This window comes from Mytilus galloprovincialis, chromosome 10, assembly GCF_965363235.1.
Source record: "Mytilus galloprovincialis chromosome 10, xbMytGall1.hap1.1, whole genome shotgun sequence".
Lineage (NCBI taxonomy): Eukaryota > Metazoa > Mollusca > Bivalvia > Mytilida > Mytilidae > Mytilus > Mytilus galloprovincialis.
In genome coordinates, this window is record NC_134847.1 from 82,504,294 (window position 1) to 82,648,472 (window position 144,179).

General features: G+C 32.5%; 3 protein-coding genes, 3 long non-coding RNA genes and 1 pseudogene across 6 annotated transcripts; 5 read left to right on the forward strand and 2 right to left on the reverse strand.

Moving 5' to 3' along the window:
• Nucleotides 1-330: 330 nt before the first annotated feature.
• Nucleotides 331-85,069, forward strand: LOC143049597 (uncharacterized; the record flags this gene model as incomplete). Its single annotated transcript, XM_076223197.1, has 27 exons — nucleotides 331-462; nucleotides 6,594-6,783; nucleotides 21,606-21,700; nucleotides 26,106-26,379; nucleotides 28,269-28,426; nucleotides 28,713-28,827; nucleotides 29,536-29,685; nucleotides 30,456-30,541; nucleotides 31,474-31,680; nucleotides 32,203-32,384; nucleotides 32,930-33,036; nucleotides 34,208-34,413; nucleotides 35,260-35,497; nucleotides 36,727-37,028; nucleotides 37,606-37,948; nucleotides 38,269-38,351; nucleotides 49,804-49,965; nucleotides 69,491-69,556; nucleotides 70,554-70,627; nucleotides 73,560-73,678; nucleotides 74,746-74,931; nucleotides 75,293-76,489; nucleotides 77,784-79,672; nucleotides 80,245-80,366; nucleotides 81,355-81,469; nucleotides 83,083-83,196; nucleotides 83,976-85,069. Coding segments are annotated over 27 exons (7,776 nt in total), but the record flags the coding sequence as incomplete, so codon positions are not given.
• Nucleotides 85,070-99,403: 14,334 nt separating this feature from the next.
• LOC143048585 (uncharacterized) lies at nucleotides 99,404-104,287 on the forward strand. Its single transcript, XR_012969887.1, has 4 exons — nucleotides 99,404-99,537; nucleotides 99,889-100,020; nucleotides 100,792-101,009; nucleotides 104,143-104,287. It is a non-coding gene; the product is annotated as an uncharacterized LOC143048585 (long non-coding RNA).
• On the reverse strand, nucleotides 102,072-103,027 carry LOC143048805 (uncharacterized; annotated as a pseudogene).
• Nucleotides 104,288-110,684: 6,397 nt separating the features above from the next.
• Nucleotides 110,685-114,813, forward strand: LOC143048584 (uncharacterized). The gene is made up of 4 exons (XR_012969886.1): nucleotides 110,685-110,818; nucleotides 112,580-112,711; nucleotides 113,282-113,499; nucleotides 114,636-114,813. It is a non-coding gene; the product is annotated as an uncharacterized LOC143048584 (long non-coding RNA).
• Nucleotides 114,814-118,088: 3,275 nt separating this feature from the next.
• On the reverse strand, nucleotides 118,089-129,489 carry LOC143049388 (uncharacterized). Its single transcript, XM_076223043.1, has 7 exons — nucleotides 129,327-129,489; nucleotides 123,317-123,388; nucleotides 122,130-122,579; nucleotides 121,749-121,775; nucleotides 120,365-120,496; nucleotides 119,900-120,105; nucleotides 118,089-118,211 (listed from the first exon to the last, which is right to left on the reverse strand). Exons 1-7 carry the CDS (start codon nucleotides 129,421-129,423, stop codon nucleotides 118,125-118,127), a joined length of 1,071 nt encoding a protein of 356 aa, XP_076079158.1. The 5' UTR covers nucleotides 129,424-129,489; the 3' UTR covers nucleotides 118,089-118,124.
• A 6,167-nt stretch (nucleotides 129,490-135,656) lies between these two features.
• LOC143048586 (uncharacterized) lies at nucleotides 135,657-136,901 on the forward strand. Its single transcript, XR_012969888.1, has 2 exons — nucleotides 135,657-135,985; nucleotides 136,809-136,901. It is a non-coding gene; the product is annotated as an uncharacterized LOC143048586 (long non-coding RNA).
• A 338-nt stretch (nucleotides 136,902-137,239) lies between these two features.
• On the forward strand, nucleotides 137,240-139,060 carry LOC143048587 (uncharacterized). Its single transcript, XM_076222347.1, has 2 exons — nucleotides 137,240-137,331; nucleotides 138,138-139,060. The coding sequence occupies exons 1-2, from the start codon at nucleotides 137,329-137,331 to the stop codon at nucleotides 138,999-139,001; spliced, it is 867 nt and encodes a 288-aa protein (XP_076078462.1). The 5' UTR covers nucleotides 137,240-137,328; the 3' UTR covers nucleotides 139,002-139,060.
• The last annotated feature ends 5,119 nt before the right edge of the window (nucleotides 139,061-144,179 follow it).

A 144,179-nucleotide genomic window follows, 5' to 3' on the forward strand; every position in this document is an offset into this window, starting at 1 on the left:
AACAAAGAGAATCGTATTTTAAGTTTTTGTATATATGGCAGCTAGTGCCTCTTTAAAGGTTTTTTTTCGTAACCTCATGCTCAGCCTATGTGGTTTCAGACGTTTTTTTTTAATGTTATCCATTGTGAGACGACCCCGCAGGAAGTGTAAGGTGCGACATCGACAATTTGCATTGACAGGTAAACTACGCATGCGTATAAATTCAATCTTCCAAGGAGGTCGCTGTGTACCGCTGTGTAAAATACGGAAACAATACTCTATATTTGAATGGGATATCACATTTGTTTATTTTTTAGTGAAAATCTTAATATTGTTTTATGTCGAATTTAATTTCTTAATGGAGTTTATACCAAAAGGATAATTCAAATGGAGAAAATACAAGATCAGGAACGTTTAGCAACTCTTATTCACCAGTGGAATCAGGACCACTACGATATTTTTGAACTTAGTAGGCCAAACGAGGTAAAGAATCTGCTAATAACCCCGTGTTTCAATACTTTTTATTGTTTGAATTATAAAGAGTTACTTGAAAGTATAATTTTACCTATGAATAAATTAGATGCTGTGCATATGGGTTTTGACAGGTAAACTCAGGTGTCGCTAAAACGGTCAACAATTTTCAATATGGCTGCCCCCATCCCAAAGTCAAACTAAGTATAAAACAACATTAACTTACTTCATACACCTGAAATTACATTTACTCAGCATAAAATTTCAGAATTTAGGTTTACAATGCATTATCAAATGTTAATTACCTGTAAAATTGGGGGAAGTAAATAAGATTTGAATTGTCCCCCTTGGATGTTGACATGACCTCATTGGATTACTCACAATATTGATATTGACATGTTATGGAATGCATCCTACATAAGGAATTAGGAAAGGCTTTATCAAAATACATTTTTGCTACATGATGTATTCCATATATAATAAAGCATGTGTCATTTCTCTTTCTATCATCACATTTTAAATTGTACATGCAGTGCATGTAAATTTATATTTGTAAATTGTACATAACTTGCATACATGTATGTAGTACACAAAAATTATACCATTCATGGGGTGATGAATTCATTACTCTGTCTGAAATGAAAGTTTTATTGACTTCAACAGATTACCCAAAACTTTTTTAAACATGATTAATGTCAAATTCTATTATATGATACATGTATATAAATGAATATATATTTATTGAAGAATTTTAAATGATTTAAGGTGGCTCAGGTCTTTTCAAAGTTTCTATCAGAAGTGCTGTATTAGAAAGTCAATCAAATTGGTCAAAAAAAGGGGGTATGTAACAGACCATTTAAGCTCAAAATTTTACTTTTAAATTCGCATGTAAAAGGGACAATTTTTTCGATGAAATGATAGGGAAAATAGAGGTGTTGACATATACACCTAATCACTATTTATTCCATTCCTGATAAGTTCTAAAATTACTATACTTTTTCATCCAGTTGAAACTATCTGGGACCCTGTTTAAACAATGCACCATGCTTAGGGGTTGGCAAAGTATTACCCGCCCGGGTTTTACCGGGTTTTCCCGGGCTGGGCAATACTCCCTGAAATGGGGAATACTGGGCAATACTGGGCAATATGATTTTTTTAGCTTATTTCAACACAAAATAGTAAAGACTTGTTGTAGTTTCATAGTATTATAGCTAAATATATACATTTTATACAGATAAACATTGAGAGTCATTTCTAGAAGATTAAAAATTCAATTTCATTCTCTTTTCCACATAAATTCTATGTAGGAAAAATACAATATTTGCACAATTTAGGATTTCTCGTTAATTTCCAAGCATTGTTTCAATAATCTTAACACTTTATTACAGTGTTTAAGTGAATTGTAAATTAAATTGCTATATACGCAATCATGATTGCTAAATAAACACCCTACAGGGTCTTGTCATTAACTGTTATAGAAATGAAAAGACTGATTATTGTTATATAAACATATCTGTGTTCTAATCTGAATAATTACTTATTAATTAGTTTTGTACATTTGAAAATATATAAATTATTTCAAAGTAATTTTCCTTACATGTACATGTAATCCTTAAATTCTTTATACTAGTTATATATTTGATAAAAATATTTGTTCGTAAGAGTACTGTTCGAATAATTCTTTCTCAGATGTATACACTTGTACTTTTGTACATGTATGTATCATAAGACTCTCAAACAAGTAAACTTATTTATAAATAAAAATAGGTTTATATATATCTTAAATGCATTGCATTTGTGTTTGATTACTGAATCCTCTTTGAAATTCAAACCAGTATTTTATATTACCCAGTATTGCCCAGTATTACCCAGTAAAACCCGGGTTTTCCAAGTATTTCCCACTGGGCTGGGCAATACTCATAAAACCCGGGTTTTTGCCAACCCTGGTCCATGCAAGATACTTTTTAATGAGACCTGTTTAAACTACTGTAAATACTTCATACAAAATATTTTTTTACTTCAATTTTACTTTGTTAAAAAGTGGATCATACTCTATCAAAGTTTTTTAATGGTCGCTTTCTAAAGCTTTTCCTCCCTCAGCTCACTACTGATGACCTCTATTTTTCGGCGGCATGACCCAAACAGGAAGTTGTGTAAATAACTGTTTTTCCCGGATTGAAAATGGTGAATATTGTGTGAAATGTCATTTTGAGCCTTTCACACACACACACATAATAACGATAATATTTCTTTAGTGACATAACAACAATGATTCAACCATTTCTTATCAATCAAAATATTTTAAAAAATAATATCGATTTGCGACACATATTTTTCGTGTGCATTGTAATTCATGCGTGAAATTATGCGCAGTCGAATAGTCCCTAATTAGACAGCAAGTTCCAAGAGTTTTGTGGCACCTGAAAAAACCTCTAAATCTGCCTCTGAATCTAACCTTGATTCCATTTCCTTGCTCTGTTTTGTCATGCAGACTGAAATAATAAAATTCATCTTCTCCCAGTTGGATTTACTAAGGCCAAAAATGTTGAGTCCCTGAACTTGCCTTAAAAAATCATTAGAGAGAAACCTGAAACAGTTCTGATGTGAACAGATTACAGACAACTATTTGGGACACATGGTCACAGGTTCCATAGGTACTAGATCACCCTGGCCAAGGTTGTTTGTTTAAAACCCTCTGCCAAGTTCAACCAATCATTTGGATTGTATGTCTATGAGTGATATTCATTGACATTGTGTTCCTGCTAAGTACAAAATGTAAGGCTTAGCATACAGCATAAATGAAAGGCATATTGAGGGAAATCACAAATACTGGTTTGTAATGGCCAGAATAATGTGTATCTGTAGAGTCAGTAGAGTTTGTGTAATGCACAAAATGTATGTTGATCAATTGTTTGTAAAAAAATATAAACTATGGGTCCAGTACAAAGTAGTGTACATTTATATTCAATGTTCCATTCAACATATGTGATTAACATTGTATCCTCTTTTGAATTTTCTTCTGAGTTTTAAAAAAGAAGGTTGAGATGGATATAATGCACAATATTCAATTTAAGAACATTACATATATCATTTATATACATCAGTGGCTTAGGCCCAAAAAGTTGTTAAACATGTTTACATTGGTTGTTGCCTTAAAAATAGCTAAATCCAAAATGTTTGCACCATAACACCCCCTTCTTTACAGACATGCACCAATGATGTGTCATGTTTTGGTCATCTTTAATTTGAATTCAGTTCATGCATATTAGATCAATGATAAATAAATGTATCAAAATAAAGGTTCCCATGTTCATCACTTAGACTATCCAACTGCTTATTTTTCAATTAAAAGAGAAAACAAAACTTTTTCCCTAGAAAATACTTCAAAACAATATTAATTTAATTTAAGACTGACACTTGCTGTGAGTTCACATTAATTATTTTTAATTGTACTGAGAGGGTCATAAAGACAATTGACATGTTGACCCACAGGTGCATATTTGGGGCAATAAGGTCATATGTTTATTCATCCATTAAAAAGTACATCCCTGAAAGTTCTGGCACCCATAAATTAATAATAATCATTTCATTATAATTGAGTGTCGTTGAATTTGCATACTGTAGGACCCCTGTTATGTAAAATAAGTCTTATAATGTGCACATTGTAACTGTTCTACAGTGTATCATACATTTTTATGTGTTTTCAATCAGGTAATCACATTTGTATATTGTAGTTTGCTGGTTTGAATTGTTTAACGTTTGTCTTGTCATTTTCTTTTATAGCTTGCTATTCAGTATTGGTTTAGCTCATGGGTTGCTAACTTTTTGCTGTAGGATTGTCTAATTGGCAATTCAGTCATACCAGATATAATATTGACTATTGTTTTTAAACGTACATCATGTATATACATTAATAAGTCTATTTGAATATATATGTCTTTGGTTAAATATTTGTTTCCCTTCTTGAAATCAATGTGTTTTTTAAAGATTTACAAATGTGCACTCTGCAAAGTATCAATAATGTAAAATTAGAATGAGGTAGAATGTCCCAACCTTTTCCAAAGAGCACGCTATGGCGTCAGAGCAATCTTAGACTTCGTAAATCTGACTGTAAATGGTTCATGTTCTTTGCTAGATTTTAAGGTTGGAATACAAAATATTCCAGATTTATTCTCCCTAGACTCCTGTAAAAGGTTTTCAATTTGCACTATGACTATAAAGTGAAAAGGTCTGTCTATTCATACATCACGTTAATTAGTCAACAGGATAGAATTTTCTAAAAAATCTTCTGATCATTAAATTTGGACTGCATTGGTACCAATTTTATTTGAAATCAGTATTATTGAGCCTGAGTAAAATCTTTAACCAGTGTATAGTATTATGAGAAGTTACATGTACAATTCGTACACATTTATATCCCACTTACATGGACTCTTTGATGTCCAGTACAGGTCATTATGAATAGGAAGTTACCCCTGTGAAGTCACATGATCTCATATTACCTGTATGTTTTTAAGGAAATCAGACCTTAGATTTATCTTGTCATGTGATAAGTAGTTATTTTGTTAATTGGGCCATCTCAAAATGTGAAAGTATTAAAGGGTACCCTACTATAGCCTAATTATTAAGTATTATATTACCTACACAATATAGCTGGTGTGACACTTTTCCATTGTAAAATATTGTTACAGTGTAAAAGTTTAGTTGTCAAATGTTTTACACATTCCTAAAGTGTTTTTTATTCATTGTACATTGTAAGTATACAAATGTACTCAAAACATGGTTAATGCACAATGTACAAATAAACACAATTATATTTTATAATCCATTATTTATTTTGAACCAAAGTCAACAAGTTACTTAATAGCTTGAATACTGTTCGGTGTGAGGCAGGGCTCTGTGTTGAAGACTTTACTTTGACCTATAATGATTTACTTTTACAAATTGTGACTTGAATGGAGAGTTAAAATTTAGGGGGTTCTAACATTCTGAGGAACTCCAAAATAATACATAAAAATCTTTGGCAAAACCTAACCTTTGTCCAGCTAAAAAACAAAAAAATTAGTTGTACATGTACATTTTTATGGCCCCATAGTTGATGGTGCCATATACATGATATAGTTTTACCCCTGTCCGAAATTCCAAACCATTATACAGAGTTTTTTTCTAAACGCCTTCAGATATTGGGCTGATTTTTTGTATGTGAGTTAACCATAATGAGTTACAGATGAAGTTTAAGTTTCGTTCCCCTCCTCTAATTTTGGCTGAAATTACAGGCTTTGGACTTTGATAAATTGCATTGTTGAAAATCAAAGTTATAAGAATTTTTTTTCAAAACTCCTTCAGATATTGGGCTGATTTTTGGTATGTGAGTTTACCATGATGAGTTACAGGTCAAGTTTAAGTTTTTTTCTGCTCCCCTAATTTTTGCTGAAATAACGGGCTTTGGACTTTGAGAAATTGTTGAAAATCACAGTTACACAGACTTATTTTCTAAACTCTATCAGATGTTAGGCTGATTTATGGTATGTGAGTTACTCATGATGAGTTACAGATCAAGTTCAAGTTTTGTTCCGCTCCTCTAATATTTGCCAAAATTAAGGGTTACAACTTTGAAAATTGTTGAAAATCACAGTTATACAGACTTCTTTTCTATAAGCCTCCAGATTCTGAGCTGATTTTTGATATGTGAGACTACGGTACCATCATGTTTGTGTCCACATGTGGTATTGAAATTTCAGATTTTTCAACTTTTTGAGACGGGGCCATTCGAGTCGCTTAAGCTTTGACACATTTAGTTGTAGCTGAAAGATCCCAGAGTCATGATAGTGGAAAAAAAAGACATTTACAAATTTTAAAAATATCATGCCTGTTTTACAAATGTATGTTTTAGAGGTGTTCATCAATAATATTTATGATCTGGAATAATATATATATGCATTGTACAGCGACGTCCTGAACATACATGATATATTTGCCACTGGACTTTTAAAGCAACCAACAATCATTCAAATATTGTACAGTGTGTGTGAGACAGCAACCCATTATTGGCATTAACTAAAATAACTAGACAACAATATATGAACTGTATGCATTTTAGTTTGGTCATTGAAATATCTAACAATTTGTTTTTTTATTTCCAGAATTTGGAATTCCATGGTGTAGTGAGATTTTATTTCCAAGACGGTGCAAACGTAGTGACAAAATGTATACGTGTAGCCAGTACGGCCTCGACGAAGGAGGTCGTCGATGTTTTGATAGAGAAGTTCCGTCCAGATATGAGAATGCTGACGAGAAATTCATATGCTTTGTATGAAGTTCATGTAAATGGAGGTATAAACAATATTTTTTATTTTGGCCAGTAGTGGCTAGAATATGTATGTCTTTTATATGTTTTCCTGCTACACTTAAAAACCAACTAAGAATGTCAAGTTTATTTCTTTTTGCATTTACATTGATTACATAAAAAACTTTATAATGTTAAACATGTTAAAGTTCACATACAAGTTAATAAAAAGTAGATTTGTATTCTATACTTGACAATATTTGCAATGAAACAGAGGAAGAAAAACAATATTATCACACAGCAGAGCTCTGGATAACTTTATCGTGTAAATCTGAAGCATTCTGGTGGGGTATAACATAACTTAATGTGACACTTGATAGAATCATTATCTTGTTTTATCTGTACAGGATATATTTTAAGGGTTATCCCAAGGTGGGGGTTACTTTATCTTACCAGAAGTACAGGTACTTCAGTAGATACTGACATAACTTTGTTAACCTGGACCTAGACACTGTGTGGTTCAATTTCAAAATGTATGTCAGTTCTGTCCCACTTTTTTATATGGATACATTATTGGTAGGCAGGTGCAGCAAGTACCTGTTATACAATTCATGTAACATTTTGTAGAATGGAGCCCCTGCACACAAACAAACTAAATCCAAGCCCTTGGTTTTAAGCTTACAGTATATATGCTCCCTTAAGAGCTGGTTTTCTGCTGTGTATGCTGAACTTCCATCTGATACAGGAAACTCTCTCCCCATCAATCTTGGAGCTTCCTAAAAGTTGCAAAAAGATACATACACATGACAGAATGCAATAATGTGTGATATGCCTTCACATCCATCACTTTAATATCTACATGTACATTTTTGTACTTCCTGTTTCGGCAATACATGTTTCTACATTTTTACTGTGCAATGCTTTTTCACATGATCATCATGCATCACTCATCACCTGTTAATGGAATACTTATGTTTCCTTATATTTAATTACACATCATGGCTACATGTACAAAATTTATGTATGAAAATCCAATGCTTTGCATTTTTCTCAGGTTCACATGTAAATAATGTAATACTGGTAAATCAAAGCTTCCTGGAATTTGTTACCAAGCTTCATGAAAACATGCCATTGAAGGCTGTATGGGACCTATAGTTGTTAATTTCTGTGTGATTTGGTCTTTTGTGGAGAGTTGTCTCTGACAATCATACTACATCTTTTTTATACATATATATACCATGGGATGTTAATACTTCCATTGCTTATCAAATTCCTGCAATTGAATTCTTATAGAGGTACTATTAATGAGGAATTACTTATGGTACATGTAGTTATAATTGCTGAGGAGAGAGTAACTGGTTCCACTAAAGGAACAGCATGCCTTTCTAGCGCACTTGAGAGTTCAGCTCCATTGTTTTATTGAGTTTATATTGGGCCACCTTTTATTTTCTCTGAGTTGTAACATAAATATTTTCTTTTTTTTTCATGATGTTTAAGACTTAGCTTGTGGTATTTAAGTGCCTCTACAGTATTAGGGGTATATAAGGGTTAAGCATTTTACTGAGCACTGTTGACATTTTATTATAGAAGCACATTAATGTCTTGCTCACCATTCTTGAAAATTATTTTTGGGTTTAGACATTAACTGTAAACATGGTGAAGGAGCACATGTGATGGACCGAACCAATCGGTCTGAGCAATGTTGATGACTTTTAGCTATATAGTGTACATGTATTTGAAACACATTAATAAATTGGTTGGTTGCTTAACATCAAGTGGTAAAAATATATTCTGGTACAATCAGATCAAGTGCAAAACTTAATTTAGTCAAGGTAGTGTTCAATTTTTTTCCCCACTGATTGAAACATTTTAAAGATACATGTAGATGAAATCTAAGGTAGATTGTATCAAATTTTGTTAATCTGTGTGCAGATAAATAACAGTTTGAAAAGAAATACAATTGAAATAATCATTGAAATGCAGAAATAATAAACATATTTCTACAGTATCATTCATTGTAAGGCTTATTTGATTTATTATTAAATCATCTATACCTTTAAAATAAAATTTGAAACAAGTTTGAAAAATAATTAACTTTAAAGTGACTTTTAAAGAAGCTATGTAGATTTATGAATGACCTTTTGTAAGCTGTTTTAAAGCCTGTAGTATCTAATGAATTGTCTAAGGTGATTAGTATTATCTAAGGAGATAAAGCCAAGCTGACAAAACATTACAGAAAGTTGCTACACCAAGTATGACAAGAATGTTACTAGTAGTGGCTTTAGTTTACACATGGTTAATTACCTTCAGGTTATTTAAAAATTGACTTATGTACGTACATGTATGAATATAATATTATACCAATAGCTTCAAGGGTGTTATTTTACCACAATTTGATTATGCAGATTAAAGAAAAATCTTGTAATTGTTCCTCTCCATATGTCATGTATGTTCTTCCTAGGTTTTATAACTTATGCATACGCCATAGATATAATTGTTATGTATCACATTTGAATTAAGTCAGTACATCATACTTAAGGTGTTAATATGTTATTTCGTTAATGAAATAATTGGTTGTTGTTTGTTGTTCCTCATGCATAATATATTTGTTGTTTTTAGATAAAACAGGCTGTTGATTTTCTCTTTTGAATTGATTCACATTATGTCAATCTGTGGTCTTTTATAGCTTACAATGATACATGTACAAATGTATAAATTGTATGCCTTTTGCTCATTTCTGAAGGCTGTACAGTAACTCACAAGCTTTAACATCCTCATCTTTTGGTCTCTGTTGATAGAACTTTGTCTCCTTGGTAATCATATCACGTCACCAAGCTCTAACATCGTCATCTTTAGGTCTCTGTTGATAGAACTTTGTCTCCTTGGTAATCATATCACGTCACCAAGCTCTAACATCGTCATCTTTAGGTCTCTGTTGATAGAACTTTGTCTCCTTGGTAATCATATCACGTCACCAAGCTCTAACATCGTCATCTTTAGGTCTCTGTTGATAGAACTTTGTCTCCTTGGTAATCATATCACGTCACCAAGCTTTAACATCGTCATCTTTAGGTCTCTGTTGATAGAACTTTGTCTCCTTGGTAATCATATCACGTCACCAAGCTTTAACATCCTCATCTTTAGGTCTCTGTTGATAGAACTTTGTCTCCTTGGTAATCATATCACGTCACCAAGCTCTAACATCGTCATCTTTAGGTCTCTGTTGATAGAACTTTGTCTCCTTGGTAATCATATCACGTCACCAAGCTTTAACATCGTCATCTTTTGGTCTCTGTTGATAGAACTTTGTCTCCTTGGTAATCATATCACGTCACCAAGCTTTAACATCGTCATCTTTAGGTCTCTGTTGATAGAACTTTGTCTCCTTGGTAATCATATCACATCACCAAGCTCTAACATCCTCATCTTTAGGTCTCTGTTGATAGAACTTTGTCTCCTTGGTAATCATATCACGTCACCAAGCTTTAACATCCTCATCTTTAGGTCTCTGTTGATAGAACTTTGTCTCCTTGGTAATCATATCACGTCACCAAGCTCTAACATCGTCATCTTTAGGTCTCTGTTGATAGAACTTTGTCTCCTTGGTAATCATATCACGTCACCAAGCTTTAACATCCTCATCTTTTGGTCTCTGTTGATAGAACTTTGTCTCCTTGGTAATCATATCACGTCACCAAGCTCTAACATCCTCATCTTTAGGTCTCTGTTGATAGAACTTTGTCTCCTTGGTAATCATATCACGTCACCAAGCTCTAACATCGTCATCTTTAGGTCTCTGTTGATAGAACTTTGTCTCCTTGGTAATCATATCACGTCACCAAGCTCTAACATCGTCATCTTTAGGTCTCTGTTGATAGAACTTTGTCTCCTTGGTAATCATATCACGTCACCAAGCTTTAACATCGTCATCTTTAGGTCTCTGTTGATAGAACTTTGTCTCCTTGGTAATCATATCACGTCACCAAGCTTTAACATCCTCATCTTTTGGTCTCTGTTGATAGAACTTTGTCTCCTTGGTAATCATATCACGTCACCAAGCTCTAACATCGTCATCTTTAGGTCTCTGTTGATAGAACTTTGTCTCCTTGGTAATCATATCACGTCACCAAGCTTTAACATCCTCATCTTTAGGTCTCTGTTGATAGAACTTTGTCTCCTTGGTAATCATATCACGTCACCAAGCTCTAACATCGTCATCTTTAGGTCTCTGTTGATAGAACTTTGTCTCCTTGGTAATCATATCACGTCACCAAGCTCTAACATCCTCATCTTTTGGTCTCTGTTGATAGAACTTTGTCTCCTTGGTAATCATATCACGTCACCAAGCTCTAACATCGTCATCTTTAGGTCTCTGTTGATAGAACTTTGTCTCCTTGGTAATCATATCACGTCACCAAGCTTTAACATCCTCATCTTTTGGTCTCTGTTGATAGAACTTTGTCTCCTTGGTAATCATATCACGTCACCAAGCTCTAACATCCTCATCTTTAGGTCTCTGTTGATAGAACTTTGTCTCCTTGGTAATCATATCACGTCACCAAGCTTTAACATCGTCATCTTTACAGGGATGGGGTCGATTACTTTAAAATGTAATCGATTAAATTACAATTACTTTGCTTATAAAATGTAATCGATTACATTACAATTACACCCTTTTTCATATGTAATCGATTACATTAGATTACTTTTCTTTAAAGTAATCATGATTACTTTAGATTACTTATGATTACATTGTATATTGCAATATCAAAGTTTTTTTTATAATTTTTTATCCTCACAAAAAAGCTAATTTTGGTGATTTTTTTTAAAATCCTTAAATTATTCATCTTAATTAAAAGAATTTATAGACAAGTAATTTGATAAAATAGCTATTACAGACAAGTGCATGTCCTTCATGTCCTTTCTCTATGTAAAAGATATAACTTTATTTTTTTCTACAAATTTTAACCAACTGCCTAATTAACAAAAAACCTGAACAAATAAGGAAAAATTAATTAAGTATAGTTTTATTGTCTGTTGGGACGCAATTGACACATCCATTAATGTTTTTACAGGTGTTAATCACCACTTCCATTATTTTTAACAAACAATAGGTGAGCTTGGGTATTAAAATTTTATTGTCTTAATAACAATATCAATAAAGTTAAAAGTGGTTAATTGTCATTATTTTGTTTGAAATTTTTTAATACTTGATCTAATTAATAAATTATTAATTATTGTCAGGTGAAAACACAAAACAGCTCTGTAACTTAGGAAAGTATATACATTTTTCTTTAAATTAAGAAACAATTTATTTTAATAAAATATATATTGTACTAATGAATCTTCTGACATCACCTGTTGTTTACTATGCATATTGTTTGTAAAATTATGCCATATGTATACACTGTACATGTACTTGTTTGTACTGATGAGCCGTAAGGCTCAAAGTTAATAAAGAATAAAAATTTGAAAGCACATATTATACACGAATTTATGGAAAACAAAATTTATTCAATTTGTCAATAAATGAAATCTGGTTTTAACTTCCATTTTGAATTCATATATTTATGTCGACCATCAAAGTAAAATTGGAACTGAATGTTTTCTGCATTTGAATTTCAATGTAGTTATGTAAAAATATTGGTAAAACTTATATGAAATTGGAGTTTCATGATTTTTCATTCAAGCTTTACATTTTCTTATTTTCATATTGTCTATCAAAAACTATTTTCATATATATACAAGATTTGTAATCAGCAAGTAATCATATGAATGTAATCTTAAAGTAATCTAAAAGTAATCATGATTACACCTGTTTTTTGCAATGTAATTGATTACATTATGATTACTTGTAATCAGAAATGGCATGATTACTGATTACATAGGATTACACTGCAAAATGTAATCGATTACAGCTGATTACGATTACTGATTACGATTACCCCATGCCTGCATCTTTAGGTCTCTGTTGATAGAACTTTGTCTCCTTGGTAATCATATCACGTCACCAAGCTTTAACATCCTCATCTTTTGGTCTCTGTTGATAGAACTTTGTCTCCTTGGTAATCATATCACGTCACCAAGCTCTAACATCGTCATCTTTAGGTCTCTGTTGATAGAACTTTGTCTCCTTGGTAATCATATCACGTCACCAAGCTCTAACATCGTCATCTTTAGGTCTCTGTTGATAGAACTTTGTCTCCTTGGTAATCATATCACGTCACCAAGCTCTAACATCGTCATCTTTAGGTCTCTGTTGATAGAACTTTGTCTCCTTGGTAATCATATCACGTCACCAAGCTCTAACATCCTCATCTTTAGGTCTCTGTTGATAGAACTTTGTCTCCTTGGTAATCATATCACGTCACCAAGCTCTAACATCGTCATCTTTAGGTCTCTGTTGATAGAACTTTGTCTCCTTGGTAATCATATCACGTCACCAAGCTCTAACATCCTCATCTTTTGGTCTCTGTTGATAGAACTTTGTCTCCTTGGTAATCATATCACGTCACCAAGCTCTAACATCCTCATCTTTAGGTCTCTGTTGATAGAACTTTGTCTCCTTGGTAATCATATCACGTCACCAAGCTTTAACATCGTCATCTTTAGGTCTCTGTTGATAGAACTTTGTCTCCTTGGTAATCATATCACGTCACCAAGCTCTAACATCGTCATCTTTAGGTCTCTGTTGATAGAACTTTGTCTCCTTGGTAATCATATCACGTCACCAAGCTCTAACATCCTCATCTTTTGGTCTCTGTTGATAGAACTTTGTCTCCTTGGTAATCATATCACGTCACCAAGCTCTAACATCCTCATCTTTAGGTCTCTGTTGATAGAACTTTGTCTCCTTGGTAATCATATCACGTCACCAAGCTTTAACATCGTCATCTTTAGGTCTCTGTTGATAGAACTTTGTCTCCTTGGTAATCATATCACGTCACCAAGCTCTAACATCGTCATCTTTAGGTCTCTGTTGATAGAACTTTGTCTCCTTGGTAATCATATCACGTCACCAAGCTTTAACATCGTCATCTTTAGGTCTCTGTTGATAGAACTTTGTCTCCTTGGTAATCATATCACGTCACCAAGCTTTAACATCCTCATCTTTTGGTCTCTGTTGATAGAACTTTGTCTCCTTGGTAATCATATCACGTCACCAAGCTCTAACATCGTCATCTTTAGGTCTCTGTTGATAGAACTTTGTCTCCTTGGTAATCATATCACGTCACCAAGCTCTAACATCGTCATCTTTAGGTCTCTGTTGATAGAACTTTGTCTCCTTGGTAATCATATCACGTCACCAAGCTCTAACATCCTCATCTTTTGGTCTCTGTTGATAGAACTTTGTCTCCTTGGTAATCATATCACGTCACCAAGCTCTAACATCCTCATCTTTAGGTCTCTGTTGATAGAACTTTGTCTCCTTGGTAATCATATCACGTCACCAAGCTTTAACATCGTCATCTTTAGGTCTCTGTTGATAGAACTTTGTCTCCTTGGTAATCATATCACGTCACCAAGCTCTAACATCGTCATCTTTAGGTCTCTGTTGATAGAACTTTGTCTCCTTGGTAATCATATCACGTCACCAAGCTCTAACATCGTCATCTTTAGGTCTCTGTTGATAGAACTTTGTCTCCTTGGTAATCATATCACGTCACCAAGCTTTAACATCCTCATCTTTTGGTCTCTGTTGATAGAACTTTGTCTCCTTGGTAATCATATCACGTCACCAAGCTCTAACATCGTCATCTTTAGGTCTCTGTTGATAGAACTTTGTCTCCTTGGTAATCATATCACGTCACCAAGCTTTAACATCCTCATCTTTTGGTCTCTGTTGATAGAACTTTGTCTCCTTGGTAATCATATCACGTCACCAAGCTCTAACATCCTCATCTTTAGGTCTCTGTTGATAGAACTTTGTCTCCTTGGTAATCATATCACGTCACCAAGCTCTAACATCGTCATCTTTAGGTCTCTGTTGATAGAACTTTGTCTCCTTGGTAATCATATCACGTCACCAAGCTCTAACATCGTCATCTTTAGGTCTCTGTTGATAGAACTTTGTCTCCTTGGTAATCATATCACGTCACCAAGCTTTAACATCCTCATCTTTTGGTCTCTGTTGATAGAACTTTGTCTCCTTGGTAATCATATCACGTCACCAAGCTCTAACATCGTCATCTTTAGGTCTCTGTTGATAGAACTTTGTCTCCTTGGTAATCATATCACGTCACCAAGCTTTAACATCCTCATCTTTTGGTCTCTGTTGATAGAACTTTGTCTCCTTGGTAATCATATCACGTCACCAAGCTCTAACATCCTCATCTTTAGGTCTCTGTTGATAGAACTTTGTCTCCTTGGTAATCATATCACGTCACCAAGCTCTAACATCCTCATCTTTAGGTCTCTGTTGATAGAACTTTGTCTCCTTGGTAATCATATCACGTCACCAAGCTTTAACATCCTCATCTTTTGGTCTCTGTTGATAGAACTTTGTCTCCTTGGTAATCATATCACGTCACCAAGCTTTAACATCGTCATCTTTAGGTCTCTGTTGATAGAACTTTGTCTCCTTGGTAATCATATCACGTCACCAAGCTCTAACATCGTCATCTTTAGGTCTCTGTTGATAGAACTTTGTCTCCTTGGTAATCATATCACGTCACCAAGCTTTAACATCGTCATCTTTAGGTCTCTGTTGATAGAACTTTGTCTCCTTGGTAATCATATCACGTCACCAAGCTCTAACATCGTCATCTTTAGGTCTCTGTTGATAGAACTTTGTCTCCTTGGTAATCATATCACGTCACCAAGCTCTAACATCGTCATCTTTAGGTCTCTGTTGATAGAACTTTGTCTCCTTGGTAATCATATCACGTCACCAAGCTCTAACATCGTCATCTTTAGGTCTCTGTTGATAGAACTTTGTCTCCTTGGTAATCATATCACGTCACCAAGCTCTAACATCCTCATCTTTTGGTCTCTGTTGATAGAACTTTGTCTCCTTGGTAATCATATCACGTCACCAAGCTTTAACATCCTCATCTTTAGGTCTCTGTTGATAGAACTTTGTCTCCTTGGTAATCATATCACGTCACCAAGCTCTAACATCCTCATCTTTTGGTCTCTGTTGATAGAACTTTGTCTCCTTGGTAATCATATCACGTCACCAAGCTCTAACATCCTCATCTTTAGGTCTCTGTTGATAGAACTTTGTCTCCTTGGTAATCATATCACGTCACCAAGCTTTAACATCCTCATCTTTTGGTCTCTGTTGATAGAACTTTGTCTCCTTGGTAATCATATCACGTCACCAAGCTCTAACATCGTCATCTTTAGGTCTCTGTTGATAGAACTTTGTCTCCTTGGTAATCATATCACGTCACCAAGCTCTAACATCCTCATCTTTTGGTCTCTGTTGATAGAACTTTGTCTCCTTGGTAATCATATCACGTCACCAAGCTCTAACATCCTCATCTTTAGGTCTCTGTTGATAGAACTTTGTCTCCTTGGTAATCATATCACGTCACCAAGCTTTAACATCGTCATCTTTAGGTCTCTGTTGATAGAACTTTGTCTCCTTGGTAATCATATCACGTCACCAAGCTTTAACATCGTCATCTTTAGGTCTCTGTTGATAGAACTTTGTCTCCTTGGTAATCATATCACGTCACCAAGCTCTAACATCGTCATCTTTAGGTCTCTGTTGATAGAACTTTGTCTCCTTGGTAATCATATCACGTCACCAAGCTTTAACATCCTCATCTTTAGGTCTCTGTTGATAGAACTTTGTCTCCTTGGTAATCATATCACGTCACCAAGCTCTAACATCGTCATCTTTAGGTCTCTGTTGATAGAACTTTGTCTCCTTGGTAATCATATCACGTCACCAAGCTCTAACATCGTCATCTTTAGGTCTCTGTTGATAGAACTTTGTCTCCTTGGTAATCATATCACGTCACCAAGCTCTAACATCCTCATCTTTTGGTCTCTGTTGATAGAACTTTGTCTCCTTGGTAATCATATCACGTCACCAAGCTCTAACATCCTCATCTTTAGGTCTCTGTTGATAGAACTTTGTCTCCTTGGTAATCATATCACGTCACCAAGCTTTAACATCGTCATCTTTAGGTCTCTGTTGATAGAACTTTGTCTCCTTGGTAATCATATCACGTCACCAAGCTCTAACATCGTCATCTTTAGGTCTCTGTTGATAGAACTTTGTCTCCTTGGTAATCATATCACGTCACCAAGCTCTAACATCCTCATCTTTTGGTCTCTGTTGATAGAACTTTGTCTCCTTGGTAATCATATCACGTCACCAAGCTCTAACATCCTCATCTTTAGGTCTCTGTTGATAGAACTTTGTCTCCTTGGTAATCATATCACGTCACCAAGCTCTAACATCGTCATCTTTAGGTCTCTGTTGATAGAACTTTGTCTCCTTGGTAATCATATCACGTCACCAAGCTCTAACATCGTCATCTTTAGGTCTCTGTTGATAGAACTTTGTCTCCTTGGTAATCATATCACGTCACCAAGCTCTAACATCCTCATCTTTTGGTCTCTGTTGATAGAACTTTGTCTCCTTGGTAATCATATCACGTCACCAAGCTCTAACATCGTCATCTTTAGGTCTCTGTTGATAGAACTTTGTCTCCTTGGTAATCATATCACGTCACCAAGCTCTAACATCCTCATCTTTTGGTCTCTGTTGATAGAACTTTGTCTCCTTGGTAATCATATCACGTCACCAAGCTTTAACATCCTCATCTTTAGGTCTCTGTTGATAGAACTTTGTCTCCTTGGTAATCATATCACGTCACCAAGCTCTAACATCCTCATCTTTTGGTCTCTGTTGATAGAACTTTGTCTCCTTGGTAATCATATCACGTCACCAAGCTCTAACATCGTCATCTTTAGGTCTCTGTTGATAGAACTTTGTCTCCTTGGTAATCATATCACGTCACCAAGCTCTAACATCGTCATCTTTAGGTCTCTGTTGATAGAACTTTGTCTCCTTGGTAATCATATCACGTCACCAAGCTCTAACATCGTCATCTTTAGGTCTCTGTTGATAGAACTTTGTCTCCTTGGTAATCATATCACGTCACCAAGCTCTAACATCGTCATCTTTAGGTCTCTGTTGATAGAACTTTGTCTCCTTGGTAATCATATCACGTCACCAAGCTCTAACATCGTCATCTTTAGGTCTCTGTTGATAGAACTTTGTCTCCTTGGTAATCATATCACGTCACCAAGCTTTAACATCCTCATCTTTTGGTCTCTGTTGATAGAACTTTGTCTCCTTGGTAATCATATCACGTCACCAAGCTCTAACATCGTCATCTTTAGGTCTCTGTTGATAGAACTTTGTCTCCTTGGTAATCATATCACGTCACCAAGCTTTAACATCGTCATCTTTAGGTCTCTGTTGATAGAACTTTGTCTCCTTGGTAATCATATCACGTCACCAAGCTCTAACATCGTCATCTTTAGGTCTCTGTTGATAGAACTTTGTCTCCTTGGTAATCATATCACGTCACCAAGCTCTAACATCGTCATCTTTAGGTCTCTGTTGATAGAACTTTGTCTCCTTGGTAATCATATCACGTCACCAAGCTTTAACATCCTCATCTTTAGGTCTCTGTTGATAGAACTTTGTCTCCTTGGTAATCATATCACGTCACCAAGCTCTAACATCGTCATCTTTAGGTCTCTGTTGATAGAACTTTGTCTCCTTGGTAATCATATCACGTCACCAAGCTTTAACATCCTCATCTTTAGGTCTCTGTTGATAGAACTTTGTCTCCTTGGTAATCATATCACGTCACCAAGCTCTAACATCGTCATCTTTAGGTCTCTGTTGATAGAACTTTGTCTCCTTGGTAATCATATCACGTCACCAAGCTCTAACATCGTCATCTTTTGGTCTCTGTTGATAGAACTTTGTCTCCTTGGTAATCATATCACGTCACCAAGCTTTAACATCGTCATCTTTAGGTCTCTGTTGATAGAACTTTGTCTCCTTGGTAATCATATCACGTCACCAAGCTCTAACATCCTCATCTTTAGGTCTCTGTTGATAGAACTTTGTCTCCTTGGTAATCATATCACGTCACCAAGCTTTAACATCCTCATCTTTAGGTCTCTGTTGATAGAACTTTGTCTCCTTGGTAATCATATCACGTCACCAAGCTTTAACATCCTCATCTTTAGGTCTCTGTTGATAGAACTTTGTCTCCTTGGTAATCATATCACGTCACCAAGCTTTAACATCGTCATCTTTAGGTCTCTGTTGATAGAACTTTGTCTCCTTGGTAATCATATCACGTCACCAAGCTCTAACATCCTCATCTTTAGGTCTCTGTTGATAGAACTTTGTCTCCTTGGTAATCATATTACGTCACTGTTCATTTTGAAGACCTTATCATGACTGACCACATTTAAGCCATGTCAACTTAGCTGCAAATTAGGAGAAAAGCCCACAAGCCTCGCTTTCTTTCTTGTACCTAAAGCTCATACATATAAGTTTGATATTTTCTAACAATATATTGCATTAGTGTATAGAAAAGATGAAAAATAGTGCAACTTATAGAGCTGTCATATAGTACATATACTGTACATATATTTGACATATGAAAATATTCTATACAATATTTCTGAAATATTGTATAGAATATCACAATTGTGATCATCTGTTATAAAATAGTCATGATGATGCAAATGACTAAGAGAGCAGTTGTTGATTTATTATATTGTAGGTACGGAAAGTGATTTTTTTTAAATCAACTTATCTAAGAAAACTTTACCTCATTTTAAAGGCATTGTAAAGACATTTTCAAAACAGTTTCACTTTTATCAATACAAATAATAACAACGAAGAAATAGCAAATTTTCAAAATGGTAATTTTTTACTGTTCTGGAAAAACTGTTTCCTCTCTTGAAAAAATAATAAAATATATTTTTTGAATCATTTGGGTTCTAGTTTTGTTTATATTGCTTCTTTTACATCTTGTTAGTCAATTTTAATCCTCAATATTAAGTTTTTTGGTAAAAATAGAAGCATAAAGCATGAAAATGTCAACCACTCTAATGAAATTCTATCGTCCAAAGTCACATAACATGACGATACCGTTATATATTCCTTTTTTCAGAGCATCAGTTGATATATTGAAAATGTAAAGAAAACTTTATAAACATTTGAATGTAAAGAAACAAAATTTAAATATGAATATTACTCTTTATATACAATTTTGTGTGTGTGTATAAAAAAGAAGATGTGGTATGATTGCCAATGAGACAACTCTCCACAAGAGATCAAATGACTCAGAAATTAAGAACTATAGGTCACCGTACGGCCTTCAACAATGAGCAAACCCTATACCGCATAGTCAGCTATAAAAGAAATGACAAATGTAAAACAATTCAAACGAGAGAACTAACAGCCTAATATATGTACAAAAAATGAACGATAAAAAAATATTTAACACATCAACAAACAACAACCACTGAATTACAGGCTCCTGACTTTGGACAGGCACATACATATAGAATGTGGCAGGGTTAAACATGTTAGGGGATGCCCAATCCTCCCCCCCCCCCCCCTGAACTGTGACAGTACAACATAAGAACAAACTATAAAAATCAGTTGCACCATGAGAGACAAGAAAAGTTTTGAAATATGTCATCTGTCTTATACATGTATAGTCATGATAGTTTTAGAATGTTCCCTTTTCATTAACATTCTATTTAATGAAATATTCTTATTCTTATATATAGCATGCATAGTCATGATAGTGAATGCTTATAAATTAAAATAAACAACAACCTTCTAACAATTATTCTACAGGACTAAAATACCTGTTGCACTGTAAAACAATGAAAATAATATAACATTATTTTTATTCAAGAAATTTCAAACAAAATAATTATGTCAGATCATTGTAAATACTTGTATGTATACAAGTAAAGTAAATTCATAACTGTATATCAGTTACAATATTTATACAGTGAAATCTGTAAAACAATCTCATTCAGGACTGAAGTTCAAAATGCAATACAGCATTGAATGTGAATAGTATTCAGTGAACTGCCGCTACTGCAAGGATTCCTATGTATTTTTTTTTATAGTTGAACATGTTGAAAATACATATATATTGTCATTGATTGTTGTTAAACCACATTATTCATTATCCTTAATATCTTGTGTGCAATGGCAAGTGCTCGAACTATCTTTAAATCTCAATAAACTGGCTGTATAATGCAAAAAAAAACCTATCACCGCTGATTTCCAATCAAAACTAAACCAAAAGTTGTCCATGCAAGGGAAATAACTCTGTATACACAAAAAGGAGGGTTATTTATAAAAATTAATTTTGATATGAACACAGCTTTCTAGATTTATTTATTGGACCTAATTATTTAATTAGTATATTAAATTTAATAAAAAAGTACATTTTATGGCTGTATAACGTTCCCTAGGATTTTTTTGAAACGAATGTAACTTTCAAACCCTTGTTTGTACCTCAAATATTTCATCCTATTCCCGAAAATTATAATATACAGAATCATGAATATTCATATCATATCTATCAAAAGCAATCAGAACCTTCTGAGACTTAACAAGTTAATAGAAGGCCGTAATCGGAGGTCACCCAAAGATTTTATTTTTACACACATCTGAGAACAATTATTTAGGGTAATTTGGAGTTATCTCCCATTGGTTTGCCATACCTATATAATATTGTTTTGTGACCACAAAAAAGGACCAGAGCAGAGAGAGACAGTTGGTTTAAGATTAGTAAGCCAGGGCACTAAAACAGTTACAGATTTTAATAATGACTATTTTATATTTCAGATGAAAGAAGATTATTAGACAATGAAAAAGTATTATTTGTACAACTTAACTGGGGCAAAGATGTCAGAGAGGGAAGATTTCTCCTTAAACAAGAGGTAAATATAGGCCTGGTCATCCCTAGACTTGTTATAGGCCTGCCCATGATAGAATAGTCACATCAAGTTAAAACATGAGAAGCATAGTCATTGTGATTACAATATGGACTTAATTTTGATTTTTGACCTTAATATAATCTCTAGAGTCATGAGAGTTTAGTGAACATAAAGCCTTAAAGGGCCTTTTATGGCTGATTATGCGGTATGGGCTTTGCTCATTGTTGAAGGCCATACAGTGACCTATAGTTGTTAATTTCTGTGTCATTTTGGTCTCTTGTGGAGAGTGGTCTCATTGGCAATCATACCACATATTTTTTTTTATATAAATGTATCCTCAAATAAACTACTAGTACTTGTACAAGGCATATATTTATATGAAGGGAACATTAATAAGAGAAGAAATAAACAGTCTTGTCAGAAGATGATTATAAAGATTAGTTGATGCCATAAGTCAATGTTTTGTATCCATCGACCTTAACCTGCTATGTCTCATATGCCTGCCCAACTGTTGATCCTTCCAGAGTTCTTTCAGTCTTTATGGTGTAGTGTTTTGCTTTCCACATTGTCTTTCAAATAATTTTGTTACCATTTTAAAAATAGAAGTTTAATAAGAAAATATACCGATAACATGATTAACTGTGATTTATAAAAGCCTGGTTTTATACATGTGACAATTTTAATATTTTTATACGCTTTGTACATGTTATTTACAAGGAATGTATATAAATAAATTGGTTTGTATGTTATCAAGATAATTTCATTTTCAAAAGTTTACAAAGATATTAACTTATTTGTAAATACATGTAAAAGTAGTTATGTGAGGGTTTACTCTCGGACAATGATGCTAATGACTCCATTAAACCACAAGTAAAACAAACATTCTTAAGATAAAAATTTATCTCAAGAATTTACAATTGTTTCTTTATTGAACCTCTGCCATTGTTAATGTTGTCCTGTGTAATATACATAGAGATGTATTGATTTGTTTGTGTGTGTACATTTTAGAATCTATATAAGACAAAAAAAAAATTGAAAAATAAAAATAAAATGCATGTCTTCTAGTACTGTATTACATTTAAACATTTAAAATTACATTCGTTGCAGTGTTCTACCCAGGACTTTACGTTTTTGTAGCTTATTGGTAATGGGATGCGATATTATTGCTTGAATGGAATGCTATGATTTCTAAAAACAAGATGGCATTTCAAAATCCCATGGCCCGATTGGAAAAAAAATGCTCATTGTTGAAGGCTGTTTAGTGTCAAGTCTATATATTTGGTAATATTTGCATCATTTCGTAGTAAGGTACTGTCTCATTTGCAATCATACTATCGTCTTATTTTAACATTGCATTACATAGAACATTAGGGGTGTAAAAAGACCTTAGGGTTACCAGTAATTCCAGTGTTTAATCTTTAGATAATCTTAATTTTAAATCACACTTTAATCCCTCATAATTGTCATAGTTTATCTGATAAGGTTTAATCTATGTCACACATCATTGATTTCTAAGATGGAAATGATAAGTGACCCAATAGTTCTGTACCTGATGTCATTAAGGGACCTACATGTATTATTGCCAGCAGCCATTGATCACATGTGCTGTGGAGTCATTATTTGTGGGTTTCCCATGGGTAAAGGCATAGGTGGAAGACAAATTCAAATGTTCAATGAAGCACAAGTTTTCATTAGGATGATCAATAGTCTTTGACAAAATCATGAAACCAAAAATCCATGAAAGTTAAGACTTTTTCTCAATCAACGAAAAACGGTTATTTGTCATCACATAAAAAAAAAAATCAGTGAAACCTCAGTAATATGAATTGGATATGCAAAACATCAATTAAAAATAAAAAAAAGGGAATTGAAAACTAAAACACATTTTGATTTTGTTGACTTGTAATATTTACAGTACATTCAGTTCTATACTTTATCTGCCTAGCTGAGCAAATTGCCACTATATACAAATGATATAGAATTGGTCCTGAATACTCCATCTTTGAAACTTAATTGTTTTCAGTTAACATTAACCATTAACTGGGACATGAAATCTCATAAATCGGTTAATTTGTTTACTATTCAATTTAAATAACTTCGATAATTAGTTGTACATGGATGTGTTCATTACAATTTAAATAACTTCAATAATTAGTTGTACATGGATGTGTTCATTAATAGGGTTATTGGAATGGAGTCAACAGATCAAAGTTAATTGTTTTTTAATGTCTTTATTTGGTATTTTTAGGATCCTCAGGTAAACAGCATGTATATGTATGTTTTTGAAATGGTGTCATTTCTTGATGGAAAGTTACACCATTATATGTGGCATTAAAATGATTCCAATATGATTTCATATTTGTTTTAAAATCAACTTTGAATGAGAGATGAAGACATGAATATATTTTCCATGTTATTTTTAAAGCATGTTTGATGCACAGTGTACTTGTCTTGTTTTTTTGTTTCGTTGTTCCCTTTCTGACTATTTGTTTAGGAGAGATGAAAACACCAAACAAATTGAAAATAGATCAATTCTAAAAACTTCATTATAACAAGCTGAACTATGCTGAAGATGCCAAAAACTTTAAAACAAGAGAAGCCACATGATACATGTATGAAATTCATACTTTTGCAAAAAAAAATGTTTCCTGTTTACAGCTGCCTGTCATAGATAAAATAATGTAAATTAATTACATGCAGATGCAAGTTTTATAATGATTTGATTGTTGTTCAGAATAACTAGTGAAAGGAAATTGAAAAAAAACTATTTTGAAAAATTAAAAAATGGTTGATCAAAGAATTGAATTCAAATTTCAGATAGTAATTACAGTAAAGAAATATTAGTCTGACATCCCGAAATTGGAAAAAATAATTCCCGGATCTCGAAAGTATCAATCCTGAAATTGAGAAAGAATGAACAATTGTTCACATACATGTATGAAATGACTATCTAATGCCATTGTTCACAAAATTCGAACTAATTTAAAGTAAGGGGAAAGTTTAAGGTCAGTTGCAAAATGCATGGTTCAGTTATTTTACTCAAATATAAGCTTATCCAAATTTTCAATGGTGAGATAGTAAGGGAAGAAGAAAATAATACTGTTTAAGAAAGATACCATTTATTAAGTGTTAACATTTCACAGGTAATTGCAAATTGTACAATAAAACATATTTAAGATATGAATAGTTGTCTTGTTGAAGCTGTGAATTATTTCAATCTGTCAGCTATGGTACATGAATAAATTGTCAGACGTACAATTAAAAGACAATAAAATGTGTGAATTTACAAGGTAATAAGTTTTGTTACTTATTCTCTCTATTGTCATCATCATGTATGTAAAAACAGGGTCTTTATATAATCTGGTTCTTTACAACTCCTGAATGAGTCCTGAGTGTGCATGCATTAAAATACACTAACAATACATTGTATGGCTGGTTCCGTGAATGTAATTTGAACCCATTTTCATAGTAAACGCTTTTAACTATATTGTACATTTACTACATTTCCCTTTTAAGAACTTTGATTATGATATAGTTTTATTCGTCTTTGTCTAGCAGCCATAAAGTACATACAATGTGCTGGTATATTATGTAATTCTTTCCTGGCTCTTCCTCTAGGATTAATGGACGTTGGGATGTAGGTAAACTTGAACTCATTAAAGTTAAATTATCACTGTTTATATTAGAGATACATATTTAACATCTGGTTGGTTTCACCATGGTGACTCAATTGAAGTCATTTCCTTTAGATAGAAGTGTTATATCATAAACCACTATGGAAGGTTATACACAATCAGTCATTTTAACATAGTTTACAAGTTCAAAGTCATTACAAAATCAACATATTGGTCCTAGCATAGATGTATAAACCCTATAGATGTAATGTCTGAGCCAGAATACATAACATATTTTAAAAATTAGTATACATATAAAAAAGAAGATGTGGTGTGATTGCCAATGAAACAACTCTCCACAAGAGACTTAAATGACACAGAAATTATCAACTATAGCTAAACTTACGGCCTTCAACAATGAGCAAAGCCCATACTGCATAGTCAGCTATGAAAGGCAGCGACATGATAATGTAAGTAAAACAATTCAATCAAGAAAACTAACGGTCTAATTTATGTACAGAAAATGAACAAAAAACAAAAGTGTAACACTTAAACAAACGACAACCACTGAATTACAGGCTCCTGACTAATGCCATATTTATGTGAAAGACGTAAAACAATAGGAGTTATAATATTACATGTATTATTTGTATTTGTTCCACTATTGATAGGGAGACATCAATATTCTGAATTGCTTACAAAGAAACCTTCAATTTCTGCACAGTTTTGTGCATACTGCATTGCATCTCACTTTTGTTCATATTGTCTCACCACTATGTCTTTTAATTTGCCAGGGTGTTCCTACCATATCAGCCATGGATAAAGAAAATACTGGTACTAATAAAACATTCACCAGAAAACTGTCTAAAAGAGAGAAAAAAGAAAAGAAAAAGCAAGATAAACAGAAGCAGAAAGACCATGGTGGAGGTTTAGCTGACAAGCTGTATACAGATATGCCTGAGTCAAAGTTCACGAGGTCTATCTCAAATCCTGAGGCTGTCATGAAAAGGAGAAGACAGATGAAAGTAGAGAAGAAATTACAACAGTGCAGAGGACAGGATGGACAAGGTCTGTAATGTGTTAAAGGATGTACACTAACTTAAAATATTGTAAAATCAGGACTGAAACATCAATGTCACAGGAAGTTTGGAATGAAACACAATTTGTTTGTTTGGATAGCATATAGCAACTAAAATATCACCATACTAATAAATTCTTTTGATGTCATTTGAAAATATATATATCTATGCCCCAAAAATCTCTCAATCCTTCATGTTTAATTATTACAATTACAAAATAAGAGGCTTTTCCAGAAGATGAAAGTTTTGATCTAAGTTTATTTCTGTTTGAAAATGAACATGACCATCTACGTGTAAAAGTTTAATGTCTAGGTGACACTTATTTTATTCACCAAAAAGAATCATATCATTGAGGTATGAAATTTATTCATTGTTTTAAGATGTTCTTTGATCAGACTGATAGGTATACCTACATGTTTACTGGGGCATATGATATCTATACATTGTTAGGAAGAGTGGGCCTTCCCAGGACATAAACTGTACTGACAAGGATAGCGTCATAATTAGGTGGGAGTTTGTGCAAATAAAATAGAAACAATTATACTTCCAAAAGTTTTAACTAGCAAATAAACAGTTTCTTTAACCAATGCCTTTAAAAAGATTAGATAAAAAGATTAAAAATCAAATATTCTTAATTAAATTCCTGAAGGATTTTAAATATATATATCATCTGTGTTTTTAAGTGTGTACAGGTAAATATACAATGTATTTATCCTACTGTACCTGTATGTATTGGTAGGTAACATCTCACAATGTACTTATATAGAAATAGGATCTACATTCAAAGAACATTGACACTACATGTGTATTGAATCAAAACATATGAGTTGAAAATTTTGATCTTCAAACTTGGTGATCCATTTAGAAACATAGTACTGTAAAAAAGTCAATTAACAACAATTAATAGAAATATATGTGGTAAAAAGGACAGGACTGAAATGACTGCTTTCCCAATGTTTAATTTTAATATATATATATATAACTCGTCTAAACATCAACCCAATATATATATAAGTACGTCTGATATATATATATATATATCATAGGAGCAGCACTCTTACTGCTAATGCTGATCTTCAAAGGAAGTATCTTCTATAAAAAGAGGTGCTGTGATGTTAACATAGACAGCAACACTATCACATAAGCACAACAATATTGAGAAAGTAGTAATTTCAGTCACAAAACAGACAAAAAATAATTGAACCAAAAAATAAATAGAAATCCTGCATGGATAATGCCTTAACAAATTTTGAGGTCATTAAAATTGTATTATCATGTAACTTTAGTGGAAGGATCATCAACAGGTTATCTGAAAGTATCATCATTGTAATCAAGTTACTGTAAGAAAACAATTATCATTATAAAAAAGTTCGTCAGCTTTACTGTTTACTAAAAATTTTAGTGTATATGTTTAAGTGTCTTCCCTTTATCTGTCTGTGTTAACTATTAGAGTAGGTAAATGAATAAAAATATGTTTAAAAGGCGTTAAAATGATTCTTGTGCAATGTACATATAGATTATTTCATATCTATGTGTTTGATACTGCAGAAGTATGATCATTAATGATTTATGTTAAGTACAGATGAAAAAAAATATCAGTTTTATAATAAATTATGCATGTATATATCCACAAATTTCCTCCAAAATATTTTCTATACTTAATTCAGTAAAAATCGTGAAATTTTACAACTGCAGAAATAACCCGCTAAACGGTATGTTATGCAGTTAATATTACAATATTGTTAAGTTTTCTGACCTTCTCTATGTAACAACATGATTTTGTACATTCAGTAATGCTATTTAAAGCTGACTATATCAGATCTCCAAATACAGATTGTGGAAATTTTCATATTCTTATGCTATATGTTTATATTTTAGGAGGAACATTAAAGATTTATGGCGAGACATTAAGGCCAGACATCCCCTATAAAACATTACTGTTATCTACTGGTGATGATGTGGAGTATGTCATCAAGGAGGCTCTAGAAAAATATGATCTGGATAAAGAAGATCCATCAGACTTTTGTCTCTTCCAGGTTTGTAATTGTAACAGACAAACTTATTTTTATATTACAAATAAGTCAACACTTCAAGCTTTAAAAAGTGCACAGTTGTTCTGATTAGCTACAGACAAGCTTGTTTTTATATTACAAATAAGTCAACACTTCAAGGTTAAAAAACTGATAAAAATTAGTTAGGTAATGAAAAATATCACTGATATGTACACTACCCAATTATCAAAAAAAATTATACTTGTGTTTAATTAATGATTTGTGATACATATATATGAAGTGACTATTTCTGACTGATTATTTATTGTAGGTATTGGTACCAACTGGAGAGAGAGAATATCATGGAGGAGCCATTGGTCAAGAAAGGGTGATGGAATCACATGAATGTCCTCTGGGTATTGCTATGAGGTTTCCTCCAAGTGAAGGTTAGTTTAGAATATCGCAAGGGGAAAATCTGTTAGATGTAAATCTTTGGTTTGTTAGAATGGATGATTCATGAAAAAAATATTTCACCAAGCAGTAAAGTTAGCCTCATCTTGACAATATAAATTTGTCTCTTTGGCACATTCCCCATTTCCATTCTCAATTTTATTTTTACAGAGTTTGTCTTTAGTGCCGTGTGGAGGCAGTAGAGTGCCTCCCCTTGCTTCAGGTTTATGCTCTTATAATATACTAGATTATGGAGTGTGTGTCCGAGCGAGACAAACATGTTTAACCCCGCCGCATTTTTGCTCCTGTCCCAAGTCAGGAGCCTCTGGCCTTTGTTAGTCTTGTATTATTTTAATTTTAGTTTCTTGTGTACAATTTGGAAATTAGTATGGCGTTCATTATCACTGAACTAGTATATATTTGTTTAGGGGCCAGCTGAAGGACGCCTCCGGGTGCGGGAATTTCTCGCTACATTGAAGACCTGTTGGTGACCTGCTGTTGTTTTTTTTCTATGGTCCGGTTGTTGTCTCTTTTGCACATTCCCCATTTCCATTCTCAATTTTATTAAATATGCTAATACATTAATTGTATGCAAGTACAGTTTGCATTTTCAGTTGGAAATAAAGTATTGTTGAAAAATGAAATAATTAGATAGGACATTGTTTATTCCAGTAATATTATATTATATTGATATTTGATTTCAGGAACAGTCATGTTTCAGTTAAAGAGACGTCCTGCTGATGCTAAAAAGACTAAACATAAAAAGATCAGAGCCGTCTCTCATGAAGATTTACGTCCTACTAAAGACACTATACCACCTCATCAATTACCATATCTGGTGGAGTTAAATCCTGGTATGTAAGAAATATAAGTCCTCAGTAAAATTAATTAATCTTCAACACATGATAAAAATTAGATGCCTTATTGCCAATTAGACAACTAATAACCAGAGACAAAATTATGTAAACAACTATAGGACACTGTAAGGTCTTCAACAAAGAGCAAAAACTATACAGAATAGAAAGCTATAAAAAGCAGAAATGAGAAAATGTAAAACGATTCTAACTAGAAAACCAATGGCTTGATTTATGTGCAAAATAATAGACGAAAAGCAATTATGATATAGGATAGAAACCACTAAATTACAGGCTCCTGATTTGGGACAGGAACATTAAGAATTCTATCATTCTTTTGCAAAGTTTTCAAAAAGATCAAACAATATAATACATTGACTGATATGAACAAATGAAGAGAGTGAATCAAACATAAATGAGACAGAAAGAAACAAAGACTCACATGACATCTATAGCTAATCTCTACTATGATTGTTTCTTCTGTGTCAAGGTCAAAGGTTGTTGTGCTATAGGTACACACACTTAAACCTTCAGACTATCTATCATTCTTCATATGTACATGTATCAAAATTCTGAACTTTATACCATATTTATTGCCTCACAAGAAATGTTATGCTGTTAATGATTTATCAGTGTTTACTCTTAATCATGTCATGTGTGTATCCACAAGAAGACGCTATATTGTGCTATCAACAGGCAAATCATTCATATAAGTTATTGAGGTCTCTGCAGACAACTCCTTATAATTTCTGTTTGTTTATTGTTTACAGATGGATCAGATAATCCTAAAGGTAAAATATACAGACTGAATATGAAGTTTACAGAAGTAGGAACAGATAGAAACATGTTGATACAGGTATGTAGACGGTTCAAACAGCATCAGTGACAATTTACTGCCAATTTTATTGTCAACATACATTCTGAACAAATGATTTTGAAAATTCCTGTATTTGTTTTTGAAGTAAACTCTACCTTCTAATATTTTTGTGACAAATTATATTGTATTATTTGCCTAACTACTCTTTTAAGTGTTAATAGTAGATACTGTAGATTTAGTATTATTCTTTGGATACTAATTTTCATTGATTTTATGAATACTCAGCAACCACAAATTCAAATATCAAACAACTTTTGTTTAGTAATTTAGGCAGACTTTCTTTGGAAAAACCATGAAATCAAATATCCAAGAAAATACAAGTTTTCCTCTGTCCACAAAGATTGGTATCCACAAAAACACATGAATTCACAGAATACTGATATATATATATATAGATACTTAATGTACATACGTCTGTGTTTTCCCACTAACTTCTTTCTGATCATTGGACTTAATATATTGGGGTGACCCATAAGGAAATGTATGATGCCAATTTCTTTGTGCATATTAAACACATTTATGTATAAATAACTTTCATCAGTTTCTCTCATGACCAACATTTTGAGAGAGAAAGAGAGAGAAAAATTGTATATCCTGATCTGAACAGCTGAATCTGTATAAGTTAAAAGATTGTGACCATGTGTCTGTTTATTGTGTATTTACTTTTATTCTCTTACAGAAATATAGAATTTAAATTAATGAACAAATTGTAACATACTTTTCTAAAAACACTTTATACCATTATGTTGTACCAGTAGGATTTATCTACAAATAATTGTGTATTGTTTGTTCATAGTAGAATTAGTTTGATGTACTGACTATTTATATGACCTATTTTTAGATTCATGGTCCCAATATTCAGTCAAATGATGTAATTTCTTTAATATTGAGACTATTTCATTTGTATTTAGCTTCATGGTCCCAATGTTCAGCCACGCCACTGTGTGATTGGTCTGACTCAGTCGGATGGTATTGTTACTATCACACCAAAGACTCCAGAATCAGAAACTATCGTCAACAACCAGCGCATTCAGGAGACGACAACACTTAGACATGGAATGACACTCAGATTTGGAAAACTTAATGTCTTTAAATTTATGGACCCTCATTTTGAGGAGGTAAGAATTTTTTTTTATTTTTATAAATTTATTTTTGTCATAAAATGGGATGGATCAAGTTTTTCATTTTGGGGTTTTATACTTGTCAGATAGGCTCAAGAAATGGTTAAAATCACAAGAATGAACCTCATTTGTCAGTTAATATAAAAAAGAAAATGTAGTATGATTGTCAATGAGAAAACTCTCCAAAAAAGACCAAAATGGCACAGAAATTAACAACTATAGGCCTTCAACAATGAGCAAAGCCCATACCGCATAATCAGCTATAAAAGGGCCTGAAATGACAATGTAAAACAATTAAAACAAGAAAACTAACAGCCTTATTTCTATATAAAAAATAAAACTAACTAAGTATTGAAACTTAAAACAGACTTCACTCTTTATGAGCTTTCATAGTCATCAAATTGCACATTTGCACACACACCTTTGAATGAGGGACACACAATGTGAATAATATATAATAATACCTTTAGTCAATAATGTATGAATATCTACTGAAGTGTTATGTTTAATGTATTGTAGAAAATGAGGAAAGGACAGATGCCAATGGATTTCCAGCAGAAACGACCTGGACCCCAGCATCAATCACATCCCAAATTACATGAGACTAATTTTGATGTGGATGGTAAAGTGGAGTCCCAGGGAAGTTCTTCTCCTAGGGGTAGTGATAGGGGTCCGGAACCTATGGAGGTTCAACAGAAAAGGTAGGGTTATAATATAAATATTTGCTTAATTCATAGGATACAATTAATTTTTGTTTAAATATACCGTGTATAAAAAAAAGAAGATGGGGTATCAGTTCCAATGAGACAACTCTCCATCCAAGTCACAATGTAGAAAAAGTAAACAATTATAGGTCAAAGTACGGTCTTCAACACAGCCTTGGCTCTCATGGAACAACTAGCTATAAAGAGCCCCTAAAATGACTAGTGTAAAACAAGTCAAACTGGAAAACTAAGTCTAATCTATATAAAAACAAAAAACACTTGTGAACCACATCAACTTACAACAACCACTGAACACTTTAAAAGGAAGGATAATGACGTTCATATTTAATAAGATGTTTACGTCCAGCACAATGCAACATACTTCAATGTTATTTTAAATTTATATAGTAATTAAATAGAATCATTTCCTCAGTACTGGATTTTCTGAACTCATTGAAACTAGGGTATTTATTCTTACCATCTATCAGTAACTTTATTTATCCTACTTAACATGTCTTAACATAATGTTTGTTTTTTTACAGGCCTCCTCCTGCAAATCAGGTGTCTCCACGTGATATGGTAGATGGTCGACCACCACCATCCAGACAAGAGGATGCTCTCCCTGCAGTGTTAGAATTTCGTGAAGATAGTATGTATAAAAATTTCTTTCTAAAGATAGATTTTTTCCGGCATGTTTATTGTTTTGTTAGAGAGGAGTTATATTTAAACTTTTAACCAGGATAGCTAATCAAAATCTATGCAAGGATGCTTTTAACACTTTTTTATGGCCCGCAACAAGGTTGTCCGTGCCATTTAGTTTTTTTCTAAATGCCTTTTTATTGGGCTGAGTTTTGGTATGTGAGTTAACCATGATGAGTTACAGATGAAGTGTATGTTTCGTTCCGCTCCACTAATTTTTGCCGAAATTACGGGCTTTGGACTTTGAGAAATTGTTGAAAATCACAGTTATACAGACTTTTTTTCTAAACGCCTTCAGATATGGGGCTGATTTTTGGTATTTGAGTGAACTATGATGAGTTACAGATCAAGTTTAGGTTTCGTTCCACTCCACTAATTTTTGCCGAAATTACGGGCTTTTGACTTTGATAAATTACTGAAAATCACAGTTATACAGATTTTTTCTTTATTCCACTCCAGATTTTGAGTCTACCATCATGTTTGTGTCCACATGTGTTTATATTGAAATTGCAGATTTTTCAACTATTTGGGACGGGGCCATTGGTGTCGCTTTGACACATCTAGTTTTAGAATTCAAATGCATGAATAATGTGATAGTTCTTTGTATGGTTAAATATAAAAAAAGATGATTTGGCATGATTGCCGATTAGACATCTCTTCACAAAAGTCCAAATGACACAGAAATTAATAACTAATGGTAACTGTACAGCCTTCAATAGAGACCATACCGCATAGTCAGCTAGTCTCATAGAAAAGCAAGCACATAACACAGCAAAAAAAACGACAACCACTGAAATAAAAGCTCCTGACTTGGGACAGGCACATACATACTGAATATGACAGGGTTAAACATGTTAGCCGGATCCCAACCCTCCCCTAACCTGGGACAGTACTGTAACAGTTCAACATAACGAACAATAAAACTCAGTTCAAAAAAGAGTAACTCATCAGATGGATACAAATAGAAATATATCTAATAAAAATAAGAAGCGGAAGAGGAATATATCTAATTTTAAAGAGTCTTACCTTTAGATGTTATAATGAAACAACCTTTTCCAAAATTTTTAAAAGATTTGATAAAATGAATTTAACATTAATCCAACAAATTTTCTTTATTACAGAGGAAGATAGTTTCCTTAGATCTGTTATACTGGAAATCAACTCTTCTGGTACCCAGTTTAAACTGGCTCCTACCTATACATCTTACATGGCAGTAAGATATTGTATATCTGGTGGATACAGGCCAGATATGTCACCACATGATAGGGCTCACAGAGTTACAGGACTTGTAAATAAAATATCTAACCTAGTACACCAAGCAGTTCAGGTTAGTAATAGATTTAATACAATACAGCAGGGCTCACAGAGTTACAGGACTTGTAAATAAAACATCTAACCTAGTACACCAAGCAGTTCAGGTTAGTAATAGATTTAATACAATACATCAGGGCTCACAGAGTTACTGGACTTGTAAATAAAATATCTAACCTAGTACACCAAGCAGTGTAGGTTGGTAATAGATTTAATACAATACATCAGGGCTCACAGAGTTACTGGACTTGTAAATAAAATATCTAACCTAGTACATCAAGCAGTTCAGGTTAGTAATAGAATTAATACAATACATCATGGCTCACAGAGTTACGGGACTTGTAAATAAAATATTTAACCTAGTACACCAAGCAGTTCAGGTTAGTAATAGATTTAATACAATACATCATGGTTCACAGAGTTACGGGACTTGTAAATAAAATATCTAACCTAGTACACCAAGCAGTTCAGGTTAGTAATAGATTTAATACAATACAACAGGGCTCACAGAGTTACTGGACTTGTAAATAAAATATCTTACCTAGTACACCAAGTAGTAATTCAATATGATAAATTAACGGGGACTGTATCAAAACTATTGAGATCATTTTACAACTGGAACATAGATAAAACATTTTTGCATTAGAACATTACACTGATATTGTCCTTATGCCATTTGGTGTTGATAGCAGATGTTTGAAAGTTTGTGTTTTATTAATTAACAACGCATGTAGCCTCTGTACTCCCTGAAAATAAATATTAAATGTTAATATTAAAGGTCTTATTCTTTAAACCAACTTTCAGTTAGATATTTCATAGTTAGTGCTATGTTCATTTAAATCTTACCAATTTACTTTTCCAGAATAACCGAGATAACCCAGTAGCACTAGCTCTATGGATGGCTAATGCCTCAGAGATATTGAACTTCTTCAAACAAGACCATGATATCCATCCCTTCAGTCTGGAAGCCCAGGAGATTCTAGCTGAGTCAGTACAGTTAGCGTTCCATCACCTAGTCAACTGTCTACAGTATGATCTACAGAGAACAATGACAGCCTTCCTTGATGAGAATGATGCTGCTGATGATGATGAAATGGGAGGTTAGTAGTCCATTAGGAGACCAAGTGGTTGATTTTTTAAGGAAATATTTCAGAACATTTTTGTGTTTCAATCGGGCCTGGGAGACATGATGAATATTGTTGAAAAAAAACCAAGCATTTCACTATTTTGAGTGTTCAGATACGTATAGACTTAATAGACTCAAAATTTAAAAGTTTTTATTATTTGTAGCAAGCAACCTCCACGATTCATATAAATCTTCAGCTAAGTTTGAAATTTCATTTGTGATTTCAAGCTCATGTACTTAAATGTTTTTGTTAGAATTGGAACTCATATAAAAAAGAAGATGTGGTATGATTGCCAATAAGACAACTATCCACAAAATACCAAAATGACACAGACATTAACAACTATAGGTCACCGTACGGCCTTCAACAATGAGCAAAGTCATACCGCATAGTCAGCTATAATAGGCCCTGATAAGACAATGTAAAACAATTCAAACGAGAAAACTAACAGCCTTATTTATGTAAAAAAATCTTTATTTACATTTGAATATTATATGATTTTAATACAATTTGAAACTACTAGCAAACATGCTCCTGATGAAGAAAACTATATTGACTTATCATTAATCCATTGATATTTTCTGATACAATCTCTTTTAAAGCATAAAAAACATGGACATTTTACCCAACAATTCTATTGATTGTACAAAAATGTCTTGAAATACTGGATTGTAATTCTATTATGTAATACAAGCAATGGTAGAATTTATTGCCTACTGGAGTGGTCTTTCTTTGCACAAATTATAATAGATATTGGAAAATATATGTCTGTTGGATCATAACATTTCAAATTAAATAAACCAAATGAAGACAGATACAGGGATGCATTTTTTTGTTGTTGCACTCATTCATTCATATCTTTAATTCCTTATAAATGAAGTTAAATGAACATACAATTAGTGAAAATAAGTAAACATCATACAAATAAAATATCAGTTTGAGTGCAAAAATATAAAGTAAATACACGATAGATAAATGACAGTTTATACAAGCAATATTAAAAGTTTTGATATAGTGACACATCATGTATTGGCCCACCTGCTAGCATTGTCTAAGAGATCGACTTTATTCTGCTACACACTGGACAACATGTGTAAAAATACATTGGAAACAATTTGCTAAATTAAGTTAAATTTCTAATCAAAATTATTGCTGTAATCAGGAAGATGACTGTATTGATAACTTACATTTTTATCTTTCAGAAGATCGTCAGCGGTATTCAGGTAAACCAACTCTAGGCGATGTGTTAGACACATTGTCCTCAGCAATGAACTTATTACGACGCTGTCGAGTAAACGCTGCACTGACCATTCAGCTCTTCTCTCAGTTGTTCCATTATGTAAATATGTGGTTGTTTAATGTACTAGTGACAGAAAAGAGAGTGCAGTTCTGTACACGGTCGTGGGGTATGAGACTAAAGAGACGATTGGGTAGAGTGGAGGCATGGGCAGAAAAACAAGGACTAGAGCTAGCAGCAGATTGTCATCTCTGTAGGATTATTCAGGTCAGTTTCCACTTCCTGTTATTCATGCTTATAGAAAAGTTTATAGATATCAAATTTACATGGAATTAAAAAAAGTATTCGGAAGGAATTTGAATGGATCATAAGAAAAACAAGTATTAGGATAAAGAATGTATCAATAGATTAGTTCTAAGATCAGAATTATATACAGTTAAGTCCATTTAATTTTTTTTCCATCTTTTGAAGTTAGACAAGTTCTGGCTTATTTATGAATGATATTAGACGTTATACAACTTAACAATAATTACTGTATTATATTAAATCAGAATGGGCCTGATTTAAGAAGAATACTGAAATCAACAAAGTATTGTTGTAAAAAAATATCTTTTTAAAAATATTGATTATTTGGATTAACAAAGGAACTATTCTGTTATTTGGCTTTTTGCAGCAAGTCAACTGAACATTTAACATCGTGTTTGGTTAGTGCTAGTAAAAAATATAAAGGACTGAATATATTGTTGACTTGCATTGTCAAACAGTAAGATAAGTCAATAAATAATCCATCAACATATCTGATTAGTCTCCACATTTTGTAATAAAATAGTGATTATTTTTCTAGGCTGCCCATTTACTTGAAGCCCCAAAGACTATTGCTGATGATATTGCCAATATTTGTTCCACATGTTTTAAACTGAACTCCCTACAGCTACGTGAGTTACTCCAACAGTACATTCCAGAACCTAACGAACCACCCATTCCACAAAACTTAATCGACCAAGTCGTCAGAGTTGCAGAAAACATGGAAGATGAGAAGATAAAATCTGACGGACGAGATGTTAGACTGGAGGAAGATCCAGATTTACAATTACCATTCCTACTTCCCGAAGATGGTTATTCATGTGATACAATCAGAGGCATTCCAAATGGACTGGGAGAATTCGTTGAACCATTAGCACGAGCTGGTAAGAAAATGATATAGCCCATTGTTGGGGGAAATATGAATATTGCGTTCAAAGTACTACTTAATCTATTCTAAACCACACAAAATTACACCAAAAACTTAACCATAGATCAAACTTACCACTTTTAAAAACTTATTAGAATTTAAATGGAGGGGAAATCAAAACTAAGATGCAAAAAAGCAAAAACTGTACTGTTAACTTCGGGTTTCTAAATATAAATTATATCATTTTGCTTTAAGACCTAATATTTGTCTGCATTTATTATGTAATTACACAATTTTCTCTGAATATAATATAATAGTAAGGTTGATTTATTTTAGGTGTGTGTAGAATGGTAGCACAGCCAGGGTCCAGTGGAGAATGGACAGTATATATGCATGTTGATGATGCCAATATAGAACAGGTCAGTTTATATATATATCTGGATATATCATTAGTGCATACTTCAGAGTTGGGTAACCCTCTACTTTTACTTTCCCTCTTGATTTGCATCAATTTATATTATTTTAATTTTCATTATTAGTGTGTAGTATTTATACAATGCTGTACTGGTTATGACAGATAAAAGTAATAAATTTAAATGATATGATTTCTTCCCATGAGTCTACACTTCAGGTCTATTCAAATACTTGTATTGTTTCCTAGTTCCCATTAATCATATAACAAATTAATCTACTACAGTTGATGTGGTAGTTTACTTTGCTAATTTGTTATAAAATTGAGAATGGAAATAAGAGAATGTTTCAAAGAGACAATGACCTGACGAAAGAGCAAAAAACAGCCCAAGGCCACCAATAAGTAAATCCCACACCCGGGCTGCTAGTGGATGTTCATCTATTTGTTACATTATGTTGTTTCTTCCATCTCATTATTGGGTCATACAAATTGGTTGATGTCAGTTGGTTCAAGCTCAACATCTAATTATTGGGTCATACAAATTAAAATTGGTTGATTTCAGTTGGTTCAAGCTCAACATAGTTAATATATTACAAATACAAACATAAAACATTTTTGGTGAATATTGATCTTGAAATTTAACATTCAATTAAGTAAGTACAAGAGTGGACGAAAAACAAAGTTCATTGTAAAAAATTTAAAACATTCCAGAATTGATTGTGGTGGGGTTATGGGAAGCACGAGGTCAGCAATTGTGGGTGGTTGCTTGTCATCAGAATTTAGTCAGATTTATAAGAATATGAACAAAAAAATATTAAACAAAATGCTTTCATGTGTTTAATTCCAAATGAATAGTTAAAGATTTTTTGAAAAGTCCTATATCTTTCAATGTAAGTGTGATATGCATAGATCAGTGCTGTCAAGTCTCGTTTACTTTACGTGAGACTCGTACATTTTCATGCATATTTGTCAGCATTTTCCTCTCATCGCATTTTCTCTTCGATATTTACTATTTTTGCCAAATCTTTTTTATGCAATGTTGTGACATTTTCATAGGAAGCACATGTTGGCATGAAATTAACCGTATTTTGAAATACTTTGTTGTTGATGTCGGCCAATCAAAATCACAGATTCTTGATTAAAACCTGCATGTAATGTTAATATTCAAATATAAAGTCTATATTTTCTGGTATTTTCAAAAATTGGTTAACCATACATGGATATAATTAAGAGAAACCAAATACAGTTATATCTATTTTTAACGTTTGATTTACAGTAGTAGTAAGATGTTTATGAGGTTAAACTCCACATTTATAACATAATTAAAAGTTGTCTTACATAACATGTTAGAATGTTTAAACTGCAAATATATGCAAGTTAATAAATATTGATTTAAAGAGAAATTTCCAGCAAGTGTAAACAAAAGGCTGCTGTTGATTTTTATTTAGATAATCAATTTGCTGTAATAAAAAATATGGTTACGGTGCTGGTATTAGGTTCCAGGTCTACTGTTTACTCATTGTCTTTTTCATTGATTATCTGTAGACCAATTGCAAGGGGAATATTCCCGTTACACTTTTGACTGTATAACATTGAGATTTTCTATCTTATTGACATATATAAGAAAGGGAAAATATTTATTCAGTCCTCTTTGATGGTTAGGTCAGTTAAAATGGACCACTAATGGAAAGTCAATGATAAATGGTGAGAGGTTTGTTATTATTTGGGTGTATGGAATGGTATTAATCTGAAGCTGATTTTGACTTTCTTTGATAGGCCATTGATAATAATAGTTCATATGATGCCTTAAGTAAATATAAAAAAGAAGATGTGGTATGTTTGCCAATGAAACAACTGTCCTCAAGAGACCAAAATGACACAGACATTAACAACTATAGGTCACTATACGACCTTCAACAATGAGCAAAGCCCATACCGCATGGTCAGCTATAAAAGGCCCTGATAAGAAAATGTAAAACAATTCAAACGAGAAAACTAACGGCCTTATTTATATAAAAAAATGAACGAAAAACAAATATGTAACACATATAAACAAATGACAACCACTAAATTACAGGCTCCTGACTTGGGACAGGCACATACTTGAATAATGTGGCGGGGTTAAACATATTAGTGGGATCCCAACCCTCCCCTAACCTGGGACAGTGGTATAACAGTACAACATAAGAAAGAACTATAAAAATCAGTTGAAAAAGGCTTACCTCATCAGATGGACAAAAATACAAGTGGACGTGGCCGGGTACTTGTACATCCTGACAAAAAAAGACACTAGGAACAGATCTGAGAGTACTCAGTTATCTGACTGCTAGTTCACAGTCACAACAACTAATAAAAAAAAATCATGCATCTAAGACTAAACATAAAAAAGAACATGTTAGCTGTGGCAGTCTTGTTAATAATTAAGTTTATAGAATATTTGATGTATTAATTTTTAGGTAAAGGAATATTTGTTCCAAACCCAAGACAAAAATTAAAATCATGTGTCAAGGATGTTAAGACTATCCTAGAATCCCTCAAAGATGTGTCATTTTCTGATGTCTTTAAACTATAATGTTTATTCCATTTAAAATATGAAAAGACAGTCCTAGTATCCTACATTTATGCTGAAGATGTGTTTTTATTTATAAATGTCATTAAGCCATGGTTGTTATTCCTAGTCCATAATCTTATCCACCACAATGTCACATCAAGTTATTGGATAAGATGTTAGATCCTGATTGTCCTTCTGTCAATCTTTAACATCCTGTTGTTCTTTGTTTCTCATCCCAATAATGACATTTCATATGTCTCAAATGAACCTTTTAAAATCAGCTTTGACTTTAATTTCTAATCCTAAAAAAAATCTGAAAGAAACCAATATATGATAAAAATTTGTTGATGAACGATTCTGACTGTTGACTAATTAAAGGTGAATATGATTGTATTGATTTTTACCTGTGAAGTTGATGAGGATATTTGATATCTACTGGCTCATAATGACCACTCTTTAATTATGGACACATCTCTTGTTAGATAATTGTTTGGTTTGTGTCATATGAAGTGTCCACTGATACATTTTTTTGGAAGAGTAATGTATACATAAAGTTTATAACCCCGGATATAATATAGATAAGCCAATAGATTGATTTGATTTTGATTCCTGATGCTGTATTAGAAGTCTGATTTATCAGATTTCTACACGTTTGTCATTTTCACATCAAATTATTGTTTTTTCTGCAGCCACTGATGAATTTAATCATTCTGTTAAATTATTTTGATGCTATGATTAGAGACAGAGATATTTTGTTGTGTATATAAAATTCTAAAATGGATTAAGGAAGATGGAACATTTTACATAGATACTGCTTACATTCAATGCTGAGGGATATGTGTAAATTGAAAATGAAATTTAAGCTCAAATTTAACGAAGTAATGATTATAGAATATGTGTATTCAAAATGCATTTAGTTTAAATATTTGATGTTTATTAATTCATTATACTACTATTTGGAAACAATGAGTTGTACTTAATGGAAATATTGACATTATAATTTGTGGATTTGGAAATACAGTAAACGTTTTAATAAAATAGCTCAAAATCAAGTTTTATTGCCGATCAAAAAAATGATTAAAAGCGAAGATTTTGAGATTACTAGAAATGCTGATTAGGATAGAGATATTAAACAATGTTGGAATTATCTACTTACCTTCATAATTAGGTGCTAATAAAAAAGTATTCTGGGAAATATTGATTTTTATACAAAAGTGTGAAATGAGTATTTCACACCCAGAAAAATGTATCGGAAATGTATTAGATGTATATTCCCAAGGGAACAACAAATGTGCCATTCTATTAGATTTTTCATGTTTATATGTTGAAATTACTGAGGAAGGAGTATAATAAGTTATGTCCAATGCGATTGTTCTGGACTTAGAATGTCATGTCGCGACAAGCTGAGCAGGAAAGGTCTCATCAGTAAAATGACCATAGAAAGTGTTGGTGAAAGGAGGTACATCAAAGCATGGATAACAGTAAGGAAATTATCCATATTAGTCTCAAAGGATGGACTCTCAATACGTCAATTAATAGTTAACCCTTCCAATGTGGGGGCTGTAATATTACAGCTGTTCCCAGGCTACCGTTATTTGGCACCAATGGCACTCCATATATTTGGAAGTCATCGTAATTCCATTTAATTTGAAGTGTATGCATGTTTCCTCAATCTGACACTATTGATTGTCATGTTTCTCACTTTAAATATCCATTTTGAGCTCAAATGTCAACTTGGACAAAATTGGGTTTTTGGGAGGGGTTGGCTAAAATACCCTCTAGGACTGAAACACAGAGTTATGAGGACTGAAACCATGACAAACACTATTAACCCGAAGGCATATAAGTACTGATTGTGCGCATGAGAACCAACTTTGGGGCAAATCTCATTGACAGACAAGTGTCCATACAATATGTCAAGGTCACAATCTCCCTGACAAACAAGTGTCCATACAATATGTCAAGGTCACAATCTCCCTGACAGACAAGTGTCTATACAATATGTCAAGGTCACAATCTCCTTGACAGACAAGTGTCCATACAATATGTCAAGGTCACAATCTCCCTGACAGACAATAGTATACAATATGTCAAGGTCACAATCTCCCTGAGAGACAAGTGTATACAATATGTCAAGGTCACAATCTCGCTGACAGACAAGTGTATATAATATGTCTAGCTCACAATCTCCCTGACAGACAAATGTCTATACAATAAGTCAAGGTCACAATCTCCCTGACAGACAAATGTCTATACAATAAGTCAAGGTCACAATCTCCCTGACAGACAAATGTCTAAACAATATGTCAAGGTCACAATCTCCCTGACAGACAAATGTCTAAACAATATGTCAAGGTCACAATCTCCCTGACATTCTAAGTATCTACAATATGTAAAGCTCATATATGTTTAGTAGAAAATAAAATTAACAGTGAACTTCATTAATAACTTGATTGGGGCATGTGAACTAAAAAGCCTAAGACAGATATTCCTAGAAATAGTTATAGAAAAGGTTTATTGATTAGTTATAAGATCAAATACTGAAATGGTTAATCTGATGTAGGTACACTAGAAATGTATTAGTATCTTCAACCTCAATAGCTAGGTGTTCATTTGTATACTTTAAGAAGCAGTTTAAATCCAATAATGCTATGTATAACTTGGTCAAGCATGTAGATAAGTTGGGTCTCAAATCTAAATGAACAGAGGTTGAAATTTTAAAAAAGAAGAAGCATTGGATTCTGAATGTGATATTTTAGGACTATTAATTTAAGTATTGGTGCTTCAATCTTTTGTTTACTAGTCACAAGTGTGTTTTTATACGACCGCAAAATTTGAAAAATTTTTCGTCGTATATTGCTATCACGTTGGCGTCTGCGTCGTCGTCGTCGTCGTCGTCGTCGTCGTCGTCGTCGTCGTCGTCCGGCGTCCGAATACTTTTAGTTTTCGCACTCTAACTTTAGTAAAAGTGAATGGAAATCTATGAAATTTTAACACAAGGTTTATGACCACAAAAGGAAGGTTGGTATTGATTTTGGGAGTTTTGGTCCCAACATTTTAGGAATTAGGGGCCAAAAAGGGCCCAAATAAGCATTTTCTTGGTTTTCGCACTATAACTTTAGTTTAAGTTAATAGAAATCTATGAAATTTTGACACAAGGTTTATGACCACAAAAGAACGGTTGGGATTGATTTTGGGAGTTTAGGTTTCAACAGTTTAGGAATTAGGGGCCAAAAAAGGGCCAAAATAAGCATTATTCTTGGTTTTCGCACAATAACTTTAGTTTAAGTAAATAGAAATCAATGAAATTTAAACACAATGTTAATGACTACAAAAGGAAGGTTGGTATTGATTTTGGGAGTTTAGGTCCCAACAGTTTAGGAATTAGGGGCCAAAAAGGGACCCAAATAAGCATTTTTCTTGGTTTTCGCACCATAACGTTAGTATAGGTAAATAGAAATCTATGAAATTTAAACACAAGGTTTATGACCATAAAAGGAAGGTTGGTATTGATTTTGGGAGTTTTGGTCCCAACATTTTAGGAATTAGGGGCCAAAAAGGGCCCAAATAAGCATTTTCTTGGTTTTCGCACTATAACTTTAGTTTAAGTTAATAGAAATCTATGAAATTTTGACACAAGGTTTATGACCACAAAAGGAAGGTTGGGATTGATTTTGGGGGTTTTGGTTCCAACAGTTTAGGAATTAAGGGCCAAAAAAGGGCCCAAATAAGCATTATTCTTGGTTTTCGCACAATAACTTTAGTATAAGTAAATAGTAATCAATGAAATTTTAGCACAAGGTTTATGACCACAAAAGGAAGGTTGGGATTGATTTTTGGAGTTGAGGTCACAACAGTTTATGAATTAGGGACCAAAAAGGGGCCCAAATAAGCATTATTTTTGGTTTTTGCACCATAACTTTAGTAAAAGTAAATAGAAATCTATGAAATTTAAACACAAGGTTTATGACCATAAAAGGAAGGTTGGGTTTGATTTTGGGAGTTTTGGTCCTAACAGTTTAGGAATAAGGGGCCCAAAGGGTCCAAAATTGAACTTTGTGTGATTTCATCAAAAATTGAATAATTGGGGTTCTTTGATATGCCGAATCTAACTATGTATGTAGATTCTTAATTTTTGGTCCCGTTTTCAAATTGGTCTACATTAAGGTCCAAAGGGTCCAAAATTAAACTTAGTTTGATTTTAACAAAAATTGAATCCTTGGGGTTCTTTGATATGCTGAATTTAAAAATGTACTTAGATTTTTAATTATTGGCCTAGTTTTCAAGTTGGTCCAAATGGGGGTCCAAAATTAAACTTTGTTTGATTTCATCAAAAATTGAATAAATGGGTTCTTTGATATGCCAAATCTAACTGTGTATGTAGATTCTTAATTTTTGGTCCAGTTTTCAAATTGGTCTACATTAAGGTCCAAAGGGTCCAAAATTAAACTAAGTTTGATTTTAACAAAAATTAAATTCTTGGGCTTATTTGATATGCTTTATCTAAATATGTACTTTGATTTTTATAAGACCGCAAAATTTGAAAAAATTTTCGTCGTATATTGCTATCACGTTGGCGTCAGCGTCGTCGTCGTCGTCGTCGTCGTCCGGCGTCCGAATACTTTTAGTTTTCGCACTCTAACTTTAGTAAAAGTGAATGGAAATCTATGAAATTTTAACACAAGGTTTATGACCACAAAAGGAAGGTTGGTATTGATTTTGGGAGTTTTGATCCCAACATTTTAGGAATTAGGGGCCAAAAAGGACCCAAATAAGCATTTTCTTGGTTTTCGCACTATAACTTTAGTTTAAGTAAATAGAAATCAATGAAATTTAAACACAATGTTAATGACTACAAAAGGAAGGTTGGTATTGATTTTGGGAGTTTAGGTCCCAACAGTTTAGGAATTAGGGGCCAAAAAGGGACCCAAATAAGCATTTTTCTTGGTTTTCGCACCATAACGTTAGTATAAGTAAATAGAAATCTATGAAATTTAAAGACAAGGTTTATGACCATAAAAGGAAGGTTGGTATTGATTTTGGGAGTTTTGGTCCCAACAGAATAAGGGGCCCAAAGGTTCCAAAATTAAACTTTGTTTGATTTCATCAAAATTGAATAATTGGGGTTCTTTGATATGCCGAATCTAATTGTCATGACTGTGTATGTAGATTCTTAACTTTTGGTCCCGTTTTCAAATTGGTCTACATTAAGGTCCAAAGGGTCCAAAATTAAACTTAGTTTGATTTTGACAAAAAATGAATAAGTTAGGTTCTTTGATATGCTGAATCTAAAAATGTACTTAGATTCTTGATTATTGGCCCAGTTTTCAAGTTGGTCCAAATCGGGGTCCAAAATTAAACTTTGTTTGATTTCATCAAAAATTGAATAAATGGGGTTCTTTGATATACCAAATCTAACTGTGTATGAAGATTCTTCATTTTTGGTCCTGTTTTCAAATTGGTCTACACTAAAGTCCAAAGGGTCCAAAATTAAACTTAGTCTGATTTTAACAAAAATTGAAATCTTGGGGTTCTTTGATATGCTGAATCCAAAAATGTACTTAGATTTTTTATTATGGGCCCAGTTTTCAAGTTGGATCAAATCAGGATCTAAAATTATTATATTAAGTATTGTGCAATAGCAAGTCTTTTCAATTGCACAGTATTGCGCAATGGCAAGAAATATCTAATTGCACAATATTGTGAAATAGCAAATTTTTTTTTAATTAGAGTTATCTTTCTTTGTCCAGAATAGTAAGCAAGAAATATCTAATTGCAAAATATTGTGCAATAGCAAGATTTTTTTTTAATTGGAGTTATCTTTCTTTGTCCAGAATCAACTTAAATCTTTGTTATATACAATATACAATGTATATTCAACTTTTTACTACCAACTGATAAATTAAAATAATCTTTACCATTCAGTGATAACAAGCAGTTTTTTTACATCTTATTTCCTTATCTTATCTAAAATGTTTTTAGATAATGTATGTTGGACATTTGCCAGACATGACTATGATGTCATTTTCTATTTTTATTTGCCAATAACTTTATGTAAATAACTTCATTGGAAATTTGCCAATATAAAATGTTGCTGATGAAGTTTTTTTTATTGTTTTATACAATAAACAATGTATATTCACTTTTACTACCAACCAATCTTTACCATTGAGTGATAACAAGCACTTTATATTACATTTTAATATTTTATGATGTATTTAAAAGAGTAGTTATTGTTGCAAACTCCATTAGAAATTTGAATTGATATCAGTTTTGGAAAAAGGGAAACAGGGATGTGAAAAAAGGGGGGGGGTTAAATTTTTCTCATTTCAGATTTCATAAATAAAAAGAAAATTTCTTCAAACATTTTTTTGAGAGGATTAATATTCAACAGCATAGTGAATTGCTAAAAGGCAAAAACAAACTTTTAAGTTCATTAGACCACATTCATTCTGTGTCAGAAACCTATGCTGTGTCAACTATTTCATTTTAGATTTAAAAAGTTTGAAGAAGAAATCTTTAATTGTAAAATTTGTAAAATCTTGACATTTGTTTTGTGTAAAAAAAAAACCATGTAATGTCAAAAATTTGATCACAATCCAAATTCAGAGCTGTATCACGCTAGAATGTTTTGTCCATACTTGCCCCAACTGTTCAGGGTTCGACCTCTGCGGTCGTATAAAGCTGCGCCCTGCGGAGCACCTGGTTAATAATTGTGTGTGTAATCATTTAGTTTTCTACTGTTATGAAAAATACATTCTGGTGCACAAATGCCCTCCTTTTTCGAGCCTGCAACTTACAGCAACAGTAGGCAAGACACTGAGATCCGCAGAACCCTTTATTTTTAAAAAAATTAAAATATGCATTTTAAATTTTTAGAACCATCTGAAACATATATCCACATTCCATTTTAATCTAAGTTTAATCGAGTTAGAGTGAATGTTTTACATCTGGGCAAAGCAGAAAATCTTTTACTAATCATTAGTTGTGGAGTTAATATTTGTGGACGTTATATGTTGTAAAGTGTCACCAGAAACTTGTTAGGAAAGCATGGACACAAAATCTGTATTGTAATCAGATTACATCAAAACTCAACCAAGATCTCTTTTTTATTCATATAAAAGATATAATAAACAAAAGCTATTAAATGTTGAATTTGCTTAGTAACTCTTAATACATTGTAATAAGATTGTTCCAGTAATGTAATAAATATTTAGTAATAAAATGTCATTAAAAGTAGTCATGTCTTAGTGAATCTTTTGAAGAAACCAAGTAGAAAGATGTTTTTAAGACTATTACAGTAATAACAGTATCATTTATCATTACAGTCAACATTAGCCATAGTAAATTATTGAAAAAAACCTTTTGAAATGATTTTATTTATAAATATTAAAATGATTATTAATATTGAGACAAGATGGTACTGAAATGTCAAAGTATGGATCATATACAATCACCTAACCTTTAAGGTTATTAATGAATGGTTTCTTATTCCAGTATCTCAAGTATTTCTTTTATTCAGGACAAATGTTGATTCAGCATAAATGACACCTTGCGATAATTTCGTAAATTTACATCATAAACAATCATTTTCTAATTACTGAAACATCCATTTATAATTATGAGAACATTTTAAGAGAACTGCATTGGCCGTTTGGTTGACTATAATTACTCATATCCACTTCATTTGAACTTTGGTAGATAGTTGTCTAACTGCCAATCATACAACATCTCCTCATTAGTCTCCTACCGACAAATTCATAGGGGACATTAGGTTTGCAACTTTGCACTTTGTCGCTCTGTTAGGCTTTTAGTTAGTCCATCTGTTTTCCACACTTTTTGTGTGTGCTTATTTTCATATTTTTCCAAGTTTTTCAAAATCTTAAATCAAATTTGAAATGATAATCCCTCAGTACTTTATATAAACAGTTTGTTACACAGATGCCTACCCTATTATAATGCAATATTGAAAACATAATAGCATGAATTATATGACCGTTTCATTTTTGTTGAGCCTTCGACTTTAGTCAAAAAAGCGAGACTAAGCGATCCTACATTCCGTCGTCGTCGGCGGCGTCCACAAATATTCACTCTGTGGTTAAAGTTTTTGAAATTTTAATAACTTTCTTAAACTATACTGAATTTCTACCAAACTTGGACAGAAGCTTGTTTATGATCATAAGAAAGTATGCAGAAGTAAATTTTGTAAAAATAAAATTCCATTTTTTCCGTATTTTACTTATAAATGGACTTAGTTTTTCTGCGAGGAAACATTACATTCACTCTGTGGTTAAAGTTTTTAAAATTTTAATAACTTTCATAAACTATCCTTGATTTGTACCAAACTTGGACAGAAGCTTGTTTATGATCATAAGATAGTATCAAGAAGAAAATTTTGTAAAAATAAATTTCCACTTTTCCGTATTTTACTTATAAATTGACTTTAAGTTTTTTTGCCAGAAACAAAACATTCACTCTGTGGTTTAAGTTTTTAAAATTTTTATAATGTTCTTAAACTATCCTGGATTTCTACCAAACTTAGACAAAAGCTTGTTTCTGATCATAAGATATTATTCAGAAGTAAATTTTGTAAAAAAAAATTCACTTTTTCCGTATTTTACTTATAAATGGACTTCTTCTTCCAGTTAACATTACATACAGTCTGCAGTTAATGTTTATAAAACATTTATTAGATTCATAAACTATCCTGGATTTTTTACCAAACTTGGAAGCTTCTTTCAATCAAAAGACAGTATAATAATCGAGAGGAAAATTTTTATTGATGTTTTTCCTCATTTTTGTTGAGTCTGCGATTAACAGCAAAAGTAGGCGAGACACTGGGTTCCGTGGAACCCTTATGAATTTTTCATATACAAGTGATTTTCAATTGTACATTGTATAATTGCAGGCTATACGTAAAAACCAACCAAGTCAACCAAACCTTAACCAAAAACCCCATGGTGGTTCTCCCCCAGACCAGAAACCTCCAATGTCTACGGAACCAGAAGTGGCTGTTATATCATTTGGCAAAGTCAAAGGCAGCATGGGACTCAGTATTGTGGCAGCTAAGGTTAGTAAAAAGGTCAAGGTCAGCATTATGCTCAGTAGTGTGGCAGCTCAAGTAAGTACAAAGGTCAAGGGCATCACTATTGTGGCAGGTAAGTTAACAAAGTTTTGTGATTATCTGAAATACATAGAATTCAGCAGTTTTCTTAAATTTAATTAGTATAGTATATATACAAAATATACAGTTTTTTTGTGAAAAAAGGTTTAACAAAATAGTTGTTCCACAATCTAACAAAAAAAACCAATTATAAAACAGTGTCAATCGGAAAATACAAGTTACAATAGTACATTTACAACTCTGCGTGATCATTTTATTTTGTATGCATACTGTTGTATATTTTATCAAAGCTATTAAATGAAGAGTTCCAAATAGTGAAGTTGAAATCATCTCTTTTTAAATTTTACGGACGCCATCACAAGTTGGTTGACCATTATGGAAAAACCGTTTCACAAATGATATCGGATATGTTCCTTACATCGCAACTACAGTCCCCTTCCCTTTCATAAATGTGACCTACCTAATTAGACTATTTACCAGATTTGTTATCTCATAAGCAACGAGAATGGTGCCACATGTGGAGCAGGATCTGCTTACCCTTCCGGAGCACCTGAGATCACCCCTAGTTTTTGGTGGGGTTCACGTTGTTTATAAGTTTTCTATGTTGTGTCATGTGTACTATTGTTTGTCTCCTTGTCCTTTCCATTTTTTGCCATGGCGTTGTCAGTTTATTGTCGATTTATGAGTTTGACTGTCCCTCTGGTATCTTTCGTCCCTTTTTAGCTCACCTGGCCCGAAGGGCCAAGTGAGCTTTTCTCACCACTTGGCGTCCGTCGTCCGTCGTCGTCGTCGTCCGGCGTCGTCCATCGTCGTCGTCGTTAACAATTTACATTTTGAACTTCTTCTAGAGAACCACTGAATGGAATGGAACCAAACATGTCATGAATGTTCCTTATGAGGTGCTGACCAAGTGTTGTTACTTTGTAGCCGATCCATCATCCAAGATGGCCGCCAGCCAGGGACTTAGTTTAACATAGGACCCTATGGGAAATGCATACAAATGACTTCTTTTAGAGAACCACTGAATGGAATAAAACCAAACATAGCATGAATTATCCTTATGGGGTGCTGACCAAGTGTTGTTACTTTGTAGCCGATCCATCATCCAAGATGGCCGCCAGCGGGGGACTTAGTTTAACATAGGACCCTATGGGAAATGCATACAAATGACTTCTCCTAGAGAACCACTAAATGGAATGAAACCAAACATAGCATGAATGTTCCTTATGGAGTGCTGACCAAGTGTTGTTACTTTGTAGCCGATCCATTATCCAAGATGGCCACCAGCGGGGACTTAGTTTAACATAGGACCCTATTGGAAATGCATACAAATGACTTCTTCTAGTGAACCACTGAATGGAACGAAACCAAACATGGCATGAATGTTCCTTATGTGGTGCTGACCAAGTGTTGTTACTTTGTAGCCGATCCATCATCAAAGATGGCAGCCAGCAGGGGACTTAGTTTAACATAGGACCCTATGGGAAATGCATACAAATGACTTCTTTTAGAGAACCACTGAATGGAATAAAACCAAACATAGCATGAATGTTCCTTATGGGGTGCTGACCAAGTGTTGTTACTTTGTAGCCGATCCATCATCCAAGATGGCCGCCAGTGGGGGACTTAGTTTAACATAGGACCCTATGGGAAATGCATACAAATGACTTCTTTTAGAGAACCACTGAATGGAATGAAACCAAACATGGCATGAATGTTCCTTATGAGGTGCTGACCAAGTGTTGTTACTTTGTTGCTGATCCATCATCCAAGATGGCCGCCAGCCGGGGACTTAGTTTAACATAGGACCCTATGGGAAATGCATACAAATGACTTCTTTTAGAGAACCACTGAATGGAATAAAACCAAACATAGCATGAATGTTCCTTATGGAATGCTGACCAAGTGTTGTTACTTTGTAGCCGATCCATCATCCAAGATGGCCGCCAGCAGGGGGACTTAGTTTAACATAGGACCCTATAGGAAATGCATACAAATGACTTCTTCTAGAGAACCACTAAATGGAATGAAATTAAACATAGCATGAATGTTCCTTATGGAGTGCTGACCAAGTGTTGTTACTTTGTAGCTGATCCATTATCCAAGAAGGCAGCCAGCTGGGGACTTAGTTTAACATAGGACCCTATTGGAAATGCATACAAATCACTTCTTCTAGTGAACCACTGAATGAAATGAAACCAAACATGGCATGAATGTTCCTTATGTGGTGCTGACCAAGTGTTGTTACTTTGTAGCTGATCCATCATCCAAGATGGCCGCCAGCGTGGGACTTAGTTTAACATAGGACCCTATGGGAAATGCATACAAATGACTTCTTTTAGAGAACCACTGAATGGAATGAAATCAAACATGGCATGAATGTTCCTAATGTGGTGCTGACCAAGTGTTGTTACTTTGTAGCCGATCCATCATCCAAGATGGCCGCCAGCCAGGGACTTAGTTTAACATAGGACCCTATGGGAAATGCATACAAATGACTTCTTTTAGAGAACCACTGAATGGAATAAAACCAAACATAGCATGAATTATCCTTATGGGGTGCTGACCAAGTGTTGTTACTTTGTAGCCGATCCATCATCCAAGATGGCCGCCAGCGGGGGACTTAGTTTAACATAGGACCCTATGGGAAATGCATACAAATGACTTCTCCTAGAGAACCACTAAATGGAATGAAACCAAACATAGCATGAATGTTCCTTATGGAGTGCTGACCAAGTGTTGTTACTTTGTAGCCGATCCATTATCCAAGATGGCCACCAGCGGGGACTTAGTTTAACATAGGACCCTATTGGAAATGCATACAAATGACTTCTTCTAGTGAACCACTGAATGGAACGAAACCAAACATGGCATGAATGTTCCTTATGTGGTGCTGACCAAGTGTTGTTACTTTGTAGCCGATCCATCATCAAAGATGGCAGCCAGCAGGGGACTTAGTTTAACATAGGACCCTATGGGAAATGCATACAAATGACTTCTTTTAGAGAACCACTGAATGGAATAAAACCAAACATAGCATGAATGTTCCTTATGGGGTGCTGACCAAGTGTTGTTACTTTGTAGCCGATCCATCATCCAAGATGGCCGCCAGTGGGGGACTTAGTTTAACATAGGACCCTATGGGAAATGCATACAAATGACTTCTTTTAGAGAACCACTGAATGGAATGAAACCAAACATGGCATGAATGTTCCTTATGAGGTGCTGACCAAGTGTTGTTACTTTGTTGCTGATCCATCATCCAAGATGGCCGCCAGCCGGGGACTTAGTTTAACATAGGACCCTATGGGAAATGCATACAAATGACTTCTTTTAGAGAACCACTGAATGGAATAAAACCAAACATAGCATGAATGTTCCTTATGGAATGCTGACCAAGTGTTGTTACTTTGTAGCCGATCCATCATCCAAGATGGCCGCCAGCAGGGGGACTTAGTTTAACATAGGACCCTATAGGAAATGCATACAAATGACTTCTTCTAGAGAACCACTAAATGGAATGAAATTAAACATAGCATGAATGTTCCTTATGGAGTGCTGACCAAGTGTTGTTACTTTGTAGCTGATCCATTATCCAAGAAGGCAGCCAGCTGGGGACTTAGTTTAACATAGGACCCTATTGGAAATGCATACAAATCACTTCTTCTAGTGAACCACTGAATGAAATGAAACCAAACATGGCATGAATGTTCCTTATGTGGTGCTGACCAAGTGTTGTTACTTTGTAGCTGATCCATCATCCAAGATGGCCGCCAGCGTGGGACTTAGTTTAACATAGGACCCTATGGGAAATGCATACAAATGACTTCTTTTAGAGAACCACTGAATGGAATGAAATCAAACATGGCATGAATGTTCCTAATGTGGTGCTGACCAAGTGTTGTTACTTTGTAGCCGATCCATTATCCAAGATTGCCGCCAGCGGGGGACTTAGTTTAACATAGGACCCTATGGGAAATGCATACAAATGACTTCTTTTAGAGAACCACTGAATGGAATGAAATCAAACATGGCATGAATGTTCCTAATGTGGTGCTGACCAAGTGTTGTTACTTTGTAGCCGATCCATTATCCAAGATTGCCGCCAGCGGGGGACTTAGTTTAACATAGGACCCTATGGGAAATGCATACAAATGACTTCTTTTAGAGAACCACTGAATGGAATGAAATCAAACATGGCATGAATGTTCCTAATGTGGTGCTGACCAAGTGTTGTTACTTTGTAGCCGATCCATTATCCAAGATTGCCGCCAGCGGGGGACTTAGTTTAACATAGGACCCTATGGGAAATGCATACAAATGACTTCTTTTAGAGAACCACTGAATGGAATGAAATCAAACATGGCATGAATGTTCCTAATGTGGTGCTGACCAAGTGTTGTTACTTTGTAGCCGATCCATTATCCAAGATTGCCGCCAGCGGGGGACTTAGTTTAACATAGGACCCTATGGGAAATGCATACAAATGACTTCTTTTAGAGAACCACTGAATGGAATAAAACCAAACATTGCATGAATGTTCCTTATGAGGTGCTGACCAAGTGTTGTTACTTTGTAGCCGATCCATCATCCAAGATGGCCGCCAGCAGGGGACTTAGTTTAACATAGGACCCTATGGGAAATGCATACAAATGACTTCTTTTAGAGAACCACTGAATGGAATAAAACCAAACATGGCATGAATGTTCCTTATGAGGTGCTGACCAAGTGTTGTTACTTTGTAGCCAATCCGTCATCCAAGATGGCCACCAGTGGGGGACTTTTGAATGAAATAAAACATGTTCCTTTCCTTATAAATGAGGTTGTGTTGTCACTTTTAGGCAAATTTTATATTTTTTTATATGATTTCAAAAACCCAAGTAGAATCAGGTGAGCGATACAGGCTCTTGAGAGCCTCTAGTTTAGTACACCGTTAAAACAATTTGAATTAACAAATAAAACATTATTTTTTAGTTGTTCTAATAGCACACCATAGTCTTTGCTACATCTACAGAAAACATAAAATGACATACAAAGAAATATCATTGTAAATACTCCTTTGAAATCTTGTCTATGTTAGCCTTTGAAAACAACCTTTCTTTAAATAGAAACCTTTAAAAATTTCCTTTAAAATAAAGTGATTATATTCTATTGATTTATGTAGCATACATAATAGGACCAAAAGATGTCAAATCAAACATTAACTTTTGTGCTATCTTGTTATGCTTTTGAAAAGGATTTATTGTATAATGGTTTTTTTCGCATTAAAAAGAAAATTTTGAGTTTTGATTTTGTTTCCTTGTATGGTAAAGGGGAGATAACTCAATTGTACAATGATCAGAGAGGATGCTTTCTATTCTAGTGAAAATATGTTTAAAATTTTATCAAATGAGTGGCTTAAAAATATCAAAATTACTGAAGTGTGGAAAAATGCTGCAAAAACTAAAAAATGGTAAAAGATATTTGAATATGAATGATATAAATGTTTAGTCAGTGATCTTAAACATTCATTCAGTGTAAATCTGATTAAAAAGGATGATTGATATCTGTAAGAATATGTTAAATTGTTTGATATACACAATGTTTTGGTACTGAATGGTGCCGTGACCAGCTTGTACTGAATGGTTCAGTGACCAGCTCGTACTGAATGGTGCTGTGACCAGCTTGTACTGAATGGTTCAGTGACCAGCTCGTACTGAATGGTGCTGTGACCAGCTTGTACTGAATGGTTCAGTGACCAGCTCGTACTGAATGGCGCAGTGACCTACTCAAACTTTTTATTTTGAAATACAAATATCTCATCAGCCTCAAAGTAAAAAATAACACAAAAGAATACTGCCCATGTTAAACCATATGAAAACAAAAATAAAAAGAAAATTTAAAGTTTTCTATTTAACTTGTGCTGGTTTAGTCACTACTCGATACTCAATTTAAAACTCCTGGAGATACCTAGTAAGCTGATCGCAAAACTGAATAACAATTGTTACACAACCTATTTCAACTATTCATTATCAAATCATTGCTTTATCTTTCCAACTCATTCTGTATACCGGTAACACATAAATACAAATGTATCCTAACATAAATACATATTATGTACTATTTTACTGTAACAAAAGTCTGGAACAATTCACTATAAGTATCATCAACTTTTCATGTTTGCTTTTTTATCTGTCAATTCTGGAGAAAAAAGGAGTTAATAATGTTAATATAAAAAGAAGTAAGTCAGACATATAGATATTAAATATAATATTAAGGAGTGAGCTATTCGTGATTTGATATTTGTAAATCAATAAAGAATTCATCTGATTTATATATCAATCCTATTTGATATGATCTAATAATAACCAAAGAATTTATTGTCCCTACTTTATAAAGAGTATAAATGTACATCAGGTTGGCTTGTTCGTCTGAAGAGTAAACAGACAGACATGAATTTCTTTTATAATTTCAATCATTTCGTATGCACATAAAGATACATTTTTGTGTTGTGTAATTATTTCTTTACACACCATCATAATCATGTGACAGATCTGGCTCATTTGAATTCTTTGATCCGAGTCATTTCACACTTCCTTTGAATGGGACCTCAACCCAATTTATCTAGTTGTCTTAAGACAGAATGAAATTTTGATTTGTCTTTTAAAATTTTAAATGTCTGTCTGAGATGTAATCTTGTTAAAGGATGATTGAGTAGTGGACTTGGCAAGATGACAGACATAGAAATGTTTTAAACATTTGGAGAAGCCAAGGATAGAAAAATAAAATTGAGGACATTATAATTAATCTTAAAATGTATTATTGATACATAAAAAAGATTAGATATATAGCTATCTGTAGATTAATTAATCTTTCAAATTTCGAAAAAAATATCCTAGGTGGTCTCTGCTTTGGTATTTAAGCTGTCTTTATTTTGTTTTTTGACAATTTGAGTGTAAATTGCAGATAAATATCTAAACAATGTCTAAATAGAACAGAGGAAACCCAGGATATGATGTAAGGGGGGCTCCTTACTATAGGAGGTTTGGGTACCATATTTTGACCAAAAGTGTTTGTAATTTTACTCATAAATTACATTTCAACTTTTTTAGGGGGCATGAGTCAGTTGCATCCCTGTCTGACCGGCTGAATTGGGGCCTATAGATTTTATCTGTACAGAACCTTGAAGGTGAAGTCCTTGAACAGCTAGGTCCTAATGCTGCCATTGTAAAAAACTTTTAATAAGAGTTTAACCTTCTTTCTCTCTTTCATCCTGTGAGGAACAACATTTTATAGTTATGTAAAGGGTATACATCACAATAAGGTATGGGACAAGAGTATTAGTGGCTGCTTGTTCATAGAGGTTCTGATTAAGACTATATTGGTTTGCTGTTTGATTATACAGGTTTGGAACAAGACAATAGGTTACAGTTGAAAACAAAGTAATTAATTTGATGTCAAATCTTGAGGGTTATATTAAAAAGAATGAAGTATATCTTTGAACCTGAGCCTCTTCGTGTAGACAAGAAATACAATCATACATTGTATCAGTAATATATAAAAGATTGTATTTCATAGACTGTTACATGATCTTGTCTATGTATACCTTTCTAGTTTGCATATTATATATTAAATTTCACTTTATACTGCACAGTTATACCTTATATTTGCTGGTGAAATAAATATTGATATTCTATAAGTATTTCATTGTGAATGGTTGGGAAAACAATGTAGACATTTTGCCAATTTATTAACAAAACATTTATTTGTTTTGGGTGGTACCCTATGTGTTTCAAGTGACACATCTGTTGAATGAAATTATTTCATGTTTGTTGTTTCAAAAATATACCCTAGGCAAAGCCAATATACTGTGAGGTTCTGTCCTGTTTAAATTATAAAACTGTTTATATCATCATATGCTATGCTGTATTACTGTAGTCTATGGGGTAAATAGTTGGATATTGGATTACATTGGAATAGGATGTATATTTATTTTGTCAGTTTCATTGACATATCCTTTTCTAACCAGAATGAAATCTGACCTGTTTTGTTTACAAATAAGACTTGAACAGAAACAACTGAATGGTAACATAAGTCCGTTAGGATTTAACTGGAGGAGGCAAGATTTGGTTGCATGACTGAAATAAAGATTGAATTAAGGTTTTCTTGTAGAGTTACATTAGGATTTCTTACTTCCTGGAATCATTTCCTCTACAATAAGCGTGGGAACAATACTGGTGGGAGAAAAAATCATAAGAAATCAATTTTGTTTATTGACTTAATTCTTAATGACTTTCCAAAGTTATCACACCTTTTCACTAGACCAGTTTGAAGTTCTCATTTTGTGCATGCCAGTATGATTGTATTGCTCCAATACCCCATCTAGAATGACCTGTATGTAAGGTATTCATATGGATTATGTTGACATTTATTTGAGGCAAGCATAGTCTAGATTTGACACAATCCACCGCTATTCTATGTCCACCTGATGAAGTCTCCAGATATGTAATTATAGGATTTAATGGATTTAATTTGAATGTCATGGTTGGATGATTTGATACTTCTTTATAGCTGTAGTACAATCATGAAGTACTAACATTCACCACAGGAGCCAAGGCAATCTATCCTTGAAGTAATATTTCATCCATGTATGTAATTTCTTAGTTTCCTAATCACCTCCACTTTCTTTCTTAATAATTGTGCAACACAGGTGCATAGTAATTAAATGTTCTGCAGGTATGAACATCAAACCTTAGATATCTATGATTTATAAATGGATGTATCGTATTACCTTTTCATTTTATGATGTAAAGCTTGAAATTGATAACCATATCAATGACTAAAGTATTACTGTTGACTTTGTTCTGAATTTGGCTTGTTACACTTGTTGATGTACTTCAAACAGTGACTAATAAAACTGGTACCTTTGATAACTACTATCTCTTTTAGTGAATGAGACCAGTTGGAATCGATTGCTTTGATTAGAATCTTAAAACTTCTTGTTATTCTATTTGTACAAAGATAAGAAAAAAAATTATTATTTCTTTTTACATGCAGCCATTAGATTTACTAAACTCAAATCATATGGGAGAGATCCTTTTGCGCCAAAAATGCGTCTTTTTGTGCCACAACTTTTTTCTCCAATGCTACGTTTGCGCCACATGTTTTAAAATTACATGGTATCATTTGCGCCAAAAATAAAACATACGATTACTCCAATTAGAAGAAAAATGACTTCCCTACTCCTTTATTCGGACTTGGAACCGGCAGTTTACACAGCAAACGTTTCCTTTTCTAAAGCATATCTTCTTCTTACTGCTGCTGCATGGGTAATTCCCAATTCAATGTATGTAGTAGCTTGTAACTTCACTTAATTGTCCAAAACACAAACAGTAAAAATTCGTAAAAATTCCTAAAAATAATAAAGCCCATTCGCATGGTGGGAACAAAGCACTGTCATCAACATATGTGGCTAAAACATAATCAGCAAAAGCTTCTATTTTCTTCTCTATGTTTTTATTTAATATTCAGCAAAGCAATACGTTTTATTCTCTCTGTACATAGACTGTCTAATGCATTTTAAGTCATTTCTCTCCAGATGCTCATCTTCATGGTGAAATATACAAACATATGATACTTTTTACGCCAAAAATTAAGAATAAATATATATTAATCACTAATATATGATAGATATGTGTACAGGTAAATTGGCGCAAATGTCACTAAGTACCGAATATAGGTACCCCTGTAAAACTGTATTGGGGGCAAAAGGACTGCTGCCAATGATTATAGAGCTTGATATATTGTCACCTGGATGTTGTTGAAGAGTGTATGTAGCCCTCTAGACGTCTTGGTTAATTGCATTGTTAGGTTGCTGTCTGATTGATATATACCACACATCTTCTTTTATTTACATTAAACTGAATTAAAGTCTTCATTTCGTTGTTGTTTGAAATATTAAAGCTTCCATGCTATACATTCGTTCATTATCACTGAACTAGTATATATTTGTTTAGGGGCTAACTGAAGGACGCCTCCGGGTGCGGGAATTTTTCGCTACATTAAAGACCTGTTGGTGACCTTCTGCTGTTGTTTTTTTCTATGGTCAGGTTGTTGTCTCTTTGGCACATTCCCCATTTCCATTCTCTATATTATTATTCTTCACAGCTGTACTAATACTGTTTCAGTACTAGAGTTTTATACCTTTACTTGGAAAAAACTTTACCCTTGAAATATAGGGTTGTTTTAACTCGCAAAATAAACTGAACTACAACTTCAATCTACTTTATGTAAATAAAAACTTTGTATTTTTCCTTAAACATTAAAAAGACTTTTGAAATATTTTTAATGTGAATTTAGATTTGTCAATAAACATGTTTTTGTATTGCACTTAAGTAAACACTACTGTATTCACCTGTATTTTCAGGTAACCTTGTATTATATCTTGTGAAACATTATATTGTATTCAAATCTGTGCAGATGAGCATATTATAAGAAAAGTAACAATAATTCTGAACTTTCTTGTAAGGCTTAACAGTTTCCTTAAACACTCCAGTAACCTGGAATGACCCCTATTTAGTAGAGGCCAATAAAATGGATAGGTTAAATGAATTCTATTTATATACCATCTTACAGGTAATTCTGCACACCTGTAATCTTAAATAACTGGTCAAATTCTTCACCAGATTTTCATAAGTCACATGTATTTTAAAATTTGACATTTTTTTCTGGGAACATTTTTTGTGTAAGATTCATAAAGAGAAAATAAAACGTAATCATGTTTAATGGATGGACTGCTACATAAACTTGGATATATATATATATGAGATCTAAATGAATCTGATTACAGAAGATTGTTGAAAAATTTAAACATTTATGGAATATATTACATACAGTGTATAAAAACACAAATTCATAGATTTTTAAAAGAAAGATATTCTTGAATAAAATCCTAGGTGTTTCCCTGTGTATATTGACAGTAACAAATTCTAAAAGTTTTCTGTGGATAGCTAGTGTAGTGAAATAGTGATGTGAAGTTTACTATTACAAGACTTTTCTACTTATTTACCAAATAACATCCAGAATTTGGATTACTTAGAGTTCCAGGATAGTCAACTTTCATCTCTATCAAAGTGTTAGCAGTATCGTGAGTTATAATTTACAGACAAAACATGTTTCAAAATATTTATTTTAAAATGTAGTATTGAGCATAATGTTTTATGATGATGTTTGTCTCAAATTAAAATTTTTTTAAATATTATTATTTAAATATTTTTAAAGTCCCATTTTTGGTCTAGATCCATATTTTTTTTGATTTTTAGATTTGTAAAATTATATTATATCAGATTTGGAATTGATGCAAATAAAGTGGATAGAACTGGAATAATTTAAAAAATATTACAACAGCCTAATTTCAATAGTTCTGAAAAAAACCATTAAAGAATATGTGGCAGATTTCCTTAATTATTTTGTGAAGATGAAAACAGGCTTCATATGTTAAATAAATAAAGGGATAAGACAAATGTAAGTGTTAATAAATAATATTTAATCTGGATATAATTTTCCATATGTTGGCCCATTTATGACCATATTAATGTCACACATGATAGATTCATAATTTGCAAAACAAAAAAAATCCATTTAAGTTCCGATTAATGTCATACAGAAATTCCATCTTTTTGAAATGAAGTAAATGGTCTTGAAGGTTAAATTTTACATAGGATTGAAAAACATGAGCAAGGGAAGAGTAAAGAAAAAACTAAGGATCATTGTTTTATCATGTTTTATATAGGTTACACGACTGTAATAATAACCAGAAAAGGCATCTCTGTTAGAGAGCATCCCCTTTTCCATTCTAAACTATTGTATCACTATCCTGTCAACACTTTATAGGTTAACCGTTATGGCAGTTAAAATTCCAGCACTGTTCAGTTGGGCTCTTAATTGACTAGGATAGTTCCTATTAAACACCAAGAAATGTCACAATAGTTTATCATGACACAGAATGATTACTTAAAAAATTTTAAGCATTCACATTAAAAGGTTTACACTTTTTGACTGAGCATTAGGTAGGTTCCACAGTTTATATGGAGCTAATATATCAAGACCAGATGTGCTGAAAACACCTAATTAATTAGATAGAATAAATCAATGTTTTTCTAACCACTGCAAGTGACAACTCAAAATCAATCTGCATAACATTATAGTATTTAAACTGTATTCAGTGCTAAATATTAGATGATTTATAGATATATATATATGGTCTCTATGTCCACAGTGACAATAACTTAATTTTATTCGGGTGTTAAAGCTTAGAACATGTACATATTTTTAGTAGAAGCACTTCTTACAAAGTTGCTTTAGTCAATACTATTGCACTCCTTAATAGAAATAGAAAAAGAAGCATTCAATTCTTAATAATGCACAAAATTGTGTCACACCCAGCCATCTTGTGAAGGGACAATGTCATCTATATTAAAATAGCTAACTATCCATGATTGATTGTAAGATTTCTTTTTCTTTTTGTGAGTATCTTACATGAATTAGGTTGTAAGTAATCATTCATTATTTTAGAAGTATGAATTATTAAAGCCTTTAGATTTGCTTCTTGATTTTTCCAAACTAATAATAATTTCTGTTCATAATGAAGTTGCATAAGATTTATGTCGGTGGTAGCAAATTGTTCCATTAAACATTTTTGAAGCACCTGACCTTATCAGCAATGGTGTTAAACTACATTTGTATCTGACTGCATAATATTTTGAAAGTAAAATATGAGATTTAAAGTTATTCCGACGGGAAATATATGGCTTATATAGATAAGAGCCTACAGAGCAATATTGTTTAAGTGTATAGTCCCACTCTAAATGTGCTAGGTGTAAAAGCAATGTAAAAGTAAAAGTTTTTAAATAGTCAGACATTAAGGTGACTTATTTAAATATTTCAGTCTACCATTTATGTGGGTGTTTGGTAACAAACCACCCCATTATAACCTCTATGTCAAAATTATTTACTTATTGAATTTTTCGGGAAGAAGTGAGAAAAACAAATCCATTTCTGAACATTTTTTGCTGATGACTCAATATCTACTGTAATAAAAAGTAAAATTCTTTCTAACATGTATTTTGACAAAAAAGGAAAAAAATGGTGTATGGTTTTGTCAGACCAGGATTAGAGTAATGACAGTATTTACATGGCTATGAGTAAGAATATGAGAATGTCACATGTACATGTATATACATGACGACCATATTACATAATAAATTATAATTTTGTCTGCATGTTTAGATATTAAGGATTTAATTATCAAAACATTTCCGTTAGCATGTTATTTGTGCATGTGAACAACACGTGTAATTGGGACAAAATAATAATGTCTATAATGCATCATTCGACAGTAATAACATAAAAATTTACATCAAAATATGACCAAAAAAGAGGTATGATTTTGTTCTTTGGAATGGTAGATTAGAAATTGTTTGTAAGCTATAGATGACTGTGAGGCTGTGTTCCAGCCAGTGTAAATGAGAAATTTAAGTTTTTGCAGAAGACATAATAATTTATTTTGTAACTAATTCAGGCAGTTTATCATAAGCTTATATCTTTTCTGACTGTTTAAATCTAATTATTTTCACGTAAAATAGAGTAAAGAGTTTGGTAACACATTTAACCTTTTAAATTATTTTTTTTAAATAAGAAATAATAAAAGTGAAAGTAAATCCGTATTTAAGGTGGTCACAGTTGATTTCCTTGAGATTTGGTAGCATGATAAAAACTCGTATCACACATGTGTCACTTGTCAAAACTGGCATTATCTTTACACATCAAAGTTACAGGCAAAAATACATAAAACTGCACAGTATTTGTTTCTAAATCCCTTAAATGATTCATAATAAAAATTGTAAATCTGAGCTTTTTATTTGTACTTTGACTTTCTGTGCCAATAGTTTTCAATGTTTTAAAATAAAAAAGCTCTGCATTGGCATTTGTCCTTGACTTTTGTAGCTTATTTATGCTTATTTCAACTGTGTTGATCCCACAACTGATGAGCTGTTTGAGTCGCCACATTTAATTTTGGACATATTGTGTATTCTTCAATGTTGAATTTCCCACGGACCAGACTGTCTCAAAGTGTATCCTTGTGATTTGACCTCTACTGATTGACTCTTAGCTTTTCTTATGAAACCACCACTAAACAGCTGTTAGTCCCCAAGTTTATCTGTCTGACAGATACTGCTGCTGAATGACTGTTAGTTCATTAACTTATCTTTTAACCAGATCTTCTCTGTACTAAGGCAACGACCTTAAGAGTTGAGACATATTTAATAACTTATCATTTGATATGAATCCTTGTAATTTTGCTAAACTGTAATCTCTAGCACAAGATAGAATGTAGATGATGACTGGACTGACCTTTTTAGACCATAGTCTAAAGCATGATGGCTCTAGATGGCTCTAAGTGATTTTGGATTAATAGAGTATATACTAACTGGTTTAATGACTGAACTCCTAGATGGGTTGCTGACTCGTTGATGTATGCCCCTTCTCTATCATGTAGATTATTAAAGGGAAACAACTGCATGCAGTTTATTCTTTACGTATTTCATGTCTTGAATGTACAAGTCTTCAACAGGAAAAATATGATTTACACATGCATGTTGAGCCACTTTACTATACACATATACGTGTAAAGTACTGAATCTTGTATTTTAAGTTGTCTCAAAGTTACTTTTCATATATCCTCAGTCCTTAGTTACAACCTGTTAAATTCTAGCTATGCATTATATCTAGTACCCAAAGTTTGGAATTGAAATACTTCACCTGTTTTAACTTGCACAATAAACATACCAGATAACATTGGAAGAATTGTAATTATTGGTTTGTTATTCTAAACTCTGATAGATTTGTTTTAAAACTGGTCCTTATTTTTCTGAGATTAGCTGTGTATAGAATTATCCACTAAATCACTTATCAGAACTCTCACATAAATGGCCTTGTTACAAAAAGTTGTGATAATCTTAAAGGTTTAGGATAACTTCGTTATGAGGTAAATTCCTCCAAACTCCAAGTCAAAAGATTTTTAAATTAGTGTGTTTAGAGATGGACAATGAAGTCTTCATATGGGGACGGAGTCCCCAATAACAGTAGAAAATTCAATAAAAAAAAAATACGGGAAAATTTTCTGAATTTTTCATTGTATACTAATGAACTCAAAATCGTTCAAATTTTTTTTGTCGTGTTTTGAAATCCCGGACCTGCGCAGAAATGTACAATGTACTTCCTTTTTCCGGTCTCGTTTGTATGAAACTTTGAGTAAAATATATATTTATCAGTCTAGTATAAAATAGGAAGGAACGCGCAATACCAATTTCATTTTTAATAATTCCTTGATATGAAAAAACGTTACCTGATGATAGCGTTTCTTTGTTTACATTGCATATGACGTCATAATTTAAATAACGTCACAACTAAATCCCTAACAACAGAACCAAAATCGGAAAGGTTACGGTATTTCCGTTTTTTTTTAAAACAAATATTTAAGTTACAAAAAAATAATTCACACAGACTTCGTCCCCATTTACAGGTAATGCCTACCTCATATTAGTGGCCACTGGACATTAAACAAAAAACAATCAATCAATCAATCATAAAATATAAGACCGGGTTGGTATGTGTGTTATTGTTAAAATTAGACTCATGAAATAGGTTGGGAGTTCATGTGAGTCTCTCGGAACTTTTTCTCCTGGTATATTACAAAATGCTTAAGAAGTAAAAACATTAGTAAATTAATTGTCACCACTTCTATAGGAGTTTTGCCCATACAGGTATTAACCCTACAGAAAAATGTTTCTTTTTAACAAGATAACAATAGCTTGTTATTATTTGACAATAAATTATCTTTAGAAATGTGAAGAATTTTAATAGCTCTTTACTATTGACTTAAAGCATAAAATCTATAAAAATAGCCTCTTATACATACTCAATGTATTGACTTAAAGCATAATTTCTACAATACAGACATTCACAGTTTATTGTTTACACAAATTTATTAAACAAGTTAAAACTTTTAATACTTTTATGTTGTTATTGAATTAAAATATCTGTGGTAAATGATTATATCATTAAATTTACAGCTCTATAAAACCCATATTATAACTCAAAAGGAGGACATTAAAATGTAAAAGGCATTTTCTTCAATAGTAATGGGAGGACTTTAATTGCAGGGTTTTAGTAGTTCAAAGTAACAATCAAAGGCAAACTCAGTGAAACTGCAGAAAACATACTTCCATATCCTGCTAAATTGTTCTATTGTTCTGCATATGAGCCTGTGATGTTTCCCACTGGACGTTAAGTAAACAACAGTAAATCTACTATAGAATTGTTTAGTACCACCACAAATCCAAGGGGAAGGCTCAGTATTGCAACATAACAAATTAAGAGATCTTCTTACTGTACATTTATATATGCTTGAGTATGTCAAGCTGTGAATCTATAATACTAAAATTACGAGGTCCAATTTGTCAGCCGTCATCACGTAAAAACAATGAATCAAAGAATTCAACTTTATATATAACTAATATAGTACAATGGTGTTGATTAAAAATTACACCACTCTAGGCCCATTTGTTTTGTAAATTATTAATATTACCAATAATTGATAGGTTCCAGGTCGACGGGTTCAAACAGAAAGATTTTGAAAGCAGAGAAAACTGTGCACCTTATACATGTTATAATCGGCATGACTTTATCAGATGACAATACCAATACTGAAATAAGGCATACGCATAGTTATATATCAGTCACGGACCCGCGATATCACGGGTGTGTTCTAGTTGTCTTTTAAAAAGAAGGAACTCACAACGATTTAAATTCTTAATTACAATTGATGGTATGCATATTGTCTGCAATACTAAAACTTCCTATACCTTTGGCCTTAATAACGGTAATATTGTCTTGAAAAATATTTCAAATCTTTTAAAACTGTGCACTAATTGGATTACAACCGTTTTATTCTGATATGGCACTGTTCCAATTTACTACACCCAGACAAGATTAACTAATAATTCTTTTGTTTGAGAATTAAACTTGTGTATTCTTTAGGATTTGTATTGTACACTGTAGCAGATTTATCATTATCTTTGGCTCAGACATTTTTAACCTCTTTGACAAGAAAATCTTGAAATTTAAAGAATTTCGAAAAATTGAGTTTATTATTAAAGGTTGTTTACTCAGGTATAAATCTTATATTTGAATTAAGAAATAATTTTCAACTTAATGTTATGTCCTGTTTTCAAGGTTTAATTAACTATGGAATGCAATATTTACCATGAAATAGACACGCAATAGTAATCATTAATCATGCACACATTTAGACTTCAGTTTTGTTAGCTCTTTCTTTTACATTGTGTTTTGGTTATAAAACATTTTAAAATGGATAAAACTGGAATTATATTAACTGGTTATTATTATTTATGGAATTGTTGTTAGATGTGTTACCATCCGAGTTTTTAAAGGAATCTTCTGTTTTGGGTAAGGATTTAAATGAATGTCTGACTGGACTGGTATTAACTAGGTCAATGAGGATATTTTGTCCTAATACTGGAGATTAAAATGTAAAATTCAATTGTTAAATATCTTTGAAAAGAGACACTCATATGAAGATGAAGAGATATAAACTATACCCTTCAAGCTAATATTTCACTTTACTTTACAAATATAGTAAAACTGACATTATAACTAAGAATGAACTGGTCATACATGCTTAGGCCAAACATTTCACCTGTAAAAGTACTTCCTAACTGTTGCGTCAGTTGGTTGTAAGCGTGTCAGTGTAGTAATTTGAACTATTTTTAATTCAAATTCAATACATCTGATATTGTTATCTTAAATTTTAAAGTATAAAGCACCAAGATTAAATATAATGTATAGAACTGCAGGTCTTTGTTTAAGTTTTATTTACCTTTAGTAAAAGGGAGAATTTCTATGGACTTCCTGTCAAGCTAGGCGATATAAATCATTTTATCACCAAGAATGAAACAAGTTTTCCGCTTTTTTGTTGGAAGTTGTTAAGTACAGGGATTGAGATCTCTTCAGGTGTAAATTTTACAATATTTTTGTTGTTGAGTAATAAAATTAAAATTTGTACCTAAAAATAAAACCATTGAATTGTAAAAGGGGGCCCCCTGTATTGTGATTCATTGATGTTATATAATTTGTCACGGAGAAGAAACATCATCATAAAACATTAACTTTCTTGTTTACATTGATTCTTTAACATATTACTAAGGTAACTTATCATTTATATCATTGAAATTTTATTGAAATCTTATAAATTTAAATTGTGTATTGAATTACTGCAATTTCATTTTTATTACACCATGCGTTCATACAGAAAAATATATTCTTTATTTGGAGCTGAGACCAAGCACATGTAATAAATGCTAACTGCTCATTCAATATTTAAATGAAAATTATCTGCAATTATTTGCTTGGTTTTCAAAACCTTATAATCTTTTTCAGCATTTATGATATCATAATTTTTGTTTGGATCATTTGAAATATGTATGATCAACATGTTGCTTTGTCTCAGGTCCATCAAGCTTTGCCATTATTGTTTACCGGGTAGTCTTTTGGGAATCGCCTTACAAATGAAAGTTTAAATATTGTTATTTGATATACATGTATATATAGAATTGATTATTGTAAAATCTATAACTGTCTAGAATGCAGTTGACTTAATTAGTGTAACAGAACCTAGCAAGGTGGGTATATTTATACAAGTTGATTATTATCAGTGAAAAAAGGGGGGATGTGAAGAATTGATGATAATTGAATGGGATATGTGATATTTTGATCAGAGGGGTGGAGTAAAGACAATAAGCATGATAAGTTAGACTGAAATGTGATATTTAACTTCTAAGAGCTGAATTAACATTTGGTTAAAATGCAATTAGCCACTGGAAGTTTTTAGTTCACTTTAATGGTAAGATATAAAACACTAGCTGCTGAATCCTATGTATTATATGATTGTCCATGTACTATTTATTTATTTATTATGTACAATGCATGCACAAAATATACTGTATGAAAACAATGATTGAGAATTACTGAGAAACAATATCAAAAACAAATGAAAACAGTGTCAGACTACTTGATGCAAAAATGGTGAATACTAATATACATAAATTTGAGAGATGTGCTATGATTGCCATTGAGACAACTATCCATCAAGACAAAAACACAAAGATATGAACTCTTGTTATAGAGATATCATGTCCTGTTGAATATTGGAGACATCACATACAAGTTTAAGCATGTGTGATGTCTACCTTAGGATAATTTTTAATTTATTAGGCAAAGAAGCAGCCTTTTTACAAGTGTCCTGTAAACCTAACGTTAGTTTATTAACTAGTTCTTTAGGGTAGAAATGGCTTTTGAACATGTCAGGTGTTGTGGAGACATAATTAATAAATATACTTATTTTGATTTACAGGGAGATAACCAGAAAGAAAGAGGAATTTACATTAAATCTGTGGTGACTGGTGGTGGAGCTGATATTGTAAGTACATATAAGAAAGTCAGTTTTGGTCAACCATGCAATTAAAGACGACATACATGTGAGGAGGTGAAATAAAAAAAAATATGGGATAAAGATTAATTCAGATGTGTGGAAAAACTATCACTGTAATTATAAATGTGGGATACAGGAATAAGTGTTTTCATAAAAAAATGTAATTCATCGCAGTACCACAAAATATAATCTCAGTGGATAACATTATACTGCCACATATGAATGGTATGGTGTTTCTCTAAGCCACTAAATAGCCAGACATTTGTTTGAAACAGGATAATTTATAATATGGAAATGTTGTATGATGGCTAATGAGAAATCTGTCCAAATGATGTGATGTAAGCAATTGTAGGCCACTTTACAGCCTTCAACAATGAGAAAAACCCATACTGTATAGTCCCTTTTAAAGACCCTTAAAACGCTAACAGCCTTACAGCAACTTAGAAGTGACAACCAACTAATCAAAGTCTCCTCACTTGTGACAGGCACATAGAATGTGGCTGTGTTAAACATGTTTCTTAACATTCAATTTCTTTACCTGAGACAGTGGCCCAGCATTGTAACTTAGGAACAAAATGTAAATTTTAGTTACATATGGCTTGACCAATCGGTTTCTCATGAAGCACAAAAAACACCTATCATACAGTCACAAATAACTGATTTGTTGCAGTTACTGAAAGCTAGTTCAAAGCCAATTACATATGATAAAGAAATCATGTTATCTTAAACTTGATCAAGATAATTAGACCCTAGTTCATTCAAAAACTACTACCGGTAAACATTTGGAGTTTTGACTGGAGATTGGCAAGTTGAAGACAGCAATCTTTCCAAACTTGCAAAGTTATTTAATACTGATCTGGAAATTTTACTGCAAACAAGAGCTTACATACAAAATGTGATGACCCTTTTTTCTGACCAGAGCTAACTAACAATATTTGATGACCATTATTTCTGACTAGACCTAACACACACTATTTAATTACAGGATGGACGTTTACAGTCCGGTGACCAGTTACTAGAGGTTGATGGGAAGAGTTTGGTTGGATTAACACAAGAAAGGTATAGTACAATAAAAATCATACAGCTTTTACATTAATGCTAGCAAGACAAATCTTTGTTTGGCTTGCTTGCTTTGTTTGTATCAATGTTTGCTCAAGCATTGCAATTAAGATAGGCGGGGCTTCAGCTTGTATACATCATACTTAGATTTTATTGGACGTTATGTCTGAGGTTAAGGACACTTAATTTTAAAACATCACATGACAAATATTCTCACATGTTTCCTCACCTGTAAAAATACAATAATTTGTCAATGAAAGAAAAATATAAACTTTTTTCTTGTATGAGGCTGAGAAACTGGCCTTCAAATTAATTGACCTAATATTGTTTTCATAACATATCAATCTATTAGTTCAGCCAGTTATTTATATGTCTGTTCTTCGATTATGTAACTTAAGAAAATATTCCAAAAAATGGGAAAATCGAGTGCACCTTTTTTTATGTTAGGGTGTGTTTGAGATGAATATTTTGTATTGAAAATGTACAAAACAAGAGTATTTGATACATCATCTCGCCTCAGACTATATCATTTTATTTTGCAAAGCTACAGGTTGACTTTATAACATAAAAAAATCACAGTACTAAAAGATGAAATATAGGGGTAAAGTGAAATACCTATCCAATGGATCACAAAATCCATGTGTGTTAGAATAGCTATTTTACTAAAAGTGCTTGACAACAGTCTTTAAGTTGGATCTTTGAAAAAAAATTGTCTTCCGTTTTTACGATTGCGAAAATGAACTGGCGTAATAGGAAGATAATTTTGACGAAGTAGAATCCTGTCTGTATTGTATATTTACAGGTAAGGAAACATGTGAGAATATGTGTCATGTGATGTTTTAAAATTTAGTGTCCTTAACCTCCAACATAACGTCCAATAAAATTTAAGTATGATGTATACAAGCTGAAGCCTTGCCTATCTTAATTACCATGCTTGAGCAAACACTGATACAAACAAAGCAAGCAAGCCAAACAAAGATTTGTCTTGCTAGCATTAATGTAAAAGCTGTAAATCATATGTATCTTTGTTTATTTGTTCTTCTTCAAACGCAAAGTTTGTTTTTTAAAACCGTTGGATGAACTAGTTAGATCTGTATTATACTTGATGTAAATGAATAACTAATTACTTCTATCAAATAAGCTACCACTGATCTATAAAAGGACATCAAAGCCTAGATATATAGGGAGAAATGCCATGATTTTGGCTATACATTAATGAAGTAACCATGACCCCCTTGGTAGGCATTTTCTTTTAAAACTAAATTTCTAATTCATCCCTTCAAGACCATATTTCTCAATGGCAAACACATCTCCTTGCTGATCTACATTCCTAGTCGACCCCACAGTTTACATATTGTTAGGTAATGATTATCAGGTTGTCTGCATGTTGATATCGTAAAATATCAGCTGCTCGTCACAATGTAAAGTTTTTTGTCAAGTGAGCCCAATATCATTATACAGATAACCTTATAAATGATTCATCAGGCTGTATTTTCGTCTTTTGGAAGTGTTTTTCTTTGTTTGAAGATGATTTGATAAGTTCGGGTCAAACTTATCAACACCGGTTCAAACATTGTGACGTCGCTGATATGTCCAAGTCAAAGTTATAAAGGCCGGGTCAACATATTTGACATCACAAAGCCCTGATATGCAATTTTATTATATACTTAGTATTAAATACAGATAAATTGTATGTAATACAATCATTGGCAAGCGTGCTGTATCAGCCACCCGTGATGATATCGATTATCAGCACGGTTGCAAAAGCTTTATCACACCTTTAATCTATATGACGTCACGTCATCGATTGCAGTCACTGTTGCAAAGGCTCTATGAAACCCCTTATCTGTTTGAAGTCATGTCAAACCTATAGTCTGTATGACGTCATTTCAAACCTCCTTATCTGTATGACATCATGTCACATAAAAAAATCTACATGAAGTTTATGTATATAATAAAGTGTATATGATATGGCTTTTTCAATATCACACACTGTATCAACCCGCAACCAATATAATTCCTTGAGCAGAGCTCTTGGGATTATATTGGTGTCTCGGGTTGATATGGATGTGATATTGAAAAAGCCATATGATATTCTCTATTTATTAAGAGCTGAGCGGTGGGACTACCAATAACATGTATTAGCTTGACATATTATTACTGTTATTACTGTACACAAGGAAGCCAAAAGTCAATTGATTGAAAAAACTAATTTTTAAACAAGCTGGATATACATAATATACCAATCTTGTGACACAGAATTTACATTGCACTGGGCACTGGGATATTACAAATTTAAGGAGATGTGGTATGATTGCCAATGAGAGAAATTTTAAACAAAGATAAAAGGTTTACATGACTGTGAAAACAGATACTGGATAGTAAGCTATAAAGACCTTGGAGAAAAAGACTGAATCAATTTAAAGAGAAAGATTAACACAGTTAAAAACATTAGAGGAAGCAAATGCGCAAATGACAACAGGCTTTTGGCTTGGAACAGTACTATAGAATATCACGTCAAAGAACGAAAGTTGGCCCACAGTTCTTCATATACTGATATAGAAAACATGTATTTGTATTCTAACAGTCAAATTCAGTTCAAAATAAACAATTTTGTGCTATACATTTTAAATCAAAATTACAGATAAAACAGTCACCTGTACAAGTAAAACAATAACTAAAGTATTAAACATACTAAATAAATACATTTAAAAATATCATGCAGGCTGACATTGGCTCATTTACTGTGAAGAAGATTTGCTAGTATGGTTTCATGTAGTGTAGAAAATCGTGCTTGGCTTCAACCATTCTTGAACTTTATCTTTGGTTTCATTATTTTTCCTTGAACAGAATCACTACATACATTTGAAAAAGGTTCATTTAGTAGAAATAATAAAAAGTATTTTAATATATTTGTTATTACAAATTACAGAGCAGCAGAATTAATGACTCATACTGGGCAGACAGTCAAACTGAAGGTGGCTAAACAAGGAGCATTCTATCATGGACTAGCCACACAATTAAGTCAACCATCACCTGTGATGCAGCGAGGTAAGTTATAAAACTGTCTTTCAGTGTCTATGATATAGGCTGATGTTTTAAAAAAAAGACTTACGTTTTATGATCACAGAGAATTATACTTGACAGATACCTATAATTCTAGTTATGTTACATGTAAAAAAATTGGAAAGCATGTTGTAGTTATTGTGTCAGTCCTTAAATTCTACCATCCATCTATGTGTCAATAACTGTTTTCTGGATGGTAACTTGAGTATCCCTTGCTTGATAGGAATGGAATATAATCAGATAGTCTAACAAAGTGAAATCGTTTGATTTTCAAAGTTAAAGGTCACTCTCTAAAAAATGGAAATGTGTTGGGGTAGAATCATTGTAATCTGAACACTATCTCCCTTTTTGCCTTTTTAAATTATCTTTTAGTAATCTAGACAATATGTCATAAAAATTAAACGCACAGGTAAAAACTTTCAAAATTAGTTGAAAAAGGTGTCAGGGGGACACAAAGCACAAAAAAAAACTTATGAATGACTCAAAACACAATACTGGTTGAAGTGTACACGAAGCTACTTTTACAAATCTTATTGCACATACTAAAATATCAATCTGTACATATCCAATGAATTTAGTGTAAAGAAGTCATAAACAGTTTAGAAAAACATGACCCTGTGCAATTCCAAAATAGGAGGATTGACATTGAAGATGTAGAACCTTAAGTGTTCATAACTTTATAGGAATACATATTTAGTTGTTTTGATTTATTAATTACAAAATCAAATTCAAAGAGTATAAACCAGCTAGATATTGCAGTAATACTGTCAATTCAGATATTATTGTGTGCATTTACTATTGTGGTTTTAGTAAATCTAGACTAAATTGCAATTTTTATTTTGCAATATTGAGTATAATCCTGTATCATTCATATAAAAAAAAAAATAAAGTGCGTGTTTAAATTATTGCAATTTTAACCCATTCACAATTTTCACAATAATAAAAAAAAAACTTCTGATTGACAGTAGTTTCTTTGGGGGAACTGTTTATGATTTGAATTATTTTATACAATAATATAGATTACAAACTAAACTATATAAATGTAATTTCAGCAGCAACAAAGAAACCATCTTCCCCTCAGGCTATCAAGCATCGTCCAGCTGATGAAGGACCTCCTCCCTATACACAGGACGGATTGGACAGACGTCATATGCCACCTGGTGGACATAGAGAACAGCCACCTTTCGACAAACGTCTTCAGAATGCTGCACATAGCAGATCATCGCCAGCATTGAACAGTAGGTTTTTCTTCTGAAGCCTAAAGCTGTGTTTGTAATTAATAGTGGGTACAATAGATGGGAAGGGGGGACAATGGCAAAGCTTGGCCCAAGAGAATAAATCTGTTAATTCTAAAAATGTTTAACTTCTTAAAACAAACCAATATCATTAAAATATGGATCATTTGGAAAGTCAGATATTAAGACAAAAACGATAATAGTTGTATAGCTTATCAAAAAGTTTGAATCAAAAGTTCAAAAATAGAACACACTCACCAGAAGTTAAACATTCTAAAGTTGACAGAATTAGTTTCTTCAGTGAATTGACATTTTTTGTTATAAGATAAATATTATGTCTAATGGCAGAAGTTGATTTTATTAGAATACCGCCATGGTGTGACTCACAAGGACATGGAATCAATCTATGGAAGGGGCCAGGGGCTATGGAGGATTGTTTTAGAAGCTGAACTCCAAGATTTAAAATCTAGGTCTCCTAATGCTAGACAAAGAGACCTTAAAGAACGAAGACAGCGTAGTAAAAGTATCACATCTGTTGAAGAGGCCAGAAAAAATTTCCATTATGACAATAGAAAGGCTTCAAATAATGGCTTAAATGAAAACATTCATGACGAAATCCGTAGAAAAGCTAAATCTTTGATAAAAAGAGACGATGTTGATTTACGTCTTATACAAAAGGAGGTTCAAAATCTAAAAAATCCTGTTAATAATAATTTAATTAGAAAACACAAACGTAGTCAATCCTTCCGTGAATTATCAAGTTCTAAACGTGAACACAATTTACCCAACGATGATTCTCGATTCAATCAAAATTATGATCCTAATTATATGAAAAATTTATTCATTACAAGCCGAGTGAAGAATGTGAACCACAATCCCCAATACAGATCTGATATAAGACATGTTGTCAACCAGCAGGTGGAACACATTCAGGATAGGTCAAAGCAAAGTAACGGCCATTCAGGATACGAGACCACGCAGGATAGGTCATATCAGGATAGGTCAAAGCAAAGTAACGGCCATTCAGGATACGAGACCACACAGGATAGGTCAAAGCAAAGTAACGGCCATTCAGGATACGAGACCACGCGGGATAGGTCAAAGCAGAGTAACGGCCATTCAGGATACGATACCACACAGGATAGGTTGAGGCAAAGTAACGGCCAGTCAGGATATGATACATTAGATTCTACACTGTCTTCTTACCAATCGTTTAAAGACAAATGTTTCCGAACAAATATTGTCAGTAATTCCGATAGTGGATTCAGCGAGCCATCTGTCTCATCCCTTAGTCAGCACACTAGTCAGAGAAGTCTGACCAAACCTGTGTCCTCGCATGGACGACGCCATGTACAAAAACCAGACTATAGAAGAACAAAGTCATTAACTTCATTAGAAAGCTCCCATAATTCCATGTTTGGATTTATGAATAGTACAATGGCGGAGGAGGACAGAATGTCGAACAGCAGTTCAAATAATTCTGAATTTGTGTATAATGTAAAACAGAACGTGATTACTCGAAATCCTAGGAGTAAATGTATAACTAAAAGTACAAGAATTTGTAAGTTTGGGTGCTAGGTGATGCTAGTGTTTAATTTCTAGGCAGGCTGTGACATAAACATCTTCCTAACATTAATTTTTCACATATAGAAACATTTATGTATGATATGAGCTGCAGCAGTAATAAATCAACCTTAATCAAATGAATATGCATACATCTGTCATCTTATATGTGGGTTGAAAAAATCCATGTTAAAAAAATATAAAGTTTGTAACTGTTTTCAAATGAGTTAATATAAGACCCCACACAACATACCAGAATTTATCTATTATTTCACGTTTGAATGTTTGAAAATCCATTACAGATGTACATGTGCATTTACATAAGGTAGTTTTCTATCCGATGCAGCTTATATTATATGTCTTTAAAGTGTTAATTATTCTCTAAAGCAATCAACTTTTACAAGCAAGTGGAATACGTTTCTTTTTTAAGTAGAAAAATAATCCAAAAATTTCAACTTTAAATCTTTTCTTATATTAATACATCAGCAAGAATTAATTGAAAAAAAGGGGTTATTTAAAGTGAAAAAAGTATACATGGAAAAAAGTTTAGTTTACAATTTACAAAATGATTTCTGATCGTAATCAAGTTGAATAATACAATCGTTGAAAAACTTGATTACACAATAATTTTAAAATCTTAATGGTAATTTAATGGATCCAAAGATTTCTTATACTACATAAATAACAATTATGGGATAATAGTATTGTATTTGAAGGTATGCAATACAAACAGCGTTACATAAGAAATATTAGTAAATAGTGTTCAGCCAACCAGTAGGTCTAAAGGATCATTTTATAGAAATATGATCATGTTCAATTACAATTCTCTAAGTTAAGGTGGTACCCAACACTTTAGCTAAAATTAATTTGGGTCGGTTAATTTTCTTAAAATTTTGACAAAGTATTTACTTTGACCCTTTTACAAAAATATAAAAATTTCAAAAAATTTGAACCAACCATTTTATCAGAAAAATTACACTGGTTATATAGCAGTTTGACAAACACTTATTTTGATCATTGAGAAGCTTAATATTCCCTTAACAACACAATGTAATTGAAACGTTTAGCTGATTTTACAGAGTTATCTCCCTGTAGTGTTAGGTACCACCTTAAGAATAGAAAACCAGCAAGCCTTTTGTCTATTAGAAGATCACACACTGCTAGTGTATTAAAAAAATAATTATTATGTAAATAAAATATAAACTTTGGTATGCAAGATATTAGTAGTTTAATGTGTTGAGAAAGAAGACCATGTTTACCTTTTATTTATTTCTTATATTAACTTATTTCAGATGACGTTGGTCCAGGTCCAGGTCCAGAGAGAAGAGGTCCACCCACTTCAATGCCTCCATCACAACCAGATAGATTCCAGCAAAGAGTTCCACGAGAAATAGACCCCAAGTCAAAGTCCATGGCAAACCTTCATATGGAGCAGCCCTATGATCCCAGAGACCCACATCAAATGATGAGGCCTGCTGCCTCTGTTGGAGCCCTTCAAAATGCTGGTCAACCGATCAATGATTATTACAACCAAGGTGACCGTAGGAATGACCCTAGAGGACATGATTATGAAAATCACCAAAACTTAGATGCTAGACTACAGAAAGGTCCAATAGACCCAACTAGGAATGAAAGAAACTTTCCTCAAAATACAATAGAAAGACAACCTCCATCGTCACGAACTTCTAATTCAAGTTACAGAGATGAACGGCCGCAATCTGCATACTTTGGACAACAACCTGAACGCCATGATTCTCGAACAGACAGACCTCATTCTATGGAGATCAATGCTAACAAGGTCCATGAGTGGCAGCAAAAATATGGCATGGACCCAGGACAAAACTCTCCGCATAATCAAAGTTTCGAACATCGAGATCCTAATTATATGAACACTCGTCCACCTACTGCACAACTGGCTGGATATGTAAACCAAGGTGACATTCCTAAATTAAATGCAAACAATGAGTCATATCAGCCAAACTTTTATGAAAATACTGTTCCACGACAAAACGATAATTCTCCAGCATTCCATCAGCTACAGGGACCTGGTAGTCAGTTTGATAAGTCAAAGTCACTCCCTAATGTAAACAAACCTCATGTGGCACCAAAACCTATGCCACAAAAAATGCCACAAGTTGACATTCCAAAAGTAGAAGTTGATAATCGTCAAAGTCAACCTCACTTCTTTGATCCAAGACTACAGGCTACTGATCAAAGATCACCACGTACCTCACAGCCTAATTTCAGTCCAAGTATGACAGGACTTCCTACAAGCTATGCAGAAGCCCATTCACCAATGAGTCGACCTATCAAGAAGATTTCTCCTGGTAGAGAAATGTATAATACACACAGAAGTCCAGAACTTCCTCCGCCTCCTCAAGATATACCGCCCGAATTACCACCTCCTCCTGCAATGGATGACTTGTCAGAGGAGTTGCCTCCCTTACCGCCACCACCTGCACAGGAATACCCTGGTCATGGTGATCCACAGTATATCAACCAGGGAGATGCTCGTGTTAACTTGAATGGGCCTCAACCATATCATCATCCTTCATTTAACCCTCATCAACCAACACATATGTTTCAGCCGCCCGGTCGACAAGATAATCCTCAGAGAAATGTGGGCATCACGCAGCCACAACGTCAGCAACCAACAAAAGGCCTGGTCTCACAACAACCACAGAGATTTCAAACAAACCATGATTATCAAAATATTACATACGACAATAAAAATCAAAATCGTTCATTTGACTCACCACATCAGCAATCACCTAATCATGTTGGGTATGAACAGTATGACCACAGAGCACAAACTTTACCAGGAAATATGGGTAGTCTACAACAGAACATGATACAACAAAACCAAATGTTAATTCAACAGGGTAAAGTTCGTATAGTTCAAGAAATGCAAGATAGGACTAAAGACGGAAAAGTTGGTCCTAGCTCTCCATGGGATAGAGAAGAACAGGAAAAACAAGAAAAAATAAAGGAAGAAGAAGTCATTAGATCTAGGAATGAGGAAATAGCATTCTTAGAAGCAAAGTCATACCTTTCACCACAAGAACAGGATAGACTGCGGAAGTTAAGATTTGAACAGGAATTTCAGCGACGAGTTGAAGAGGTAGCTAGTCGAGAAGATGATGATGATGACTCGGATACAGAAATGACAAGAACTTCTCATGTAAATATTTAATATGTATTAATAGTTTTCATGTATATTTACTCATTTACTATCAGTTTTATAGTTGGATGAAATCAATATTTCTGAAACATTATTCAGCTCATTAATGCTGATAATTTATTGAAACATTTTTGTTGACGTAACAAAAGTAGTCTACAGTATGAAGGAATACAGGAAAATAATGTAATCATTGTTTCAGAATGGATTTTGGAGGCAAAATATAAGAAAATTATAAGACGCAACACAAGGTATAATCAAAACCAATTATATATTGTCCTACTTTTATTGGTGTTGCATTTAGATTTAAAAGGGACATTTACAAGACACTCATATGGTGGCTTATTTTCAATGTCATTTTTACTATTGAATGAGAATTGGCAATAATCCTAATTTATTTTAAAAATATGATGCTTGATCACCCAAATAATGTCTTTTATAAAAAAAATCACAATAAATTTTTATTATTGTAGATTGGTAGCAGATTTTTTTTGGTTCATGTAGATGAAAATTAGAATTTCTCTTTTTCTATGATTAATACTTTTTATGATTATTTTTACTTTTTAAAATTTCAGGGTCGTGAGTTTTTAATAACATCCATAAGAGATGATATTCATAAAGCTCAGAAACGAATGAAAGATTTAGAAACTAGACACCATTTTGAGGAATATGAGAAAGAAAAGGATAGAATGCAAAGGTTAGCATTTATTGTAAACTTCATTGAATAGGTGATTCCTTTTTCAAGTAAAAATGGCACATTTGATTTTTATTATGTCCTATAAAAAAAAGCCATAGTTTGAAAAAAAGAAAATTTTCTTAGTTGGAAGGAAATTTAGAAGGATAGATTTTTTGGCTAATCGTAGATATCTTTTATACTGCAAACACAAATATTGTCATCGCATTTTTCTTAGAGGTAATTTTTTTTGAAAAACAAAGTTTAAATTTATGTGTTTCATGTGGTTTTGTGGTATTGATCAAGGGGTTAATGTGCAAGAGTTATGATATTGAATACAGGATGATTAATCGTCACTGCTATATCTATGGTCTAAGTACAAACATTACTGTTAGTGGCGACATTCATCATTGGGAAACATTTAACAACATTAAACCACAATAAACAAATTAAAACAGATGGTGATTAATTATAGGCTTTTAACAAAACTGCAGTTAGACATTAGTCAAAATTATGTAATGTCTAAACATAGCATTATTAAATATAACTCCCAAGATTGTTTACAATATGATGGAACTCATAGACAACAAAAAGCCTTGTAGAACAAGAGTTTACAAAAAGTAATTACCTGGTGAATTTCATTTAACAAATGATAAAAATAGTTTAATAGTTAAGAAAGTCTTGGAGATTTTTACAGAGCTTGTATACATGGTATATTGTAAATTCTGAAATTATTGTGTGCATTTATTTTTGTGATTTGTCATTTAAGATTTTAAATGTTTGATATTGAGATAAATCCGGTGTAATTTATAATACAAAATTTCAAAATGCAAGTTTAAATTATTGCAATTATATTAAACTCTCTCACATTGTTAGCAATAATTATAAAACATCACAATAATTTCTGAATTTACAGAAGATATGAGGGTTAAACAAATGTATGTATTAAAAATATGGATTGAATTTGAAATGCTTATCTTCATTTATCTATAAACCAACCTTCACTTTACAGACTTGAAAGAAAATTAGAAATATTTGAAAGGGAGAGACAAGAAAGACAGGAGAGACTTCAGAAACAACAAGAGCGAAAACAGAGAGAACATGATGAATATTTACGGAAGCAGAAGGTTTGTACTCAAAAACAAATTATAAATTATTTAATTTGACAGAATAAAAAAAGGTGTAAAATTTCAGTAGTTTTTAAAAAAGGTTTGCCAGTTGAATAAATTTCTGCAGAAACTCTGATCCGGGTAGAAATACATTTTATGTAAATTTAATCTAGTTTACTGCTGCCAAGTAAACATCTGGTAAACATCTACATCAATACAGAAGTAATGTATCTTCTCAGCATTTTACTGCTATAATAAAGAATAAACCACAATGTCAATTAACTGATGATCCACACTTCAAACTAAGCACTATCAGTCCGATCTGTTATGTACAAAGTACTTTCAGTTCACAGTACCTTTATCAAAAGTATGCAGTAATTGTTTTCCTGACTGTAACTATTTTGAAGGGGGATAGGAACTTTATCCGGACTGCGGAATTGGGTGTTTTTCAGCTCGAGATTTCAGATTTGACCCTTTCGGGATTCGAGAATTCTTTTTTCGAATTTCGGGATGTCAGGATTTTAATTTATTTAAATTCAGAACCTCAGGATTTAGGGATCAGGACCCCTCCTACCCCCTCTATTCTGGATTCCCTTTAGTTAGAAGATAAAATAAATCAGAATGAAAAAAAAGTTAATGATTTAATTTTTTTGGAAGCCTTGTTTTTACCCCAAAAAACTGCCTCGATATAAAGACCATACTAGAATATTTTGCATTTAGGGAAGAAAATTTACAGCACATATATGTAATATTTGTGACTTATTATGTTTTTACAGAAAGAGCAGGTAGATAATTTAGTGAGTAGTATTGATAAATGCACTTGTGTGGAAACTTCTCAATTATAATGGTCAATAGTGCTGGGATGGTCAACATGCGTTGTCTCTCCTTAGGTTTATCCATCAACATATCTAGGGCTTTACTTTTACTAATTGACATTTGTATTTTAATTTACTGTAAAGAAAGGAAAACATATACAAGAAGATATATATTCAATTATAAATACATTATTATTCGTGATACTGTGGATTCACTATTATTTGTTGGATACCAATTTTCATGGGTACAGGTGAACCGCGAATTTAAATGTTCAACAAATATAAATTTCTTTAAAATTGTATACAGACTTTGGCATAACCAGGACATCACATATCCACGAAAATGTAAGGTTTCCCCAATCCACGAAAATTTGTACTCATGAAAATGGATGAAATCACAGTAATAACACTACTAACATAATGCTAAGATAAGGAGGGTCAACTCTTGATATAAGCAGATGATCAGCTTGTAAACCCATATATAGTTTGTCACACCAGATTTTCTAGGTACAGGGCTTTTTTTTTTTTTATAAATTCACTCACTTCCACAATTGTGAAGCATTGACCTTGTTTCAATATTTATACAGCTGAAGTATTAGTATTAATTGTGGAAAATACATTAAATGATTACACATGTTTGCCAAAATAACAAATGGACTTTGAATGTGACATGATCTGAACTATTATCATTGTAGCAATCATCAAGAGTTTATAACATCTATTGTATATTTGATATACTTTAGTCATTTAGTTTTATCAATCTGATAGACAAAATGTTAACACTTGTTTTCAAAGGATATTTATGTAACATTGTAGGAGTTACGAGAGAAACAAAGACAAGAATATGAAGCGAATAAACGTGTCCATATACAGGAAGCTGAGAAGCTACAGCAGAGAAAGGAGGAGGAGCTACAAAGGAGAAAGGAAATGGTTAGTAGGCAAGATTGTTTTATGGCAAAGAGAGAGTTATGTGTAGCATGCAGAAATAGTGCTGATGTTTTGAATCTGTTATAACTACAAAACCAAGCCTTTTATCTTTGTAACTAAAGAAATTGAGTTTGTTTCAATGTAAAATCCATCTTGTAATTGTCGTTATTGATAGGGTTTAAAACCTGATGAAGTCAACAGACATTTTAGAATATCTCATAATAAACATATTTATGTAGAGATATGTATGCAGTGTTTTATAACAGACCAACCACTTGTGTTATATTCATCTAGTTATAAAATCTAAACATATATTTTGTAAGAGAAAAATAAATGTGGTTATAAAAAATATGATATGGTATGATTGCCAATGAAACAATTATAGGCAACTGTAAGGCCTTCAACAATGAGAAAAACTTGTACTGTATTATAGTAAGATAGGCTATAAAAGACCGACATGAAAATATGAAACAATTCAATTACTAAGCCTAATTTATAACAAAACAATTTACGAAAAAAACAAATATGAGTGACTAACATGAACCAATGACAACCACTGAACTGCTCGGCTCCTGACTCGAGGACATGCACACAAAGAATGTGGCGGGGTGAAACATGTTTGTGAGCGAAACATGTTTGTCCAACCTAGGACAGCAGTGCAACAGTACAACACAAGGAACAAATTATAAAACAGAGAGGCATCTAAAAGTTAAAAGCAGACACATCCAGTAGACTTTACATCTCAAAAACAAAATATAAAAAAAATGTTTTGATTATTGTAGGAAAGAGAACAATTACAGAGAATGCAGGCTCAGAGGGATGCTGAGGAGGCAGCCCTGAGGGCAGAGGCCAGGAGACGAGAGGAGGAATACAGACGGGAAGAGATGGAACGACAGAGGGAGAAAGAACGACAGGAACAAAGAGAAATAAGAGTTAACGAAGAAAGAAAAAGACTTGAAAATATGTCAAATAATAGTCACACAGGTTATCAACCTTACGCAAACTTGCCCGCTCAGACACAGTTTGATAAAGGAGCCCCTCCTCCTCCGCAGAGAGGAACTTCGTCGTATGAAATGGCTAATCAGTCATTTGGAAGTCGTTCTAACATTCAGACCAGTGTTCCAACTAATAATGGAAATAATTATCGTGGAATGTCTACGTCACGTTCACATCCTGGTCCAGAAATTAGTGCTCCACCTGGAATGAATCCGAAAAAATCAGTTTCATTTAATACACAACCAGACACTCATTTGTATACCCCTCATGGTTCTCAGTCATCATACAGAACATCGTCGGTTTCATCAGACACAAACAATGTTAGTTTCGAACAAAATATGCCATTACAGAGTCAAAATGATTCCGTGTTTAATAATTCACCACAACAAAATCATGTGGAACCTAAATATAGAACATCAGAAAATACCCCCAGTGTTATTGGTTCACAGGAAATATACAGAGATCCTAGAAACCGAATAGCAGCTCAGAAAGAGGCGAACATTAAAAAGGGGCCTGGGGCTGAAAGAATGTCATTTAGAGATAAAATGAAATATTTCGCTGCAGAAGCAGGAGAAAATACTCCAAAAGAAAAACCAAAAGCTTCCCGGACATTGAGAAATATAGAATCTCAGTTGCATAACGGACAGTGATCAAATATACAGAGGACATTTTATTTTTATAAAGGCATTTTATTGGATTTTTTAAGTTGTCAGATTGTTTCTTTTTAGTATATTTCCAGTATGTAAATAATGAAATACAAGAATATAGACACATCATTTTGCACACTAGGATTTTTTCATGTACTTTGATTAAAGGTGTTGCTAAAAAGAAATAGTTCTGATGTTATTTCTCTAGAAAAAGGTTTCGTGCTTTCATAGAATGAAGAAAAATTTGGTGAACATTTTGCTTTGAATTTATCTAGAGAAATCATTGATTAATTATATATATATAACATGTGATTTGATAAGTAAAGGATATTATTTGTCAACTTTTATATTACACTGTTACAGATTGTGATGTTTTTACTTTGCAAAATTATTTCACTTTATATTAATTGGGTTGTTAATTTTAATATGAAATAGCATTTTCTTTTTTTTAAATGTGAAAGGTTGTATGAATGATGGTTGTCACTACTGGAATATTTGTTTCTTATTTACTGTTGTTAAGTCATGTTAATCATGAATTTAATTATTTTTAATATGCATCTATTTATACAAAATAATACAAACAAGCATTAAATCTTACACAGAGATTATTATACAGGAAATGTTCACAATATTTTTACATTGACTGCTATATGCTATATCACATTAAAAGAATTTCTAAAACACCATATCAATGAGGATTAATAGCATATATCTTATTATTAACAATATTTGAAAAAATATCTTTTAGAAATTTTCTCTAAAAGGAATGCTATGAAAGGAAGTCAGAATTTATGAAAAAAATTAATAACTTTATACAGTTAAGATTTTTTTGCACTTTAATATGCATTTTTGAGAGTGCCTTCTTTTTTAGTCACAATTTGTGTCCTTGAGAACTGCAAATAATGTGTATCATTCTATTTTATAATGTACATATAATGCATTTTATTTATCAAACAGAAGTTTGATGTGTTGAACATTATACTAGTACCAGAATAAGTGTGTAAAAAATGGGAGAAATGTCTGAAAATTTATTTGTTGAAAGTGAAATTGAAAGGTTGTTATTTTATATATTATTTTTTTTCTTTCTTTTAAAGGTGTATATAAGTATAATTATCATATGTATATATGTAAATAAGAAACAAATTTTAAGACATAACATATATATTATATATTCCACATACATTACATTTCCATTGTTTACATTCTATAAATCTATATATGTTATAATAGTACTAAATTATGCACCATTATCAAGCTTTTGTATTTTATTTACTCCTTTGAAGGAGCACCTTTTAAGAAATTATGGATGTGAGATCAGGATATGAAGGTTGTAAATCTATGTAAAATGAATATGTGTTTCTTAATTATATGCATTACATTACAGAACTGTCCACTTCAAATTAGTTTACTAGTATATTCCACCTATTCTCCCAAACATAATTAGGAATTTTACCAAATTAACAGTTTCAAGTCACATGTCTTGTAGAGAAGCCAGTGACAACACAATAAAGTAGATAAAGTATCATTATAAAAAGATATGATACATAAATTAGAATTAAATAAACTTCAATATGCAGGAGGGGTGTGACAAGTATTTTTTTTATTCTCTCCTTCATGGAACACAGAAGCTATATTTTATTTATTGTTTTGGTATCTGAATTTGTTTTACCCTGTGTAATCTGGAACACCTGTCCATTGTAAATCAAGGTGTCCATACTATACAGGTAGTATATATTGTGACATAATTTCATATTAACCAAGTTGTTTAACAACTGCATATATCATATCATGTGCTAGGTTGGTGAAGTATAGGTTTATTTATGCAGTGCTAGGATACCATGTAGACATTTGATTTACACAGTAGAATTTTATTATTTTTGATATTTGAATTTAGGAAAGTTTGTAACTACAATATGGAATAAAGAAACTTGTTTTATAGTTCAAATGAAAATAAAATTTTCAAATACACATGTTTGTAGGTGAGACAAAGGGTGATCAAATTCTATATTAGCATATTAAGATAAATTCAGTATTATAAAGATATGTTCACATTTCCAGTTTATGGAGATTTATTACTGTGCTTATCCAGTGACCTTTGGGGTATCACAATAGCAATGGCTCAAACAGTTTACCAAATTGCAGTTAGATTTCTTCTCCAACTAACTGATCAACTGGTAAAATATTTTAGCAGATTGCTCAAGTGAAATGTTGTTAGTATGAAGTGAGTGCTGTAAAATCAAAAGTAATACTTACCATCCAGATCCAGTTAGTTGATATCTTTGCCATGTTTCAAACACAAAAATGACTTACTATAATATGAGTCACTGAATAAGAAGGTCTAATTTTGACATGGAAACTTCTATCATAAATAGATTTTATAAATAAATAGTTGAAAACATTGCTTTGTAAGTCTATAATTAATAGCTCCGTTTTCCAACAACAAGTTAGTGCATAATTGTAATTTGGATTTTTTTTTCTAAAGCAATTACTTATCTGCTACCATTAAAGGGAAATAATTTACATTACTGAAAATCAGCAAAATGTTGTCACAATTTTTGTCTGACAAATATCAACTTTCCTCATTTAATTTGTTTGTAACATGATTATTAAACTTTTATCCTCTGTTTTGAAAAGAAACAATGAAATTTATTTTTAAGATGATTAAAATTTTGAAAAAAATTGTAGGCAAAATCAGAAGCCAGGTATCATTGACTAATTTTTTAGTGTACAATAACTCAATAAAAATTATTTCCCTTTAATGCCAGCAGATCAGTAATTTGTATAGAAAATATTATACGAATCATAATTACACAATAACTTTGTCTTAGAAGACAAAGCTATAAAATATACATCTACAAAACAATGGTTTGAACTATTTATTTATAAAATCTATTTATGATAGAAGTTTCCATGTCAAAATTAGACCTTCTTATCAGTGACTCATACTATAGTAAGTCATTTTTGTGTTTGAAACAAATGACAAAGATATCAACTAACTGGATCTGGATGGTAAGTATTACTTTTGATTTTACAGCACTCACTTCATACTAACAACATTTCACTTGAGCAATCTGCTAAAATATTTTACCAGTTGATCAGTTAGTTGGAGAAGAAATCTAACTGCAATTTGGTAAACTGTTTTGGCCATTGCTATTGTGATACCCCAAAGGTCATTGGATAAGCACTGTAACAATATAAAATGGTTTTTAAGTTATTTTTATATGCAGAAACAAATACCCCTTACTATATACTTGGGGAGGACTATAGGTTGTACCATATTTCCCTGAGATAATTTTTATATTTTGGAGTGTTCATTCAAACATAAACTGGAAGGTATTCAAGAATATTATTTCAACTAAAAGGAATCATGTTATAGTTTCTAATGCCATTTGCACTATTTTTTCAATATTATTTTTTTTTATACCAATGTTAATTCATTCATTATAAGCCCCAATTGTTGATTGGACAATGTTTGGATTGAAATATTCAAAGTGAAGTTATTCTATATATCAAGAAAACAAAATAGCATTTCTTAGGTCATTATAGAAGGTCGATACCAAATATATTTATTTTGACTATCTAACAAAAATAACTATCTCTTACAAAGTTGTCATTATTTTAAAATTTAAGGAAGAAATTTAAATGCATTTTAAAGTATGTTAAAAATATCACAAGGTCACCACAAAATAACACAATTTTCTTCATTGTTTGTCTTCCAGTCAAATTTTTTTTTCTCCAAACAAATATATCCTTCAAATTCAATGGATTATAAATGAATAAAAATGTTGAAAATAACATAAGATATAGCAATAACTTCTATGCAAGGAAGGAAGTTATATTAATGTAAGAATGAAATAACAGTTTGGATAAAAACATTCACAATAGCAAGCATGTATTTGCCTCCCTTTTGTCATAGATGTTGTGATGATATAAGACTGACCAACTATCTTGTATGTAAACATCACTCTTCATGCTTGCCAAATTATTTCGATAATACAGCTCAGATATTTGATATTCATCTAAAATCTGCATCAGTTTAGCTGTATGATTACATAACCGCATTTCAGTTCCACATAATAATAATTAGATCAGAACAAACTGACCACCAAATTTTGTTCTAAAATATGATTATTTTATCACATATCTGACCACAAATTTTAATTCTACAATGTGATTATGTTACAACATATCTGACCACAAGTTTCCGCAATGTGATTATTTGACCACATATCATTAAAGTACATGGTTGTGACACTCATTCATTGGTTGTGAACTTTGTACATGAAACAAACATGTTATTGATACTAGCAGTAATACTAAATAAAAATATAATATATCAATTCTTCTTTATTTTCTGATGATATGACTGCCAAGAATATTATGCATAAACTCAAAAAGTGCCACCACCTTGTATGTCTGTCGGTCTATCTGTCTGTTCAGCCCTCTGTACAACAAACATTGTCTTTCAAATTTATCAGAATCTGATGAACAGAAGTAATTTAAATTAAAATCAGCAGCTCAACAGTGATAAGTCGATATGTGTGATCACTTTTCGATTTCTCCTGTTTTCTGTTACTTTAATTGTTCAATATGTTGAATGGACTTTTAAATTTTTGGTCACACTTTTCTCAAAATCAATCGACAGAATGACTTCATATATGGCCAGGAGCTCAATAGTGATGAGTTGTTATATGTTTGTTCTCAGATCTGTCACCCTCCTACTTTTGTTTTCCAATAATGCTAAGTATTGCAAAACATGTGCATTCATGTTGAATTGAGTGTTTCATACAAGTCGGCAACAAATTTCATATAATATGTGATGAATCTTACTAAACTTCTGTGATCACATGTACATTTACACAATGTACAAAGATAATAACTTCTCTGTTTGCAGAGGCACTTTTTTGCCTTGAGCTTTAAAAATTAAAATAACAAAAATATCTAATTCCCAGGAAAATTCAAAAGGGGAAATCCCCAATAAATAGAAAAATTAAAATGTCAAACACATCAAACGAATGGGTAACAACTGTCATATACCTTACTAGGTACAGGCATTTTCTTACGTATAAAAGGTGGATTACACCTGGTTTTATAGCTAGCTGAGCGTCTCACTTGTATGATAGTCACATAAAAATTCGATTACACTGACAACAATGTGTGAACAAAACAAACAGACAGACATGATGGGTATAAATGTCATAATAAGGGGTACAGCAGTCACCGTTGTGTTATAATCTTATAATCACTATAAAAACAAACAAATATGTCAACACAGAAAAACAAAAAGACATAGAAAAAATACATAAGCAAAAACGAAAGATAAGAATACAAAAAATTACCATAGCACAATAACACAATGCTGGGATGTATATGTGCGGAACAATATTAAAGTCATAAGAAACGAGTGACTGGTGAAAAATAATGTTTATCCAATTCTTGAACCAATGCATGTATATATCATAAACTAAGTCCTTTGTGCACGATTTTGTCATTTTTTACACAAATATAATGTATAATCGTCAATTTTTTTTCTCTCTGTCTGTTATGATTTAACAAATATGGCTACTCATTAAATGCCATGTTTTGAAGCCGGAGTTTACTGATTGTCACCTTATAGTAAATAATCAACAAAAAGCATGGGTATTTAGCATGTGTTTAACATATACAATCAGGTAATTGTTTATTTAAATGACAGATTCATGCGTATTGCTATCACCGGATTTTTACGAGGAGGGTCACGCTTAGGTCACCATGCATACGGAAAATATGTCTGCGAATTGCTTCCTGGCAGCAAGCAATTAAAAATAAGTAAACTTCTTCTAAATGTGGACAAATTAAAGAATTTTTCTCAGAAAAAAAGTATATGTACAAAAGTTGTATAATGAAAACTATCCATTTAGTTTTAAAAAACATATGCATATTTGTTTTTAATTTGAGGTTTCATATGACTTTAAATTGATATTACCAAAGGTAGACAAAACAGTAAAAGTAATTATTTACAAAGACATGTAATAGAACACTAAAACATGTAATAAAGATGATAAACAACGTCAGTACCTATAATCTGACCTTCAAGAACATCAAGTATTATTAGTGAATTTAATACATATTAATTTATTAACATTTCATTAACAACATCTTGGTATGTTCCGAAAAACTGTTTTTATACGACTTTTAATTTTTTGGTCGTATATTGGTATGACGTTGGCGTCGCTGTGGTCGTCATCATCCATCGTCATCTTCGTAGTCCGAAGACATTTGGTTTTTGCACTCTAACTTTAGTAAAAGTAAATAGAAATCTATGAAATTTAAACACAAGGTTTATGACCATAAAAGGAAAGTTGGGATTGTTTTTGGGTGTTTTGGTCCCAACAGTTTAGGAATTGGGGTCCAAAAAGGGCCTAAATAAGCATTTTTCTTGGTTTTCGCACAATAACTTTAGTACAAGTGAACAGAAATCTATGAAATTTTAACATAAGGTCTATGAAAACTGTTATTGATTTTGGGAGTTTAAGTCCCAACAGTTTAGGAATTAGGGGCCAAAAACAGGTTCCAAAATAAGCATTTTTCTTGGTTTTTGCACAATAACTTTAGTATAAGTTAATAGAAATCTATGAAGTTTTAACACAAGGTTTATGACCACAAAAGGAAGGTTTGGATCGATTTTGGGAGTTTTTGGTCGCAACGAATTAGGGGCTAAAAGGGTCCAAAATTAAACTTTGTTTGATTTCATCAAAAATTGAATTATTGGGGTTCTTTGATATACCGAATCTAACCGTGTATTTAGATTCTTAATTTTTGGTCCCGTTTTCAAATTGGTCTACATTATGGTCCAAAGGGTCCAAAATTAAACTTAGTTTGATTTTAACAAAAATTGAATGCTGGGGGTTCTTTGATATGCTGAATCTAAACATGTACTTAGTTTTTTTTATTATGGGCCCAGTTTTCAAGTTAGTCCAAATCAGGGTCCAAAATTAAACTTTGTTTGATTTCAACAAAAATTCAATATATGGGGTTCTTCAATATGCTGAATCTAACCATGTATTTAGATTTTTAATATTTAGGACTGGTTATCAAATTGGTCCACATTGAGGTCTAAAGGGTCCAAAATTGAACTTTATTTGATTTCATCAAAAATTGAATTCTTGGGTTTCTTTAATATGATGAATCTTAAACCATGTATTTAGATTTTGGATATTAGAATACCACAAAGGGGTGGTAAGAATTGTCTTTGGGAGTTATGGCTCAAACCGTTAAGGTATAAGGTGCAAAAAAAAGGGGGGAAGGGTTTCCAGGTTAATGGACAATTACTTAAGTACAAAACATAATTTAAAAGCAGTGTAAGATTGATAATTGAAACTCATTTTAATATCTCACCTAAAGTAAACTGCTGTTAAATTATGTATATATTGGAAATTTGCCAAAAACTTTATTATTAATAAATTCCATTGGAAATTTGCCAAACACTTTAGTTTAATGAACTTTGAACATTGGAAATTTGCCAATATAAAATGTTGCATTGGAGTTATCTTTCTTTGACCAGAATAGTAGTTAAATCAACTTAAATCATGACTGTGTGTATGACATTTTATATTTTATGATTGTTATTGTTAGAGTTATTGTTGAAAACTCCATTAGAAATTTGAATTGTGATCATTTTTGGAATAAGGGAAAGGGGGAGATGAAAAAAAGTTGGTGGGGTTCAATTTTTCTTATTTCAGATTTCAGAAATGAAAAAGAAAATTTCTTCAAAAATCAAAGGATTAATAATATTCAACAGCAAAGTGAATTGCTCAAAAACAAAACAAATATTTTAAGTTCATTAGACCCTATTTATTCTGTGTCAGAAACCTATGCTGTTTCAACTATTTAATCACAATCCAAATTCAGAGCTGTATCCAGCTTGAATGTTGTGTTCATACTAGCCCCTACCGTTCAGGGTTCGACCTCTACGGTCGTTTAAAGCTGCGTCCTGCTGCTTAGAAAAAGGAAAAAGACATTCTTTGATCTAAACCTGGTTCATCAACTTTTTTGCTCAGACAATTGAGACGCTTTACAGCGTCTAATTATCAGCTGCAAGCTCTTGAATAGCGCATGAGTTGGTGGAAATGTATATTCAATATACAGGGAAGGTTGGTATATTGCTACTAAGGTTTGGGATATAGATAATTTCAACAATAAAACCGTTTTGTTTGTTATAGATTCTGCGCAACATAACGCTACTTAAATTAAGATTTGTTCCGAACAAACAGAGTTTTCTACATGTCCTACGATAAATTAGTAATACGATTTGCTATCTTAACTTAAGTAGCTATATGCATGCGGGCTCTGTATTCAGATAACCGCTGATGTCAAAGTGTAAAGCAAAATATTGTCCTATGAAATATTGTACCACAAGACAATATTTCATAACTATGTATCATGAAATATTGTTCTCGTCTATGGAAAAATGTCCAGAGAAGGACACATTTGCATAATGAAATTGTGTCTGTATATAGACAATATTTCACAGATGAATAATATGGAATTTTGTCTTGATAAAGAGAGGTTATATTTTGTGCGAAGTAAGACAATATTTCATAGATAAATACTACGAAATTGTGTCCTACGAAAGGGAGGTTATGTTTTGGTTATATTTCGTGAGTATTGAGACAATATTTCATAGACAGATTGTCATGGAATTTTGTCTCATGAAGGGGAGGTTATCAACATATACTCCTGGTTTTAAGAAAAAAATTCTGCGACATGTGCCTGTGTATATATTTACAAAATAAGCGATTGTTAGTACATTACTTATGTTTGTACAGTAAAATGTAATAAAATGAAACCTACGTTAGACAATTCTTTAATCTATAATAAACCAATTGTAATGTTTCTGTGCAAATTTGAAACTCACTATTAGTAATAATATAAATTCTCTACTATAGAAAACAGTTTCAGTTATAAATCTAAAAATGTGCATGCTGCATGCTTGTGTACTATTTCTAATTGTGAAATAATTCGATTAAAAAATATTTCATAGTGAAGTATTTTAATGAATAGAATTTCATAGTGAAATATTGTCCAGAAGGAGGTGACAAAATTTCATGGACAAGGACACTATTTCATCATGAAATATTGTCCAAGACAATATTTCATTATGAAATACTGTCAGTGGACAATATTTTATATGAAAATTTGTCCGACATACAATATTTCATGGAGGACAATATTTTATGTTACAAAAGTCCAGGTAGAAGTCTAAAAATGAGGCAGCGGAAGTGCATGTTGTTTCTATAATACTAGTTCAGGAGGATATATCAATTAGAAAAGTTGGGATTGTTAATTGAAAGGACATCATCAATATATCTGAATGTGCAATTAAATGATCTGGCTACTTTGATCTTCTTGTTTTGGACAAGTGTCTGAAGGACACGGACAATCTAAAGCCTCGTTCATACCTTACCGGATAGCTCGAACGGACGCCTAACGGATAACTTTTTTTCAATCCGTTCATGTCCGTTAGACGTCCGTTCTTATCCGTTAGACGTCCGTCCATATCCGTTGCATATGTTCGTTAATCGTACGTTTTATCCGTCGACGTCCGTTCTGTCCGGTGAAAAATTTTGAGCATGTTCAAAACTTTTAACGGACGTCCAACGGATAAAATGTCCGTTGAACGTCCGTTAGGCGTCCGTTTTGTACGGTACTCGTCCGTTTCGTTTCCGTTTTGTATCCGTTACGTCTCCGTTATACATCCGTTGGAGGTCTGGAAGACAAATTCACCAACGGACTTCTACCGGACGTTTAACGGATAAAACGGATGTTGAACGGATGAGAAACGGACTTCTACCTGACGTATAACTGATAAAACGGATGATGAACGGATTTGAAACAGATGAATGCCAATTAAAAACTTTGCGTCAGAAATGCCAATTATTGGTATGTCAGATTTCTTAAGGTTCATGAATTCTTATTATTCATAATCGATCTTAGAGTATAGGCACGTCTTTAAAATCAAGCAGTTCTTATTCAGGCCAGACACTGCTCTTTGGCGGAATTTTGAAGAACAAACCAAAACCAGTTACACAGAAACATTTTGAATATTTATGCGATTTACATGTATTATTATTTTGCCTTTGATTTTTCCGTATATCTTGTTCATCCATTTTATCCGGTACGCTTCCGTTAGGTGTCCGTTTTATGTGGTACTCGTCCGTTGGATGTACGTTCGACATCATTTCTGTCCGGTACGTGTCCGTTTCTCGTACTTTGCATATCTGGTGTGTGTCCGTTATGCATCCGTTACACGTCCGTTTTATTCGATAAGTACATCAACGGACTCCCAACGGATAACAATTTTGTCAACGGACAACTTTTATTTTCATCCGTTAGTCGTCGGTTTGTGCTATCCGGTAAGGTGTGACCGAGGCTTAATAAAGACATGTTCTTATCACTAGTTGATCATAGACAGTTTTAGAGAGAAAAACTGCTTTCGTCGATATAAACGAGGATAGGGTTATCAAGAAAGGAATGTATCCATGTATCCATGGAACATGAAGCACTGTTTCAAAATCAAATCAACATAACATTGAATGCATAATGATCACCAAAAAAGCTGTATTTTTCTTGGTAAAAAATACGCAATTGCATCATTAAGCTATTTTTTTTATATATATTTTGACTTATTTAGAGCGTCTAACATTTCATCTTTTCGGGGGATTGGATAAACGTCCTTTTTCATTACTTCATTTATCCGTCCACAATCATCACAGTCTATTAATACAACAATTGATAATGTGCCTACCGCCCGTTCTCAAATTTCTGTTAGGTTCTCTCTTACCTCGGTCCCTTCCGTTTCCTCTCCATCGTTGAAATCTATTCCTACGATTTCCAAAGTTACCTCTTCCACTTCATTTTCGTTATTGATACTTTCATGAGATCATTTAAATCTTTTATCGTTTAGAATGTTACTGCTGATTCAGCAATGATAAGTGTCGTAAACTTCGGAGTCAAAACACGGCATTTAATGAGCTGCCATATTTATTAAATCATAACAAACAGAAAGAAAAAAATGACAATTATACGATATAATTGCGTAAAAAATTATGAAATCGCGCACAGAAGACTAAGTTTATGATATATACATGCATTGGTTCAAGAATATGATAAACATTATTTTTCACCAGTCACTGGTTTCATATGACTTTAAACACCTCTCCCTAGCTTTCCGTGTTGCAGATTTTGAGGCTTCATATGCAAATTTTTTGATAAAAGCTACTTTAGACCACTTCCTCCCGTGTCATTTATAAAGAATTGAATTCCTATGATCGAATTTAACCAAATAGCAGCTTCGTACTTTATTGGTTATAAAATTAGTTTTTCATCAAAATATAAAGTGTCGCTCGGGTGTCAGATTTTGCGTCTCAAGGGGTAGAGGCTTTAAATAAAAAATAGAATAGATTTGCATACAAATTGGTCTTTATCTGATACTTTTTAGTTCAAACACATCTACTATATTATGATAACACATTACAAACTGAAGGTACTTCATTTTGCCTGTTTTTCGGTCTTAGAAGTCATGTGGTTTTGATTTCATAAAAAGTAAAAATAACTCACAATATATTATGTTAAAGCTAGAAAACGATTTCTTTTCCTTTTCAGTTACTATCATTGTCAGAATTGAGCCACGCCTGTAGGTCAATGCATCCATCTAAACATGGAGGAAAATCACAGAGCAGACCTCCATAACAGATTTGCCCGAAGCCACCAACAGTCAAACTCCACCCATGTTCATCACAAGGTTCCCCTCAAAGCACTCGTGCACGACACAAAAAGCACTCACTCTAAAAAACGAACCCGATTACTCTCTACAATGAAACCGGCATCTTTATCATCAAATGAAAAGAAATCTTCAAGTAGATCTGAAGACGTTGACACTACTATTCTTAGATTCAAAATCTTAAAAAACTTAATCTAGCTGCTGATTTTCTATCTTTTATTCGATTGATAAAAGAAAACAAATTTCCTTTAGACAATATTTTCTTCTTCTTTTCATAGCGACGGTCAGGTTTATCTTAAAAAGAATAACATCGGAAATGTGGTATCTGGAAACAACAAAGAGGTTTTGGAAAACTGGCTACAGACTTTTTCAAGGCCAATTTTTATATTTTATGGGTGGACCATAAAGTATTGAACACATTACAGAAAACTTGTGTGAGCGCGGAATGGCAGATCCCCAAGACACAGGAATTCATTTTGAAGTTCCAAGCCAAAATATACTATCAGACTTCATCGCAATGGAACTTGATATTCCAAGTTCTGACCTCTGCTTTAGATATATTGGTTCAAACGTTGAAACATTTCATCATGATCCATGAGGCTGACATGGTTTCCTTGATACAAGATGTCTACTGTGCTTTCATTAACATAATATGATTGTATTTCAAATATATATCTCTTGCACTAGAAAGAACCGATTTGAGACAAAAAAGACCATTTTCCACAAATTCTGTTAGCCGAAACAATTACATCTGTGAAACAATTACACCTGTAAATAATAATTTATTTGTTCTTCTAGTAGTGTTTTTCTTTCCTTAAATGATATCCCATCTTTAAACCGAAAATATCTCCATTCTTGCCATCTACTCTTGCTGTTACCTTTTTTTCTGTCAGTACATAACATAAACTCCTAATTTTGTTGGTTACGTAACATATTCATTATAGGATAAAAAATGCATGGAGAAGTTGACTTTGGGATATCAAGTTCCATGGCGATGAAGTCTGATAGAAGCTTTTGGCTTGGAACTGCAAAATTAATTCTTGCTTCTTGCATTCTTAAGAATCGACCATTCTGCGCTCACACAAGTTTTCTGTAATGTGTCCAATACTTTTGGTCCACCCATAGAATATACAAAATTACCGTGAAAAAGTTTGCGGCAGTTTTAAAAAGCCTCTTTGTTGTTTCCCGATACCACATTTCCGATGGTACTGAGAATTCTAAAAAGAATAATTTTGTAACTTGAACTTACTTTGATAGTTTTTCTATGCTTCGACACCGCCACACCGTCAAATATAGCCGACATCTCGCATGTGGCGTTCTACATGGTGTAAGTGTCGATTATCTTTTTTTCATTCTTTGGCTATCATCTTTTATAATATTGAAGCTATGTAATGCATATTGATGTTGATGTGCCTGAAAAGAGTTCATATTATCATAGATTTATTTTAGGTTATCTTGAAACTTAAAAGAGCGAGATAAAAAAAAAAGTTGACTGCAAAAGTGATCAGCATGATTCACTATATCTACACTGGAAATCGTTATACTGAATTTAGGGTATTGCATCTGAAAGGTAGATTTTTATAGGTTATGCTGTTATTGATAAAGGTAGTAATTACTGAGGTAGTTAAGCCTTATTATTTAAAGTTTTGCAAAAAGATGATTTATATATATGACCATATCATTAGTTACAATAAGTTAGATAATAACAAATATTCAAACGCTAAAAAGAAAATATATAGAAAGGGAACCATTATCTTAATACCGGTGGCGAAACTCTTGTATTTATGAGTATTGTATGAAATGCGATACGAACTGATATTTATATTTACTTTATTCATTTTACAAATTTGTAACAATAGAGAGTTTTGTCCGAAAAAAAACCCACAACAACACGAAATATATTAATTAGGAATTTAACATTAACGCACATGTATTTATTTTTAAATCATGCTTTTTCTTTCATTCAATTCATTAAAACACATATCAGTGTCTTTAAAATAATGAAATACTTGAATCATAATATCGCTTCATGTATAAACGCAAACTCAATATCTAGCTTAAAGTCATAAGAAACCTCAAATCAAAAAAAATTAATGCATATGATTTTTATAACTCAATGGATAGTTTTCATTATAAAACTTATGTACATATACTTTTTTCTGAAGAAAATTCTTTAATTTATTCATATTTAGAAGAAGTTTACTTTATTTGAATAGCTTCCTTCCAGCAAGCTATTCCCCCGACATATTTTCCGTATGCAAGGTGACCTCAGTGTGACCCATCTCGTAAAAATCCGGTGACCACATCTGAATTTACATGTTAAACACGTGCTCAATTTCCATGCTTTTTTGTTTATTTTTCGTCAATTGTTGACAAACAGGTGACAATCGTTAAACTTCGGCTTCAAAACACGAACTTTAATTACCTGCCATATTTTCACAACAACACTGACCGATTGAGAAAAAAAATTGACAATTATACGAAATTTACACGAAAAAAATGATAAATTCGAGCACAGAAGACGAAGTTTAGGATGTTTGTATGCATTAGTTCAAGAATTGGAAGAACATTATTTTTCACCGGTCACTCGTTTCTTATGACTTTAAGGTTTTGCACCTTAACAGCTTATCTGAATGTCAGGATTACAAACATCGTACGAGAACTATCGTTGAGAATACAAATGATAAGCATGACTTGACTTTTTAACTGAATATGGGACCATACAGTTACTGAAAGTCAATTGGTTACCACAAATCAGCCCATTGTTTGAAGTAGTATAAATTTGTGATCACGGTGATTGTTAAATAATTCTGACTTTCAGATTCTTTGAATTTAATACAAAAACACGTTGCATTGTTACTATGAAGTACCTTTTTATTATACTACTGTCTAGCTGTTGCTATATTGCTAGATGTACCAAACCACTTTACCACGAATGCGGTGAGTTAACTATGATTCTGAATGGAACCAAACATTGCATTGTAATATTGACTAGCTATAAATATATAAATAGTAACATTTATATGATATATGCAAGGTACGTTACAAGTTTATTACTGAATATAACATCTTCTATTTACAAAAGTAATAGTTTTCAATAAAATGTCTAATTATAAGGGATAAAATGATAAGGTGCTAAACCGAGCCCTTTATATGCAAATACAAATTTGTACAATTAAAAGTTACTAACATGGACATTCACATGTAAAAACAAATGACAAACTCGAATCTTGTCAAGATTATCAATATTTCGCAATGACACTGCAACTATCTATGATATCTTTTTAACAGGTCTAAGTTCAACACATAGTAAAACTGGAGTATTGAAATCGATTGATATCGGTTGTGCTGGAGTCGATGCTCACAATAATTGTAGACTACAGCGTGGAACAAATGTCTCAATATCAACAAACTTTACTTCAAGTGAGTATTTAATAACTGACAAGGCAGGTCCCTTTATGAATACCAAATGAAAAGCGATCGTTGCGGAAGTCCGAATGAAGACTGCTTTCTTTATTCTTTAAATTGTGAACAAGAAGTAAAGAAAAATAACTTATCCATTCTCAAAATAGTATTACCCTTTAATATGCCGGTCATGCGCATTCAAAATTTCTGACAGAAAGCGTCATATAAGAATAATTCTTTTAAATATGTAAAAACATATTTTAACAAGAAGTAACAGATGAAATTTAGATAATCTTTTTGATCGAGTTTGTACCAGGAAATAGAAACTTAGTTCGTCAAATCAGTTGATTAGTTTTTGTTTTTGTATAATCAAACAAAAAAAACCTTACAAATATTGATTAAGTTTTTTACTCGTTTGGTGAATTTGTCTGAAGAAATGGCTAATGATATCGATATTCAAATAAAGATGCCCCATAGCGTACTTTCAATTGCATAATGATTAAATGAACAAAAACATGTTGGGATCATTCAATGCTTTTCTACACGTTTAACTTATATTTACGTCTTTGATATGATTGTCATTATCCCTTCTTGAATATTCAAATTGTTATTACCTATGACAAAGAAAAAAATCCAATAAGCAATCGACTACAAAAATGGTATTGAATACCGTATAAAGAACCAGCCTCTTATTACTTCACATTCATTAAGCAATACAATAGCACAATTTTAACAGATCTTGTTTAATGATATGACGGTTTATTAAAGTCACTTGTATTTTATTTCCAGATGTTAATACGAACAAAGTAACAACAGTTGTTCATGGTATACTTAATGGTGTCGCCGAAGTTTTTCTTCATCTACTTAGCAAGGATGGAGAGGAGGGTGTTCGTTTTAACGGAGTCACCGAGGACGCTTGCATTAGTAATGTTAACCATTGTAATATTACCACAGGGGAGATAATTCATTATACTAATACATTGCCTGTCGACGTTCATTACCCGCTGGTATGTTTTAGTTTAGTTAACCTTAAGGCTGGTTTTATTATGAATTATCAATTGAAATGTCGAAAGATTCAATACAAAATAGAAAAACAAATCAAAAACAACATTGCTAAGAGATGATAAAGGAGGGAAAGACTGGACCAATGGGGCGACAATACTCAAAAGTCGGACACCGTGTCTGAGATAACATCATAGCCAAAAAAGAGACAACAGGAAACAGTCGACAAAACCTGAATATAAGGTTGAATATTTTATCGGATTCTCCGGAATGGCTAGCACCTCTTGCTGTTGTGTTTTTCTTGCATGTTGCTACTACCTACGATTAACTGATAATCTTACATACAGATAACCGATAACTATCAAACAAATCATGATGGCATCTGTTTATTTACAGTCAAAAATGACGTTTGTTTTACTATTAAGAACTATCATAACCATAGTACCATTACGGAAATCATAAGTAGAAACGTATATCACTGTAATATCATATCAACTGGAGAATATAAACTGCATATACATGTGCCGTTTGAATTTGTGGTTAACACAAATTCAAAGTTCATTTATGGAAAACTAAAATTAATGTCATCTCTTAGGTGAATAAGTTCCCAACTGTCTTCTATTCTCACTTTTTATATTTAATTCAGGGTATACAAGGCGTGTATAATGTGTGAAATCAACTTTTGAAAGATGTCTTTTTTTATGTATTGGTCTGTGAAAAGTTTTATAACCTTCCAAAATCAACCAGTGGTTTTTAAACAATGCTGACATACGAGGGTTATCCGTAAAGTTTGAGGACAATCTCATTATAAAATATTATTTATCCGTCCGAAATAGATAAAACAAGTATATAACTAATTTCATGATTTACTGATTAAGTGTACAAAATGTTATTTCACTACCTACTTAAATAATTGTATTTTTATCAATTTAAAAATGGTACAAAACTCTCACCCGGAGGACCCAAACAATTATTTCCGACGTTCCGACGTTCGCCTTTCAATGACGTCACGTTTTAACTTTTCTCAACGAAGTCTACTTTCAAAGAAACACATTTTTTAAATCTTTTTAACCAGTCATCAAATATTTTCTCAACCAGTTTTGTGTGATTATTGTAAAGATTTTGTTCATTACTTCATGTCTTAGTTTAGGTAAATCGTCGAACCTTTGTCCACGGAGAAAAGATTTGATATACGGGAATACCGCAAAATCCATAGTCGATAAGTCAGGGCTATACGGAGGATGTTTGAAAAATTCGAATCCAAGTAAATCAATTTCTAGATGGGTTTTTAGAGAAGTAGGGCCGGTGCATTGTCTTGAGGAATGTTGTTTAGTTTCTGGATCGTAGTTATAAAATCAGCTTTCGTCGGTTTTAATTATTCTGTCTGGAAAGCGTATGCCACCACGAGAAACTAAAAAAAAAATGATTTGCCAATTCCATTCATTTTGTTAAATGTTCTGCTGTAAGAAGTCGCGGTACCTATCAAGCACATACTCATTCATATTTTAAATCATTTGCTAACATGTGGTGCGCTGTAGTTTTATAAATATAACATTTGTCTACAACTTAACAAACTGTTATTCAGACCTCGTCTTTTGTCTCATCTGATTCCGTGGAAGATGGCCTATCTTCCAGCTCATCGTCTTCAAAATTATTTCTTCTGTCCCTAAACCTTGTGTGGCGCTTGAACACCAATGAACGACTAACTTTTCTACGTTCCTAAGACTGTTTGAAGAATTTGTGTGTTTCTTTTGGCGTTTTTCCGAAGTCTACACAAAACTTTATAACCGCCCGGTGCTCCACCTTTTCCGTAAATTTCCTTTTTTCAAAGATACCGATTCTGGATTCAATGTTTCAAATCTAGATTTTTACACCATTTTGACTATTCAAATTAGCAGGTTTAACGTCAAGACTATTGTCGACGTCACAATGTAAGTTTCATGTATTTTTTGGCGAATTTGAAAACTTAAAGTAACAAAAATATGAAAACAACAGCTTGCATGTTTTGTGATATTTTCGCCATGATCCGGGTGCCTATTGCTTATACTTGTATGAAGTAAGTGTTATGTTTTCGCATTTGAAATTGGGCAAATATTGATAAATATTTACAAATTTACTGTTTGCAAAAGTATATATTACTCTATATAATAGGGATGTTCTGGTAACTAACAGAAAATCCTGGACGTTTTTGGCACAATTTTTTTAATCTTTTGGTCCTCGATGCTGTTCGACTTTGTGCTTGTTTCGGCTTTCAAACTTCAGAATCTGGGCGTCACTAGTAAATCTTGTGTGGACAAAATGCACTTCCGGCGTATTAAAATTTTGAACTTGTTGCCTTTTGTTGGCTGTTGTTCGTGTGTTTCTTTGTCAATTGTGTTCTCAAATTTATTTATATTGTAGTCCTGTGGTGTTGAGTTGTCATTTTAATGTTATATTTCACATGGCTATAAAAGAGGGAGGTTTGGCATGCCACAAAACCAGGTTCAACCCACCATTTTTTCCTTTGAAAATGTCCTGTACCAAGTCAGGAATATGGCCATTGTTATATTAAAGTTCGTTTCTGTGTGTGTTACATTTTAACGTTGCGTCGTTTGTTTTCTCTTATTTTTGAGTGTAAATTCACATTGCGATAAGACGTGTCACGGTACTTGTCTATCCCAAATTCATGTATTTGGTTTTGATGTTATATTTGTTATTCTCGTGGGATTTTGTCTGATGCTTGGTCCGTTTCTGTGTGTGTTACATTGTAGTGTTGTGTCGTTGTTCTCCTCTTATATTTAATGCGTTTCCCTCAGTTATAGTTTGTTACCCCGATTTTGTTTTTTGTCCATGGATTTATGAGGTTGAACAGCGGTGTACTACTGTTGCCTTTATTGATATAATCGAACTAGAATATAGTTCAATATAGCAAATATGCTAAAATAATTTACCTGAAATGCTATTTTTACGCAGACTTCAGCTTGTCCACGAACTTTACGGACAACCCTCTTATGTTTTTAAAAGTCAACTTTTCTCATTCAGATTAGTTTTTCATCACTCAACATCAATAACATCTACTCATATACACTTATGTATTCCTATGATTTATTTGTCGATTAATTGGCAGGATCAATCATTCAATCTAATTTTGAATTTCAGCTCCGCTTGACAGTTAAATGGGAAATTAGAGATGATCAGAACAACAACCTAGTTTGCATTAAAATTCCAGTTGCAATCGTTAACTAATCGGAGCATGCTATCATAGTAGCATTTTGATTCCAAATATTGTGTTTACATATGTTTTTCTTTAAACATGCTAAAATATTAATAAATTGTACAAACATTAGTTTTATCATTTATATGACTATGCCATTCTATTTAACAATCTGACCATATTTTTTTACAATGCTCCAAATCCCAACTGCCATTAGAACAGTTTAGACATTTCATTCTAAATTTAATTATTTTTGATATTTGAATTTAGAAAGTTAACTACTACGAGTTTGGATAAAAGAAACGTGTTCTATAATTCAAATGAAAACAAAATTTTCAAATACATTTTATAGTTTCTCGTTTTTCGTTTTTATATAGATTAGACCGTTGGTTTCCCCGTTTGAATGGTGTTACACTAGTAATTCTTCGTGACCTTTATAGCTTGCTGTTTTATGTGAGCCAAGACTCCCTTTTTTTAGGCCGTACCTTGACATATCATCGTTTACTTTTATAAATTGTTACTTGGATGGAGATTTGTCTCATTGGCACTTAAACCACATCTTCCTATATCTATATAGGTCAGATTAAGGGTGATCAAATTCTATATTAGCATATTTGAAGTAAATCAGTATTGCAAAGATTTGTTCACATTTCCTTTTTTACGGAGATTTATAAACAATATAAAATGGTTTAAGTTATTCTTAATATGCAGAAAAACATACACCCTAAAATATACTTGGAGAGGACTTAGTTTGACAATATTTTTCAGAGTTATTTAAACATAGACTGGAAGGTATGCAAGAACATTATTTTAAATATAAGGAATCATGTTATAGTTTCTATTGCCATTTTACATTATTTTTTCTACATGAGTGTCAATTTTCATTTGAGCCCAAGTTACGTTTGATGGGACAATGTTAAATTTGAAATATTCGAAGTGACTTGTTTTGTATATGAAGAAAATAACATAGTATTGAAAAAAATCTTTTTTAGGTCATTATCGAAGGTACATCTTAAATACCTTAATTTTAACTTTCTAACAAAACTAAGTATTTCTTGCAATTTGACATTATTTAGAATTTAACGTAACCAGTGTTTTAAATCACTTTGTTTTTTTTTAGTAAATTACAAAATAAAGAGCGACATGTGATACCTGATGACAATTTTAAAAAAACATTGCAGGGAGAAATTGAAATGCATTTAAAAGTAAGTCAATACAAAATATCAAAGATAAGATGATAATGAAAACGAAATTGAAAATCTATCATTTGATATGAAAGTTCTAATAAACTGAACACTTATCTAAACATTTCTTAAAGATTCTTTATACTTTATAAACTGCATTAACTGAGAAAAAAAAATAATATTGTAAGAACAACTTTAAAATACATCTTCTTATAAATTACCTTTTATCAGGTTAACTATTTCTTCATTGTCTGTTTAACCAGTCAAATAATTACTTTTCTCCAACAAATATATACTTTTAACTAATGAATGGATTATAGATAAATAATACTTAGTTTTATGTAAGAATGCTATAGCAGTTGGATTAAACATTTACTGAATTTCCTTGATTCCCTTTTGTGATGATATTAAACTGACCAACCACCTAGCATGTAATCATCACTATTCAGGCTTTCTAAATTATTTCGGATTCCTTTCTTTTTTAAGTTTAAAAAAAATTTAAAATAAATGTCAACTTTTACAAATGTATAGCTCAAATATTTGATGTTTATCTAAATTCTGCATCAGTTTCGTAATATTCTAACTTAACCACATTTCAGTTCTAAGTAATGATAATTGAATTCAAAACCACACAGTTCAGTTCGACAATGCGATTATTTTACCACAAGTTTCCACAATATGATTAATTTACCACACATCTGACCATAAGTTTCCACAATATGATTAATTTACCACATATCTGACCATAAGTTTCCACAATTTGATTATTTAACTACTTACTATTATAGTACATGGTTGTGAAATTTGCAAATGAAACAAACATGTTATTAATACTAGCAGTAATTCTAAATAAAAATATAAAATATCTTCTTTATGTATTTTTTGATAATATGACTGCCAAGAATAGCATAACATGCACTCTTACAGTGCAATCACCTTTTATTTCATACCAATTTTCTTGGAGAAAAAAATATTGAACTTCAAGGAATATTCAAAACGGACAGTCGTTAATCAAAAGCAAAATCAAAAGCTCAAACGAATGGATAACAACTGTCATATTCCTGACTTGGTACATATATTTTCAAATGTTGAAAATGGTGGATTTTACCTGGTTTTATAGCTAGCTAAACATTTCACTTGTATGACAGTCGAATATAGTACAATTATATTGACAACGATGTGTGAACAAAACAAATAGACATAATAGGTTCAAATGTCAAAAATGTGAGAACACCAGTCAACATTGTGTTATAATTTTAATCACTATAAAAAAAATGTAACAAAGAAACAATCACAGGCATATATACAAAGCACAATAGCAAAATATGAAAGACAAAAATACGAAAATTTAGCATAAGACAATGCCAGGATGTATAAGTACAGAGCCACGTCAAATGTAACAAAGAAACACAAAAAGGAAAATAGACATAGCACATGATCAAAAATGAAAGACAATAATACTAAATTTTACCATAGCACAAATACACAAAGACGAAATGTACAAGAACAGAGCCACGGCACATGTAACAAAGAAACACAAAAAGGCATATAGACAAAGCAAATTAGCAAGCATGAAATACAAGAAAATATAACATTTACCAAAGCACAATTACACAATGATGTAAAAGTACAGAGCGAATTCAAATGGATAATACAAAAAATTGACTAAACAGTTAAAATAAGATTCAAAAAGACAAATAAAAGAATACTATAACACATTATTAAGATGATAAACAACATCAGCACAAAGATTCTATACTTCAATGAATTCATGTTTAATTTGTGAAGTTGATACGGAATATATTTATCAACATATCCTCTGATGAAATTTATTAGAAAAAGGATTAGTCGTTCTTTGACATACCCCTGGTTCATAAACGTTCTGCTCAGACACTGGTGACTTTTTACAAAATCCAAGTAGCAGCTCTAAGCTCTGAATACCGAATAAGTTGGGGAATGTATATGCTTTATGCAGGTGAAGTAGGTATATTAGTACTAAGATGGGGGGAAATTGATGATTTCAAAATTAAAATTGTCTCATTTGTCATAGGTTATGGTACTGAGATGCCCGTGTATGTCAAATTCAAGGTATAAGTCTATAAATAAGGCAGAGGGAGCCGTGTCTGTTGTTGCTTTAATTTCTAGTTCAGAGCAGTTTGGATTGTTGATGGAAGTAACATCATCAATATATCTGAATGTGAAATTAAATAATTTGACTTCTTTGATATTTATTTTTTGACAAGTGTCTGAAGGACAGCGACTCACGAAATATAATAAAGACACTTGTTCAAAGAACATTTAAGAGAAAAAGATGATATCGTTGATTTAAACGAAGGTAGGATTATCAAGACAGGAATGTATCCAAGAGACGGTTGAACGTTAGGAGCAAAAATCAAAAACGCATAAAATTAAATCCACAAGGACCACAGAAAAAGCTGCTTTTTTCTTGGTTAGCTCCAATGAAAAGTACTTGATTGCATCATTGACACATATTTAAATGTATAATATATTTTTAAATTTTAACAGCGTCTAACATTTCGTCTGTTCAAAGGATTAGATAAACGTCCTTTTTCATTACTTCATTTATCCGTCCACAATCGATGCACAGTGTTATATATATATATATATAATCAACATATTTCAGAACCAACACTTTTTGGAGCAGAGTATAGACTCTTAGAATCCATTGATCATACAATATTGTATTATATTTTAAAAAATACGTTTCTATCACTGAATGGGAGTTTAAACAGACATTGATAGATTGCTATGACCAATATCAATTGTTTAATAAGGATAGTTTTGGAAAGCAGGTCATTAGAAAATGGAAATATAGACTTTAATCCTGAAAAAGAATCTGTAATTTCTCATTCTCACTTTTATTTTACTTTAAATATATATTGATATTTTTTGTCTTTATTTTAGCCTTCTACTATATTTATTCCATCAATATTCAAGTCGTATAATATCACACTTGGATAACTGCATATTATCTAAACATTTGAATACATATTCTTCATTATTAAACACAACATAAATATTCGCTAAATCTACATTACATGAAAAATCATACATAATTCTGATATTACATGACACTGATTGGGAACATTAACAACTACATATACTTTACACTCCCGCTAGGGAAGCAGTTCTTTGTTTTACTACCCTCTAATTAACTCTTTTGTTTCTTGCAACTTATTTGAATGTGTCCAACTTTCATACAACAGTTACTACAAATGTGCCTATAGTCCATTATCCTCAAATATCTGTTAGTTTCTCCTTCAGTCACGGTCTGTCCCTTTTCTTCTCCATCGTTGAAATATATTCCTACGATTTCCAAAGTTACCTCTTCCATTTCATTTTCGGTGTTGACTCTTCAAGGGCTCATTTACATCTTACTATATTCCTGATTTTAATACTGATCGCACTCGGTTCTGTTGTGTCTCCCGGTTTATTGATGTATTCCTCTGTTATTTGCGGAACAGAAAGTTTTCCTGAAAGTTCACGGATTTTATAACATAACAAATCTAATCGATGTCTGATTTTGTACTCTTGTCATGTAATGTTGTCATTTTAATGTTATATTTAACATTGCCATAAAAACGGGAGGTTGGGCATGCCACAAAACCAGGTTTAACCCACCATTCTTTTCTTAAAATGTCTTGTACCAAGTCAGAAAAATAGTCATTTTTATATTATAGTTCGTTCCTGTGTGTGTTACATTTTAATGTTGTTTTTCTGTTGTGTCGATGTTCTCCTCTTATATTTGATGAGTTTCCCTCAATTTAGTTTTTAACCCGGATTTGTTTTTTTCTATGATTTTTTCTACGATTTATGAGTTTCGAACAAGGGTATACTACCGTTGCCTTTGTTTAAAGCTTTGAATGAAATGTTTCTTTATAATCACATTCTGCTGGTCTCTCTCTATGTCTGATTATCCACATATTACAAATTAATTAATTACAAGGTCTCGAAAATATACAGGTGAAATTTTAGTTTTTATTTCAATCTTCCATTCATTTTCGGTTTTTAACCAATTAATTTTTCAATTCTATATTTTACTGTAAAATGGACCCTTTTTAAAAAATTTAACATCACACTATGACACTGATAGCAGCAATCGCAGTCGAGACACAGTGTACCGCAGAACCCATAATGATTTTTTTCAAGGGGGAGTTGATTATATGCATTAGTTTTTATGTAGCCTTTAGGTTTTGTATTTTTTTTACTTCGCCTGCAGTTCGGAGATGATATGAAATTAATTTGAATTGAAAAAAAATCATCACCTGTCTACAAGGTCTACCCTAAACAATTGAAGGGCATCATACATTTTGTTTTGGAGTTAATCCCCCTTTAAAATTAGATTATCGTTTTCCATTATTTGCTATTATTTTAGATATCATAGAAGCTATGTTAAGAATTATATTGTTGTTGTTGTGCCAGAAATGCCTATGTCTTTATTATCATAGTTTTGTTTTATGTTATCTTGAAACTTGAAGGAAAGAGATTAAAAAAATCTTCCTTCAAAAGTTATTAACATGTTACATTATATCCACAATATAAATTGACAAACTGTTTTGGGGGTATTGCCCCTGAAAGTTACATTTTTATAGGTGCTAAGGTATTTTATAAAGGTAGAAATTAAAAAAGCCTTATTCCAAAAATTCAAAGTTTTGCATAAAGACGATTTATAAATAACACCATAGCTTTAGTTACAATAAGTAAGTATATCAACGATTATTCACTAAAAAACGTATTACAACACTGAAAAGGAGTTAGATAAAAAGGGAACCATTACCTATATCATGTATATGACGGTAGCGAAACTCTTGTATTTATTTGTATGAGATGAGATACGAATTTTGTAATTTACTTTATTTATTTAATAATTTGTAACATCAGAGAGTTTTGTTTGAATAAAAACCCCAACAACACGAAAAACATTAATTAGGAATTATACATTAACGCACATGTATTTATTTCTAAATCCTGCTTTTTATTTCATTCCATTCATTAAAACACACATTAGTGTCTTTAAAATATTGGAATACTTGAATGAAAATATCGCTTCACGTATAAACGCAAACTTAATATCTAGCTTAAGGTTTTGCACTTTAACAGCTTATCTGAATGTCAGGATAACAAACATCGTACGAGAACTATTGTTGAGAATACAAATGATAAGCATGACTTGACTTTTTAACTGAATATGGGACCATACTGTTATGGAAACTCAATTGGATACCACAAATCAGCCCATTGTTTGAAGTAGTATAAATTTGTGATTACGGTGATTGTTAAATAATTCTGACTCCCAGATTCTTTGAATTTTATACAAAAACACGTTGCATTGTTACTATGAAGTACCTTTTTATAATACTACTGGCTAGCTGTTGTTATATTGTTAGATGTAGCAAACCACTTTACCACGAATGCGGTGAGTTAACTATGATTTTGAATGGAACCAAACATTGCATTGTAACATGTTGACTATCTTTATACATATGTAGTAACATTGATGTGACTACGTTACAAATTTATAACTGAATTATATTTACAGAAACAATTTTTGTTTTCCAATAAAACTAGTTTAATATCAACACCATAATTAAAATACATACCTTTGTTCTCAGTTTTAGTTGATAAATAAAAGACCCGGTAAATGTGTATTTTTATTTATAAATGTAGATGTTTAAGAAAATCTAAAGTGTATGTATTGTTTTATGTCTTATGTTCTTAATTTATAATAAAATAATTGTATAGCAGCTTCATATAAATTTACAAATATATTAGTCTTAAACAGGGATAGGTTTTTCTTTCTAAATTCATATTAGTTTTTTTTTCTAGAAATGTAAAACTTTTTTTATCATGATTTAATATGTTGCGTCACTCCTTGCCCATTTTTTTTATACAGTAAACAATATAGTACGAATAGAAATTTTCAGCAAAAATATGTAGTAGTGAGTGGATGCGCCATTGTTTATTTTACAGAAAACAATGAGTCATCAATTTTGCAAAATATGCACAAAAACAGATTCTTACTAATTTCATCCTACGTGTCAAACATAAATACATCATGTTTCGAAAATCAAATTTTGAAAACGTTATATTTAAAATAAAACTCAGATTATAAGGGACAAAATTATAAGTTGGTAAACCAAGCCCTTCATAAACAACTGCACATTTTTACAATTAATAATTTGTCTTTGAGCTTCAATTTGAAACTTGTCTTGTTACGTACATTATGTACTTTTAATTCAACTGATTAAAGTCAACACAAACTAATGCACTACCATTCGTTGCCACGTTCTGACTTCTTGTTAGATGTCGCCTGCTTGGTGTATACTCCCTCCCACCCCTAAAAAAAAGGCATCCTTGTTTCATATCATATCACTTGATTTTCTTTTTATTCTTTTCGTCAAGTTCTTTGCTTAGCTTCATTCATATGCACGAGGAGTAATTTTTCACTAAAGAAATAATAAAAATTGATCTGTGAGGATATGACATTTTTCCTTGCATTGCAGCTTACTGATGTAAAAAATTTCCTTCTGGTGTCAATTTAAAAAGATAATGTCTGTTGTGTTGAGGAAAAGTATGAATTCCTTAATCAATGATGATCCTGTTTCATTGTTATTTATTTTCAAAACAAAACGTTTCTTTGTGAACTCATATAGTCTACAGAGTCCTTATGGAGAAAGTGTCAAACATTGATGACTCTATATTGAAACATTTCCGACTGTTTGAAACAGCGAAGCAAGAAAATATCACATTAGACCTTAATTAAGTTGAAGTCATCCCTTCTTGCATTTTACGGACAGTACCGCGAGTAACATGTAGTTGACCGTAAGAAATCCATTTCACGGAGGTTCATGTTACTCATTCTTTAGTAAACTATGTTGTGTTTTGTTTGTCGTTTGGTCTTGGTCAGTTTATTTCCGACGAATGAGTTTGTTATCGTTTTTCTCTCTTTTAAGACAACTAAGACTGGTTCTTTGCCTCAATTTATTATGTTCAACATTGTTACTCATATAGACTAACAAATAATGTCATTGATGTAACACTTAGGATACTCTTCTAGCAGTTTCTTTAAATATATAAATATTCCGATTACTACCATGGACAATGACCAGCTCGAAGCTTGTCAAGATTAACAATACTTCGCAATGACACTGCAATTTCTATCATATCTTTTTAACAGGTCCAAGTTCAACTCATAGTAAAACTGGAGTATTGAAATCGATTGATATCGGTTGTGCTGGAGTCGATGCTCACAATAACTGTAGGCTACAACGTGGAACAAATGTTTCAATATCAACAAACTTTACTTCAAGTGAGTATTTAATAACTGAAGAAGCAGGCCATCTTTCATAAACCAAGTTGGCAACTGTTGACCTACCGTTGCGGCAGTCCAGCTGAATTATTCTTTGAATTTTAAACAAGAAGTAAAGAAAAATAACGTATTCATACTCAAAATAGTATTATAATCTTTTCAAAATTTCTCACATAAACCATTATAAATGCATTCATGAGAAAACAATTGAAATTTGGTATATAGAAAATAAAGAATCCCGATCACGATAAAAAAAAATAAAGTCAGCACACTATAGTGACTAAGGAATACATTTTATCTAGAATTATCCTGTATTAAAGTGTCACTAGCTGTCAAATTCATGAACATCGATTTGACTTAAACTTTCATATTTGATTTATAACAATGTAAAACGTTTGTCCAAACTAATAAAAGTCTAAAAAAAAAAAAGAAATTACAGTTCGTGGGCTATATAATATGTAGCTTATAATTTCACATTGAATTTCATTAAGTGGTACAATAGAACAATTTTAACAAATATTTTTTAACAACACGAAAGGTTTATAAAAACCACTTGTATGTTCTTTCCAGATGTTAATACAAACAAAGTCACAACAGTTGTTCATGGTATACTTAATGGTGTCGCCGAAGTTTTTCTTCATCTTCTTAGCACGGATGGAGAGGAGGGTGTTCGTTTTAATGGAGTCACAGAGGACGCTTGCATTAGCAATGTCAACCATTGTAATATTACCAAAGGGGAGATAATCCACTATACTAATACATTGCCTGTCGATAGAAAATACCCGTTGGTATGTTTGAGTTTAATTAATCTTAATGCTAGTTTTATTATGAATTATCAATTAAAAGTTAGAAAGGTTTAATTCAAATATTTTTTTTTATATATAATGTAAAGAGATGACAATGGATGAAAGGTAAAACCAATGGCGAGACGATACCCAAAAGTTGAACACTGAGAAACACCAAAAGAGAGACGAAAGGACACAAGTTGACAAAAACTTAACAGAAAGTAAAGAATGTTATCGGATTTTCCTAAATGGTGAAACGTATATAGCTGAAGAATATATACTGCATATGAAAGTGCCGTTAGAAATTTTGGTTCACACAAATTGAAAGGTCATTATGGAAAATTGAAACTAATGTCATCTCTTTTGGGAATAGTTCCCAACCGTCAACTATGCTCACTTTGTATATGTATGTCAGGGTACATAAGCCACGTATAATGTATGATATTAAGGCAATCTGATCTACAACTTTCGAATGTTGTCCTTTTTATGTGTTGGTCCGCGTGAAGTTGATTCAATCATCGATTTTTAAACAGTGTTGACATATGTTTCTAAAAAGACAACTTTCAACTGAAGTTTAGTTTATCAACATTAATAATATCTACTTATATACACATAAAAAAAAACATGAGATTAAACAGTCTACATAATACACAACTTTACTCTTAAACCCTACTAAAACAGTTTTACAAGCGATTATCCTACATATAAAAGGAATAGTAGTATAGCGCTGTTCAATAGTCATGAATCGATTGAACCCAAACAAATCCGGGTCAATAAAACAAAACTAAGGGTAACACATCAACTTAAAAAGGAAACCAAACAGAACACCAAAAACACTGCACTGCTTCAAAACACACGGCAACATAGGAACGGACTATGTATAAACGATGTATAAGACTACCACAATTATTTCGGAGTTGAGTCACTATGTTAAAGTCATCTGGATTTGAGAACTGTCGAGATTGTATAAGTACTATGGTAGAGATATAAAAGCATACACAAATTATATTTCTATTTATACTATACCAAATATTCCCGATGTCACAATATTTGTAAATCTAACATTTTATTCATTATGATTTATTTTCTTTATCAACTTTTTTGCATGATCAATCATTTAATCTAACTTCACTTTTCAGCTCCGTTTGACAGTAAAATGGGAAATCAGAGATGACCAGAACAACAACTTAGTTTGCATAAAAATTCCAGTTGCAATCGTTAACTAATCGATGCATGCTATCATGGTAGAATTCGAGTACAAATATTGGTTTTACATATTGTTTCCTTTAAAATATAAATAAAACATACAAATATAAATAATAATAATAATATTCTAGTTTTATAATTATGTCATTCAATTTAACAATTATAACGTAGACAATATATGTATATTGTCTTCTACATCTTCGACAACTGAAATTGTAAGAAATAGGTGACATTCTTTTCCCTAAATTTGTGTATGCACAAAGGTTATTTAAAGGAAAAAGTCACTATGTCAGTATAGGTTAAGGCGTGATCCTTACGTTTCTTACATGATTTTAAGCTTTAAGAGGTGCAGGAAAGACAACATGAGAAATAGAGAAATGTATCGTCCAAGTTCATTTTTACAAATTCAGATGAACACGTACGCTTCAAGAAAATATTTCAATATAATAGAGGAAAATCAAAACCGGGGCCAAAACAAAAATCGACGAAACAGTCTATAAGATAGTAGATATAAGCAACACGAAACAAAAAAACAACAACCCACACATATTTTTGGTATGTGCCATCATGCTAGTGTTGATTATACAATACTAATAGCCATAATGTCGGCCTATCTATTTACTAGAATTTCTGTTCTAGAACCAACGCATCTGTAACTGTAATGCACGTAATTCTGTTAAAAAGTATAATCGATTTTATTAAAGTTTTATCGACCGTCACTAGGAATCGAACTCATTGTCGTCTGTAATGTTAGACTATTATCAGACATATAGACGAAGCATCTCGGACACATATAGAAGGTTGTTATTAGAGGGGCGTGAAAAGAGGGTATCTGCACGGAAGAACGTGAAATAAAATGAACAAGCAATTAAAAATTTCTTGCACGTTGATTGTTTTTTTTACCGGTTTCACGAAACACGGTGAATAACGAACCTTTTCACGGCTGCATGTGAAATAAAAATGGCAAAATACGTTGCACTAAAATAACATTTTACCACCCTTTTAATTTTGGACCTCAATGCTCTTCAACTTCGTACTTTATTTGGCCTTTCTAACTTTTTTGGATTCGAGCGTCACTGATGAGTCTTTTGTAGACGAAACGCGCGTCTGGCGTATATACAAAATTTAGTCCTGGTATCTATGATGAGTTTATGATGAGTTTATTTATTATCAAAATGTCTATTTTGATTTGTATTGATATGATATATGAGTGCATAATAATAAACGAGGAAAAACAGCGGAAGTGTGAACAAGGACAAATTTCAATTCTGATTTATATCGTCAGCCAACCTTTTTTTATGAATCTGAGAAAACTTCAAATATGATATATGGGCTTGCATTTTACAAATAAAGGATACTTTTTTAAAATAATTTTCATATTTATAATATAATGGAAATTTCAGTACAATTAATGTGTACAGGTGTCTAACCACCATTTCGCCATTTCAGAATATAATACATTGTGGTTAAAACGTACACAAAAAGATTTGGATTGGTTTAGGATTTAATAAAACGTAACGCCATTGGCCAAAAAATCCATTGTTCGTACACCAGAACTTTAAGAATAATCAATTAATTCATAGGCTTCTACTGTCTTAAACGGTAAATTAAGAAGTACAAGGAGCCTTACTCTGACAAAAAGGGTACTCTTGGTGTTTACCTTAACTAACGAACAAAATATTTTAAATTTTGAGTGAAAGAGAAATATATCTAGAAGGTAAACTTACTGGAATCCCAGGAAAATTCAAAACTTTAAGTCCCTAACCAAACGGCAAATCCAAAAGCTCAAACGGACAACAACTGTCATATTCCAGACTTGGTACAGGCATTTTCTTATGTAATAGATAATGAATTTTTAGTGCTAGCTAAACATCTCAGTTGTATGACAGTCGTATAAAGTTCCATTATTTTAGACCATTTTGAGCCGAACATTGGGGATAAATGCACTCCTAAGTATACCAATTTGGGATTTCCAGACAACCAGGGTTTATTTTGCATGCGATTTTGTTTCAATATTTTATTATTTAAATTCACAATTGCATTCTTTTCATCAGTGGATGTTTTTTTGTGAATTATTAACATAACCAGGTGTTTGTGATTCTTACTCACCTACAATATGAAATAAAATTATTTTCAGTCCTGGTTTCATAACATATTCAGTAAATTATACATGTTTCGGTTTAATTTGTAAGGACTCTTTCAGGAGTTAAATCACTCGTGGTTAACACTGGCGACAAAGCTTATTTTAAAAGTTGTATTTTCTTTTTCTGAAGTGAACATTTATTTTAGAGTTCATTGATGAGCTACGTACCTTTATAGGTCAGTTTATGTTCCTTTGACAATTGCATTGTTCTACCCTACCCTCTGTATACTACTGTACTACATAATCTTGCCAAAATTTTAATTTAAGGGTTTGTTGCTGTCATCATAACTCATTGACAGCAATAAAATGTATCAATAAAATTATACAAATAGGATGTACAAAGAAAGGATGAAATTTGTTAGCTTTTGTTTCAAATTCTTTATGTTCGGATTTTAGATACATTATACCACCTATAAAAATGAATTGTTATTTCGTTGAACCCTTAACATGCTAAATGTGCTCTTTTCATTGCAGATTTAATAATTAATTTCCGTTAATAAACCAGATGCAAGGCAACGCTCCATCAAGATCCAAATCGATTTGATTTTTAACAATATATTACAATCATATATAAACAATTGTAGAATATTTATAAAAAGCGAAATTCATCATAAAAATTGACTGATTGAATTGTTCTTCACATTTGTACCTTTTCCCTTTAATCGTCATTGATGCGTCTTGTGTCTGGCGTATACAATTATAAGCCTGGTATTATAAATGAAGCTTTTAAACCAAGAGTTCCAAATGGTGAATTTGAATAATCCATTCGTAAATTTTACGGATGCCATCACGAGATGGTTGACCGTTAAAGGATAACCGTTTCACAGATGATATCGGATATGTTCCTTATGTCGTAACTACAATACCCTACCTTTTCACGAATTTGACCTACCGAATTATACTATTTACCGGATTTGTAATAACATAAACAACACTACGGGTGCCATATGCGGAACAGGATCTGCTTACCCTAACGGAGCACCTGAGATCACCCCCATTTTGTGTGGGGTTCGTGTTGCTAAGTCTTTAGTTTTCTATGTTTTGGCTTGTGCTATTATTTGTCTGTTTGTCTTTTTAGTTTAGCCATGACGTTGTCAGTATATTTTCAATCTATGAGTTTGACTACTGTCCATCTCATATCTTTCGTTCCTCTTTTGATGAATTTTATTGTCTCAACCATTGGATTGATGCCCCTACTAGTGGAGGATTATTCATTACAGCATGCATAAATACAGGATAAAACAATTTAAAAAACGTTTATTTCAAACTATTGTCCTAATTAATTTACAATTTCTGCTGGAAATTTGATGCAAGCAATGTTTCTATCTTGATCATCTCTTATTTCAAGTTTTATGATCAAACGAATCTGAAAAAAAAGAAACAATGTGAAGAATTAATTTTCAGGGTTCTGGTGATGGTTCATCGATGAAGATTATATGTATAATCTCTGCATGTCTTTATTTGTATGCTTTAGGTTAAGTCTGTTGTACAGTTGTGATGACCTTATTGTCATTCAAATTTAAAGCAAAAGACCTACAGGTAGTGCCAGCCGTTAGTTTTTCTCGTTTGAAATAGTTTTAAATTTGTCATTTCGGGTCCTCTTATAACTGACTTTGCGATATCGGCTTTGCTTATTATTTAAAAAACAGTACTGTAACCTAAATATGTTAGATTTTGTGTCTTTTTGTCTCTTTTGTGAAGAGTTGTCTCATTGGCAATCATACCACATTTTTTTTAAAATTTAGTAACCGATACATATTCAAATGTTCGGAAGAGATCATGAGTTGTGATTATATGCTTAGTACTATTTACTATATGACTCTATGTGGAGTGCATTGATTTAATTGTAAAAGAATCTAAAATTTCATTCTTAAAAACATCCGTGAAGTATTTAAACCATACCACCACCACATTACTGTGTGCTTTATTAGCCGGTACACACACAAACTGATTTACGAGTTCTTCAAGTTTGTTTCTTTTTCTTTAAATGACCGTCTTATGCACCCCTTTATTCGTTTCTAAATTATTTTGAAAATATAATATACAATCAAACCTGCTTCCGAGACCAATTGGATTAAGCAAAAACCTGTGTTATAAGAACACTAACTTTAGATCCCTCTGTAGTTCGTTTCATATAAAGTGAACCTGAATTCAAAAACCACTTGTCTTAAGAGACCATTTTTGGCTTTCCCTTTAGTGGTCTCTTAAAACAGGTTTCACTGTTCTTATATTTACAACGTTCATATATAAATGACCCAACGACAATGCTGCATATATGTGTTTCAGATAGAAGACGTTATATGATATAAAAAAGAAGATGTGGTATGATTGCCAATGAGACAACTGTCCACAAGAGACCAAAATGACACAGACTTTAACAACTATAGGTCCCCGTACGGACTTCACCAATGAGCAAAGCCCATACCGAATAGTTAGCTATAACAGGCCCCGATAAGACAATGTAAAACAATTCAAGTGAGTCATTTTCTAATGTTTATAACCTCTCGGTCTTGAACGATATTGAGGTCCTCAGTAATAACATTGCGGTTGGGATCATTTTTAGATTAGACGTTTCACAGTCTCAGTTAAATCATTATTATTTTCTATACTAAAGTCTATTTCACTGACGTATAATTAAAACTATACTTCTGCTGTGTTTTTGTTTTTGTGTATGCGAAATAATAGATGGTTCGGTTTTACCGAAAAGAAAAGTATGCAGTTTATAATTGAAGAGTTAATAAATATGCTCGATAAGTTGATAAAATCAACACCTATATTATACCACATATTCAATTTCAGAAAATGTTGCTTATGATATTAAGCTTATGGATACACGGACACAGCCTATGATGACAAACAAGTTTAATGATACGCAAATATTTGTAGGGGGTAGGACGATTTTAAGCACAAAAGGGGGCGGGCGGATACATTTCATGATTTTATATATAATGCCTAATACATCAAACTATCGACATACTGTGTAATAACAACAAAAGAAGACGTTTAATAGCATGTTACAAGGAAAAAGTATAGAGAAAGACATTTGGACCTTACCAAAGGAAACAGAGGATGGATGAATGCAGCATTTCTGTACTGAATAGCTTCTCCAGCCTTTATATTACAATGATCTACATTATTGACACAGGCATCTTCTGTAATCCCAGTATATCGGATACCTTCCTCTCCATCGCTAGAAATCAGTGGCGAATAACCAGACAGAATACCGTGAACAATTGTTCTTACTTTTGTTGCATCAACATCTGAAGCAGATAAGTATAACAATGTTATTTATTTCAATGTTATAGATACACGATGTGAAAAAGCAACCAAACGGCAAAAAACTACAACTTGCGGTCTACGTACAATAAAAGCATGTATACACGTCAATATGTTAATGTGTGCCGTTGTAAATATGCATCCATGATTTTGTTGCCACAGGACCTTAAAAAAACATTAATATATCAATCAATACACTAAACACAAAACTCTAACACAATACACACATGTTTTTGTACTTACTTGAGGTGAAATTAACAAAAATTCTTGCTGTTGTATTTCTCTTCAGAAAGCAGAATCGTCTAACATTGAAGCCGGAACATTGAAATTTAACGGAATTGATCTGTCCGCTTTTAATATGTGACCCACTTGATCCTGAAAAAAATATAATCCTGATAATAATCATTAACGTATTATTCCCTAAAGGGTCGACTACCCAAAAGTATTTGTCATTGAATTATATTGTGTTATAAAGCCTGTTGGTCAAGTGGTCTAGTTCACAATGAAGGCGTCCGAAAAATTAGCAAATCGATGATTTCAACTTCACCATTTGGAACTCTAAGTTAAAAAGCTTCCTTGTGAGCAGCAATACTCTATCAAGGAAATAAGAATAGGAAATACAAGCCCGGGAATATCGTATATGTTGGGGAATATAATCTGCATGCAAGTGATGATGAAATGTTAACTTGTTACATAAAAATTGAAAGTTCAAAATTGTGAAGCTGAAATCTTCTCATTTGTCGTAAAGTTTGGTTTCATTCAACTTTCAGGGCCAATTTCTAGATGTTAGTTAAGATATGAGGCAGACTTTACTGTTGTATTTTTTGTTATCTCTATTTCGATGGGATAGGTGCGTTCAATAAAGAAAATAGTAGTATATAAACTCATCATAGATACCAGGACTAAATTTAGTATATGTGTCAGACGCGCGTTTCGTCTACAAAAGACTCATCAGTGACGCTCGAATCCACAAAAGTTAAAAAGGCCAAATAAAGTACGAAGTTGAAGAGCATTGAGAACCAAAATTCCTAAAAGTTTTGCCAAATACAGCTAAAGTGATCTATGCCTAAGGTAAAAAAGCCTTAGTATTTCAAAAAATTCAAAAATGTATAAACAGTAAATTACAGCTGTTCGAAATTCTTAAATCGATAGAGAAAAAACAAATCACAGTTACAAACTAAAACTGAGGGAAACGCAACATTAAAATGTAACACACACAGAAACGAACTATAACAATGGCCATTTCCCTGACTTGGTACATAGTCACCAAATTTTTTACAATTTGGCGGAAGTAAAGTAAAAAGGATATTGCTAACTTCTTTTGTTTCTTCTTACGAAGTTCCTGTATGAGGTCAGTCTCATAAGAATGAAGGACCAAGTAGGCAACAATCGGTGCAATTGGTTCCAATGGGTATGTGGATAGTTTGATGAAAACCCGGCCTCTAAACGTCACAAATATTTTGTCAATCAAGAAATCAAGCATTTTGATAATGTCAGTTTCTGAAAAAGTTTTGTTTGAATCAGATTGTTTTTGAGGATTCATCCCTCCCAAAGAAAAGATCTTTGTATCTACGTGGTTCATTCTTTTTAAATAAAAAAAAAGGTATATTGATAAAGGTTTACTCACCACAATCTTTGAAGACAACACTACTAACTATAGAAAACAAAGTTACACATTAAATCTATGCAGACAACTGATGGACATGCATCGGATACGAATTCCATTGAAAGCACGAACAGATAGTTATTTAACACAAGTTTGGACATGCATCGGATACGAATTCCATTGAAAGCACGAACAGATAATTATTGAACACAAGTTAGACTATATTGTGTATTTATCTAATCAACAACTTTCAGAATATATATATAAAATTATGTATATGTATCGCAGTATGCTAAAATTAGTCCGTAAAAGAGTTCAAAGATACCCGTTGGACTTCAATATTAACAGAATGTTTGACAAAAAAATGATAAAAAAAGACTTTTCATATTAAAGTCTACGTACAAGGGGTTGTATTAACAACAGGAGTCGTTGATACAGCAGTTGATTCAGTTGTAGAAAACGTAGTGACCTCAGTAGTTGGTAGTGAAGTTATTTCATTAGTAGTCACTGTAGTGTCCTCAGTAGTTTGCATTGTAATTTTTCCTGTTGTCGGTAGTGTAATTTTTCCTGTTGTCGGCAGTATAAGTTTTCTTGTTGTCGGTAGTGTGATTTTTCCTGTTGTTGTTAGTATAGTTTTTTTAGTAGATGGCAACGTAGCCCCTTCAGTGGTTGTTACATTCAATGCAGTTTTTTTAGAACTGACTGTAGTTGTTAGACGTGTAGTTATTTCCTTTGGAAATGTAGTCACTGCAGAAGTTGCTATTGAAGTTATCTTGGTAGTTGGACGTGTCGTTTTTGTGAGAGTTTGGAGTGTAGTATCTGTTGTTATAGGAGTTATTCTCTCTTCCGTATCTAAAAATATAGTGTCATTCGTTATTTGACTTCAAATTCGTATATGCCGGTAACAGCACTCTTTCATTGTTGCAGTCCTGACACAACAAATTGTTACACAAAATTAATAAAAGCATAAATTAAACGACATTGAAAAGGGGAGGGATGCAGAGTTTTTTTCTCGGATAAAGCGAAGTTTCTTTTAATCATATTAATGCTATGGCTGGCTTTGTGAACGTATAAGGATGATAAGACATTTCTCCTTTAGAATTGCAAAAAAAAAAAAAAAATATAATGAAAAAAATATATCTTGTTGACCTCGTTTAAAAAGAGGATAAAAAATAAAAAAGGCCGTAGTTGTAGTTAAAGCAGTTATTGTTTTAGAATATCATTTTTTTTTAGCCAAACACATTGGTGTCTTGACAGATGTGTAAAACGACCAAAATTTAACATTCATTTTACTTCATTCTGTTGGATGCATTTGTAGTTGCTTCCTTGGATTATATAATTAATTAAATAAGATACATTTGTGATTTTCTTTTGGTGATTTTAATCGTGTTCAGCTTACCATGTATATCTTTGTTCTTTCTTCTCTTTCTTGACATATAACATCATCAAAACGATTATAATAATACTGATTTATGCTATCATTTTTATGAATTTACGATACATAAGACGATCATTGCGATCACGCATTGTGTACTTAAAATCTTTTAATACTGATGTTGAATAAATCAATTAATAAGTTTGTTACATACTAGCAAACAAAACATGACTGTTTTGTTCATTCGCACTCGAACCGACTCCAACTCCATCCAGAAAAACTGTATCTAACAATGAAAAGAACACATATTATTTTTCCCAATGCCTGTTACTAGTTGGTTACGATACATCTCATCATAAATATACAGAGCAACAATAGAAAATCACAATAAGTGTCATAATTTTGTAATGCAAATATACTTTGAACTAGAGACGTTTGACTTTAGTGGTCAAACACTTTCAAATCTGGATACACAAAATTCCCATTATATTATTTGATTATCTGATTGAGGGAATTGTAGATAGGACAATTCTTCAAATGCGAACAGACATGTTTGTTTTTCACATGTCTTCGAAGGAATTATAGTCATTTCGTACCCTAACCATTTCGTACCCCCAACTTCGTACCCTGGCAAAAACCATTTCGTACCTTGACCATTTCGTACCGCATATAGTATAAACATGTAATACAATTTCATACATCATGGAAGATTAATATGTATGCCATTTTGTACCCCATGGAAGATTAATATGTATGACATTTCGTACATCATGGAAGGGTTATATGTAATACCATTTCGTACCTCATAGACGATTTATATGTTTGCCATTTCGTAACTCATGGAAGATTAATATGTATGCCATGTTGTACCTTATGTATATGCATGCCATTTCGTACCTCATGAAAGATTAATATGTATGCCATTTCATACCTCATGGAAGATTTATATGTAATACCATTTCGTACCTCATGGACGATTTATATGTAATACCATTTCGTACCTCATGGACGATTAATATGTAATTCCATTTCGTACCTCATGGAAGATTAACATGTATGCCATTTCTTACCTCATCGAAGATTTATATATAATACAATTTCGTACCTAATGGAAGATTACTATGTATGCTTTTTGTACCCTCAAAAACATGAAACGAAATAGCTTACATGTATTAAATCCACGAGGTACGAAATGGTAGATGCATTTGGCCAATTGGGAACGAAAAGGATTTTATCGTGGGTACGAAATGGTAAATGTTGGGTACGAAATGGTAAATGTTGGGTACGAAATGGCAGATTTTGGTACAAAATGGCAGAGGTACGAAATGATCAGGGTACGAAATTACTTACTTTCCTTCAGAGATAGTGATGCCAAGAATAAACGCTACGACATAGATTGTAACTGCAAATCATCATCTGGTCTGCATACATATTCAAGGTTCTTTTTTTTTACTTGTAAGTTTCCTCCGAACTAGCAGCAAGCAAACGGTTGATCATCTTTACAGTGATGCGAACAATAACAAAAGCACATTCCCATTATCCATCCATTATATAGGAATATTTTATGAAGTTGAAGTTTAATTGCATTATTAAAAAAGGATAAATTCATCCATCATTTTATGTAGGTATTCTTATAGATGATGCTAAACTTGATCATGATATTTGAGATATCAATCAGTTCTATGCAGCAAATGAAAATTTTATTATGAGAAATTAATCTCACTAGAAAAGACTATTCAATCTGCTGGCAAGGGTTTAACATACTTTTACCGTAATATCAATATGCTGCATATTTCATTGTGACAACTTGGTTGGTATTTCTTGGAATGACTACTTAATCCCCGACTAGAGATTAACATATGTTTATCGTTTTTTGTCAATTCGTCGTTTAATAAATTTTTATTGTTTCAGCTATTATTATCCCTCTTGCTTGAAAGACCAGGTTATCTAATCTTCGAACATAAGGCATATACTACAAGGTATTATTTGAGGCTCGCAATGTAAGACGATATTTAATTCTCCTATGACAATTTAATCGTTGAAGTTGGAATTGAGAAATGCATTATCTGTGATTCTGGTTTTGATAACATGTTAATGATATCAATAGAATATTGAAGAAAAAGTCTGATAAATTGCTGCAGGAAAAATACGTGATGATTTGTTCATTTATTTGAGTGAATTCTGTAATGATACAGGAACGGAATCAGCATATATAAGTATCATATGTCGCGTTATAAAAGCCACACAAACAAGCAGAATTTGAAATTCGACTAAACAGGAATCAACAGATATGAAGCTCGATTGATCTAATTCTTTGCTGTCTAAAAATAATGTTCATCCTCTTTAGGTGCTATAAACAGTACATATCATTTGATCTGCTGACGGGGAAGCAAATCTAAACATTAGCTATAATACAAAAAAATGTACAATTAAAATGTCAATTGTTTGTTCTTGAACAATTGAGAGGTCTTTCCTTTTCGTAATGTAAAATACATGTTCCAATAGTCGTAGAATGCATTGAAAAGCTTTCAAACACACATAAAACCGTTAAAATATGACAAAAACAACAAATTCGCTTTTTAGGACATGACCTTGACTTTTGACCTTGTGACCTTTGTAAAGGTCGTTGGTCCACGATGTCATTATATAAGACCCCATGGGTCTAGGACCTTTGGTTCAAGAGTTAAAGCTAATTTTGTCTTTTCAGAAACCGTTAAAGGGGGTTATGCCCCTTAAGGGTATGTCAAAGCTCTTCGGTCAAAATGTAAAAAAGTTGCGCCTTAGTCAACTCAACCTTTTTCACTATTTACTATTTCTGTAAGTATAATCGTTTTTGAGATATCCAATAAAATGTTGAAAGGTCAAAGGTCAAGGTCAACCTTAAAAAGCTTGAAAACACACTAAAAATCCTTTATATAAGGTTAAAAACACTAAATTCGCTATCTGGGACATGACCTTGACCTTTGACCTTTTGACCTTTGTCAAGGTCATTAGTCCCCAATGTCATTGCTGAAGACCCCATGGGTCTAGGACCTTTGGTTATGTAGTAAAAGCTGATTTTGTCTTTTCAGAAACCTAAAACAGGGGTTATGCCCCTTACAAAAAGGTCAAATCTCTTCGGTTAAAATGTAACAAAGTTGCGTCGTAATGACCCAAACATTTTCCACTATTCAAAACTTCTGTAAGTATAATGGTTTCTGAGATTATCCCATAACAAGGTGTTAGGTCAAAGGTCAAGGTCAACATACAAATTTGACCTTGATGTATTTTTTAAAGATACATGAATTGATGATGATTGGTGAAGATCCTAGGTGTCTACGACTTATGGTTTCTGAGTTTTTGTGGCCAACCGACACCGGTTAATTTTCATAGGGGCATAACCCTACCAATGAGTCGTTGAATCTTTTCGATCCAAAGGTAACGAAGAACCGGGGTCTGGTCCTGAACAAATTTCACCCTTTGTTTTTTTTCTACCTATTACGGTTACGGTGTTGGAACGATAACAAGGTTTTTGGGTTTCGGAGGGATTACTCCGAACCGACAAAATATTTCGACTAACAGGGTGAGTTCTGGATAGGTATGCATGACACTGATACAAAGTGTGAACATGAAAGCGACACGTCTTACGGTTAAGGCTGCTAACTTCTTCAAAGTTTGGCAGAAAAAAGAATAATAATAATTAAAAACCAATTGTTCAGAGAACAATTGAAGGTCTTTCCATCAAAACAATGTATTTTGATATGAAAAGTTGTGAAACTAAGTTTAAAATGTCATTTCAATCGTCAAATGATAGCTCCTAGTAAGCTGATTCCAAAAATATATTGTTTCCATACATTTTTTTTAAATAAGGGAGATAATTTGTTACTTCCGGTTTGAAAAATGTTACTTCCGATTATATTTGAATATTTACTTGACACTAATTCCAAAAATATCTGGTTCTATATACTTTTATATTAATAAAGTACAAAAAAATAGCTACTTCCGGTATACAAAAGGTCACTTCCGGTTGTTTTTTTCAAGGTTAAATGGTTTGATACCTTTTTCTAAAAGTTGTATATCTTTATCATGTATACATATAGAATAAAAGCAAAGGTCAAAATCTAGAACGCCAAATTAAGCTATGACCTTGAGATCAATTTCAAGGTCATAAACCAAGGACCTCAAATCAAAAGACCATAGGTCTTAATTATATTTAGTTAATGAGTTATATCACCAAACGCGTATTTTTAAATACAAGAGGGGAGAAAACTCCCTTTTACATTCAACGTACGCTTGCAATCAAAATTTACATCTTACGACATGTCGCAACTAACAATTTAGTAAAAATAATTTGTTGATATCTTATACAGTCTTTGGATATAAGTGAAAATAAGCCAAATTCAAATATTAGAATATGACCTTGACCTTTGACCTTGACCTAATTTTTATTTTTTGGGACCAAGGACCTCAAATCAAAAGATCCTAGGTCTCTATCAATTATGATTTATAAGATAGAAATTCATATCACTTATATCAGATGCATAAGGGGAAATAACTCTCATATGGAGCGGTCATATCGCTTCGGTCAAAACAGGACAAATCATGCCAAGGATATAACGAGCAATTTTGTAAAATAAATTTGTCATAATCTTTAACGGTTGCGAAGGAGATGCGCTAACAAGGAAAACAGTGTTTGGGGAGATAACTCCTACAAAGAAAAGTATTCGTTTACGCAGGGTAAATTTCAAAAGCGCATAAACTGTTCGATATCATATACAAAATATCTAAGCGACATATTGCGAAACAAATGTTTATCGCAAGAACAAAATTAGGCGGAAGAAAAAAAAAAATAATCAGAAGAAAAACAATAGGTCTTTCCACAGAAAAGTGGAAAGACCTAATAATAATAATAATAAACAGAAGAAATACAGTAAGGTCTTTCCCTTTTGAAAAAGGAAAGACCTTAATAAAACATTGACAAGATGTACGGAACCAAAAGACAGGTTTAGATAAAGATGTTGAAATTATTTGTTTTCCTATGAAATTATTGCCGTCAGACGGTTCCATGTTCGTCCTCATCGCTGTCCCGATTATCTGAAGGTAGTGTGCACAATGGAAGGTAAAATTGTTGCATTTAAAATGACCCAAAGTAGGCAGCTGAATAAACATTCGGTTGGTGGTTTTAAAATGGTGGTAGATATTTTCTTGCACTATTGAATTTCGTCATCATGAGGTATGTTGGTATACAAAGAGGTGACATCCAAGGTGACAAGAAGCGTTTCCTGAGGAAGATGGTTCATTGATTTTATTTTACGAAGATAATCTGTGGAGTATTGCATGTGAGAAGGTACATTTTCTACATGATATCTTAAATTGAAGATTACAAATGTACTAATTCCGAGATTTTCTCAGTCAGGTGGCCGTTTGTGGATACAATTGGTCTATCAGGGTTGTTAACCATGTGCATTTTGGAAAGAAAATGCACCAACCATGTTTAAAGTTCTTTGGTTTTAATTATCTGATTTTATCCTATTGTATGTGATCTTCAATGTGCATTGTTTGCAACGCAGTATTAATTTGGAAACTTAACTACGAAGTAGGGTCATGGTTAAGTATTCTATGAAATCTCTCACCAGTGAGCACACGTTCTACTTCCGCGATGTATTCTTTGTCTATTACCACAACGGCACTTCCCTTGTCTGCTTTTCCCTTTTTATCACAATATCATATCGGTTTCTCAATGCTTTTATGGCTGTTTTCTCGGCAGAAGAGAAAACAATAAAACGACGAATTGTTAGCTAGATTAATAACATCCGGTTTGATTTTGTCGATACAATCTTGTAGTGTAGCAGATTTGCTTAAGTTTGTTGAATCCATCAACTCTTCTGTTTTTAGCCAGTAATACTGATTGTTTTCCTCCGAGTCTGAACTGTCGGAGTCTTTCACGGTGTTTATTTGATTGACGTGAACTGAGGACAAGCTGATTTGATTGAATGCGTTTGATATCACTTATTTCGTCTAGTTCAAGATTAGAAAATTAGTCACGAGATCATCAGTAGAAGTTATCACTTAGTTTGTAAAATTGCTTCTTGATATATCGATTCGATCCACCAGAATAAAGGAACAGTTGTACAGAATAATTTTCCATTGATGAAAAAGTCCGTATGACTTATATGAATAGCGTATATTATATTTTATAAGTACAGAAGTACAAGTTTGAACCATAAATTGTTAATACAACTTACTACTTGGGTAAGAGTGATGTTCCAACACATTTTGTTTCAATCCAAATGACTTGTTCGTAGATTCAAATACAAACAGTACTAATAATATCACCATCATTTTAAATGTTTGGAATATTACGAATAATGTCCGATTTTAAATTTTAACGCTTTTATTGCAGAGTTTATGTCGTGAAGTGCACAGCATTAGACATAAAAACCGAGATAAAACATGGACATGTTGATTACTACAATACGTTATCCAATGACCTTTACCAGTGGCGTATTACTCGGTGTCATCCAGTTCATGTGATTCACCTAATTCCTTAAATTCGAGGTGCATTCATGATTATATATTCCTTAGACATTTATCTGATCTAAATAAAAATGTTACTTCCTTATGCAACTCTGAGTGGTGCTTTTTATGGAGTTCGTGATGCTCTTTTTAGTTTTCAATGTTGTGTTGTATCTTTCTGTTTTCCCCATGGCGTTGTTAGTTTATTTTCTACTTATGTGTTTGAATGTCCCTATGGTATATTCGCCTCTCTTTTTAATCTCTCAGTCTCATTAATTTTACATTAAGATGTTTTCATAAATCTAGATTTAATATTAATTATAGTGATCATAAATCTCTAATAGCATTTAACATTGAGTGGAACACTTCAACACTAGTGTAAAGATTTAAAGTAATCATCTAGACCTTTTCAGTAATCTATATTGGTTGAGTGTCGGACTTCATTAAGTCTGCAAATTTATATATTTCATGTGGAACTATATCACTGGGGTGAAGCTGATGACCGTAACTGCATTTACGGTCATCCCAAGATGTCGGGTGAAAAATTAGGTCAGTATCTGAATTGTCTGTTACAGTGTTTCTATATCATTTTCCTTACAAAGTATATATTGAAACGATGTAAATTTATAAAAGATTCACACAGAAATCACAAATTACTACCGAAAAATGTTCAGGAAACGCGAAATTCAATTTGAAAAAATCGATAAGATGTCCGTAAATCATTATCAAAATATTTTCAAGATGACCGTAACATAAAACAAGGATGACCGTGATTGGTAAACAGATAACCGTAACTTGTAAAAGATGACCGTAATTTGTAAAGAATGACTGTAATTTATGAAGGATGATCGTAACTTTTGAATGATGACCCTCAATTCTAAGAATATCCGTATTTTTATTCATAGCTTTTTGTTGTGTTTGTCTCAATAGGGGCTTAGTTAGCGGATATAAACATGTTTTATTAATTTATTTTTAACTATTTGCCGTATTTTGAGTTCATGACAATGATAGTAAATTGCAAATTTCTCATAAACGATGAAATATTTATTGATAACGACTTTAAAATTTTAATACAAATTGACAGAGATACGACGAAAAGTTGAAGAAACAAGAATGTGTCCCTCTGAGGTGTCTCTAGTACATGCCTTATCTACACTATAATTTTCTATGTTGAGTGGACCGTTAAGATGGGAAAAAAACTGTAATTTAACATTATGATTAGAAAGATCATATCGTAGAAAACATGTGTACCAAGTTTCAAGTTGATTAGACTTCAACGTCATCAAAAACCTCCTCGACCAAAAACTTTAACCCGAGGTGGGACAGACGGACGAACGAACAGACGAAAGGACGAACAAACGAACGGACGCAGACCAGAAAACATAATGCCCATGTATGGAGCATAAAACACTAATCAAACATATGAATATCAGGTAATCGAGCCTGTGTGTATGGTTCCAGAGGAAGCAGATTAAAATCTTAGTTTGTCTTTATATATGAATAACATTGCTGTATATACAAATTGACAAGGTTCCCCTCAGTGGTGGTTCCAAGGGGGTCCGGGGTTGGAACCCCCTTTTCATTTACCGATTTGTGTATTTGAATGGGGACACATAGTTTGAACCCTCTTTACCCTGGGTTGGGACCCCCCTTTTTTTAAAATGGCCTGATCCGCCCCTGCGCCTTGTGATACGCTATTTACACACAAGACTATTTTAAGGATCTATTTTGCTGGAGCTCGCCTTCACTAGTTTGGTCGTAGTATTTTAAAAACAGGTTCTTGTATTTTACTTGCAAGACAAAATAGAAGACAAATCAAAGACGATATAATATCAATGGGTGTACATCCATTGGCATTTTTAAAAATGCCAATTTATTATGTCATTACAAGGAATTCCAGAAATAAAGAAAAAATCTTTTGGCTTTTAGTTGGAGGCTGTGCAGCACACTTTTTTTTTTATTATACTTGTAAGGTGTCATTTAATCGCGCTTTTGTTGCATGTTTCCCCCACTTTTTCATGTGCATGTCTTGTTGTATGTTCATTTTAAAAGTTATACCCTCTACCGTTAAAAAAGATATATATGGTGACTTTTGTATTTAAAGCACGTCTTATTTTCTCCTACTTATAGGATAATACTCTCATATAAATACGTTTTATATCAACACCATTAATGAGGGGGACAAGGGGTTTAACTGTTATGCTGTTATGGGGCAATTTAATTCTTTGTTATCTGTTATTTTAAAAATACATTTGCTGTTAGCTGTTATTGTCTTATTCTTTGTTAGCTGTTATTGGGCTTTTAGTTTTTTTGTTATCTGTTATTGTGATAATGTATTTGCTGTTAACTGTTATTGAAAATTGGAATGTTAGCATTTTTTTTGACAGTCAATCTTCGGTATAAATTGAAGATCACTGGACATTGGGGTCTACCACTACTAATATGTTTGTCCCGTATTCAGAGAAGGATTCCATTAACATATACCCATCACAGAAGTGAGGTCCAGGACAATTCAAGTATATCTAATGATTATCCTTTGTAATAAATTCCATTTTTTTTTATGAATGTGTATTTAGAATTATCTTAATTTTTTGTATGAGAATAATGTTCCTTGTTTCCCGTACGAACATATTAAATTAAAACAATTCTTAATATGACAAAAAGGAAAACATATGGCCAGGAATATCTGACAATGATCTCAATTAAGGACTAGGTCCTAACAACCACTTAACCTTTTATATAATATGGTACATAGACTCAGCTCTGTGGTTCTTTTCAAAGCAGAACCAAATGCATTGTACAATGAAAGTTCCAAAGATGTACTTGGGTCCGAAGCTGCACATAACTCATTACAAACACAGATTTATTTTGTTTCAAGCCATTGTTTCCCTACTAAACTATGTATTCTACTTACTACAGTCCGTGTAACGTAATGCCCGCGTCACACTGTCCAGATTTTTACGCCGATTGCAACACGATTATGGAAATTTTCAAAATCGGGACTGATCGTATCCAGATCCGGCTATTCGTAGTGCCATCTTTAACCATCGTAGAACCATCGGCCGCTTTTTCTAGCCTTCGGGGACAACTTCGGGAAGGGTTCTAAATTTTTTAACATGTTAAAAAATCCCCGAAGGTGCGTCCGATGTTGAGGGTTCGTGTTGAGTTCGTATCACCATCCTCACCATCGTAATGTCACCGGGAATGCATCTTTGAACATCGTATTGCATTCGTGTTTCCATCGTTTCCATCGGGCAGTTTTGACATTACGATGTCTACACGAATGAATCACGAAGCTACCCGACGGTCTTACGATGGCAACACGACTTCGTGAAGACCTCGTAATCCAGTCGTGTTGCCATCGAATAAACGTACGAAGGCGACAAGATGGAACTACGACGGCAATAAATCCAGCTAAATGTAAGTTAATTTTCGCGCTACAATACATTTAAAGTGCCATGCGCGAAATGCACTGGTCAGTCTAATACGACAGTTAAGAAAGACGTTCACAAAACATGGAGCTCATATCATCTGATTCTATGAGAACAAGAAAGGCGACAGCGTTGTTTCTATTAATTCGAATGGAACAAGAAGAGCAGCTATTACAGGCTCAGGATTTACTTTTGCAAGTAAAATATTATTTTTTTGTCAATTTTTCATATCAAGTAACATAATGAAAATATTAAACGCGCCTCGTATACACCGACATTGCAGGTACACGTATATAGGGAAACCAACTTTTTCTTCATTATTCTGATTTTTTATCTATCGTATGAGTGAGTTGTTGTCACACGAATGTTTTTCTATATGTCATATTTTGTCGCATTTGTTGCTTTCTCCACATCCTTCCTTTTGTCTATATTATTATGATATTCTCCTGGAAAGAGCTCTTTTTGAATAAAAGTGATCAACGAACCCATTACCTTACCTTTAAGACAGATCAGTAAACATGGGCATAATTATGGGTGATTTTTCAGACTAGTGCACACATTTTACAGTTCAAACAAGGCAATGCCGAGCGTGGCATCCCCTCGTATGTAACATATTGGGGACAAATATGGACACTATGTTTGTATATGACACATGCAGAAATTGGTAAATTGAATATGCATATTTGATACATAAACTATTTTTTAGAAATCAACCAAAACATTCAGTAACTGGAAATACCTTTAATATTGTCTTTAGAACCAGCAGGTAAAAAAATGAGCAACCAATTTCCTGTGTTTTATGCTATTTCAAGGAGAAAAAACAAGTCCATCTGCATGACCTTGACCTTTGGCCTTGAACGTAAAAAATGTCAGATCATTACAAGGAGGAACAATATACCAAATGTGGTTAAAATCTTTTGAAGCATATTGGTTTTAGAGTGTCCACAAGGGTGATACTGCCTTGTATTACAACTGCCACTGTGACCTTGACCTTTGAACTTTTAAGTCAATAGCGCTTAAAATATTCTTAATGAGTAACACCATACCAAGTTTTGAGCATTTTGGTTCTAGAGTGTCCATAACAATTTTATCTACACGCAACTTACATGTAGTAGGCGAGGGGTTAATAAACTAAGTTTTATAAATAAGAATTAGACAAAAAGATCGATTTCCCGCCATGCATGGCAGACTTGTGCAGAAACGATATGTTGTCGAAATTCTGTTCGTATCATAAAAAAAGTAAGCTGTATACGACGTCTTTTAGACATCGTATGGCCATCGTGCATCATCGTAATCCATCGTGTAGCCTTCGTAAGCCATCGTGTAGCCTTCGTGATCCATCGTGTAGGCTTCGGCTGAGATATGAAGCTTAACTACCCGTCTTCGGTTAACCTTCGTATGTCCATCTTTTGCTATCGTATATAATTTCGGCACCATCGTATAGACATCGTTATTCATCGTACTTGCTTCGGTCACTTTTTGGTATTTTAACGAGATCGGGACCAACTTCGTACGAACTTACAATTTTCGCTTTCGGGTGTCCATCGTATATAAAAATCGGGACAGTGTGACGCGGGCATAAAAGTTAACAATACGAACGATGCCCGAACCATGTACGGACGATGCCCGAACGATGTACGTACGCTTCCCGAACGATGTACGAATGCAAACGAAACGCTGACCGAACGTTGTACGGACGCTGAACGAATGATGTACGAACGAAACCATGTACCATAAACCATACCATAAACGAGAACATAAGCGCCCTTCTATCGTACATCGTATGATTTTGCGTACATCGTATGATTTTGCGTACATCGTATGATTTTGCGTACATCGTTTCATTTAGCGTATACCGTATCGTTTAGCGTACATCGTTTCGTTTAGCGTATATCGTATCGTTTAAGCGCACATCGTTTCTTGGCGTGCATAGTTTAGCGTACATGTTTTTTTTTAAATATAAAACAAAAATTGTTTTCTGTTTAATCTTTTGATATAGGTGATAATATGTGTAAAATTTAGATTGGATACATGTTTTAGGTTTTATGCCCCACCTACGATAGTAGAGGGGCATTATGTTTTCTGGTCTGTGCGTCCGTTCGTCTGTCTGTCTGTCCGTCCGTCTGTCCGTCTGTCCGGCGTAAACATGTCGCACCGTAACTTGAGAACGACTTATCTAAATCTCATGAAACTTAAAATAGTTGTTTCTTATGATGGTCAAATGATCTATATACTGTTTGGTGAAAATAAGATTTAAACTTTTTGAGTTACGGCACTTTGTAACTAAAACAGGGGGGTGTTTTTTTTCACATGTCGCACCGTATCTCAAAAACAATTTATGATTATTGCTTGAAACTGTACACACTTCTTTGTTATACTAATTTAAAGATCTGTATACTTTTTGGTTTGATTCAAAATTTTATTTTAGTGATATTTGTAGAAAAAAACAGGGGGGGGGGGGGGGTGTTGTTTCACATGTCCCGCCGTGTCTCAAAAACAATAAATGGTTATTGCTTAAAACTTCCTCAGAAACTATTTATGATTATTGCATAAAACTTCAACACAAGATGTCGGGCGTATCATGCGCTCATTGCGCAGCTGTTTATTTAGCTCGAGATTTCAGATTTGACCCTTTCGGGATTCGAGAATTCTTTTTTCGAATTTCGGGATGTCAGGATTTTAATTTATTTAAATTCAGGACCTCAGGATTTCAGGATCAGGACCCCTCCTACCCCCTTTTATTCTGGATTCCCTTTAGTTAGAAGATAAAATAAATCAGAATGAATAAAAAGTTAATGATTTAATTTTTTTGGAAGCCTTGTTTTTACCCAATAAAAACTGCCTCTATATAAAGACCATACTAGAATATTTTGCATTTAGGGAAGTAAATTTACAGCACATATATGTAATATTTGTGACTAATTATGTTTTTACAGAAAGAGCAGGTAGATAATTTAGTGAGTAGTATTGATAAATGCACATGTGTGGAAACTTCTCAATTATAATGGTCAATAGTGCTGGGATTGTCAACATGAGTTGTCTCTCCTTATGTTTATCCATCAACATATCTAGGGCTTTACTTTTACTAATTGACATTTGTATTTTAATTTACTGTAAAGACAGGAAAACATATTCAAGAAGATATATAGTCAATTATAAATACATTATTATTCATGATACTGTGGATTCACTATTATTTGTTGGATACCAATTTTCATGGGTACAGGTGAACCAACAAATTTAAATGTTCAACGAATTATAAATTTCTTTAAAATTGTATACAGACTTTGGCAGAACCAGGAAATCACATATTCACAAAAATGTAAGATTTCCCCAATCCACGAAAATTTGTACCCATGAAAATGAATGAAATCACAGTAATAACACTACTAACATAATGCTAAGATAAGGAGGGTCAACTCTTGATATAAGCAGATGATCAGCTTGTAAACCCATATATAGATTGTCACACCAGATTTTCCAGGTACAGGGTTTTGTTTTAAAAAAAATTCACTCACTTCCACAATTGTGAAGCATTGACCTTGTTTCAATATTTATACAGCTGCTATTAATTGTGGAAAATACATTAAATGATTACACATTATTGCCAAAATAACAAATGGACTTTGAATGCGACTTGATCTGAACTATTATCATTGTAGCAATCATCAAGAGTTTATAACATCTATTGTATATTTGATATACTTTAGTCATTCGCTTATCAACCAGAGGGAATAAATGTTAACACTTCTTCAATAGGATATTTATGTTGCATTGTAGGAGTTCAGAGAGAAACAAAGACAAGAATATGAAGCCAATAAACGTGTTCATATACAGGAAGCTGAGAAACTACAGCAGAGAAAGGAAGAGGAGCTCCAACGAAGGAAAGAAATGGTTAGTAGGCAAGATTGTTTTATGGCAAAGGGAAAGAGAGAGTTATTTGGTGTTATAGGAGTTAAACTTGAATGTGTAGCATGCAGAAATAGTGCTGATGTTTTGAATCTGTTATAACTACAGAACCAAGCCCTTTCTCTTTGTAACTAAAGAAATTGAGTTTGTTTCAATGTAAAATCAATCTTGTAATTGTCGTTATTGATAGGGTTAAAACCTGATGAAGTCAACAGACATTTTAGAATATCTCATAATAAATATATTTATGTAGAGATGTGTATGCAGTGTTTTATAACAGACCAACCACTTGTGTAAAAGACAAGAATATGAAGCCAATAAACGTGTTCATATACAGGAAGCTGAGAAACTACAGCAGAGAAAGGAAGAGGAGCTCCAACGAAGGAAAGAAATGGTTAGTAGGCAAGATTGTTTTATGGCAAAGGGAAAGAGAGAGTTATTTGGTGTTATAGGAGTTAAACTTGAATGTGTAGCATGCAGAAATAGTGCTGATGTTTTGAATCTGTTATAACTACAGAACCAAGCCCTTTCTCTTTGTAACTAAAGAAATTGAGTTTGTTTCAATGTAAAATCAATCTTGTAATTGTCGTTATTGATAGGGTTAAAACCTGATGAAGTCAACAGACATTTTAGAATATCTCATAATAAATATATTTATGTAGAGATGTGTATGCAGTGTTTTATAACAGACCAACCACTTGTGTAAATTCATCTAGTTATAAATCTAAACATATATTTTGTAAGAGGAAAAAAAAAATGGTTATAAAAAATATGATATGGTATGATTGCCAATGAGACAATTATAGTCAACTGTAAGGCCTTCAACAATGAGAAAAACTTGTACTGTATTACAGTAAGATGGGCTATAAAAGACCGACATGAAAATATGAAAGAATTCAATTACTAAGTCTAATTTATAACTAAACAATTTACGAAAAAAACAAATATGATGAACATGAACCATTGACAACCACTGAACTGCAGGCTCCTGACTCCAAGACAAGCACACAAAGAATGTGGCATGGTGAAACATGTTTGTGAGCGAAACATGTTTGTCCAACCTAGGACAGCAGTACAACAGTACAACATGAGGAACAAATTATAAAACAGAGAGGCATCTAAAAGTTAAAAGCAGACACATCCAGCAGACTTTACATCTCAAAAAAAAAAATAAAAAAAAAAATGTTTTGATTATTGTAGGAAAGAGAACAATTACAGAGAATGCAGGCTCAGAGGGATGCTGAGGAGGCAGCCCTGAGGGCAGAGGCCAGGACACGAGAGGAGGAATACAGACGGGAAGAGATGGAACGACAGAGGGAGAAAGAACGACAGGAACAAAGAGAAATAAGAGTTAACGAAGAAAGAAAAAGACTTGAAAATATGTCAAATAATAGTCACACAGGTTATCAACCTTACGCAAACTTGCCCGCTCAGACACAGTTTGATAAAGGAGCCCCTCCTCCTCCACAGAGAGGAACTTCGTCGTATGAAATGGCTAATCAGTCATTTGGAAGTCGTTCTAACATTCAGACCAGTGTTCCAACTAATAATGGAAATAATTATCGTGGAATGTCTACGTCACGTTCACATCCTGGTCCAGAAATTAGTGCTCCACCTGGAATGAATCCGAAAAAATCAGTTTCATTTAATACACAACCAGACACTCATTTGTATACCCCTCATGGTTCTCAGTCATCATACAGAACATCGTCGGTTTCATCAGACACAAACAATGTTAGTTTTGAACAAAATATGCCATTACAGAGTCAAAATGATTCCGTGTTTAATAATTCACCACAACAAAATCATGTGGAACCTAAATATAGAACATCAGAAAATACCCCCAGTGTTATTGGTTCACAGGAAATATACAGAGATCCTAGAAACCGAATAGCAGCTCAGAAAAAGGTTAACATTAAAAAGGGGCATGGGGCTGAACGAATGTCATTTAGAGATAAAATGAAATATTTTGCTGCAGAAGCAGGAGAAAATACTCCAAAAGAAAAACCCAAAGCTTCCCGGACATTGAGAAATATAGAATCTCAGTTACATAACGGACAGTGATCAAATATACAGAGGACAGAATATTTTTATAAAGGCATTTAATGGATTTTTTAAGTTGTCAGATTGTTTCTTTTTAGTATATTTCCAGTATGTAAATAATTGAATACAAGAATATAGACACATCATTTTGCACACTAAGATTTTTCATGTACTTTGATTAAAGGTGTTGCTAAAAAGAAATAGTTCTGATGTTATTTCTCAAGAAAAAAGTTTCGTGCTTTCATAGAATGAAGAAAAATTTGGAAATTTTTGCTTTGAATTTTTCTAGAGAAATCATTGATTAATTATATATATATAACATGTGATTTGATAAGTGAAGGATATTATTTGTCAACTTTTATATTACACTGTTACAGATTGTGATGGTTTTACTTTGCAAAATTATTTCACTTTATATTAATTGGGTTGTTAATTTTAATATGAAATATAATTTTCTTTTTTTAAATGTGAATGGTTGTATGAATGATGGTTGTCACTGTTGGAATATTTGTTTCTTATTTACTGTTGTTAAGTCATGTTAATCATGAATATAATTATTTTTAATATGCATCTATTTATACAAAATAATACAAACAAGCATTAAATCTCACACAGAGATTATTATACAGGAAATATTCACAATATTTTTACATTGACTGCTATATGCTATTAGCAACAATATCACATTAAAAGAATTTCTAAAACACCATATCAATGAGGATTAATAGCATATATCTTATTATTAACAATATTTGAAAAAATATCTTTTTGAAATTTTCTCTAAAAGGAATGCTATGAAGGAAGTCATAATTTATGAAAAAAATTAATAACTTTATACAGTTAAGATTTTTTTGCACTTTAATATGCATTTTTGAGAGTGCCTTCTTTTTTAGTCACAATTTGTGTCCTTGAGAACTGCAAATAATGTGTATCATTCTATTTTATAATGTACATATAATGCATTTTATTTATCAAACAGAAGTTTGATGTGTTGAACATTATACAAGTACCAGAATAAGTGTGTAAAAAATGGGAGAAATGCCTGAATTTTTTTTTGTTGAAAGTGAAATTGAAAGGTTGTTATTTTATATATTGTTTTTTTTTCTTTCTTTTTAAGGTGTATATAAGTATAATTATCATATGTATATATGTAAATAAGAAACAAATTTTAAGACATAACATATATATTATATATTCCACATACATTACATTTCCATTGTTTGCATTCTATATATATGTTATGATAGTACTAAATTATGCACCATTATCAAGCTATTGTATTTTATTTACTCCTTTGAAGGAGCACCTTTTAAGAAATTATGGATGTGAGATCAGGATAGAGAGGTTGTAAATCTATGTAAAATGAATACGTGTTTCTTAATTATATGCATTACATAACTGTCCACTTCAAATTAGTTTACTAGTATATTCCACATATTCTCCCATACATAATTAGGAATTTTACCAAATTAACAGTTTCAAGTCACATGTCTTGTAGAGAAGCCAGTGACAACACAATATAGTAATTAAAGTATCATTATAGAAAGATATGATACATAAATTAGAATTAAATAAACTTCAATATGCAGGAGGGGTGTGACAAGTATTTTTTTTATTCTCTCCTTCATGGAACACAGAAGCTATATTTTATTTATTGTTTTGGTATCTGAATTTGTTTTACCCTGTGTAATCTGGAACACCTGTCCATTGTAAATCAAGGTGTCCATACTATACAGGTAGTATATAATGTGACATAATTTCATATTAACCAAGTTGTTTAACAACTGCATATATCATATCATGTGCTAGGTTGGTGAAGTATAGGTTTATTTATGTAGTGCTAGGATGCCATGTAGATATTTGATTTACACAGTAGAATTTTATTATTTGTGATATTTCAATTTAGGAAGTTTGTAACTACAATATGGAATAAAAAAACTTGTTTTATAATTCAAATGAAAATAAAATTTTCAAATATACATTATAGGTCAGATTAAGGGTGATCAAATTCTATATTAGCATATTAAGATAAATTCAGTATTATAAACATTTGTTCACATTTCTAGTTTATGGAGATTTATTAACAATATAAAATGTTTTTTAGTTATTTTTATATGCAGAAACAAATACACCTTACTATATACTTGGGGGGGACTATAGGTTGTACCATATTTCCCTGAGATAATTTTTATATTTTGGAGCGTTCATTTAAACATAAACTGGAAGGTATTCAAGAAAATTATTTTAAATATAAGGAATTCATGTTATAGTTTCTAATGCCGTTTGGGCTAAAAAAAATTCTATACCCGTGTTAATTCTTCCATCGGAAAATGTTAGGTTTGAAATATTCAAAGTGAAGTTATTCTGTATATTCAGAAAATAAGTATATTTTGCAAAATGACATTATTTTAAGGTAAAGTTCATGTTAATTAGTGTTTTAAATTACAATTTTTTGTTGTTGTAAATTTAAAAAACAAAATTAAGGTTGAAATTTGAATGCACTTGGACGTAAGCAAAAAATCTGACAAAGTGACTACAAAATGACACAGATAAGATTGAAACTTCAGCCTTCAAAATAAATAATCAGATAAACTGAACATCCACTGAACAGCATGAAGTTACTTAATAGTTTATATACTGCATTAACCGAGAAATGTTAAAAAAAATTAATATAAGTACACCAATATTTTCTTTAAAACATTTCCTCTTCTTAGACATTGCCTGTTATTAGGTAGGTTTTTGTATTATTCACCAGTAAAATTTCTCTGGCTATTAGCTATTTCTTCATTGCTTGTCTTCCAGTCAAATATTTTTTTTCTCCAACAAATATATCCTTTAAATTCTAAGGATTATAAATGAATATTAAAGTTGAAATTCACATAAGATATAGCAATAACTTAAAGGCAAGGAAGGAAGTCATATTCAGTTTAATGTAAGAATGATATAACAGTTTGGATTAGAATATTTATATTTACAAGTACAATGTATGTCCTTGGTTCTCCTTTGTCCTAGATGGTGGGATGATATACAACTGACCAGCTTTATATGTAAACATCACTTCATGCTTGCAAAAATTGTTTCAGATTTTTTTTTCTATATGTAAAGATTAGAAATAAATGTTAAACTTTTGCAACACTACAGCTCAGATATTTAATAGTCCTCTAAAATCTGCATTAGTTTTGCAATATGATTACATATCCACATTTCAGTTCCACGTAATTATAATTAAATCACCAAATTCAGTTGAATACAATATGATTATTTTACCACATATCTGACCACAAGTTTCCACAATGTGATTATTTGACCACATATCATTATAGTACATGGTTGTGACACTCATTCGTTGGTTGTGAACTTTGTACATGAAACAACATGTTATTGATACTAGCAGTAATACTAAATAAAAATATAATATATCAATTCTTCTTTATTAATGTTTTGATACGACTGCCAAGAATATCATATCTGCACTCCAAAAGTGCAAATATATCTTATCTGTCTGTCCGACCCTCCATCCAACAAATATTGTCATTGCTACTTTCTCAGAATCTGTTATACAGAATTAATTCATATTAAAATCAGAAGCTCAACAGTGATAAGTGTAGTGTGTGATCACTTTTTGGATTTTCCTGTTATCTATTCTCCAAACCTCTCAACAGAAATTAGTGATGAGTTGTTATGTGTGTTCCCAGATCTGTCATCAACCTACTTCTTTGTTCCAATAATTTAAATGTCCAGGCGGGTGTATGTGTTTATGCTTGGTATGGCCATAAATTTGCATTCTTTTTGCATACCTGTCAACCTGTGACGATGAAAATGCAGGTCATCACCTGCATTGAAGAATCAAATCTCAGGTCATAACGCGCACGAACTTTTTCGAGCTGAATTTTAGTATTTATTGTACATTTTCTTATAATGTATATCAAAGATACCAAAACATCAATGCATGTAAATAACTTGGTTAAGTCAATTTAAATCCTATTAATTATTATTTCATTGCACTTTTAAAGATTTTTATAAATTTGTGTAACAGTCTTATGTTCTTTTCTTTTTGTGATAATCAAATACTAGAATTTAGTTTTTAGTTTTCAAATGTAATTTTAAAATGTTTGAGTCTACTGGCAATGTAGCCTTAAAACATTACATCATCAAATTGAGAAGGAAATTATACTATGATAAAATATAGTAATACAGTTAAAGGAAGTATAAATGTAAAAAATAATTTTCAACTTTTTTTAAAAAATTGTATAAAGGTATAAAAATAATGAAAAGTTATGTTTAATATGTATTTGAATTTTATATTTTTATGATTTAATCTTTTTCACCCATAAAACGTAAATATAAGGAATAATTTTGAATGGTGACAAATAAGGGGAAGTAACTCTTAGTTGAAATATGTTTGTAAAACAACAGGGCAATTTATTTACGACTTAAGGTGGCAGAAACCAGATATTTTACAATAAATCTTTAGAATTTCATGGATTTATGATTTTATTTTCTTGAAAATTCATTCAAGCTTATATACAAATAAAATGTATGTATATGTGTGCGTGCTTATGTAAATATATAGAAAACCTTTAAATTTGGGTGTCTGTCCAGCATGGAGATTTAAAAATTTATAAATGCATTACAAATAAGGCAAAAAATGTGATGATCTGATACCAATCTAATCCTCACCTGCAGAATCCTGCTAAAAGCCGACAAGAATTTTAGCCAAAATTCAAGAGAGAAAGGATATTCAGTGAATTAGAGCCTTGTCCGAACCTATCCTTACCATCAAAATCTCAAGATATTTTTGTTTACATAAAACTGAATTTTTTCCCCACTTTGATTGGATGCCGTCAAGTGAGGAGACCACAATTTTGACATCTGATTGGACCTATATGTGAAGGAAATCCCCAACCTGTGTATGCAACTACTTACTTGTGTAGTACAGTAGCCTAGAATTTACATTCATTTATTTTTCAGTCCACATGATGCAGTTATATATCTCAATACTTAACTATAACAAAATTTCTGCGTGGGACACATGTTCTGGTACACCAAAACTGGTACCTGCCACCTAAAGCTAAGGTAATTGGTGTTAATTAATAGTGTGTTTGACACCAAAGCTGTCAAGTGAAGCCATGCACTTAATGGGTCACTTAATTTGACAGTTTACATAGCTAGATGAACTTCCTGTTCATGGATGAATTA

Bases quoted from the DNA above. Each gene is read 5' to 3' on its own strand.
- LOC143049388 (XM_076223043.1), bottom strand. From the start codon at position 129,423: ATGATGGTGATATTATTAGTACTGTTTGTATTTGAATCTACGAACAAG. The intron at 123,389-129,326 runs GTAAGTTGTATT...TTTCATTGTTAG, and splicing joins ACATCACTCTTACCCAAGTA to ATACAGTTTTTCTGGATGGA. The intron at 120,106-120,364 runs GTAAGTACAAAA...TATCTGCTTCAG, and splicing joins TTTTGTTAATTTCACCTCAA to ATGTTGATGCAACAAAAGTA.